This window comes from Aquarana catesbeiana, linkage group LG12 (assembly GCF_042186555.1).
Source record: "Aquarana catesbeiana isolate 2022-GZ linkage group LG12, ASM4218655v1, whole genome shotgun sequence".
NCBI lineage: Eukaryota > Metazoa > Chordata > Amphibia > Anura > Ranidae > Aquarana > Aquarana catesbeiana.
In genome coordinates, this window is record NC_133335.1 from 19,430,331 (window position 1) to 19,567,358 (window position 137,028).

The window sequence follows — 137,028 nt, forward strand, 5'->3', positions numbered from 1 at the left end:
AAACTCCCGGTAAAACACTCCACTGGGTAGCGAGAATTGACAGTCAACAAATCCCGGACGAGCCCCCACATGTAGCAATAACATACGGTGGAGCTGCTGGTTTAAGCGGGTCTGTTACCTTCACTCTGCTTCCCTCTGTTTCACCGGCACCGGGTCTAGGGTTCCGTTGAGTTTACCTCTGGACAACACACGCACCAACACTGGAGTACGTTTTCAATGCTTTATTAAACACTTGACTTAGGAAATAGCAGGAAAGAGGCGGAAAGGAAACTGCAGAAGAAACTCAAACATCTTCTTGTAGGGTTCTTTTGACAAATGTCCTGGTAGAATTCAGATATTGTATGGAATGCGCTCCCCTCGTGGGACACACTCCTTGCTCGCCTGGATAGGCCTCTCTCACTAGCCTTAGCAGCCAGTACGCAGCACGAATCAAAGTCTCTGCCACAGACTTGCTTGGGAACAAACCCGTACGATCCTCTGCCACAGGATGGATCAGATTTTCTGTAATGAATGTCAGTCACAGTGCCTGAACCTTTAAGCCAACCCGGCAACACTGTATAGTTACTTTCAGATACGTCCTCCAACCGAGTCACCAGGCCCCTCTCTAGACCAGCAAGCTGCGTGATCCCTCCAAGAAGGGTCCTCCCCTGGGATCTCCTCGGTTGTCCAGCTTCGTCACACAGGACTGACAGCTCAGGACCATTCCTCGGCCGCTGTGGTAGGCCCCAGACAAGCCTCTGGACCCACCCCTGTGCCGCAGTATCGTGGGCCTCCGGAACGGAGGCCCACAAGGTAGCTCCTTAACGCATACCTGTCAGCCAGGAGGGCCAGCAGGTGGCTGTAAAACGAACCGCAAAATATGGCTTCTGTCCCATAAATACCCTCACCCAGAATGCAACTCGGAGGACCACCTCCACCGAGTTGTCTCCGGGACAGAAGAGCATCCATACGCTTCGACACGTTGCCTTTCCAACACTGACCAGTGATAACAGCGACACCCACTGGTCAGCACGGAAACACACACAACGTCAGCCAAGCTGAAACAGAGGCAAACTTAACCTTCCTAACGAACAAGTTACTAAATTTACCTAACATGCGGTAGATTGCAAATCTACCAGTGCTACATATATGTGGTTAACCTTTCATAGCTACTTGTATCTCTTCACCCTGGTTCACATTGATGCTACTTTGAAATAACGCTATTTCACTTGAAGTAGCGCGATTTCAAAGTAGCAAGGTCGGCGCGATTTCAGGTGCTACTTGATAGACATCTGTGTGGCTTCATTCACAGATGTCTATTGAAGTCGCACCTGAAATCGGCAAAAGTAGCACAGAAACTACTTTTGCAAATCGGTGCGACGCTGCAAAATCAGCGTCGCACCCATTGGAACAGTGCCATTGCCTCCAATAAGGCTGCAACTTGTCATGCGATTTGATCTCTCAAATCGCATGACAAATTGCTCCAATGTGAACCTAGGCTTAGGCTCAGTTCACACTGAAACCGGCCTCGGATCGCACAGGAACGCTGTGCATCCCTGCTCTCCATTTCAGGGACAAATCAGGACCGAATCTTTGCCTGAATTCGGCCCTGAAACAGAGTCAAAGACTCACAGCGTTTCTGTGCAGTGCGCTTCACAGCCGCCCCCGGAGATATGTGAACCGGCTCCACAGAGAGACAGTCACATTCTCCTGCTATGCGAATTGAATGCGGAGGAAATCCACATCCAATTCACATAGGTGTGAACCCGGCCTAATGCTGCCTTCTGACATATGAACTTCGGGGGGCGATTTGACAGACATCTGTGTGGGTTCATGCACAGATGTCTATTCAAATCACCCCCTAAGTCGCCAAAAGTAGCACAGGAACTACTTTTGGGAATCGGTGCGGTGCCGCAAAGTCGGTTTCGCACCAATTCAGACAGTGTCATTGCCGACAATAGCTGCCGATTTGGCATGCGATTTCACATGTCAAATCGCATGCCAAATCGGCCCAATGTGAATGGGTGCTTAAATAGGAACTGCAGTCTGCGCACATAATTTGGTATTATTAGAATGCACTTGGAGACCCTTATTGGGCACTGATGAGGCTGTGCTGATGGGCACTGGTAAGTCTGCATTGATGGGCACCGATCAGGCTGCATTGATGGGCACCGATCAGGCTGCATTGATGGGCACTGACAAGGCTGCGCTGATTGGCACTGGTAATGCTGGTGAGGCTGCATTGATGGGCACTAATGAGGCTGCACTGATGGGCACTAATGAGGCTGCTTTGATGGGCACTGATGAGGCTGCTTTGATGGGCACTGATGAGGCTGCTTTGATGGACACTGATGAGGCTACATTGATGGCCACTGATGAGGCTGCATTGATGGCCACTGATGAGGCTGCATTGATGGGCACTGATGAGGCTGAACTGATAAGCACTAATGAGGCTGCTTTGATGGGCGCTGATGAAGCTGCTTTGATGGGCACTAATGAGGCTGCATTGATGGGCACTGATGAGGCTGCTTTGATGGGCACTAATGAGGCTACATTGATGGGCACTGATGAGACTGCACTGATGAACACTAATGAGGTTGCTTTGATGGGCACTGATGAGGCAGCTTTGATGGGCACTGATGAGGCTGCTTTGCTGGGCACTGATCAGGCTGCTTTGATGGGCACTGATCAGGCTGCTTTGATGGGCACTGATCAGGCTGCTTTGATGGGCACTGATGAGGCTGCACTTGGTACCCACTTTTAACAACTTCAATACCGGGAACTTTCACCCCCTTCCTTCCCAGACCAATTTTTAGCTTTCAGCGCTGTCACACTTTGAATGACAATTGCGCGTCAATTGCTACACTGTACCCAAATTACGTTTTTATCATTTTTTTCACACAAATAGAGCTTTTTGGTGGTATTTGATCACCTCTGGGGTTTTTATTTTTTACGCTACAAATAAAAAAAGACCGAAAATTTTCAAAACAAAAAAAAAAAAAAAAAAAAGCATTTTTCTTAGTTTCTGTTATAAAATTTTGCAAATAAGTAATTTCTTTTGATAAATGTTGACCAAAAATGATGCTGCTACATTTCTTTGGTAACAAATAACCCAAATTAGTGTTTATTTGGTGTTGGCAGTGATGGGGGACAGACAGATGTTTTATGGGGACACAGACATGTGTATGGGGACAGGGGTGACAGTGGTGCTTGGTGTACTCTTTGTGGGGTGATCTGTAACAGCTCTCTGTGTAAAATCATTCTCGCACAGAGAGCTGTCACAGATCTGTAGATTCCCCCTCCCCCCCCCAACCGCACTGAGCTCTGTTTACATTGTGATGGCTGAGATTGGACACAGCCGCCACGTGATCGGGAGGTCCGATCACAACGCCCATATCCCAATCTCTGCTCAGCTGGATTCTGTGATCATAATCAGTATCAGGTACCTTGTGGCCGTGCTGAGAGCACTCGTTCTGAAGGACGTTCCTGAACGTTCACTCAGGACAAGGAAGTGACCACCCGGCCATTTATGTGCAGTGGCTGGGTGGGAGGTGGTTAATGTACAGAGAGAAAGAGGTGGAGCTCTAAGAAGAAAGAAGAAAAGGTGGGGCCTAAAGCGGAAAGGGTGTGGTTTACAGATGACAGGGCAGGTCTTAAACAGGAAGGGGCATGGCATTGACAGGAAAGGGTGGGTCGTATTTAAATTAGGGGGTGCACAAGTTTAGTCAGGCCTAGGGCTGCACAAAACCTAAATACACCACTGATAGGACACACCCCTTCAGGAGATGGAAATCAGGGATAGTTGGGAGCTATGCTTCCAGGTATGCAGGGGCTGATTTTTGAATTATGTCCGGGGAGATCTTGCTATTAGAGCATCCAAGACCAATAGGACTCCAGGGGCTAACACTACCCTCCAGACTCCACCTAAACCTAAATTACCACTTCTGGGCGGACTGACCCTTTAAGTTTCTGGCACACCATTTCAAATCTTAGCCGACTGGGATTATTTGTTCTCTAGCGGTGAAGTGAAGACACAAGGTAACAAATGTGTGATTGTTCCTTTCTGGGACTATCCCGAACTGAAGATGAGTGATACATAAACACTGTGCACAGGTTGTCAGTCTGTCTGTCTGTCTGTCTGTCTGTCTGTGGGAGGTGTTTGGATCTGAAGTATTTGTCTCGATAATTTTGCACACTCGTTTTGCTGACTCAAACTCCTCCCAGTTTACTTCCTTCTTTCAGTCTTGGTATAAACTCTCACCACAGACTGCTGAATACAGAATACGATTTACTGAGAAGCTGGAGAGACATCGGAGAGAATTCGGTGCCACCTGATTGGACGAGGAGAGACGTCGCCCGGTACGTATCCTATTCACATAATTACCAATATTTCCAATTGTCTCTGATTTCCAGCAGAAGTGCAAAGATTGGCAAACAGTCCTTGCAAACTCTCCTTGGGAATTTCCATTGTTGGTACAAGTCTATGTGAAGCCCCCAAAAAAGTTTTGGCTCAACATAGTCGATGATTAGCACACTGAATGCAATTTGGTTGGAAGGATGAGGGTCATAGTGTAGACAGATGTTGTAACACGCATTATTAAACTACTGAGTTTAAGGCATCAGTCCACCCAAATGTGACCTTATAGTAGAGAATGGTGAATGGAGTCATCCCCTGGATTTGTATGTTGTGGGTGCTCCAATAGCGAGATTTCGTTTTTATAATTCCCGGCTTTGTTCTTGTCTACCTGGGAGTTTTACAGACCCAGGAACTCAGCACAAGGATGGTGGAGACCTTTCATAATGGGCACAGCAGGGGTACAGACCCGGGAACTCAGCACAGGGATGGTGGGAATGGTGGGAACTCCTCCTAATGGGCACAGCAGGGGTACAGACCCAGGAACTCAGCACAAGGATGGTGGAGACCTTTCATAATGGGCACAACAGGTGTACATACCTGGGAACTCAGCACAGGGATGGTGGGAAACTGCCATTCTGCTCCTTGACAGTGAGGTTGCCGGTTCCTTAGCTCCTGTGCTTCCAGAGACCAGGGGCTAGAGTTGCTTCTCTGCCCTAGGAGGGATGCTGGATCCTAGGAAGGACCCTGGCGGGGGGCTGTCTGGATAGGCCTGTGGAAGATACTGGGCCTGGCCCAAGGAGTGATGAGTCCCTGTCTGTCTTTAGACAGAGGTTTGTCCGTAAGCTGAAACGGATTGAGAAAGAAGAGGAGAAATTGTTGATTTTGATGGCTGAATTTCGGAAGAAAAAACAGATTTGTGCCAAACTATAAAGCAAGACGAGACCGGCTCTGAGGCCACCTGAGTTGAAGGACTTGGAACAAGCTGTGAAGAAGCAGAAAGAATTGGTGAGCTCTCTGAAGGAGAGTAGTGGAATATTTAAAGAAAATGATAGAAATGAGGAACGATTCAACCGAATGAGGAGAGGAGCAACTTCATGCATGGAAAGTGACCCACTCAGTGAGGAGATGCAGGTACCGACAGAGTCAGCAGAGAGTGAGAAAGTGGGCCCGGAGGATGAGTCCAGCTCTTCAACACCTTAGGCATCTGCTGAGCCCTCAATGGCGGAGGCCTCTGTTTGCCTCCGTCTGCAGCAGCAATATGGAACATCTGAGCAGGAGGTTGAAGGTACTGGCATGCTGGAATTCATCTGTAAGCTGGAATCCCCTCCGGGTGCGGATTCCCCAGATGATGATGAGAAGATGGACACCGTTCCTCACCCTGTGAAACAGAGACCTGTAGCGGGAGCAAAATCCACCATGAAGTCTGCAGCAGCTGGGGTGAAGTCTGACCCCACCGTCAGCCATGACATCGCAAAGGTAACAACACAGCAAGCAGGTACAGTGTTTGTGAAACATGGTGATGTGGACTTTATTAATGACAACAGGCTTGCTGAGGGTTGTAGTGCTACGAGCAGTCAGCCCAGACCCATAGACAATGTGCAACATGAAGTGCAGTCTGAATTACCTGCTGAAAACAAAGCTTCAGGTCAAACTGGTGAGAGCAACTGTCAGCTTCTGCGGGGAAGAGTCTGCAGAGAGGAGTACCATGGACAATACAGAGACTTTGCCTGGACCAGACTCAGCGTCTGTTCCTGAGAATGGTGGAGGAGATGCTGGGAGCAGTAGTGCTACAACTCTCCAGGAGTCTGCAGTAATAAGGACTGTGATTGATCCCAGGAAAGAAGCTGAGTATTCAGAGCAGGGGGAGAGGGCGGGTCCTGCCTCTGCTAATCAGAAGACTGCTATCCCAGCTGATTCAGACTCTCTGCCAGCAAGTATGAATGTGTCTAAGGACAGTGGCGTCTCCAGCTTTCATATTTAGGGGGGGGCACATGGGGGGACAGGGAAAAAAGTCAGGGGGCAACTATAAAATGCAATTATATATATATATATATATATATATGTATAAAAAAAATAAATAAAAAAATTTATATATATTATATATATATATATATATATATATATATATATATATATAGCTCCTGGGGCCCTTTACTACGATCCCACAAAGGGCCCTTTCACATGTTCTGCAGTGAGCTCCCTTCCTACTGTATTGGGGCCCCCGGGGTTGGCAGAAAACAAGATATATATGTCACCAGCATACCAAGAAAATATAAGGGTCCAAAGCAGTGGGAGAACTATCAGGGTTGCAAAGGTTGTCTTGCCACCGGGCCCTGGTGTTCTGCCACTGTGGGGTTCAACAGCCTCCTCTTGCTGTCCTGCCCCTGCTTTTGACAGCACTGGTCTGGCATCTCTTGGAATTTACAGGCTGGTTCTCCTGCCCTAAGGACGGGAGAAATCAGTCTGTTTTTTCAGTAACAGAGAGTCCTGGTGGAGTCCTTCCTGCAACTCGCTCTTCTCCCTGCCAATGACGATGCAGGGGAAGGAGCAGATCGGGCGGCTGTGGTTGTGTGAGCGCTCGCATTATGCAGTGTCAGCGAGCAGAGGGAGGGGGAGGAATCACCCGCAGGAGCTGACTGGGGACACTTTCCCTCTCAATAGAAACTGTGTTACTCCATCCGCTGGGGGGGGGCACATGGTGGGGCACAGCATAATGTTGGCGGGGTTATAGCCCCCCCCTAGTGACGCCATTGTCTAAGGACAAGACTGCAAATGCTGGTGCTGTAAGAAAAACTTATGCTGGTGTTGCTGCTACAGGATCTGGGAAGGGGGAGCAAAAAAGGAAGGAATATGAAAATGTTTTATCCTACTCCCTGTTTAAAAGGAGGAATGTTGTTCAATTAAAATGGGAGGGCGGTGGAATTCCCTAACGTAGGAGGGCAGTGGTGGATAAGATTTTGCAAATGGGGTTTAGGCCTGCAGATATATTCGCCCTGATGAGTCCGGCAGGCTTCTACGAGTACGATTTGTCTTTTATCCATCCAGAGTCTTTGGACATATTTTGGGAGAAGTTTGAGCACATGTGTAGGGGCCTGCCGGACTGGAAAGGGTTCATCCCCAAGCTTATATCACACCAGCCACTCATTAAAATGGTGACAATTCTTGTCCGCAATGAGTCTATACCACAAGATGATTTATCTGTATGGTTGAGGAGGTATGGAGATGTCCTAAGCCCTCTAAAGATGATTTTGGATGATCTGGGAATATGGACAGGCTGTGTGGTCTGTGCAGTTAAAATTAAAAGTCATTGACAATGTCCAGCATCTGCCATCCTCAGCTTTCCTGAGGAGGGATGGCCTGACCATCTTCTACCCGGGCCAGTCAAAGCTCTGCAACAAGTGTGGAGACAAAGGGCATCTGGCATCCTCCTGTCCAGTGATGAAGTGCTCTCTGTGTCAGGGTATAGGACATTTGGCGAAGGACTGTAAAATCATCAGGTGCAATCTGTGCAATGCGGTGGGACACAATGCACAACAAACCTGAGCTCATGAGAGAGTTCTTCCGCCTGGACATGGAGGATGCTCAGAGCTCAGCAGCTGGGGTGCCTGTGAGTCCATCTGAGTCTGTGCCAATACCCAATGTGTCTGTGTCTCGCCAGTCTGTGGTGCCCCAGTCTGTGCCAATACCCAATATGTCTGTGTCTTCCCAGTTGCCCTAGTCTGTGCCAAAACCCAGTATGTCTGTGTCTTCACAGTCTGTGCATTTACCTAGTGTGCCAGTGTCTTCCCAGTAAGGTAAGGTTTCAGTTACCGAGAATGTGTCCATTCCTTCTATGCCTTCTAAAATTGCAGAGGCAGCAAGAGGTTCGGAGGCAGGTGCATCAAGTGCAGTGCCAGTCCCCCTCCCTCGATGCTGCAAGGTCTCTGTTAAGGATCATGGGGGGCAGAGGAGTGGGGAGGATGGTGAAGAGGCTGGTCTGGTCGTGGATTATGGAATCGAGAGTGGGGGGGAGGGGGGTGAAGGGGAGGATAGGTGTGGGAGGCTGTTGATTCCGGTTTGTCCAAGGATGATATGGAGTGGTTGGAGGATAAAAGGAGGAGGGGCAAAAGAAAGAAAAAAAAAAGAGGTACAGTTACCTAAAGTCCTAAGGTTTTGCCTTTGGCAAATAAGTTTGAAGTCCTGTCAGATGATGATGAATATGAATGGGACTCGTTGAGTACGATATCCTCTATGGATGATGAGTGCCATTGTGCAACAAAGCGCGCTGGTTCTCCAGGGAGAGGGAGTAGTCAGGCTAAGAAATGGCTGTCTCAACTACCCTAATGCCAGTTCCCACTCCGTTTTTATAAAAGGCTACATGCATGGTGATGCTGATGTTCCTTAGTCTGGCTCTCTCGTAGGGATTATGTTGTGCGCAATTTGATTTGCACCATTTATTATGTTCTTGTTTTTTTTTTTTTTTGTATAGTCATATTCATTATTTTGTAAATATGTTTTATTTATTTATTATGGTTTTATTGTATATAAAATGTTGTTTGTAAGATTTTTCAATAAACAAAATTAACCCCTCATAATGGGCACAGCAGGTGTACAGACCTGGAAACTCAGCACAAGGATGGTGGGGACCTTTCTTAATGGGCACAGCAGGTGTACAGACCTGGAAACTCAGCACAAGGATGGTGGGGACCTTTCTTAATGGGCACAGCAGGTGTACAGACCCAGGAACTCAGCACAGGGATGGTGGGAACCCCTCATAATGGGCAGAGCAGGTCTACAGACCCAGGAACTCAGCACAGGGATGGTGGGAACCCCTCATAATGGGCACAGCAGGTATAACGACCCAGGAACTCAGCACAAGGAAGGATGGTGGGAACCCCTCATAATGGGTAGAGCAGGTGTACAGACCCGGGAACTCAGCACAGGAATGGTGGGAAACTGCCATTCTGCTCCTTGACATTGAGTTTGCTTGTGCTTCCAGAGACCAGGGGCTAGAGTTGTTCCTCTGCCCTAGGAGGGATGCTGGGTCCTGGGGAGGACCCTGGCGGGGGCTGCCTGCATAGGCCTGTGGAAGACCTGGCCACAGCAGGTGTACAGACCCAGGAACTCAGCACAGGGATGGTGGGAACCACTCATAATGGGGACAGTAATTGTACAGACCAGGTAACTCAGCACAGGTTTCACCTTTTGTGTTGGATTGAGTGACGGGGAGTTAGAACTTTTGCATTAATTGGTGTCTGTGGCCTGTTGCGGTGACCTCCTCTCACTTTCTGTCCCAGTGACAGGGTTGTCACTGAGACAGGAAGTGAGATAAAATTTTCCCAATGGGGCTACAGATAGCAATAACACCACACCAAGGTTCTAACCCCTAACCCCTTATCATTTCATCCAACACTTTTGCCTCGTATACACGATCGGATTGTTGGCCAACAAAACCATGGAATTTTGTCCAAAGGGTGTTGACTCAAACTTGTCTTGCATACACACGGCCACACAAATGTTGCTCAACAATTCCGAATGTAGTGACGTACTACGTGGTTTTTCAGCTCTTTAGCACCACCCTTTGGGCTCCTGCTGCTAATTTTGTGTTAGTAGAAGTTTGGTGAGTGTTGATTCGCACTTTTCTTTTCGCGTTTTTCATTTAGCGCTTTTCATTTCACACTTTTCAGTTTGTTTCTGAACGGCCGTTCGTCAACCAGCCATGTTGCGGAATCGGAGGAGATAATGTGTTATTTATTATTGGTCTTGGAGTTATTGCTTTGACATTTTTTTGGTTGAATAATAATGATTTGATATATTTTCTATATTTTTGGATGCATAGAATGCACTTTTTGGTTAGATTCTATTGGCAGATAGCATGTCTAATTTTTTAGTTTTTTAATGCACAATTAAAAAATTGTGTAGAATAATACTTGGCTATGTGTTTTACTTCAAATGACAGTTTGGGAGTAGGCAGTTACATTTTAAAAAATACAATGTAAAATTGACAAGGGACACCAACATAGTAGAATCTTTGATCTTAAAAAGTACGGGATAATGGTGTTGTGGTAACTTGCACAAATAAAAAAAAAACAAAAAAGAAAACATAATAATATTATTCTTGATATCACTAGAAAAAAAAGCCTTTGAAAATTTGTTTGCAATAACTCCATCAGTATCTCCAGCAAAGCAGCTTCATTATTATCCCATTAAAGAAGAGAATTGTGCGCTGCATTTGGAGATTTCATAATTTGCCGTTAATTCTCCATTACGAACGCTAGTTTACAAGACCGACCGCTTCCAGGTCGTCCTTGCTTCCCAGCATGCGTGTTTGTACTTTGGACTTTTGTACACACGATCGGAATATCTGACAACACACATTTGTTGGCGGAAAATTTGAAAACCTGCCATCCAACATTTGTTGGCGGAAAGTCCGATGACAATTGTCCGATGGAGCGTAAAAACAGTCTGATTTTCCGACAACAGTCATCACACATTGCCTGTCGGAAAGTCCGATCGTGTGTACGAGGCTTATAGTTATACACGAGAAACAACAAATGAAATTGTTGGGCAAACAAATGCTGATGCACCGTCCACATAGCCTCTACCTCCCTTGATAAATGTGAAGATACAATTGTGTAGCATAAGTAGTTATACTGAAGGAACTGCAGCATTCACCAAAGATGGTTTATATGTCCTCTGATTGGCTCATGTTCCTTTCTTGCAGATAATGAATGGGATCCTGATCTTGGCTACGGCTTTCATTCTGTTAGAGGCCAAGAAGACGGACCCAGGTGTTATTGGAAGGCTGACTCTGAAGGGTCTAGAGTACGGTGAGTGATCGGGGGGGCGGGGGGAGCGGCGATGGTCCAATCAGGAAAGCTGCTGATTGACTGCTTTTCTTTATTTGCTTGAAGATTCATGCGGGAATAACACATTTCAGTTAAATAAGAAAATTCGGAATGAGAGGAAGATTCAGAAGCACCACATCCCAAATGATAACTTTAAATATTGGAGAAGGGCATTGAGGCCACTAGGTGGGCCTCAGGGACTTTTAACGGTGCTTAATTCAATGATATACCGAACGTATCATAAAATAATATTTTATTAGACACTCTCATTAAAAGGAAACAGACATTAATAAAAGACAATATACAAAACAGAAAAAAAGGGGAGGATAACCCTTTGATACAGAAGTTAATACCACTTTCTCAACATGTTTCGCTTTCATAAGCTTCTTCAGGAGATATATTTGTGATATTAGAGTCAACTATGGAAGAATAGAGAAAATATGTCTGTAAACAATACGTGTACATGTCTGCTTATACATCATACAATCATGATATTTAAATATGAGCAATGTACAAAAATGAAAAAAATGAACAAAATATATATATATAATAGATAGATCTACATATGTGTAAAACATCATATATTCAAATGAAAATATACAATAGGAAAAAAAATACAATAGGAAAAAAAAAAAAAAAAAAGCCACATTTCATGTGTATGATCATCATTAAGCTTGAAAGAGCTTACCTGTAGAGAGAAATATATAATTAAAAGGCAGACTTGTGTAATGGCAAATGCTTCCTCCTCAGCTCCCACCTCACTATAAAAATGCATGCAGAGAGGGATAAAATCCCTAAAGCATGAGAATTCTTCAAAGAGAGAAAAATTGAGAACGGTAAGTCTAAATGAATAAGATAAATTTAATTGAAGTGCACTTATCAGTAGCATTGTGTATGAAGATAAAAAAATCAAAAATCAATCGAAAAATACCTCTAATAGAATCAAAGGTAACAAGAGGCTACATCCAAAAGATGGTAGATTGCAAAATTGCTGAAAAAATATAAAAGACGGTTCTTGTATTGCAGTGGAGTCGCAGTCAAAGAAGGGGGCAGTGTACATCCATACACAGCTGATGGATAAGCTGGACCTGGAGGTATTGCTGCAAACTCTCACAAAGAGCCTGAAGAATATAAACATAATAGGAGGATGTCTCTGAGTATCATCTATACTGGAATGCATAATTGTTACAAAAGGCAAACGAACATGGATGCAAGGACTTACTGTAATGATCAAGATCTCTATTCAACAAAATTGCCCGTCAGGGGGATCCCTCTGCCCCACGTATCAAGCAGAAAATGACAGAAGTTGGCGGGGAAACAAAAGCCCCGCTTTTAAAACCTCTCCAGCGTGATGACGTCTGACTTATCGTCACGCTGCGGACCGAAAAAGACACCTGCGCATGCGCACGTATCCGATTTCCATTCACAGAGCAGCGTAAGTGACGTCGGGTACTACAAACGGACCCGCGGCCATCTTAGAAAATCCTATGCCCTGAATTTGATAATAAGAAGGCTCACAGGGCTCAAAAAGGAAAAAATTGAGTTGTGTTTGGTGTATACACTGACGCAATCAAAATCAATAGTCTCTGATGTGGCGTGGCTGTCACACGGCCCTGTTTGGGGATTTTATTGCCCTGATACTTTGCATTAAAGGAGCCCAAAGATACTCACAGAGATTATATAATATAATGAATGCCGTGTGTATGAATAAATCGAAAACAAAAAGAGCAGCACTCGGTGTCCAAAAAACGGGCAACGAAGCAATCAAAACATTGATTAGGAAATGATTGACTAAGTGCCCGGGGTGTCCGTACATGCCAAAGAATATAGAGGAAAGGAGACCAAGGACGAAGCATAAGCTCATACCACATTCAATAACAGAAACTATGATAATCAAACAAATTAATCCATCAATCAATACATAAATAATTTGTAATTTATATGAGTGGAAAAAAAAAAAAAAAAAAAGGATATTATAAAAAAGGTTTGTAACTCAAGGTATCATTTAAGCCTGGATGTTTCAAAGCATTGAGGGTGACAATCCACTTGGTTTCGCGTTGTAACAAGATTTTATCATAATTCCCCCCTCTTTCATTTGGGGGGACATGTTCCAAGACATAAAAGTGCATCATCCGATCATCAAATTGGTGATGGAGGCCCATATGTCGACTTATAGGGGTCTCCATCTTTTTTTTACAAACTAAAGAGACATGGTCTCTAATCCGATGGAAAAAGGGGCGTTTGGTTTTCCCCACATAATATGCATTTCACTCACATATCATTATATAAACTACGCCTATGGATTGGCATGTAGCTAGGAACTTGGGGTTGTATAACTGACCATTGGGAAGAGTGATATTGCGAGATGCATAGATATATCTGCAAAAGTCACATTTGTGGCAGGGTCTGGTGCCTTTATTTTTAGTATGCGTTATAGGTGGTGGGGCATGATGACTATGGACTATGTGGTCTTTAATTGATCGAGATCGACGGAAAGTAATCTCAGGGTAGTGTTTGAGATGTTTGGACACCCTAGGGTCTCCCATCAGCAAATACCAGTGCTTTTGCAGCAGCTCCCGCATTTGCCGATGTTGTCCAGAGAAGGTGGTAATCATTCTAAGGCCAGGGACCAATTTTGATTTTGTGGGCCTATAGATTAGTTGATTACGTTGGCTTCTTTTCGCTCTAAGATAGGCTCTTTTTAGACATTTATTGCTGTAGCCCCGTGCTTTGAGACGTTCCCTCAGTGCCCTGGACTCGGATTCGAAATGAATATTCTCACTGCAAATTCTCCTTAGTCTTAGATACTGTCCATAGGGAACATTATTTATGAGTGGTTGGGGATGGGAGCTGGTAGCATGCAGGAGTGAATTTCCCGCTGATGCTTTTCGAAAAAGAGTGGTTTCAATGGTTCTATCTGGGTTGATGAAAAGAGTAACATCCAGGAAAGTTAAGGTCGTTTGGCTTGCTTCCATGGTGAAAGTTAAATTATAAGGATTAATTTTCAGGCCCTCAAAAAAGGACGAGAGGTCTTCTCTACTTCCAGTCCAAATTAGGAAAACATCATCAATATATCGTTTCCATATTGATATGTTTTTCGTCAAATTTTCCAAATCTTCCCTGAAGAAAAGACTCTGTTCCCACTCCCCCAGGTACAGGTTCGCATAGGTGGGGGCACATCTGGTCCCCATAGCGACCCCCTGCACCTGGAGGTAGTGGGAGCGAGCAAACAGAAAAATGTTGTTCATGAGGATAAACCTCAGGAGGTCCAAAATGAAGCTCCTGTAGGTATCAGGGACATCCCCATCTCGAGAAATGAAGCCCTCTACAACTGCCACCCCCAAATCATGGGGGATGGAGTTGTAGAGGGCCTCCACATCCAAGGCCACAAGCCATGCTCCCTTTGGGATAGTCAGACCATCCAAAACTCTAAGAAGTTCACTGGTGTCTTGTAAGTGGGATGTCAAACCCTCCACATGTGGTCTAAGAAATTCATCTATTAGTTGACTGGCATTTTCCGTAAGGGACCCGTTTCCGGACACGATCGGTCTGCCAGGGGGGTTGTTTAAATCCTTATGAACCTTGGGGAGGGCATACAGTGTGGGAATCCGAGGACAGGGCACATTGAGGAACTCCCATGTCGATTTTGTGATTAGGGCCCTATTGTATGCGGTTCCAATCAACTTTCTATAACTTATGGTCATGTTGGTTTTTTTTCCTATTGTATATTTTCAATTGAATATATGATGTTTTACACATATGTAGATCTATCTATTATATATATATATTTTGTTCATTTTTTTCATTTTTGTACATTGCTCATATTTAAATATCATGATTGTATGATGTATAAGCAGACATGTACACGTATTGTTTACAGATATATTTTCTCTATTCTTCCATAGTTGACTCTAATATCACAAATATATCTCCTGAAGAAGCTTATGAAAGCGAAACATGTTGAGAAAGTGGTATTAACTTCTGTATCAAAGGGTTATCCTCCCCTTTTTTTCTGTTTTGTATATTGTCTTTTATTAATGTCTGTTTCCTTTTAATGAGAGTGTCTAATAAAATATTATTTTATGATACGTTCGGTATATCATTGACTTAAGCACCGTTAAAAGTCCCTGAGGCCCACCTAGTGGCCTCAATGCCCTTCTCCAATAAAAAACACATTTCAGTTGTCATTCATATATTGTGTGATTTTTGGTATGCTAGACAAATGCCCATGAATACATTATATTTAATCCAATCGTATTTTTTTTTTTTTTTAATCGGGAAATTATAGCGATCTGGTGCACTAGACCGGGCTAGAATGAAAGGCGCGCTCTGCGTTTGCCTCTTACCATGTCACCACACTTTGATTTCTGTCTCGTGTTCATCCTGTGTAATATATATATATATATATATATATATATATATATATATATATATATATATATATATATATATATATATATATATATATATATATATATATATATCCCATAAATAAGTCAATGCAAACCCTAGACACGTCACACGTTCATGTGTTCGTGGCTTTGCCACGCATTTTGTAAATGTGCTGCAAATGCGCATCATGCTTTAGTAGCCATTAACCACTTGAGGACCGCCCGCAATGTACTGCGGGCAGCCAGCCCATGCAGGCAAACCGATGTACTGGTACGTCGCTACCTGCTTCCGGGTGCGTGCATGTGCCCCCCTCCACCCCACCAACACCCAGTGTACACATCAGGTAGTCTATCAGCAAGTCCTGGCCAATAATTCATGCCTGGGACCTGCTGATTGGCTGTGTCCAAACACAGCCCAGAGCCCTGTGTTGACAATCAATGCTAAACAGGGATAAGAAACAAAGAGATCTGTAAGTAAAATCAGCTCAAAATGTTACTCATTGTTAGGCACAACTTAAGGCCCCTTTCACACGGACGGATAGAATGGTGCTTTTAGCTGCGGATTTTCTAATTTTCTACCGCAGCTAAAAGCACACAATGCTTTCCTATGGCCCCATTCACACTGCGTTTAGCTGTGAATTAGATACATGCGGTTCTGTCCAGATAGAAAAAATAGAATTGACTGCGTTCAGGAGCGATTTAGCGCAGCTATCCGCACATAACCGCAGGTAATCGCAGTGCACTGTGTCAGCTGCGGATAACAGCGCCGAGCTGCTTATCGGGAAAGGATCCCCGCCAATGCCCGGAACTGTTTGGTATGAATCTTGAGGGGGAACTCCACGCCAAATTTTAAATAAACAAATGGCGTAGGTTTCCTACCCCCCCCAGGGGCATACAAGGCCCTTCGGTCTGGTATGGATTTTAAGAGGAACCCCTACGCCGAAAAAACGGCGTGGGGTCCCCCCCAGAATCCATACCAGACCCTTATCCGGGCACACAGCCCGGTCGGTCAGGAAAGGGGGTGGGGACGGGCGAGCGCCCCCCCCTTCTGAGCTGTACCGGGCCGCATGCCCTCAACATGGGGGGTGGGTGCTTTGGGGGAGGGGGAACCCTGCAGCCCCCCCACCCCAAAGCACCTTGTCCCCATGTTGATGAGCACAAGGGCCTCTTTCCGACAACCCTGGCCGTTGGTTGTCGGGGTGTGCGGGCGGGGGGCTTATCGGAAGTCCCAGCATGCCCAGGGACTGTGACGGCATAAGGGGGCGGGGTCACCGCCTATATAAGTCAGAGCAGAGCGCCCAGAGTGCATTCCAGCCGGAGAGAGCATCGTGTCAACATCAGAAGAAGAGAAGAGGGAAGAAGGCAGAAGGCAGCAGACCGGGCTCCTCCGCTAGCAAAAGAGCGGCAAAAGAGCAGAAGATAGTGGAGGAGCCTAGCAGAAGACCCGGAGAAGAACCGGAGAGACCCCCAAAGTCGGAAGAAGACCCCCGAAGTCGGAAGAAGACCCCCGAAGTCGGAAGAAGACCCCCGGAGCTGTCCCCACCCCCTTTCCTGACCAACCGGGCTGCGTGCTTGGATAAGGGTCTGGTATGGATTGTGGGGGGACCCCACGCCATTTTTTCGGCGTAGGGGTTCCTCTTAAAATCCATACCAGACCGAAGGGCCTGGTATGCCCCTGGGGGGGAACCCACGCCATTTTTTTATTTAAAATTTGGCGTGGAGTTCCCCCTCAAGATTCATACCAACGAGTTGGTACCCTGTCGGGTTGCCATGGAAAAGGCAAACCGCAGCTAATCGCACTGTGCAAATGCAGCTGATCGCAGTGCCTGGAGTCTTAAATTCCACAGGAAAAAAAATATGCTTTTAACTGCGGCAGAATAGCCGTCCGTGTGAAAGGCGCCTTAACCCTTCTATCCCCCTGGATGTTAACCCCTTCTCAGCCAGGGTCATTAGTACAGTGACAGTGTATAGCATGATCACTGTATTAGTGTCACTAGCTACGTCAGTGGCAGTTAGTCCCCCCCCCCCCCCCCCCCCAAATGTCAGGGGTTGATTTACTAAAACTAGAGAGTGCAAAATCTGGTGCAACTCTGCATAGAAACCAATCCAGGTTTTTTTTGTCAAAGCTTAATTGAAGTTAGAGGCTGGGTTCACACTAGTGGCAATTGGATCCAATTTGCATGACAGGAGAGCGTGCCCGGCTCTCAATGCAGCCGGCTTACCCATCTCCGTGGCAGCTGCATTAAGGATTGCACAAGGGTCCTGTGCGTCTTTGGCTCCGTATTGAAGGTCCGAATTCGGGCAAAAATCTGGGCCTCATTTGTCCCTGAAACAGACAACAGGGACGCCTCGGACTTCTGCTGTGAGCCGCATCCGAATTCAGTGTAAACCCAGCCAGGAGCTGACCGACTACCATGCACAGCTGCACCAGATTTTGCACTCTAGTTTAAGTAAATCAACCCTTTAATGTCAGATTGCCTGCCACAGTATCACACTCCTATTAAAAAAAAAAAAAATGTTCCAGTATATACCAGAGTTTGTAGACGCTAGAACTTTCACGCAGGCTAATCAATATACACTTATTGGGATTTTTTTTTTTTTTTACCAAAGATATTTTGCCAAAATTCTATTATACTGTATGTATTTTTTCTACAATAAAGCACTCCTGGTTTAAAAAAAAAAAAAAAAAAAAAAATGATATTTAGCCAAAAATGTAGCAAGTAGAATTTTGGCCAAAATTTAATAAGAGTTTTTATTTATTTTTTTTTTTATTTCTTTATTGTATATGTAGGAAAAGTAAAAAATATTGTTTTTCTTTAAAAATGTTCAAATTTTTTTCGTTTAGATCGCAAAAATAAAAATCTCAGTGGTGATCAAAAATGAAAAAAATGAAAAAATGATACAAGTTTAATTTGGGTACAGCGTTGCACGACCACGCAATTACCAATTAAAAGTAACGCAGTGCTAAATAGCAAATTGGGATTATTTTTTTTTCTTAACCAAAAACATGTAGCCAAAAATTTAGCATGTAGCAGAATACATTTTGGCCAAAATTTATGAAGAAATGTGATTTTTTTTTTTTAATTTCTTTATTGTCTATGTAAGAAAATTAAAAAAATATATTCTTTTTCCTTCAAAATGAAAGTCTTTTTTCATTTAGATTGCAAAAATAAAAATCCCAGTGCTGATTAAATATGACCAGAAGAAAGCTCTATTAGTGTGATAAAAAAAAAATGATATAACTTGGGTACAGCGTTGCACGACCATGCAATTACCAATTAAAGTAGTGCAGTGCTAAATAGCAGGGGAAAAAAAAAAATGGCCTGGTAACGAAGGTGGGTAAAATTTTCCGGAGCTGAAGTGGTTAAATATTATTAGCACCCCAAGTGTGGATAGCGTGCACGTGTTTTGTGAAGCGGCAAACGCGCTGAAAACTCACCAAAAAGCGTAGTAAAAAAATGATGCCATGTTCCGCTCCAAAAAAAAAAAAAAAAAAAATAATACAGGAACTTCTTTGGGGTGTTAGTAAAGCGTAGGGCAGCCTACGTGGCACATGTTGACGTGTGAAAAATGCGCAAAAAAAAACAAAACAAAAAAAAAACAACATGAGCAGGAACACAAGGTGTCACTACGCACAGATGTGAATGGGGCCTAAGAATGCACTACGTGGTGATAAATCATATTAGCAAGAATGAAGAAGAACAAAAGAAAGAGACAAAAACAATAAAGTCGTTGGAACAAGCAGACAATTTTAAAAGCGTATGCCGCGTACACACGACCGGACTTTGCGGCAAAAAAGGTCAGATGGAATTATTCCGTCGGACATTTCGATCGTGTGTGGGCTTCATCAGACCCTTTCTGTCGAAAATTCTGACGGACCTAAGAAATAGAACATGTTTCAAATCTTTTCGACGGACTCAATTCCTATAGAAAAAAAAACGTTCGTCTTTATGCTAGTCTGATGGACCAAAAAACGACACAAGGGCAGCTATTGGCTACTGGCCATTGAAATTACTTTTCTAGTCCAGTCGTACGTCATCACGTTCGAAACGATCGGACTTTGGCAAGTCCATTTCAGCGGAACTCCATTGGAACTCCGCCGAAAAGTCCTTTGGAGTTCATTCCGACGGAAAGAACGGTTGTGTGTACATGACATTAGTTTTCTACATTTTGGTTATCCAAATAAATATAGAGATTTGTTGATCAGCCACTAGGGGGAGCTCTTACTGGCTCAACACCACTACTCTGCCTCCTGAGTATCTAAAGCCAAAAAACTTTTTCTATTTTTTGCTATTGTTAAGCCTCGTACACATGATCGAACTTTCCGACAGGAAATGTTGGATGACAGGCTGTTGGCGGAAAATCTGACCCTTTGGACTCTCCATTGGACAATTGATGTTGGATGGCAGAATTTCAAATTTTCCGCGGACAAATGTCTGTTGTCAGATTTTCCGATCGTGTGTACACAAGTCCGTGGGACAAAAGTCCAAAGTACAAACATACATGCTCGGAAGGACGAGCCAGAAGCGGTCGGTCTTGTAAACTAGCGTTCATAATGGAGAATTAACATTCGTGACGCGGCAAATTATGAAATGTTGAAATGCAGCGCACAATTCTCTTCTTCTTTAACGGGATAATAATGAATCTGCTTTGCTGGTGATACTGATGGGAGTTCCGCCAAACGTATTTAAAAAGGCTTTTTTTTTTCTAGTCATATCAAGAACAATATCATTACGTTTTTTTATTTTTTTGGGCAAGTTACCACTTATTGTGCAGTAAAAAAAAGAAAACAAATAAAATTAGACATGATATCTGCCAATAGAACTTAACCAAAAAGTACATTCTATGCATCCAAAAGTATAGAAAATATACCAAATCAAATCATTATTCAACCAAAAAATAAAATAAAAGCCTCATGCATGTGTCCTGCTTCTTAATATAGGGGGTCAGCAATGCCAAGAGTTGGTGAAAGCAGGGGTCCGTCATCCAGGAGATAATTCCGAAAATCACCCAGATTATTCTCCTGGAGCTCCCGCAGCAAAGGCATATGACATAATTGGTCACAATTAATAAAGCTACCAATTTTTGGTCCAAGAAATCCTCCTCTTCCTGTTCCTGGACTGGACTTGGGTCAGAGCAAAAACTCCAAGGCCAATAATAAATAACACGTTGTCTCCTCCCCTTCTGCAACATGTCTGGTTGACGAACGGCTGTTCAGAAAAGAACTGAAAAGCATGAAATGAAAAGCGCGAATCAAAACTCACCAAACTTCTACAAACACGAAATTAGCAGAAGGAGCCCAAAGGGTGGCTCTAAAGAGCTTTAGAGTAAAGATGTTTCATTTTTTTTCCCCATCTGTGTCCCATTAGGGAGATTCCCCCTTAGTTCCTGTTCTGAAGACACAAAAGGAAGTGAGAGTGACTAGACATTAGGCTAATGGCAAAAGGTTGCAAACTGCATGTAATAGGAAAGTAATGGGGTTGGGTGGGGGCAGTATAAAGAGAAGGGTGGTAAGTTGGTGTATCATTATAAGGAGTTGTGTAATAATACTCAGTATTACTCTTTTTTGGTGCTCTTCTCCGGACGGGCTCTGCGTATTGTTTAACACATCATTCTTTTATTCACAGGTTGGAAAGTGGGGCTAGAAGAGCTGCAAAAGCAATTGCCGACTATCCACATCCCCGACATTGATGGCACCGTCAAAGTTGGAGTAATAGGAAATGTAAAATACTACGTTACAAAGTAAGTTGGAGACATCCCTGATGAGATCCTGATCAGGAATAACGTGGTTTTAAAATTGCACAGCTCCACGTAAAGCTGATCTGATTCATGTGTATCTCTTAAAAGATAAAGAAATGAAAACCCCAAAACATTAAACTGTATTGAAACACAAGCACTCACACCGAATATGTTGTTGTTTCCTGCAGTGTCAAAAAGTTTAACATACTGTAGATCTAAACCCTCCTCTTTTATACAGTATATATGAAAGCGTTCACCTAAACCAGAGGTCTCCAAACTACGGCCCGCGGGCCATATCCAGCACACTGCAAGATTGTTTTCCAGGCCACAGCTAGGGTCAGTGGCATTAGCATAATGTGCACTTATTGATGACTAAGGTCAGGTACATGGACCCCGATGTAAGGGGGAACTCTCATGTGGACCCCGATGTAAGGGAAAAAGCTCTCATGTGGACCCCGATGTAAGGGGGAGCTCTCATGTGGACCCCGATGTAAGGGGGAGCTCTCATGTGGACCCCGATGTAAGGGGGAGCTCGCATGTGGACCCCGATGTAAGGGGGAGCTCGCATGTGGACCCCGATGTAAGGGGGAGCTCTCATGTGGACCCCGATGTAAGGGGGAGCTCTCATGTGGAACCCGATGTAAGGGGGAGCTCTCATGTGGAACCCGATGTAAGGGGGAGCTTTCATGTGGACCCCAATGTAAGGGGGAACTCTCATGTGGACCCCGATGTAAGGGGGAACTCTCATGTGGACCCCGATGTAAGGGGGAACTCTCATGTGGACCCCGATGTAAGGGGGAACTCTCATGTGGACCCCGATGTAAGGGGGAACTCTCATGTGGACCCCGATGTAAGGGGGAACTCTCATGTGGACCCCGATGTAAGGGGGAACTCTCATGTGGACCCCGATGTAAGGGGGAACTCTCATGTGGACCCCGATGTAAGGGGGAACTCTCATGTGGACCCCGATGTAAGGGGGAACTCTCATGTGGACCCCGATGTAAGGGGGAACTCTCATGTGGACCCCGAAGGAGAAACCCAAGAACAGGAAAGTGGGGGCAGCAATCATGGGACAGACAGTTATAAAGGGAAGCTTGAAAAATAGGAAAGGCAGCATATAAAGGCAACTAAAGACATCTAGAGCTGATTTTTAAAAAAAATTTTTTAATAAGGTTTTATCATCACCTTATTTTTTTTTTTTTTAAAGGTCCTGATTTTAGGTAAATCATAGATCATAGAAAGGTGTATCTACAGACATATCCTGTCCTTGAGTGACAACACTTACTAAGCTCAGCTCTAATGTTGTCACTCTTTTCTGAGTTGGACAGCCGTGTCAACATTTAGGCCGGCCATACACTAGTAGAATTTTTTTTTTTTTTAAAGTTCATTTGATTTTTTTACTTATTAGTGGGGTCAAATGGACATTTGTTTCTGTGACAAAACCAAATTTGAACTAGCAGGATGGACATTTTTTTTTTCAATTGAGCAAATTTCTAACATCCTAAATCAAATATTAAAAAGCAAATTCAATTTTAAAGCACTTTTGAACGATATTTATCAAGTCATCCAATGTACTGATGAGAATTTTTGTACAAACGTTAGAAAAATCTCGTGTATGGCCAGCTTTAGTGCGCTAAATAAGACTTGACAGAGCGTCCAACCCTTCCCCACTCTACCCAAAACTGGGAGAGCGAACAGCAGTGGGTACATCTGTTCAGACTTACAAAATGCCTCTAAAACAAACAGACAAAATTTAATGAAATATATTTTTTCTTCCTATAGGTTAAAGATCGAGAACTTAGATTTCTCCGATTCAAACCTTACCTATTGCCCAGACACTGGAATTAATGTGGCTATCCGTCAAGGACAATTTCAGATCGTTGGACACATAAAGATACACAGTTGGTTGTTGTGAGTGTCTCATATTTGTTAGATGCGTGGCAAAATGATTACCAATTCAAAGAAAGTATTTTTAATGATTTTCCTATGCAGAGTTACACTGCTGATTGCTCAAGTCTTCTGGAAGAGGGACAAAATAATGTCAAAATAAACAGGCTGCATGTCATGTCATCCAGGACGTGAGCCCAGGGACTGTGTGTGGACAGCCGCCACTCATGTTTAGCTTGGGGATTTTTTGTCAGAGATATGGTGCAGGAACCCCCCCACTTCAGAGTCACCCTTTGACTCCGCCCCCTACCCACCTCCGAGCACCGTTCCTTAGGTCCATCCCTTACCCACCTCCCAGTACTGCCCCTTTTAGAGAATACAGAACCAAGTATTTTATATGGAATTTGTTAATGATAACAAAAAAAGGCAGTAGAATAGATCTAGCAACAATAGACAGCCCAGCGACAATAGATCCCCTCCAGCAACTATGCATATCCAACAGCCAGCATCAATAGACCCTTCAGCAGCCAGCAACATTAGACCCCTCCCTCAACAGTAGATCCCACCCAGCAACGATTGACCCCCTACAACATAAGACCCACCTCCAGCAACAACAGAACAGACCCCCCTGCAAAAAAAAGATTCCATCCAGCAACAATAGATTCCCCAGCAGCCATCATCAATAGACCCTCCAGCAGCCAGCAACATTAGACCCCTCCCTCAACGGTAGATCCCTCCCAGCAGTGATTGAACCCACCCCTGCAACATAAGACCCACACCCAGCAACAATAGATCCCCCACGAGCAACAGAAGTCCTCCCCAGCAACAGTAGACCTCCTACCTCCCCAAAAATAGTTCCCTTCCAGCAACAACAATAGATTCCTCAACAGCCAGCATCAATAGTCTCTCCAGCACACCCCAGCACCCCGTGCCATTCAGTTCTGGAGGTGCCGGAACTGCGTTCCCCCACATTCCCCCACGTTCCTGCTGAATAAAAGCCCTGTTTATATATTTATAGATATGCTATACTGTATATGAGTTACCATTGGTGGTTTTAACCTACTGCTCAGTTTGCGAACTGAATTGACATTAAACCTGATAGATTTTTTTCTGCTTACAGTTCAGGGTCTTCTCAGATGAAGTTATCAGTGTGGGGATTTTCTGTGGCTGGATCTGTCGGGATAACCTGTGATGACCTCGGCCATGGCGCAGTATGGGATGCCGGCTGTCGCTCCGATGTTGACCAGGTGGATCTCTCTTTCTCTGGAGGATCTGGGTGAGTGAATGATGCCCCATGAGATATAAGCCAATATAAAGAAGACAATGGGGTAGATACAACGGGTGGGGTTGGTCGGTATGGACAACACAGAAACTTGCAGACAATGCAATTTAACCAGACTTGAATTTAAAAAAAGTTAAGATTTGCTATGCTTTTGGGAGCATCCAGAAATATTAATTGAGCGTGAACAGGATCTTTTTGTCTGGCGCCCCCCTGGAAAAAAAAAAAATAGCAGTGCCCTTCCTGGTATGTGAGGGTGCCTAGACACTTCGGTCAACCTATGAATAAAAGTGAAAGTAGACTTGAATTTAAAAAAGATTTGCTATTGTATAGGGAAAATCCAAAAATATTAATTGTGCCTCAACAGTATCTTTTTGTCTGCGAGTCCCCCTGGAAAAAATATTATTATTATATTCCTGGTATGTAAGGGTGCCTAGGTACTTCTGTGCCTACAGCCTCATAGCTGTATATCACCAGTGTGGGATCTATGGCACTGCTGTCTCTGACTGTTATGCCGCGTACACACGAGCGGACTTTACGGCAGACTTTACCCGGCGGATGGGATTTGGTCGGACAATTCGATCGTGTGTGGGCTCCAGCGGACTTTGTTTTCTCAAAAGTTGGACGGACTTAGATTTGAAACATGTTTTAAATCTATCCATCGAACTCGAGTCCGGTCGAAAAGTCCGCTTGTCTATATGCTAGTTCGATGGACAAAAAGCCACGCTAGGGCAGCTATTGGCTACTGGCTATGAACTTCCTTGTTTTAGTCCGGTCGCACCCCATCACATATGAATTCGACGGACTTTGGTGGATTGTGTGTAGGCAAGTCCGTTCATTCGAAAAGTCCGTTGAAAAGACCGCCGGGCAAAGTCTGCCGTAAAGTCCGCTCGTGTGTACGCGGCATTAGTCTCACCAGATTTGGAGTGAGATTTGGTGAGGTCACTACTGTGCTTCCCCCTATTATTCTTGCTGGTGGCTCCAACATCAGGAGGCAAAGCTATGGCCGCCACCACACAGAGATCCTGTAGAACAAGGCATGGTAAGTCAGTAAATGGGGAAAAGATCGGTTTCGGGGATACCACAGACAAAACTAGTGGCTAGTCTATGCCTGCCAATTTTTGGCATAACTTCCAGAGTTCAGTTCCTCTTTAAAGCGTGTATAAAACCAAAACTTTACCACTGGGGTCTTAACCTTTACCTACTTTATCCAGAAGTAAAAAAAATGCTGGCTTTATATAGTTTATATAGCTTAGAGTGGTGAAAATAATTATTTGATCTCTGCCTCCCAATTAAAAATATCTAAAGCCAAAACTTTTTTTTTTTTTTCATTAGTGTTAGAGTAAAGATGTTTTTTTTCCATTTGTGTCCCATTGGAGATATTTACCCTTAGTTCCTGTTCTGATGACACAAGAGGAAGTGAGAGCGACTACATATCGACTTTAAGATAATGGCAGAAGGTTGCAAACTGCATGTACAGTGGGGAAAATAATTATTTGATCCCCTGCAGATTTTGTAAGTTTTTCAACTTACAAAGAAATGAAGGGTCTATAAGTTTTTATCATATGTGTATTTTAAATGAAGGGTCTATCATAGGTGTCTCTCGAGTCCGGACTTTTCGACCGGACTCGAGAGACAGAATATCAACCAAAAATCCAGAAAAAACACATGATACAAATGTTATCATTTGAGTTGCAGTTCAGTGAGTAAAATAAATATTTAATCCCCAAGCTAAACATGACTTAGTACTTGGTGGAGAAACCCTTGTTGGCCAGCACAGAGGTAAGACATTTCTTGTAGTTGGTGACCAGGTTTGCACACATCTCAGGAGGGATTTTGGTCCACTCTTCCTTACAGATCTTCTCTAAATCCTTAAGGTTTCTTAGCGGTCACATCGGCAACTCAAAGTTTCAGCTCCCTCCAGGGGCGGACTGACCATTGAGCCACTCGGGCACTGCCCGAGGGCCCTGGGCCACTAGGGGGCCCCATCAGGGTTGCCAGCCTCAGTAAAACCAGGGACAGTATGGACCAGGGACAGCCAATAGAAACATGTCTGTGTACACTGGGTGTACATATATGTGTATACTATGTGGCCCCATAATCTCTGATTGCCTGGGGGCCCCATAATCTCCTATTGCCCGGGGGCCCCATGAGTTGTCAGTCCGCCCCTGGCTCCCTCCATACATTTTCTATAGGATTAAGGTCTGGAGACTGTCTAGGCCACTCCATGACCTTAAAGTGTTTCTTCATGAGCCACTCCTTTGTTGCCTTAGCCGTATGTTTTGGGTCATTGTCATGTTGGAAGACCCATCCACTACCCATTTTCAATGTTTTGGCTCTTCTGAGGGAAGGAGGTTCTCATCCAAGATTTTACAATACATGGCCCCTGTCCACTGGCCCCTTAATGTGGCAAAGTCAGCTTGTACCTTTAGCAGAGGAACAGCCCCAAAGCATAATGTTTTCACCTCCCTCCTTGCCTGTAGGGGTGGTGTTCTTAGGGTCATAGTTGGTATTTTTCTTCCTCCAAACACGGCACAAGAAGGCACATGTACAGGCCCATCTGAAATTTGCAGATGAACATCTAAATGATTCAGAGAAGGATTGGAAGAAAGTGTTGTGGTCAGATGAGGCCAAAATTGAGCCGTTTGGCATTAACTCAACTTGCCGTGTTTGGAAGAAGAAAAATGCTGACTATGATCCTAAGAACACCATCTCTACAGTCAAGTATGGAGGTGGAAACATTACACTTTGTGGCTGTTTCTCTGCTAAAGGTACATGTTGACTTTGCCAAATTGAGGAGCCAATGGACGGGGCCATGAATTGTAAAATCTTGGATGAGAACCTTCTACCCTCAGCCAGAACAGTGAAATTGGGTCGTGGATGGGTCTTCCAGCATGACAATGACCCAAAACATACTGCCAAGGCAACAAAGGACTGGCTCAAGAAGAAGCACATTCAGGTCATGGAGCAACGTAGACAGTCTCCAGACCTTAATCCTATAGAAAATTTATGGCGGGGGCCTTAAAGTTTTGAGAAGATCTGTAAAGAAGAGTGGACCAAAATCCCTCCTGAGATGTGTGCAAATCTGATGACCAACTACAAGAAACATCTTACCTCTGTGCTTGCCAACAAGGGTTTCTCCACCAAGTACTAAGTCATGTTTTGCTTGGGGATCAATTACTTATTTTACTCACTGAACTGCAACTCAATTTACAACATTTGTATCATGTGTTTTTTCTGGATTTTTGGTTGATATTCTGTCTCTGTCATGTAAAATACACCTATGATAAAAATGATAAACCCTTTATTTCTTTGTAAGTGGTCAAACCTACAAAATCTTCAGGTCAAATAATTATTTTTCCCAATGTAACTAAAGAGGGTGACAGTAACTAAGAAGGACATAGGTTTAGGAGGATAGCCAGGCAACAAGTAGTTTCTAGCAGGAGGACAGCAATAGGAGCCTACATAATTCTCTTTTAATGAGTTTTCTTTACAGTATAAATAAAGACTTACTCATTAACGTTATACAATAAAGTTATATTACTGGTTTCTTTTCCTACAGATGGATCTTTCGCATGTTTAAAGGTGTCATGAAAAAACACATCCGTTCCTCCATCAATTCCCAGGTATTTGCTGATGTGCAATGCCAACCAAAGGCATTCCATCTGTCAGTTTTGTAATGCAAGTCTTACATGTCATAAATGTGTCTTTTTTTATCTAGATCTGTCCCTTTTTTGAAAAAGGTGTGCAACAGATGGCGAACAAACTGAGCACACTCCCAGGTAATTGGGTAGCTCTCCCTTTGTAGGAGGGGGTAATAGTCCAACAACCAGGCTGGATTGTCCATTGTCTGGTTGAAAGAGGAGCACAGAATACATAAACCTCTGAGTGTCTATGGATCTGTGCGTACTGCGGAGGCGAAACAATATTCGGGGCCCTTATCTATTACTAACATCTCATCGTTGTCTGGATGTGTATCTTAAAGCACCAATTGGACTTTCAGTTTAAATCAGCTAAATACATTCCAGGTACACTAAAACTCAAAAGGTGTTCAAAGTCTTGCAGTTGGTTTCCTAAAAAAAAAAAAAAACCAAACAGCCATAGCCTGAGTAGAAAAGCCTGTTCTCTGACAGCATACTGCAGAGGAGGACAAAGGCCTAACATGCTGCCTGCTGAGTCAGAGCTAGAGCTCTCCAGTCAGCAGGGAACTTAAAGTGTTACTAAACCCACGGTAGTAAAATCAGTGTGTATAAGCAGTAAAGCATGCTTATTATACTCACTGTGGAACCTAAGGGGTTAATCCTCTGCATTGTGTATAAAGGCTGTTTGATCTTCTTTTACTGTCCCCAGTCCATCTCCTGATAGAATAGAGCCTTGGGGGCACCCTGCGCATGCTCAGTTTGGTCTGTATTGCTATAGAGTTTTTTTTTTTTTTTTACTTGGGAGGGTGCATGTGATCAGCACAGGGCCAATCAGCACTGTCCAGACAGAGGAACAGGGCTCCTGCAGCCTCATAGGTCAATAAGAGTAGAATGAAAACTCCTCCTACTATATTTAACCAGACACTGATAGAAGTCATAAGACTGCTATATATTGCTGATGAGAAAAGGTATTTAGCAGTATATATTTACTAAAATAATTACATTTCCATGTTCTGTGGGAGATCAGATAAAGTGAATGCAGGCTACTGGGTTTAGTAACACTTTAAAGTGATTGTAAAGTCTTGTTTTGTACAAACATGTTATACTTACCTGCTCTGTACAGTGGCTTTGCACAGAGCAGCCCAGATCCTCCTATTCTTTGGTCTCTCTTCATTGCTCCTGGCCCCTCCCTCCTGCTAAGTGCCCCCATAGCAAGCAGCTTGCTATGGGGGCACCCGAGGAGAGCCACTGCTCTGTGTGACCATTTAGACATGGAGCTGCGGTCCCGCTCCGCCCCCTTTCTCTTCTTATCTGATTGACAGCAGCGGGAGCCAATGGCACCACGCTGCTGTCTCAGCCAATGAGGAGGGCAAGTCTGGGCAGAAGAGACACTCCTTCAACATTGTTGGATCTAGGTAAGTATTAGGGGTGGGGGGGGCAGGGGTACTCATTGAACACGACCCATCTAGTTTGGAAGGGTTGTGGGGTATGGTGAAGTCCACTTAAGGACAATTTGCCTACGGGACACGAACAGCGCTCGCACAAGAGTGATCCGGGCTGGTGACTTAAGCGCGGAGTGATCAACGTAGCCAAATAAGCATATAAGTGGATCCACTAGAAGGTTAACATCTATAAGCCCATTCCATGGGGCAGCGCTATAGTAGTTGTATCAGAGGCCCTGAATTACCACACCTCAGACACGCCGGGGCAGATCTTAGCCCAATAGCACACAGAAATTCTGGGGTCCTGTACATCCTATGGAGAATAAAAAGCTGAGTTAGCGGGTGTGAAGGAGAGAGTGAAACAAGGGTGAAGGCCCAAAGAATCGCCTCCCAAGCATAGTTCGAACCTGGCTCAATATCCTGATCCCACTTTGCCCTACAGGCCAAGGGAAACGTATCCAAAAGGTTCCCCAACAGGGGCCGATTAGGAGGCTGAAATGAGGCCCTTTGTGGGAATCGCCTTTAACACTCTGTCCAACTCTCTCTGTCAGTTGTTAGTTAGGCTGTTTGTTAGACTGATTAGTTAGGTAATCTATCATTGGGTCCTTGGCTCACGTATATTTTTATGTGTTGCTGTGTGCTGCAGGTGTTTGGATGGATTTTGTTTCAAATAAATCTCACTTAAAGTGTATACAGTCTGGTCCCAATTTCCTGAGTGTAGCCACACAGATCTGGTCATCTCTGCTGCTGATTCCTGACACCTATACAGTTACAATCAACAACTGATCCACTAATTGATAGAGGAGGTGGTGGTTTCAATAAATTTCCCTCAAGCTGGAAAATCTATGTAACCCAGAGCTTGCCATTGATCAGGTTCCTATGAATAGGTAAATGGCAGTTCAGAATTATTGTCTTATTTAGAGAAGGACAACATTCGCCTGGCTGTTGGCAGTAGGGTTGCCATCTTTCTGTCCGGGTAAACCCAGACAGGGGGCAACCCCAGCAAACCTCCCCCCTCCCCTCCCTTACCTCTCCGTGGCAGCTCTGGGCGGAAGTGACGTAAATAACATCACTTTCGCCCAGCGCTGCCACTGAGGAGCATGGGCGGCTCTGGGGGGGGTAGGGACTGGCCAGTCATTGTGGAACCACAGGGCTGCCTGTAACGGGTGTGTGTCCTGTGCTAGCGCACAGGACACACACTGCTTGACCCCCTCAGGCCCAAAGAGGGTCACAGAGTGTGTGCCCTGTGTGCTAGCACCCATCGCGGGCTGCTCTGCGGTTCCGCAATGACTGGCCGCACTGAATTCACATCAGTGCAGCTGTTCATTAAAGGTTGCCACCCGGTCCCGGCTGAGTTGGGTGTCCGGGTTTCAGGCGGCCTGAAACCTGGGCACCCAACTCGAAACCCAGATAGGTGGCAGCCCTAGTGGGCAGGGCTTTTTTCGCAGAGAATAGGTGCTGGAACTCCCCCCTATTCAAGTCACCTCTTGTCTCTGCTCCTACCCACCTTCAAGCACCGCCCCTTGATTCCGCCACCTGCCCACCTCTCAATAGTACCCTTTTTAATATAATATAAAGTAATTTGTATGGAATGTGTTAATGATAACAAGAAAAACAGTAAAGTAGATCCCCTACAGCCAGCAACAATAGACACCCCCCCCCCCCAGCAATAATGGACCACCAGCAACATAAGACCCACCCCAAGCAACAATAGATTCCCCACTTGCAACAACACACTTTCCCAGCAACAATATACCCTGCAAAAAAAAAAATAGATGATCTCCAGCAGCAATAGACCCCCCAGCAGCTAGCATCAATAGACCCTGCAGCACACCCCAGCACAACTTGACATGACATACATTCACTGGTAGAGGTGTCGGAACTGCGTTCCCCCGCGTTCTCGCTGAATAAAGGCCCTGGCTGTGGGCATCCTTATACCAATGTGTAAAGCTGAACTTTAGGTAGATATAAACTCATGCAATCTTCTAATCATTATTTTTTAGTGTAAGCGCCTGAATCTGACCTGGAATGTGAGAGGAAGAACAAGGAGCCAATCAGTTCATGTGCTGATAGGAGGAGAGAGCAGAGTGACAGGGAGATTAGTTCATAACTGTGCTGCTTCTCTTTTCACTGTCCAGGCACAGGCTGGGGTCCAGGGTGATCGGGGCTCGGAGGAAGTGGGTTGAATGTTGCCGGCCTACACACCGAGGATATCCGGTAACAGAAAAACGTACTGTTGTGGAAAGCTCTGGATTTAAAATGAATATTGCAATAAAGCTTAGTTTTGCTATTTTATCTTTTAATTGGCTATTCATCTTTATCTTGTTATTTTTGGTTGGAGTTCTGCTTTTCAAGCCCATGGATAAAGATGTGTTCCTGGTGCCATGGAAAGCATTGCTTCAGCACATAGTGATGCCATAAGTATCTAGTAAATTTCTAGACTGGGCAACCTACCAACTGGTTGACCCCCATTATGAGCAGTATTCCTTGAATTATGACACACAGAAACCTATAGAGCAGTTCTTTGTATTCTGCAGTCTCCATACCGGTGGATTCCGTGTCTGATGTGGAAGTCGATCTGGTGGGACCTCCGCTCATTACAAGCAAAAGTTTTGATCTTCTTGTGAAGGTAAATATGATGGAGAAGAAAGCAGGGCAACCAGGGTAAAAAAAAAAAAAAAAAAAAAAAAAAAAAAAAAAAATATATGGGGCTCTAAAATGGGGATCTAAAAATTTCAACAAAATTCTTCCCTTATTATTGTGTTATTTACCTGTAAAAGACTCTCTTATGTAGACATCCAAAAGCTTTGCTAGGTGCCGCCATGTTGGATGTGATGTCAGCTGGCCCAACAGACTCAGGTGACACTCTACAGCAGGCTTTTTCAAACTTTTAACCCTAGAGGTACCCCAAAAATAATTTTCATGCCTCAAGGAACCCTTACTGAAACCAGTTCATCAGGGCTCAATAAGAACAATGCGCCTTATATTGGTCAATAGGAAGAATGTCCCCCTTAAAGTGGTGCTCAGAATGCCACCATTAAAGATCGCTAAAAAGTTATTTGGTGTCATTCTGCTGGCTTTGCCAAGTGGTGTTGAACCTTGAACTCTGTAGGCATCATCATTTAGGTGGTTCATCGGCCACAGCTCGAACAAACCCCTAGCAACCTGTGGAGGAACCCTGGTTGAGAATGGCTACTCTACAGGAATCTCCTTCACTTCTCTTCCTGTAGCTACATAAAAGGTTATTTAGGGCTGCATGGAGGAGCAGAGGAGCTGGGCCAGCACATACAGTAATGAAACACTCCCATAACAGGAGAGGATTCTGACATAAATGGAGGGAGGGGAACTGGAGTAGTCAAATATTAAACATGGAGGAAAAGGTGGGACTTTGTGTGAAGCATGCAACCAGGGAGATATCACAACAAAAATATGTTTGGTGGGTACATAATAACTACAAACATTGCATGAAGGCATGATGCACAACAACGATATATAGTCAATAAGATTTCATGATATACAAAATATATAGTGACATAATAGAATAGTACCATATTTGTTCATATTGTAGACATTGTAAAAAACACAAACTCGTTGTTGCGTGTCTTCACAAAATAATAAACATAGCCTTTCTTAGTTGGTACAGTTCAAATTGGTATGGTATTCTTGTTATGTAAACACAGGGGGCAGCTAATAGCTCGACGCGTTTCGTGGCTTCTGCCACTCTTCAGGAGAAGATGTAGGATAGGTGTTTACAAGACTTGTTAAAAATTACTAAGCATTGAAATTGTGTAATATGAGATCTGTCTATAGGGAGAGAAGGAGAATATTATCAAATGCTACTTACAGACATGCTAGTGAGACTGGGCGCAAGCGTAGAGGGCCGGAGGCCGGCCAAGAAAGGGTACTAAGCCCTGGGAGCTGAGGTGGAAAAACCCAGACACATAAGGTGGAATACCAGTAGAAAACAGCAGTCACCCATGGCTATTCAAAATAAATGGGATCCATACGTAACCATCTATAAAAAAAAAATGTTGTGGGAAGATTAGCCCGTGGGGATCACCTTTTCTGAAGGACAGTCAGCAAACGGGCACTTTCTTAAAAATCTGGGGGATGCCAGGTTTATTTTACAGGAGGTTTGCAAAATAAAAATAAACAAAACAGTAAAGTAAATCCTTGCCGTCCTGCGCTAACTAAACAAACAGTCTCCTCTCTAGACAGTACAGGGCTGGTCCCCGTCACCCACAAAACATGCGGTGAAGCAAACCTTATAGTCCAATAGCCAGAGCTCCTCTCACTCAGGTTCCTTCCTGAGTCTCAAAACCAGAGCCCTGTTGAGCTCTCTTCCTGGTTATTTAAAGTCCAGCTGAGTGTGGGCTCAAGTGGACCAGAACATCTGGACCAGAACCCAGCCTGCCACAGAGGCTGGAAAAATCCGGGCTGGATTCCGGTTCAATCCCTTACAACAGAAGGAATGCGAGGTGAAATGTAGCGATTATCCACTATATCACCTCGCATACCGTTACATATCCTCCCCCTCTGCTCAAGCCCCTGCGGCTGAGCAATTGACCCAAGCATACAGTGCATGAGGGAGAGGGCATCTGCATTGTTTTGGAGCTTGCCCGGCCTATGCTCTACTGTAAACTTAAAGGGCTGTAGAGCCAGGAACCATCTTGTCACACGGGCATTTTTATCCCTGTTGTCACACATCCACTTTAGGAAAGCATGGTTGGTGACCAGCTTAAATGACCTACCCAACAAGTAATACTTCAGGGACTCCAAGGCCCATTTAATAGCGAGACACTCCATCGACAATAGCATAGTTTTTTTCATGCTTATTCAGTTTTCGGATCAGGTATACAACCGGATGCTCCTCACCATCTCTGTTCTGGGATAGTTAGCCCCTAGGCCCACCTCAGAGGCGTCTGTCTGTACCCCAAACCCCTTTGTGAAGTCCGGTGTCACCAGCACCGGTAGGACACAAAGGGCCTGTTTTAACTTCTGAAACGCCTCCTCGGCTTCAGGATTCCATTTGAAATGACCGACCCTCTACCCTTCGTCAGGTTGGTCAGAGGGATGGCAATGGTGGCAAAGTCGAGTATAAACCGTCGGTAATACCCCGTAATGCCTAGGAAGGCCCGAACTTGTTTCTTGTTTACTGGATGAGGCCACCTTTGAATTGCCTCAATCTTATTGGTCTGAGGCTTGACAAGTCCCCGGCCAATAACGTACCCAAGGTACTTGGCTTCTTCCAGGCCTATGGCACACTTTTTTGGGTTGGCCGTGAGACCCGCTTCCCTAAGGGATTCTACCACTGCTTGTACCCGGGGCAGGTGGGATTCCCAATCTGGGCTGTGGATGACCACATCGTCCAAATAAGCAGCCGCATACGTGTGATGTGGTCTCAAAGTTTTGTCCATCATTCGCTGGAACGATGCAGGGGCCCCGTGCAGACCAAAATGCATCCGCTTGTACTGAAAGGAGCCCTCAGGAGTGGAAAAGGCAGTTTTCTCCTTGGCAAATTCAGTTAGCGGTATTTGCCAATAACCTTTTGTTAGGTCTGTCCCAACCTTTCCACAAGTTCATCGACCCGAGGCATCGGGTATGCATCGAACTTAGACACACTGTTGAGTTTCCTAAAGTCATTACAAAACCTGATAGCGCCATCAGGTTTTGGGACCAGCACTATGGGGCTCGACCACTCACTGTGGGACTCTTCAATCACGTCCAGCTCTAACATATTTTTGATTTCTGACTGCGTCTCGCCTGGCCTCTGGGATTCTATATGGCTTTACATTTACCCGAACCCCTGGTTCCGTCACTATGTCATGCTGGATCACCTTGGTCAGTCCGGGTAAAGGGGAGAAAAAGTCTCTGTTTTTGTGCAAACGCCCTAACGTCACTTTGTTGTGCCATGGACAGGGAATCCGTTATGGGGACATCAGGTGTCACCGGTACCCGGTCCGTTGGAGACGGGGGAAGCGGCCAGTAAAGTCTCTCTGTCCTTCCAGGGCTTTAAGAAATTCACGTGATAAATTTGGTGTGGTTTCCTTTTCCCTGGCTGGTAGACTTTGTTGTTTACCTCCCCCACCTTTTCAACAACCTCAAAAGAGACCCTGCTACTTGGCTAGGAACTTACTTTCCACTGTGGGAACCAGTACCAACACTCTGTCCCTTTGGCTGAAAGTACGGACCTTGGCACCCCGATCACAGACCCTCCTCTGGGCCTCCTGGGCTCGCTCCATATGTTCTCGCACCAGGGGCAGGACGGCTGCGATTCGATCCTGCATCAAGGAGACATGATCTATAATGCTTCTATATGGGGTGGCCTCTCCTTCCCACGTTTCTTTGGCGACATCTAGCAACCCCCTGGGATGTCTACCATACAAAAGCTCAAAGGGGGAATAGCCTGTGGATGCCTGCGGAACCTCACGTATGGCAAACATGAGAAATGGTAGCAAAAAATCCCAGTTTCTCCCGTATTTGTCGACCACCTTTTTCAGCATACTTTTCAAAGTTTTATTAAATCTTTCAACCAGACCATCGGTTTGGGGGTGGTAGACAGAGGTACTGAGATGGGAGATTTTGTATAATCTACACAGTTCCTTGGTAAAGCTGGACATAAATGGGGTACCCTGATCGGTTAAGAACTCTTTTGGGATCCCCACTCGACTAAACACCTGGACCAACTCCTTGGCGATAGCCTTGGCGGAGGTGTTGCGCAAGGGTATGGCCTCGGAATAGCGTGACGCATTATCCAGGATCACCAGAATATGCTGGTGACCCCGGGCAGATTTCACAACTGGCCCCACGAAGTCCATGCCAATCCTCTCAAAGGGGACCTCGATTATTGGTAGAGGGACAAGGGGGCTGCGAAAATGGGGCGACAGCGCCAACATTTGGCACTCGGGCACGAAACGCAGTACTCCTTGACATCTGCATACACCCCAGGCCAGAAAAATCTCTGGGCGATTCTGTCCCTGGTTTTTTCAATACCGAGATGTCCCCCCATTACATGACCATGGGCCAGGTCTAGCACCACCCTGCGGAAGGGTTTGGGAACCAGTAGCTGTTCTACCTCGTCCTCTCCACGTTTTACCACTTGATACAATAAATTGTTTTTAATGGCCATGTAGGGGAAAGACACCCCCCAGTCAGAATCTATGGGTTCCCCATCCAACATCTTAACGTTTTCCCTGGCTCTCATGAGGGTGGCATCTCGCAGTTGCTCGGTATAGAAGTCCTCTCTCCTGACCTCTAAGTCGGGTACCACATTCTGGCTACTCTCAATGTCAGTGTCAGAGGTGTTCTCCTGTTAGTTACCCTCCGGCTGAGAGCTATCTTCTAGGTCCTCAGGCTCCCCAGCCATGACAGGGAAAGGAAGAGCATCTCCGGCTTCCTCAATCCCACCAACATCCCCTTCCCTTTGGCAAAAAGGGTCTGGTGAGAATTCGTGTGCTTCCCCAGCAGGGGGAGCTCTATCTACCAGGCTCCCTTTGCTCTCCCATAAATGTGGAAAATCTCTCCCCACTAAAGCTTCATGAAGCAGTGAAGGTACCACCCCCACTGAATGTGTTACACTGCCCCAGGGGGTATCAACATCAACCACCGCTGTCTGGTAGTCCCGAGTGTCCCCATGGATGCAAATTACCCCAATAGTACTGGAGTGCAGTTTTGTGGGGTTCACACAGTCATTCCTGACTAGGGTCACCACACTACCAGAGTCTAGCAAGGCTGTGAGTGGCTTTCCATCCACTGAAATAACACACATCTGTTTTTCAATGCGACTCTGACATGATGCAGTACATGCGACTTGTGCAAACAGAGAAATGCATCTTTTCATAAAAGCATAATCACATTGCATAGGTTCATCATCTATAGGACAGTTTGCAGCAATATGCCCTAATGCATGGCAACGAAAAACACCGTATGTGGCCTACCCCCAGTCCTCTTAATGGCCCCAAAGACCTTCCATGCTTCTTTGGCCAGTCTCCAGGTCTAGGACCCACAGTCTCATCAGCTGTAACAGTCTTATCCACCTTCCCCATGCTCTTGAACCCCGGAACAGTCTTACCAGAACGGCTGGGCGATCTTGCACCTCTAGAGACACCAAAGTGGGGCGTAGATGGATTCACCAAGTCCTCAGTGGCAGTGTACTTCTCCACTAGGTCCACCAACTGGGTTGCAGTTTTGGGGTCCCCCTGTCCGACCCACTTCCTCACGGCAGCAGGGAGCGCACGCAGGTGCCGGTCCATTACCACACGCTCCAAAATCTGAGGGCTTGTGAAGGTCTCTGGCTGCAACCACTTCCTGGTGAGGTGGACCAGGTCAAACATTTGTGAACGGGAATGGCTTGTTGCTGGTGTAGGACCACTGATGCACGCGCTGGGCCCGGACTGCCATGGTGACACCCAAGCGTGCAAGTATCTCTGTCTTTAGAGTCTCATAGTCCTAGGCCTTATCTGGTTCTAAATCAAAATAGGTCTTTTGGGGTTCTCCTGTTAGAAATGGGGCCAACAGACCCGCCCACTGCTCTTTTGGCCATCCCTCGCGGACAGCAACTCTCTCAAAAGTCGCAAGGTATGCCTCGCCATCATCGGCAGGTGTCATTTTCTGTAGGTGGTAGGAGGCACGTACCATTTTTGGTTCCACTGGCACAGGAGATGGGGAGCCCTTTTTCAGTTCCACTAGAGCCTCTGCGAACTGCCGGTTCATCTCCTGCTGGGCCGCCTGTTGTGCTGCAGCGGCCTCTGCGACTTGGCGGTTGTTTTCCCGCTGAGCTGCATTGGCCTGTAGCAGGGCCTTTACCATTTCCTCCATCTTCAGAAATTGCCCGCTGAATCCACCACGCGTGGGAAGATTAGCTCGTGGGGGATCACCTTTTCTGAAGGACAGTCAGCAAAAATCTGGCGGATGCCAGGCTTACTTACAGGAGGTTTGCAAAATAAGAATAAACAAAACAGTAAGTGTCGGTTCACACTGAGGCAGCACGACTTGCAGCGCGACTGCCTCAGGCGACCTGGACACGCCAGGAGCGGCGACTTGCAAAACCACTTCTGTATAGAAGTCAATGCAAGTCGCCCCCAAAGTCGTACAGGAACCTTTTTCTAAGTCGGAGCGACTTGCGTCGCTCCTATTAGAACGGTTCCGTAGTACAAAACGGGACGCGACTTGTCAGGCAGCTAGGTCGCCTGACAAGTTGCCCCTGTGTGAACCGGGGCTTAAGTAAATCCTTGCCATCCGGCGCTAACTAAACAAACATTCTCCTCTCTAGACAGTGCGGGGCTGGTCCCTGTCACCCACAAAACATGCGGTGAAGCAAACCTTATAGTCCAATAGCCAGAGCTCCTCTCACTCAGGTTCCTTCCTGAGTCTCACAACCAGAGCCCTGTTGAGCTCTCTTCCTGGTTATTTAAAGTCCAGCTGAGTGTGGGCTCAAGTGGACCAGAACATCCGGACCGGAACCCAGCCTGCCACAGAGGCTGGAAAAACCTGGGCCGGATTCCGGTTCAATCCCTTACAACGGAATGAATGCGAGGTGAAATGTAGCGATTATCCACTATATCAACTCGCATACCCTCACAATGTGTATAGTAAAGTATAAACTATAAATGTGGATATAAAATGGAGTAGCTAAAAAATGAAGGGAGTGTTACTAGTGCTGGGACCAAACCGTAATGAAGATCTGTACCTAAATGAGGGGCAGGTAAAGGTGATATAGGGGACTTAATTTGGCCCCAATATATAAAGGGCAATAAAAAGTAAATATAGTAAAAAACCAAGGCTAACTGGTGAACCACATGTGATATCTCCCTGGTTGCATGCTCCTCCCATGTTCAGTAAATAGGGATGGAAGCACTGGGCTTGGGACACCCTGTGTCTTCATATAAAGGCCCAATCTTGTTTTTAACTTTTCTGCTAATCAAATATTAAAGTTCAAAGGCACGTGTAGGTAAGCATTTAAAATAACTGGTTTCTTATCTTATTGCATTTTTTAGGTTGATGACAGGATCTTTTTAACTGTCTCTCTTACACCCTCCAGGCGGATTTTGTCGCCCAATCACAACACTTGACGCCCTATCAGCCGGAGAAGCTCGTGTTGCCAGATGTTGACTCGCGCATGTTGCTCGTGGCTTTGTCACAGTTTTCTGCCAACTCAGCCGGGTTTGTGCACTACAAGGCTGGGTTCTTGAAGTATAATATCACCGATGACATGGTGAGTAGAACCATTTATTTATTGTTTTATTTTATTTAAATTAACCACTTCAATACCGGGTATTTTCACCCCCTTCCTGCCCAGGCCAATTTTCAGTTTTCAGCGCTGTCACATTTTGAATGACAATTGCGCGGTCATGCAACACTGTACCCAAATGAAATTTGTAGCATTTTTTTCCCACAAATAGAGCTTTCTTTTGGTGATATTTGATCACCTCTGCTGTTTTTATTTCTTGCACTATAAACAAAAGAAGAGTGACAAGTTTGAAAAAAACCCAATATTCTTTACTTTTTGCTATAATAAATATCCCAATTTAAAAAAAAATATATATATATATACTTTCCTCAGTTTAGGCCGATATGTATTCTTCTACATATTTTTGGTAAAAAAAAAAATCGCAATAAGCGTATATATAGATTGGTTTGTGCAAAAGTTATTAGAGTGTCTACAAAATAGGGGATAGATTGATGGCATTTTTATTATTTATTTATTTTTTACTAGTAATGGCGGCGATCTGCGATTTTTATCGTGACTGTGACATTGCGGCGGACACTTTTGACACTATTTTGGGACCATTCACATTTATACAGCGATCAGTGCTATAAAAATGCACTGATTACTGTATAAATGTCACTGGCAGGGAAGGGGTTAACACTAGGGGGCGAACAAGGGGTTACATGTGTTACCTAGGGAGTGATTCTAACTGTAGGGGGAGGGGACTCACAAGGGGAGGAGACCGATCAGTGTTCGTCTGTACTGGGAACACCCGGCTCTGTTACCGGCAATCGCGGGTGCCCGGCGGACATAGCGGCCGCCGGGCACGCGCACTGGCTTCCGAGTGACGTGGCGTGTGCGCGCCCCTTAGACAGCCGAGAAGCCCAGGACGTCATATGACACCCGCCCAGGATAGGAGATCCCTCCTGCGGACGTCATTTGACAATAGCTGGGATGTCAAGTGGTTAAAAAAGACCATATGCTGGAACTTACCTTGCCCTGCAAGGGAGTGGAAGTGACTTGAGTTGGTTGCACAATGAATCAAGCCTCACGCTGATTGGTGGCTTAAAGTGGCTGTAAACCTCAGACACAAAATATGAACAAAGCATATCCCTCTATAGTGTGTGCTTGTCTCAGGCTAGAGCACTAAGTGTAATTTCTGTCTGCTGCTTCGTTCCTCTGCTATCTGCCACCAAGAGAAAAAAGGTGACAGGGGAGGGACCTCCAGCTGATTAACCGCCTCAGCCCTGTTCCTGTGTGCTGTGTGGAGGGGGGTGTGTCCCTTTTCTCCAATCAGCTCTCAGAGCTCTCCTCACTGAGCTCTGCAGAGTGTAACTTCAGCTCTCTACCCCCCTTTTCCTGAATGCTCATACAAACTTTATAAATTCTGGATTTTTCTGGATCTGTAGCTCTTCAACCTCTTTTTTTTTTTTTTTTTTTTTTATGAACGCCCAGGCAAGCTTTATAATTCGGCACTTTTTTTTTTTTTTAATTCTCTTTATTAATTTTAAACAAATATACAGAATGCAAGAGGCATACACTACAGTTACAATCGTAACCACAAGTACAACACACAAAACAATAGTTCAGCACCAATAGTCGGTACCACTCCAAAACATTGTGTTATAGACATCCATCTAAAAAAAATCACATCAGTATGGAATATGCAACAAAATATTTTTATGACAATAACCAGTCTCCCGAAGGTACCATGAAGCTATGCAGGATAAAGGCAGGCATATTGTTAAATGAACATGGGTCTCCATCTCCAAAGGCACCCACCCAAGTGTACTAAGGCACATAAAATGTAAAAAGCCTCAATAGAAGGGCACAAAATGGTCATTTCAAACAGTTGATCAGACACTGTGGTCATATCATTCACCCAACTTAGCCAAACCTTGTCAGACTTATCTGGCACACCTCTACTGACATAAGTAGCCTTATAGAAGGGGAACGTTTTGTCAATTAAGTCCTTCCAGGCAGATATTGACGAAGCCATAGGTTTCTTCCACGATAAGATAATGAGTTTCCTGGCATAATAAAATAGCAAGGAGAGTGAGGTACGTATCATTTTCATCATTTTCTTCATTTTCCTTGAGGCCAAGGCGTCCACCAGGCCCAATAAACAAATTGCAGCAGAAGGTTGATATTTCAGCACTTTGAACAGCTGTAGAGAAGAGAAGACTGCAGATAAATAGATACAACACAACTACTTATAGCCCAAGGGACTTTGTGAGTCAAATCACAAAAAATGTATTTTCATAAAAACATATTTATTGTTTACAGCGATAATTCACACATATCAAAACACGAGTATCATAATATATCAACAGTAAAAGCACACACGTCACATTACTGTATAGAAAAAAAAACTTGCATTAGCCAGATTTGTCCATGCTAATATCCATTGGCAAAAATGAGGAATAGTTACTTTGTAAAAATATAATTTTATATATATATATATATATATATATGCATGTATGTATGTATGTATATATATATATATACATGTATGTATGTATATATATATATGTGTATATATATATATATATATATATATATATATATATATATATATATATATATATATATATACATATATATATATATATATATATATATACATATATATATATATATATATATATATATATATATAGAATAGTGCTGAAATTCTTGACGCGTTTCGCGAAATAGAGAAACTTGCTTCCTCAGGAGAGGCACTAAGACATATCTGGAGATAAAAAAAACACATGAGAAAAAAAAAAAGTAAAGGAATTGGGGATGAGGGGGTGGGGGAAAGAGAAAGCAAAGAGGTAAGAAGAAGAGAGAACAAAAGGGGGAGGGGCCAGACACAAATTGGTCTGGCCACCATGCAACCCTGCTGTGCCAGGTGGTGAAGGAGGTGGAATGCCTGAAAAAAAGATAGGGTTGGACTGGGCCTAATGAGTTTGCATATAATAAAATAAAATAAAATAAAATAATAAAATTAAAATGAACCTAATTCTCACAAACCTATATTAGTCCTCAAGTGACCAAATGTGTACCATGAAATATGGCATCTTAAAAATATGTAGATGTAAATGTAAAAAAATATATGTGGATATGTATGGATTAACTTGCAGATATCCGTGAAGCAAGTACATATCAAAAAAGATGTATCTCATGAGTTTCCTGGCATAATAAAATAGCAAGGAGAGTAAGGTACGGATCATTTTGTTCGGGGGGCCAAGGCATCCACCAGGCCCTATTAACAAACTGCAGCAGAAGGTTGATAATTCAGCACTTTGAACAGCTGTAGAGAAGAAAAGACTACAGATAAACAGATACAACTTATGTAGGAGGATTTGTTTCACCTCTGTGTAACACCTGAGATCAGTCACTCCATTGGGTATATGTAAGGGTTTACAACCACTTTAAAGTATAATTAACCTGCTAAATATAACATTTTGATAACTGTGTGGGTAGTTAATACAATAATAGAGCCAACAGTTACCCATTTGTACCCAAGAGTATCTAAAGATGTACAAACCCTGGTGCAATGTTTCTACTGGGCCCCCATTTTCTCTCTCTCTTTTTTTTTTCTGCTTAAGGATATTCTCCTTCCATGTTTTTTGAGGGGGTTATCAGCTCAGACTAACCCCATAAATATGACCCAGCCTCAACTACAACTTCAACGACCTTCTATCCCTCAACTTTTATATTTGATGCTCGAGATGGAAGAAGCAATTGCTCAGGGGCCACAATGGTGCATTTATGAAATTGTTAGCATAATCTAGTGTTGGTGTGCAGACACCTTTATTGCTAATTACATTTCATAGCCCCTGCCCATAACTGCGGACAACAACCACACCAGTTGCAGATTGGGCTGTCCATAGCCAAGAAGAGTTGGAGTAACTGTCGACGTAGGTGCACTGGAAACCATACCATTTTTATTGGTACTGATAGAGTTTTGGCTATGTTGCCTGGTCCACATAAGTGCAGCACCAGGTCCACACCCCTACCTTGTATTGCAAACAGTCAGAATTTATGAGTAACGGCAGCCAATGGTTGCGGTTAAAAAAGTTTAAAATTTATTGTGGTTTATTTTAGATTCCAAAAATATCTCCAATACAGCTCAGCATAGAAAGTTTAGAAATCTTCGCACCCGAGGTAAGAGGACATTTTTTGTTATCCCTGGAGACATGGGGGGAAATTGTAGATACTTCTGTACTGTTGCATAGATTTGTTGGGGTTACCATTCTGAAAAATGCATCTGTGCATTGCTTAGTTCAATGATCAGATCTTGTCAAGATCTTGGATGGCCTGCCACTGTTCAATTTAATTCATTTGCAATGACCTTACATAATCTAAATATATTGGTGACTCAAACATCTCTGTATAGGACTAGCATAAAATAAATGTATGGAAAATGCATGTACATCTCCATCCATTTTAGTCGCGTTTTAACGCACGCTGACATCCGTTTACATACATTTTGTGGTCCATTGACATGCATGCGCAGCGTTATTGGGGTGAATAGGACACATTAGAAATTCTTAACTTTCAGATGTCCTTCTGCAGATCAATGCACTGGTGTGAATTGGCCCTCATGGGCTTAAAATCGCACCACACCAAAGTAGTGCATGCGATACATTTTAAAACGCACCATAACCGGATCGCATGGTACAAAAGGACCATGCGATCTGGTGCGGGCAAACGCACCTCATTTGCAACCTGCGTTTGGGGTGTCGGTAACTTCCTATTGACACCCACTGCAGAGTGCAAATAGAGTGCGCTTTACATGCGGTCTGAATCCAGTGTGTTGCGATGCAAATCATCTGCGGGCATGGTGTGAACTGGCTCTCAGATCACATGCAAAACCCACCATCCAGAAAACTGACAACTTCCTCTCAGTCTTCCCAATTTGGGAGGTAGTGCAGACACTAAATATTCACTGAGCTGATTCAGCAAAACGGATACTGCTAATTTTGTTTGTTTGTTAGACATTTCTTGTGAGTTCTATTTTTGGTTAGTGCAGTTTCCACTTATTAACATGTTATGAAGATTAGATAGTAATCCAGATTTACAGAAATTGTTTCACTCTGATATCTAATGTTTGCATTTATAATGGTATTGTCCTTTCAGCTGCCTTCTCAGTACCCAGATTCACCGCCACTGCTGCTCCAGATCTCGGCGCACTCGGCTCCCACGGTGACCTGCCTGCTTGACTCACTAACAGTGCAAGCTTCTATGGACATTGAGGTCTTTGCCATGTGTCCTGACCGGCCATCGATCTCCCTATTCCAGATACAAGCTGTACGTTTCAGAAAGGGGTGGTGGAGTCTGAATGCTTAAACAATAGCTGGAGGAGGAGGCAAGGGAAGTGTATGGAGAAGGAGGTTAGGAAGGTGTTCGGAGAAGGAGGTTACAAAGGTGTTTGGAGAAGGGGGTTAGGAAGGTGTTCGGAAAAGGAGGTTAGGGAAGGGTACGAAGAAGGAGGTAAGGGAAGTGTACAGAAGAGGTTAGGAAATGTTTACGGAGAAGGAGTTAAGGGATGTGTACGGAGAAGGAGGTAAAAGGAGGTAAGGGACGTGTACTGAGAAAGAGGTAAGGGACGTGTACTTAGCAGGAGGTAAGGGATGTGTACAGAGAAGGAGGTAAGGGAAGTGTACAGAGAAGGGGGATATGGTAGTGTACGGAGAAGGAGGTTAGGAAATGTTTACGAAGAAGGACGATAGGAAAGTGTATGGAGGAGAATCGGAAAGTGTATGGAGAAGGAGGTTTTGGAAGTGTATGGAGAAGGAGGGTAGGGAAGTGTACGGAGAAGGAGGTTTGGGAAATGTATGGAGAAGGAGGTTTGGGAAGTGTATGGAGAAGGAGGTTAGGGAAGTGTATGGAGAAGGAGGGTAGGGAAGTGTACGGAGAAGGAGGTTTGGGAAATGTACGAAGAAGGAGGGTAGGGAAGTGTAGGGAGAAGGAGGATTGGGAAATGTACAGAGAAGGAGGTTTGTGAAGAAGGAAATAGGGCAGTGTCAAGTGGAAGGCATAATGGATTTGTCTGGGGATGGAGAAGGTATACAAATATAGTGCCTACTAGAGGAGGTTAGAGAAATATTAAGGACCAAAGATGTTATGCCGCGTACACACGGTCGGACTTTTCGTCTACAAAAGTCCGACAGCCTGTCCGACAGACTTCCTGCGGACTTTCGGCGGACTTGCAGCAGACTTTCTAACGAACGGACTTGCCTACACACGACCACACAAAAGTCCGACGGATTCGTACGTGATGACGTACACCGGACTAAAATAAGGAAGTTCATAGCCAGTAGCCAATAGCTGCCCTAGCATGGGTTTTTGTCCGTCGGACTAGCACACAGACGAGCGGATTTCGGGGTCCGTCGTAGTTACGACGTAAAGATTTGAAGCATGTTTCAAATCTAAAGTCCGTCGGATTTGAGGCTGAAAAAGTCTGCTGAAAGTCCGGAGAAGCCCACACACGATCGGATTACCAGCCAGCTTTAGTCCGTCGGCGTCCGTTGGACTTTTGTAGACGAAAAGTCCGACCGTGTGTACGCGGCATTAGATAAGACAGCAAAGTAATGTAAGTACTCAGAGTAAGAAGATGGGAAGTGTTTGTTGAAAAACGAAAGGGAAGAGGTAAGAAAAATGACTTTAGGGATAGGAAGTAGAATGGTCTGCAGATGAATTTAAGAGAAGACTATGCTTGGAGAAAGAAAAAAATAGACATTTGAAGGTAGAGGTAAAGCCAGATCCATATCTAGAGTAGGAAGTAAGGGAAGTTTCTAGAGGAGGCATTAAGGGAAGTGTCTGGAGGCATAGGTAAGGGAATTGTTTCTAGGATAATGCAGGGGAAGTTTCTGGGGGAAAAAAAGATAAGAGAATGGGAATGTTTGGAACAAGAAGTAAACAAAGCATCAGAAAGAAGAGGAGTCAGAGGAAATGTCTAGAAGAAGGAGTAAGGTAAGTGTTTGGAGAAAGAGGTAAGAGAAAAGTCTTTGAGAAGAACTAAGTGGAGTGTCTGCAGGAAGATGTACAGTGCCTTGAAAAATTATTCATACCTCTTGAAATTTTCCACATTTTGTCATGTTACAACCAAAAACGTAAATGTATTTTATTGGGTTTTTATACGATAGACCAACACAAAGAGGCACATAATTGTGAAGTGGTAGGAAAATGATAAATGATTTTCAATTTTTTTTTTACAAATAAATATGTGAAAAGTATGGGGTACATTTGTTCTTAGCCCCCCTGAGTCAATACTTTGTAGAACCCCCTTTCTCTGCAATTACAGCTGCAAGTCTTTTTGGGGATGTCTCTACCAGCTTTGCACATCTAGAAAGTGACATTTTTGCCCATTCTTCTTTGCAAAATAGCTCAAGCTCTGTCAGATTGGATGGAGAACGTCTGTGAACAGCAATTTTCAAGTCTTGCCACAGATTCTCAAATGGATTTAGGTCTGGACTGTGACTGGGCCATTCTAACACATGAATATGCTTTGATCTAAATCAGTGATATGCAATTAGCGGACCTCCAGCTGTTGCAGAACTACAAGTCCCATGAGGCATAGCAAGACCTTGACAGCCACAATCATGACACCCAGAGGCAGAGGCATGATGGGACTTGTAGTTTTGCAACAGCTGGAGGTCCGCTAATTGCATATCCCTGCTCTAAACCATTCCATTGTAGCTCTGGCTGTATTTTTAGGGTTGTTGTCCTGCTTGTCCTGTTGTTGACCTCCGCCCCAGTCTCAAGTCTCTTGCAGACTCTAACAGGTTTTCTTCTAAGATTGCCCTTTATTTGTGCAGTGTTAGTTTTTCGCCACAGATAGTGTTTTACTTTTAGGCCAAAACATTCAATTTTGGTCTCATCTGACCAGAGCACCTTCTTCCACGTTTGCTGTGTCCCCCACATGGCTTCTCGCAAACAGTACTTCTTACGGCTTTCTTCTTGCCACTCTTCCATAAAGACCATAAAGAATTCCATAAAGAATAATATAGTGGATGGGCATCTTGATGGGACGCAGTGTGCGGGGATGGGGACAATTGTGGGTGCTCACTCAGGTTGAACTGGATGGACTGGTGTCTTTATTCAACCTTACTAACTATGTAACTATGTACCAGATTTGTGGAGTGTACTACTAATAGTTGTCCTGTGGACAGATTCTCCCACCTGAGCTGTGGATCTCTGCAGCTCCTCCAGAGCTACCACTCTTGGCTGCTTCTCTGATGAATGCTCTCCTTGCCCGGTCTGTCAGTTTAGGTGGACGGCCATAGTTACATAGTTGGTAGGGTTGAAAAAAGACACAAGTCCATCAAGTCCAACCTGTGTTTGTGCGCTTTTATGTCAACATTACATTGTATATCCCTGTATGTTGTGGTCATTTAGGTGTCTATCTAATAGTTTTTTGAAACTATCTATGCTCCCTGCTGAAAACACAGCTTGTGGAAGAGAATTCCACATTCTTATCGATCTTACCGTAAAGAACCCTCTACACAGTTTCTGGTTAAATCACTTTTCCTCTAATTTTAATGAATGGCCGCAAGTCTTTTTAAATGCCCTTTCACTTAAAAAGTTTTATCCCTATTGTGGAGTCACCAGTACAGTATTTGTACATTGAAATCATATCCCCTCTCAAGTGTCTTGTAATCTTTCCTCATAACCAAGATCCTCCAGAGTTTGAAACAGGAAAATCTGGATGCCACACACCGGATAAAGTTGAAAAAATCTTCTTTTTTGTAAAACTTGGATCAAAAAATACAGGACAATCAGGCAGATAGTACAGACACAGCTGACGCGTTTCGCACTCTAATTCGAGCTCGAATTAGAGTGCGAAACGCGTCAGCTCTGTCTGTACTATCTGCCTGATTGTCCTGTATTTTTTGATCCAAGTTTTACAATAAAGAAGATTTTTTCAACTTTATCCGGTGTGCGGCATCCAGATTTTCCTGTTTCAAACCCTGCTTCAATTTGCATTTAGCCAGCACCTGGGACTCCCCTCCTCTGAAGGACTCACTCATATACACCTGAAAGCAGGTCTTCCTGAGCGGTGATTCATTTTCTCTGTCTTGTCTGCACCAAAAGATCCTCCAGACCTTTAAATAGCTTTGTTGCCCTTCTTTGTACTCGCTCCATTTCCAGTACATCCTTCCTGAGGACTGGAGCCCAGAACTGGACAGCATACTCCAGGTGCGGCCAGACCAGAGTCTTGTAGAGTGGGAGAATTATAGTTTTATCTCTGGAGATAATCCCCTTTTTAATGCATGCCAATATTCTGTTGGCTTTGCTTTCAGCAGCTTGGCATTGCATGCCATTGCTGAGCCTGTCATCTACTAGGACCCCCAGGTCCTTTTCCATCCTAGATTCCCCCAGAGGTTCTCCCCCCCAGTGTATAGATTGCATTCATGTTTTTGCCACCCAAATGCATTATTTTACATTTTTCCACATTAAACTTCAGTTGCCATGTAGTTGCCCATCCCATTAATTTGTTCAGATCTACTTGCAAGGTTTCCACATCCTGCGGAGAAGTTATTGCCCTGCTTAGCTTAGTATCATCCGCAAATACAGAGATTGAGCTTTATCCCATCCTCCAGGCCGTTTATGAACAAATTAAATAGGATTGGTCCCAGGATAGAACCCTGGGGGACCCAACTTTCCACATTGGACCATTCCGAGTACTCCCCATTTATCAACACCCTCTGAACTCGCCCCTGTAGCCAGTTTTCAATCCAGGTACTCACCCTATGGTCCATGCTGACAGACCTTGGCTTGTATAGTAAACATTTATGGGGAACTGTATCAAATGCCTTTGCAAAATCCAGATACACCACGTCTACGGGCCTTTCTTTATCTAGTCTTGGTAGGTTTGCAGTTGTGCCATACTCTTTCCATTTTCGGATGATGGATTGAACAGTGCTCCGTGAGATGTTCAAAGTTTGGGATATTTTTTTAAAACCTAACCCTGCTTTATACTTCTCCACAACTTTATCCCTGACCTGTCTGGTGTGTTCCTTGGCTTTCATGATGCTGTTTCTTCACTAACAAACCTCTGAGGGCTTCACAGAACAGCTGTATTTATACTGAGATTCAATTACACACAGGTGGACTCTATTTACTAATTAGGTGACTTCTGAAGGCAATTTATTCCACTAGATATTAGTTAGGGGTATTGGGGTAAAGGGGGCTGAGTACAAATGTTCGCCACACTTTTCACATATTTAATTGTAAAAAATATTGAAAACCATTTATCATTTTTCTTCCACTTCACAATAATGTGTCACTTTTGTGTTGGTCTATCACATAAAATCCCAATAGAATACATTTATGTTTTTTTGGTTGTAACCACGACAAAATGTGGAAAATTTCAAGGGGTGTGAATACTTTTTCAAGGCACTGTATTAGAAGTGACTGAAGAAAGATGAAGGAGAAGCTACTGGAGGAAGAAGTAGAAGTGACTGGAGAAAGAGGAAAGGGAAGTCTCTGGACAGAAGGGGTAAGGGAAGTGTCTGGAGGAAGAGGTAAGGGATTGAAGTTAATCTTCACTCAGTCTGAATATAGTTTCATATATAGAGTATAGTTCAGTACATTGTATCTCTGTAAGAATATAAATACAATGACATTATCATTTCTTCTCAGGGTTTCCTCACCGGAGTTGATATTGTATTATCCGAAGAGACTGTGGGAGCAACAATATCTGTGAAAAAGTAAGCTTCTCTCATTCATGATCCATCTATATCTATAATTATAAATAAATGATTATATGCTTAAATATATGCTTAAAACCGCCCACCGTGGATATACGTCGGTACTTTGACGTAGAATACCGGGGCTATACAAGCAGATAGCTGCCATAACCCCAGTATTTTCTTGAATGGCGGGCGGTCTGCTTTCAGATAAAAGTGGTCTCCATGGCGGATTCGCTGCAAGATCACTTTTATCGGGGGCAGGAGAGGGCCTCCCCCTCCTGCCACGCTCCGGTCCTCTCCGCTGCTTACCGGAGCCGCCGGTAGCGTCGGAGCCGATCCGACCCCCTCACTGTCTGGATGCCCAGTGAGGGGAAGATGGCCCCCGCTCGGCTTCATAGCATTGGAGGGTGGAAGCGACGTCAAACATCACTTCCGCCCAATGCTCTTTTTTAAATCAAATCCTTTTTATTATTTTATGTGAAAACAACATTAGCACAATATAGATAAAATCACATCCAATGCTCTTAAAGGGGAATTTTATTTCTTTTTTTATGACTTTTTCTTTTTTTTTTTATTGCATTTTAGTGTAAATATGAGGTCTTTTTGACCCCAGATCTCATATTTAAGAGGTCCTGTCATGCTTTTTTCCATAATAGGAATAAAAGTGACCCAATTTTTTTTTTTAAAAAAGGACATTGTCAAAATAAATAAAAAAAAGTAAAAAAAAATTAAAATAAAAATAATTTAAAGCGCCCCGTCCCGCCGAGCTCGCTACGATTGGTAGAGCGAGAGCAATAATTCTAGCACTAGACCTCCTCTGTAACTCAAAACTGGTAACCTGTAGACATTTTTTAAAGTCGCCTATGGAGATTTTTAAGGGTAAAAGTTTGTCGCCATTCCACGAGCGGGTGCAATTTTGAAGCGTGACATGTTGGGTATCAATTTATTTGGCTGAACGTTATCTTTCATAATATAAAAAAAAAATGGGCTAACTTTACTGTTATTTTATTTTTTAAGGAAAAAAAGTGTATTTTTTCCCAAAAAGGTGCGCTTGTAAGACCGCTGCGCAAATACGGTCTTACAACGACCGCCATTTTATTCTCTAGAGTGTTAGAGAAAAAAAGTCCATATATATATATATATATATATATATATATATTTATATATATATATATATATATATATGGACTACCATGTTGAAAGGAAGTGATAAATCCGTTAATAATGATAACATCCATAATTTTTCTTTGATCACTACCTATTCACGACAATACTATGAAATAAAAAAGATCATGAAAAAACATTGGGCTGTATTAAAAAATGATAAAGTCTTGGGCCCTGTTCTACCTGAGCACCCACAGGTGATCTTCAGAGGGATATTGCTCCCAATATTTTAGATGCACCAAATAAGAGTATCATTTTTTCAGAAATCTAAGGGCTTTTTTCCCTGCTGTAAATGTGCAGTATGTCACGTCAATAAAAATAAAGACAGAAAAACATACCTCCCAACTTTTTGAGATGGGAATGAGGGACATCTATCAGCAAAAGTATACAGGCATAGGACACACACCTTGCCACACCCCCTTAAAGGAGAATTGTACAAAAAAACAAGATTGGTTAAACCCACAAGTGCTTTTTTTACCACTACTATTCCTTTATATTGCCTTTTGGAATTTACAAAAGGAGCAATTTAGAAATCAGATGAAAGGTTTAGTACTGAGGAACACTTTTTGATAAAAAGTGCATTTTATATACATCTATATAGATCAGACCAAAATGAGGGACAAATGAGGAGGAATGAGGGACATTGCTCCAAATCAGGGACAGTCCCTAGAATTCAGGGACAGTTGGGAGGTATGGAAAAATTAGTCAATTTAAGTCGCATACCACCGCAAGAATTTACAATATTGACACTTTTATAACACGCACATTGAAAAATGTGGTGTATCTGTTAATTTGCCCATGCGGTCTACAGTATGTGGGCCGCACTATGAGAGCAATGAATGTGCGGGTTAATGAGCACCTAACAAACATCAGAAAAGGGTTCCTCAAACACACTGTGTCATGACATTATTTGGAACACCATAATAAGAATCCACATTATTTGTATTGTACTCCGTTCTATTTTTTTATTGAGTTCTCTCTCTTATTCTTGCCAATGTGTATCTTGTGCTACGTTTTATAGATTGATGTTTTCATCTATTTTAGTTCTTTTTGTATTATTATTTTTTATATTTTTTACTTTATTTTTGTTATGGGTTTACCTCTTGGTGTCTTCCTCCATAGCCTCCTCACAGGTATTCCTTATTGTTTTCTATCAGTTATGTTGATTTGTTTTTAATAACCAATTTTGACATTTGGCAGCTCCTTGCTATTCATATTGCTTGGGGTGGCTTTATTAAGGGTTTACGGGTCTTTCACTCTGCCCATGCGCCGTGATGCTGGAGCGCATTGCGTCCCACTATCGCTGACTTGGGCTATTGGAACTTCCTGTTTACATTTTCTTCTCTGGAACATCACACATCCGCGCTTCATTGATGTAATTTCCTTGCCCGACACAATGATGCGGCGGACGTCAGCCCGGCGTCAGTTGTTGTTGGTTATTTATCCAATAGAATTGTCTGGTTAAGCCGCGCATGCGCCGTATGGGCAGTGGCTAGCCGAGCACTTATGGGTGAATGTATTGGCAAAGTGGATACTATCCCCGCGTCTGACGTCACCTTATAGTCAATGAGATGTGTTTTTTGGTGCGTGCGCGTACAGCGTGCTGCACCGCTTGATTGCATGCTACACTCAGAGGCTGTCTTGGAGGTTAATTCCTCCCAATCACAATGTAATTGGCTCCTCCCAGCCAATTTAATTGGCTCCTTTATATTTAGGGCGTGCTGGTGTCAGTGAAGCCACGCCTCTGATGATATCCGTTTGTGATCAAACATGTCAGGCAGGCGGACACTAGCACGCTGAATGCTGCAGTCGATCGTTTCTTGTGATGCATGCACCTTTGAATTTTAACTGTAAGTTACTACAATAAATTTCTTTTAAATGTTATTGCGGGCTTCACTATTGGTTACTTATTTCCTTCACTGGGTATTGCTGACCAATAAACTGAATGCCTTACATTTGATGTGAGAACCTGGAGATGCTTGGAGAGTGTGAATACCATCTGAAGACCTATCATCTGCCTATGTGGGATTTTATATAGAAGTTGGATGTGGGAGATGTGCCTTTGGTTATCATAACACACGTACCATTTCCAGCCATCTGGTAAGCAGATTACTTTACCACGTGGTGGCGATTGCTGATATTTATATACACTGAAGTTGGTGACGGGTACATCCATCTTCTCTACTTTGGACTCACTGTCATTTGTTATTTTAAGCACCGCATCTTTTGGACTTTTTTATATATATATACAGTGGGGAAAAAAAGTATTTAGTCAGCCAACAATTGTGCAAGTTCTCCCACTTAAAAAGATGAGAGAGGCCTGTAAGAGCCCTTGCACACTGGGGCGGTTTGCAGGCGCTATTGCGCTAATAATAGCGCCTGCAAACCGCCCTGAAAGTGCCGCTGCTTTCATTCCAGTGTGCAAGCCCCGAGGGCTTGCACACTGGAGCGATGCGCTGGCAGGACGGTAAAAAAAGTCCTGCCAGCAGCATCTTCGGAGCGGTGAAGGAGCGGTGTGTATACCGCTCCTGCCCATTGAAATCAATGGGACGGCGCGGCTATACCGCCGGCAAAGCGCCTCTGCAGAGGCGCTTTGCGGTGGTATTTAACCCTTTCTCGGCCGCTAGCGGGGGGTAAAACCGCCCCGCTAGCGGCCGCATACCGACGGTAAAACGGCGCTAATAATAGCGGCGTTTTACCGCCGACGCCGCCCCCCCCGCCCCAGTGTGCAAGGGCTCTAATTGTCATCATAGGTATACCTCAACTATGAGAGACAAAATGTGGAAACAACTCCAGACAATCACATTTTCTGCTTTTTGAAAGAATTTATTTGCCAATTATGGTGGAAAATAAGTATTTGGTCAATATCAAAAGTTCATCTCAATACTTTGTTATATATCCTTTGTTGGCAATGACAGAGGTCAAACGTTTTCTGTAAGTCTTCACAAGGTTGTCACACACTGTTGCTGGTATGTTGGCCCATTCCTCCATGCAGATCTCCTCTAGAGCAGTGATGTTTTGGGGCTGTCGCTGGGCAACACGGACTTTCAACTCCCTCCAAAGGTTTTCTATGGGGTTGAGATCTGGAGACTGGCTAGGCCACTCCAGGACCTTGAAATGCTTCTTACGCAGCCACTCCTTCGTTGCCCGGGTGGTGTGTTTGGGATCATTGTCATGCTGAGAGACCCAGCCACGTTTCATCTTTAATGCCCTTGCTGATGGGAGGAGGTTTGCACTCAAAATCTCACGATACATGGCCCCATTCATTCTTTCATGTACACAGATCAGTTGTCCTGTTCCCTTTGCAGACAAACAGCCCCAAAGCATGATGTTGCCACCCCCATGCTTCACAGTAGATATGGTGTTCTTTGGTTGCAACTCAGCATTCTCTCTCCTCCAAACACGATGAGTTGTGTTTCTACCAAACAGTTCTACTTTGGTTTCATCTGACCATATGACATTCTCCCAATCCTCTTCTGGATCATCCAAATGCTCTCTAGCAAACCTCAGACGGGCCCGGACATGTACTGGCTTAAGCAGGGGGACACGTCTTGCACTGCAGGATCTGAGTCCCTGGAGGCGTAGTGTATTACTGATGGTAGCCTTTGTTATGTTGGTCCCAGCTCTCTGCAGGTCATTCACTAGGTCCACCCGTGTGGTTCTGGGATCTTTGCTCACCGTTCTTGTGATCATTTTGACCCCACGGGGTGAGATCTTGCGTGGAGCCCCAGATCGAGGGAGATTATCAGTGGTCTTGTATGTCTTCCATTTTCTAATTATTGATCCCACAGTTGATTTCTTCACACCTAGCTGCTTGCCTATTGCAGATTCAGTCTTCCCAGCCTAGTGCAGGTCTACAATTTTGTTTCTGGTGTCCTTCGACAGCTCTTTGGTCTTCACCATAGTGGAGTTTGGAGTGTGACTGTTTGAGGTTGTGGACAGGTGTCTTTTATACTGATAACAAGTTCAAACAGGTGCCTTAATACAGGTAATGAGTGGAGGACAGAGGAGCCTCTTAAAGAAGAAGATACAGGTCTGTGAGAGACAGAAATCTTGCTTGTTTGTAGGTGACCAAATACTTATTTTCCACCATAATTTGCAAATAAATTCTTAAAAAAATCAGACAATGTGATTGTCTGGATTTGTTTCCACATTTTGTCTCTCATAGTTGAGGTATACCTATGATGACAATTACAGGCCTCTCTCATCTTTTTAAGTGGGAGAACTTGCACAATTGTTGGCTGACTAAATACTTTTTTGCCCCACTGTATATATATATATATATATATATATATATATATATATATATAAAATGTTTGAGGTTCTAAGTAATTTTCTAGCAAAAAAAATTATTTTAACTTGTAAACACGGAGTCTGAAAAATAGGCCCGGTCCTTAAAGGGGAGTTCCCACAGTTTACATTTTTTTTTTTTTTTTATGAATATCGTTTTTTTAATACTCTTAGTTATATTACTCACGCTCGATTGCCGATTTCCCATACTAATATAACTTTTATTCTGCCTTGCTAGCATTTTCCATATTGCTTGTAGGCATGTGAAGCCCACAAGCACTATCTTATGGGACACGGTGCAGCTGAGCGACCAGCATGCACCGCCTGTTCTCGCACATGCGAAGTAATGTGCTGCAGCGGCGCTGTAAAGTATACAGGTTGCAATAACAACGGGCGGCGACGTCGGAAGTGCCCGCCCCGTTGTTATGGCAACCTAGCCCTCGGCGCGGCCCACTGCCTCCTGGAATATGACACACACATCTCCCAGGAGCAGTAGCGAGCGGAGGCGCCGAGGGAAATGATGTCAGGAGCCTAGGGAATAAAGGAGGCAGATTTCGAGGGACCACATAGCAACAGGCATAAAAAGGTAAGTAAAAAAAAAAAAATTCCTCAAATGTTTTTTTTCAATTTATTTCATGCACATTAATGACATTTTTTTTTTTTTTTGGGTGGAACTCCATTTTAAGTGGTTAACAACAATTCTGTCTCCGTAACCGCCATGTATTTAAAGGGGTAATTCTGAATAAATAACGTTTTCTATATGAAAACCATCTTGGCTCACAGACTTGTCTTCATATAATTTGGCATCCCTCTTAGTTAAAGTTCAATTTGGCCCGAAACAAGTGATCAAAATCATAAAATATGGCACCAAATGTGGCACCATGACAGCCATGCATTTCAATGGGAAATTTTGAACAAGAGACAAATAATAATTAAATAAGACACAAAGCACCCCTCTCCATTAGCACAGACCCCTCCCCCCAGGACAAAGCACCCCCTCTATTAGTACAGACCCCTCCCCCCAGGACAAAGCACACCTCTCCATTAGTACAAACCCCTCCCTCCAGGACAAAGCACCCCCTCCATTAGTACAGACCCCTCCCCCAGGACAAAGCACCCCCTCCATTAGTACAGACCCCTCCCCCAGGACAAAGCACCCCCCTCCATCAGTACAGACCCCTCCCCCCAGGACAAAGCACCCCTCTCCATTAGTACAGACCCCTCCCCTCCAGGACAAAACACCCCCCTCCATCAGTACAGACCCCCCCCCAGGACAAAGCACCCCCCTCCATTAGTACAGACCCCTCCCCCCAGGACAAAGCACTCCCCATTAGTACAGATCCCTCTCCTCCAGGTCAAAGCACCCCCCTATTAGTACAGACCCCTCCCCGAGGACAAAGCACCTCTCTCCATTAGTACAGACCCCTCCCTCCAGGACAAAGCACCCCCATTAGTACAGACCCCTCCCCCCAGGACAAAGCACTCCCCATTAGTACAGACCCCTCTCCTCCAGGTCAAAGCAGCCCCCTATTAGTACAGACCCCTCCCCCAGGACAAAGCACCTCTCTCCATTAGTACAGACCCCTCCCTCCAGGACAAAGCACCCCCCAGTAGTACAGACCCCTCCCAAGCACCCCTCTCCATTAGTACAGACCCCTCCCCCAGGACAAAGCACCCCCTCCATCAGTACAGACCCCTCCCCCAGGACGAAGCACCCCCCTCCATTAGTACAAACCCCTCCCCCAGGACAAAGCATCCCCCTCCATTAGTACAGACCCCTCCCCCCAGGACAAAGCACCCCTCTCCATTAGTACAGACCCCTCCCCCCAGGACAAAGCACTCCCCATTAGTACAGACCCCTCTCCTCCAGGTCAAAGCACCCCCTATTAGTACAGACCCCTCCCCCAGGACAAAGCACCTCTCTCCATTAGTACAGACCCCTCCCTCCAGGACAAAGCACCCCCCATTAGTACAGACCCCTCCCCCCAGGACAAAGCACTCCCCATTAGTACAGACCCCTCTCCTCCAGGTCAAAGCACCCCCCTATTAGTACAGACCCCTCCCCTAGGACAAAGCACCTCTCTCCATTAGTACAGACCCTTCCCCCCAGGACAAAGCACCCCCCCATGAGTACTTGTTTTCATATAATTTGGCATCCCTCTTAATTAAAGTTCAATTTGGCCCGAAACAAGTGATCAAAATCATAAAATATGGCACCAAACGTGGCACCATGACAGCCATGCATTTCAATGGGAAATTCTGAACAAGAGACAAATAATAATTAAATAAGAGACAAAGCACCCCTCTCCATTAGCACAGACCCCTCCCCCAGGACAAAGCACCCCCTCTATTAGTACAGACCCCTCCCCCCAGGACAAAGCACACCTCTCCATTAGTACAAACCCCTCCGCCCAGGACAAAGCACCCCCTCCATTAGTACAGACCCCTCCCCCAGGACAAAGCACCCCCCTCCATTAGTACAGACCCCTCCCCCAGGACAAAGCACTTCCCTCCATTAGTACAGACCCCTCCCCCAGGACAAAGCACCCCTCTCCATTAGTACAGACCCCTCCCCTCCAGGACAAAACACCCCCCTCCATCAGTACAGACCCCTCCCCCGCAGGACAAAGCACCCCCTTCCATTAGTACAAACCCCTCCCCCAGGACAAAGCATCCCCCTCCCATTAGTACAGACCCCTCCCCCCAGGACAAAGCACCCCTCTCCATTAGTACAGACCCCTCCCCCCAGGACAAAGCACTCCTTATTAGTACAGATCCCTCTCCTCCAGGTCAAAGCACCCCCCTATTAGTACAGACCCCTCCCCCAGGACAAAGATCCTCTCTCTATTAGTACAGACCGCTCCCTCCAGGACAAAGCACCCCCCATTAGTACAGACCCCTCCCCCCAGGACAAAGCACTCCCCATTAGTACAGACCCCTCTCCTCCAGGCCAAAGCACCCCCCTATTAGTACAGACCCCTCCCCCAGGACAAAGCACCTCTCTCCATTAGTACAGACCCCTCCCTCCAGAACAAAGCACCCCCTATTAGTACAGACCCCTCCCCCAGGAAAAAGCACCCCTCTCCATTAGTACAGACCCCTCCCCAGGACAAAGCACCTCCTCCATCAGTACAGACCCCTTCCCCCAGGACAGAGCACCCCCTCCATTAGCACAGACCCCTCCCCCAAGACAAAGCACCCCCTCCATCAGTACAGACCCCTCCCCCAGGACAAAGCACCCCCTCCATCAGTACAGACCCCACCCCCAGGACAAAGCACCCCCTTCCATTAGTACAGACCCCTCCCCCCAGGACAAAGCACACCCCTCCATTAGTACAGACCCCTCTTCCAGGACAAAGCACCCCTCTCCATTAGTACAGACCCCTCCCCTCCAGGACAAAGCACCCATCTCCATCAGTACAGACCCCCCCCCAGGACAAAGCACCCCCCTCCATTAGTACAAACCCCTCCCCCCAGGACAAAGTATCCCCCAATTAGTACAGACCCCTCCCCCCGGACAAAGCACCCCCCATTAGTACAGACCCCTCTCCTCCAGGACAAAGCACCCCCCATTAGTACAGACCCCTCCCCCAGGACAAAGCACCCCTCTCCATTAGTACAGACCCCTCCCCCCAGGACAAAGCACCCCCCATTAGTACAGACCCCTCCCCCACAGGACAAAGCACCCCCTATTAGTACAGACCCCTCCCCCAGGACAAAGCACCCCCCATTAGTACAGACCCCTCCCCCAGGACAAAGCACCCCCTCCATAAGTACAGACCCCTCCCCCAGGAAAAAGCACCCCCTTCCATAGTACAGACCCCTCCCCCAGAACAAAGCACTTCCCTTCATTAGTACAGGAGCCGGGGGCGGGGGCACCGAGGCTGTCGAGCAAAGATAAATAGGCCACGCCTACTGGTGGAAGGCAGAGTGATTGGAAGGGGGCGGAGCCAAATCAAGGAGCCGGTGTCTTGCCGAATAAGTTCCTTTGGCGGATAAGTTCCCCCCCTGTACTGCGCAGGCGCAGCGCCTGCGCAGTACCAACTAGTAACAGCCGCTGGAGATAGCTGAAGCTAAAAATCCACAATCAGCTGTACACGGCACCTGCGCTCTGGGTCCAGGTTCCTTCCCTACCATCCAAGTGTACCTAGAGGGGGAATCTAAAAGAGCTGAGCGCAGCGAGGCCGTGCCCGAAGCGTGGCGAGCGAAGCGAGCCCGCGAGGGGCCCTCTTACAGGCGCCGTCTACAGCTGATTTGGACCTATTCCCCTTCGGCTATTTCCGCCGGATCCTACTGCGCAGGCGCAGCGCCTGCACTGTAGAGGGGGTCCTTATCCGCCGAGTGGAACTTTCTCGGCAGAACAGGACAGAGAGGCAGCCAATCAGGTTCGAGCGCGCGGTGGTAGTGTCATTTCAATACTGCGTAGCTGAGCGGGAAGCTTCATGTGCGATTCGGCTGTTCTCTGTGACGCCCACTTTTATGTCTTCCTCCAGTCACAGGTATGGCCGATAACAAGGGGTGGAGATATTAGGTAGATGAGGTAAGGAGAGAGGGGCGGGCATTTTTCTGAGCGATGCATCATTTTGTTTGAATCAAATAATAATAAATAACTAAACATCTTAACCCTAACACAAAATTAATAAATTCATAAATTATTATTATTAATAGTAATTATCTTTTTCTTTGGGTGTTTATGTATTATTATATTCATATTATTTATATTGTTATTAATAATAATTTATATAATTTTTAAAAATTATTTATTTATGTATTATTACACATTTTTAGTTACTTGTGCATTTATTTTACATGTATTTATTCATTTATTGTTACTATTTAATTTTTACATTTTGTTCACTTGAGAAGAAAATCATGCAAAAAATGCACGAATGCGCAAATTGCACGTTTTCCATTAATTTCTTTGGGAATAAAAACATACCAAAAATGCTCACATCTGCCCAATTCAAGCTACAAAAAAAAAAAAACTCCAGAACTTTTTTGAGCTTTAGGCGTTTGGCTTCAGGGAACTTGTAGTGGAGATGTGAACTATTTCCATAGAGAGAATAATAGATTTTTTTTCTCCTCCAGCGTTTTGGAGGTGTGAATGGGGCCGCATGTATTCAGATAATATTTGCTTATCTCTATGTTCAGCTGTAAGCCCGTGTTACTAGTGCATTGTAAAATCAATACCGATCACTCACTGCAGGCCCATCGCTGGGTTTTAAGTGCTGATTGTAATGCTATTATTAATACTACTATTATAGATTACTTCTTCCATTCACTTCCTCGTTCTGACCAAATCCCACACTAATCACTCGCATCTGCGATTTAACGAGCGTTTATAGAATGACCTAATAAAAAGTTCCTCTCTATCAGGAGCCAAGAATAGATCGATATGAACTTTCCCTGAACTAGCTTATGAACGTGTAAAAAAAAAATAATCAGACTGATCTACAACAAATTCAACTTTCATCCCCTTCCTGCAAATGTAATATTGACAGATTTGTGTCTATTAATAATAGTAAATGCCTTTTAGGAAGTAAGTTCAACCGCACCGCCATCTGCCTCACAATACAAGCTTGAGAAGGTAGATGAATGGGGCTAGAACCCGGAATTTTTTTTTTATATATTTATGTAGCGCTGGTAGATTTCTAATCTACTGCTGATAGGTAAATCTAGTGGGTTATTTGTTAGGTGAAGTTAGATTTGCCTCTGTTCCAGCTTGGCTGAGTTGCGTGTAGTTCCACACTGCGCCGGTGGGTGTCGCCACCATGGGCCAGTGTTGGAAAGGCAACGTGTTGAAGCGTATGAGTGCTCTTCTGTCCCGGAGACAACTCGGTGGAGGTGGTCCTCCGAGTTGCACTCCGGGAGAGGGTATTTATGGGACAGACGCCATATTGTGGGGTTCGTTTTCAGCCACCTGCTGGCCCTCCTGGCCGATAGGTATGCGTTAGGAGTACCACCTCGTGGTCCTCCGATCCGGAGGCCCACGTCACTGCAGCGTGTGGGTGGGCCCAGAAGCCAGGCTGGGGCCTACCACAGCGGCAGAGGAATGGTCCTGAGCTGTCTATCCTGTGTGAAGAAGCTGGACAACTGAGGAGATCCCAGGGGAGGACCCGTCATGGAAGGATCATGCAGAGTGCTGGTCTGGAGAGGGGCCTGGTGACTCGGTTGGAGGACGTATCCTGAAGTAATCTTACTGCATAGTACTGCCGGGTTGGCTTAAAGGTTCAAGTGCTGTGTCTGATCTTCACCGTAAACCATTACATCCTGTGGCAGAGGATCGTACGGGTTTTGCTCCAAACAAGTCTGTGGCAGAGACTTTTTTTCGTGCTATGTACTGGCTGCTAGGCAAGTGAGAGAAACCTATCCAGGCGGGCAAAGATTGAATCCCACAAGGGGAGTATATTCAGTTACAAGCGTTCAATTCTTAATGATGTACCAAAGAATACTAAGAAAAGGTATTTGAGCTTCCGTGCAATTTTCCCTCTGCCTCTTTCCTGCTACTTCCTTTATTACCTGTTCATTAAAGCATTGGAAAAGATACTCAAGTGTCTGGTGCCTACATTGTCTAGAGGTAAACTCAACGGGACCCTAGACCCGGTGCCGGTGAAATAGAGGTGGCGAAAGTGAAGGCAACAGCCCGTTTTAAACCTGCAGCTCCACCGAGAGTTAGTGCTACATTTATTTTATATTATTGATATCATCCAATGGTATGGCTGCTCCATAATCTGAATATTAGGCTTCTGCACACCAAAGTTTTTCCACCAACACCATGGCTTGTAATCAGGGCTTTTTTCGCAAATAATAGGTGTTGGAACTCAACCACAACCCCCCAAAACACCTCCCCCCACACACACCCTCCAAATCACATCAAAAACAGTGGAAGGGTCTTAAAGGGGCATTAAATATCAGGATTGCATTACATACAGAGTGCAGAGCTGTCACTTGTAAACACAGAAACCAGACTTCTATGTTTACAAGTGATTGTGGTGAGCAGGCACCAAAGGGTCTGAGCCAGAGGTGGTGGAACTGATTTCCACCAAGTTCCCCCTGAGAAAAAGCCCTGCTTGTAATAGGGATGAGTGACTCTAAACCTGAAGCACCACACTGTGTTATTCAACCCAGAGCAAACTGAATCGAATGATAGACTGTTTATAGAGCCAACGTGTTTTTCAGGGACTGTGACTCCACCTCCTTCAGCATTTGCCACTTGGATCAGCTGCTGATGGATGCTGTTCTATACACTACAATAAATCCCAACTGTGTATTGATTACTAAGTCAAAATACGCCGATTCCTTTTCTTTAGCCCTGATGAAGGGGGGATACAGTTCCCGAAACATGTTTGCTTCATAAATAATCTGTCATTGGAATAAGCACTTGAATGACACAATGTGGTGCACTCACATAATACAATACACCAGAGGTCCAGAAAACTTGCCGGCATAACCTGGAATGTGCTGTTAATGTTAACACATTTTAGCCATTTTTTTTCTGTTAATAACCACCTGCCATCCACGCTATGGGCCGAATGACGGCCACAGCGCGGACCTGAATTCCCGGGAGGCCGTCATACGATGGCCTCCCCTGTGCATGCATGCTGTGCCCCGAGCGCGCTGGGATCACCGAGTCACTGAGGCTCGGCTGATCACCGATCCGAGTAAGGGGCCGGTCCCGGCCCCTTACCATGTGATCAGCTGTCAGCCAATGACAGCTGATCACATGATGTAAACAAAAGATCGGTAATCGTTTTGTTTTTCTACTCACGCTGATAGCGTGAGTAGAAAAAAAAGCCGATCACCGGCTCAGATGAGAGGGACAAAGGTCCCGAAGTGGAAGAGGCACATCTGCCTCATCTTTGCCAGTTAACAGTGCCACCTAACAGTGCCCAAAGTGCCACCTAACAGTGCCCAAAGTGCCACCTAACAGTGCCCACAAGTGCCACCGAACAGTGCCCACAAGTTCCACCTAACAGTGCCCACAAGTGCCAGCTATCAATGCCCGCCAGTAGTGCCAATCAGTGCCACCTAGCAGTGCTGCCTATCAGTGTAACAGATCAGTGCCCATTATTGCCACCCATCAGTGCCCATCACTGCCGCCTATCAGTGCCCATCACTGCCGCCTCATCAGCGTACATCAATGAAGGAGAAAAATTACCTGTTTTAATTTTTTTATAAAAAAAAATATATATATATATATATATATATATTTTATTCAGTCTTTTTACATAAATAAAAACCACAGTGGTGATCAAATACCACCAAAAGAAAGCTCTATTTGTGGGGAAAAAATGATACAAATTTCATTTGGGTACAGTGTTGTATGACCGCGCAATTGTCATTCAAAGTGCATCAGTGCTGGGAGCTGAAAATTGGTCTGGATAGGAGGGGGGTTTAAGTGCCCAGTAAGCAAGTGGTTAAACATGATAAAGGTTAGTTTCCTAAAAGCATACCTGTGTTTCCTGTTTAAAAAAAGAAAAAAAAAGCATTCCTGTGGATTATGAATAAAACCACGTCAGTCAGTAGTCCAATAATGTCTATGTTTTGGAGAAATGGATGTCCCTGTGGATCTGAGTAGTTATGATCTGAGTAGTAGTATATGCTCTTTTTTTTTTTACAGTTTCTCGCTGTCCTTGGTTCATTCCAGTGTGGGGACGGTGAAGGTAAGTTAGTTTCATGTTTCTGCAGTGGGCCTGTTGACATAGAAATACAGGGGCCGTTGTTCAGGTGGAGAAAGTTATCAAACTCAGTGTTTTTCAACCTTCCTTCAGTCAAGGCACCCTTTAGAACTGTGCACAGTCCCGGGGCACACCAATCTGAGGGCGCCTTCACACCAGGAGGTGCGTCTGAGCAGGCGCTTTTTTGTGTGTTTATGCACGTCGCGTTTTTTAATGGGCGCAAACATACACGCATTTGCTAGATGCAATGCGTGTCCTGACGAAGCTCACATGGTGAGTGAAATGCATTGACGTCATCACGTCATGTGACCCAGCATCTCCAGTTCATTCATGCGGCTTTCACACCTGCCGCTCCGCATCATCCAGCCTTGCAATTACACAGCTCCAGCAAGGACTTACATTTGGGATCCGGATTTCTGGCATTGGCACCCGTCTCTGGAACTGATATCTGCACTGCAGCTACTTGGAGCCTTCATCTTGGGCAGTGAAGTAAGATACATCATCATCCAGGAGCAGTATACCTCACAGGAATCCAGAGCTGACTGCATCGCGGGTGAGACTGTTCATGGGACGCCATTCCCGGATGCTTGTTCAGTGATTGCGCTTGCACAGCGGCGCTGATATGTCTCCCTACCTGTGATTTTTTTTTTTATCTGCCCTTCACCTTCTCCTCCTTGGCTGTCCTGCTGCTTTACGTTTGCCTGTTCAGGACTGTTCAATCTTTCACCATCAGGTCTTTTCAGTGCTGGTTTACTCATATCCAATCATCACCAGATTTGTCTGCAGGTTGTTATCATCGCCCTTGACAGAGGTTCTAACCTTTCTGCACTCTATCAAAAAAAAAAAAAGGTTTGGTTTTAGATATTTTGTTACTTGCTGGAGTTCAGCTCCGAAGTCTGCAAGCCAGAGGGATCTGGCTTAGAGGGTTAGAGATCAGCGCAGTCATTTTGGCAAAAGTTGATTTTCGGGCAGAACTACCTGGGATGGAGTAAAAAAAAAAATAGTGCAGTTTTATTTTTAAGTTCTGTTTATTTACTTTTTTATTTATGCTGCCTAATCCTGAAATAGAAGAACAAGGACCTCAATCCTTGAGGATGTGTGGTAGCTCAGAGGGTAAGAGCTCTGACTGGTTTTCTGGAGACCTGAGTTCAAATCCCACCACGGTAAAGCCTTGTGTGTCTTGGGTGCTGTGCAGTGCTTGAACCCCTTGATGGTGTGATTGAGTAGTGGGAACTGTTTCAGACCTACCATCAAGAGGCTCAGGTACTGTGCAGTACCTGGGGTGAGGCAATAAAAGCCTAAGTCCCTACTTTTGGGATGGGCTGCCTCAGTAAGCCAGCACATTCTAGATGTTGCAGTGAGGTCACAGATTGTGGCTCAAAGAGGAAGGGTGTCCACAACCTAACGTGATGCCCACACATGTTACAGGCCCGTGGGGACCTGGGACTTGAGCATGTTGGTGGGTTGTACATGGCCTCCACTCAGGGATTTGAGCTCAGAGTCTACTGTGCATCTTTATACTCACCCTTGGAGTTTACAGTGCATTCATGGAATCACCCTTGGGGTCTGCATCACTTATGGATTATGAACTCGGGTCTATGGCACCCTGGGTCAACACTCTTATCCTCTGAGCTACTTGCTTCCGCTCACTACCTTATATGTTCGTTCTCCTATTTCTGCAGTTAAGTATCGTCACAAATTCCAATAGATGAAATTGGATTTGAACCTGCAATTCCAAAATCTCTGTTGGCTCATGGCCTGTCCACTAAACTCCTGAGCCAACCAGCCCTTTGGTTGGCAGCTAACTAAATCAAGACTTCGTAAATGAAATGCGAGCAGTTACCCCTAAAAAATGAAAATAGATGAACCAAAATTCAAACCTGCAACTCCAAACTCTTCCCCCAGTCATAGGCTAGTTGCTAAATCATTCTGCCAGCCCCAGAGGATCCTTGGATGTTCATTTGGTCTAGGGTCTGCAACATACATGAAAAAAACTTTTAAACCGACCTGTCCTTCCCAGGTGGGTAAAAAGTAGGACTTGTGCCGCGTACACACGGCCGGAATTCCCGACAGAAAAAGTCCAATAGGAGGTTGGATATTCCGACCGTATGTATGCCCCATCGTACTTTTTCTGTCGGCATTTCCGACGGACTTAGATAGAGAACATGTTCTGAATCTTTCCGTCGGAAATGCCGACAGAGTTTTCCCGTTGGCAAGTCCGCCCGTGTGTACGAGGCATTAGAATCTTTTTTTCTGTTTATAGGCTCTGGCCTAGAGTTTTGGCAGCCAGCCCCTAGTAGATCAAGCCTGCCCATAGGCATCATAGGATCTTGAACGTTCATTTGGTCTATGATTACATTTATGATGAGTTACCTTGGCAAGGTGGGTAAAAAGTGGGGCTTAGAATATTTTTTCTTTTTATTTAGGCTCAGGGGTTTAGTAGGAAGCATTTGGAACATCAAGCGTCAATATATAGCTATTCACCTCTGTTTAGTAGCTCATGTGTTTGTTCCCCTATTTTAATAAAAGTAGGGACCACAAACAAAATGATAAGCCTAATGTGGCTAGTAATGAGTAGCCTAATTTAAAGTGATACTAAACACACACTATTTAATTTACCTTGTCCCTTCTATTTCTGTATATGGATGATGGCACTGTAATTATAAAAAAAACCATTGAAATACCTTTTTTTTTCAAATCGATATACAGTTGTCACGTGACAAGAAAAGCATCCCAAAACATGATACTGTCACCACCATGTTTCACGGTGGGGATGGTGTGTTCAGGGTGATGTTCCGTGTTAGTTTTCCGCCACAGATTGCGTTTTGCTTTTAGGCCAAAAAGTTACATTTTGGTTTCATCTGACCAGAGCACCTTCTTCCACATGTTTGCTGTGTCCTCCACATGGCTTCTCACAAACTGAAAATGGGACTTCTTATAGCTTTCTTTCACCAATGTCTTTCTTCTTGTCACTCTTCCATAAAGACCAGATTTGTGGAGAACACGACTAATAGTTGTCCTGTGGACAGATTCTCCCACCTGAGCTGTGGATCTCTGCAGCTCCTCCAGAGTTACCATGGGCCTCTTGGCTCTTCTCTGATGAATGCTCTCCTTGCCCGGCCGGTCAGTTTAGGTGGACGGCCATGTCTTGGTAGGTTTGCAGTTGTGCCATACTCTTTCCATTTTCGGATGATGGATTGAACAGTGCTCTGTGAGATGTTCAAAGATTGGGATACTTTTTTATAACCAAACCCTGCTTTGAACTTTTCCACAACTTTATCCCTGACCTGTTTGGTGTGTTCCTTGGCCTTCATGATGCTGTTTGTTCACTAACAAACCTCTGAGGGCTTCACAGAACAGCTGTATTTATACTGAGATTAATTTAAACACAGGTGGACTCTATTTTTCTAATTAGGTGACTTCTGAAGGCAATTGGTTCCACTAGATTTTAGTTAGGGGTATCAGAGTAAAGGGGACTGAATACAAATATACACCACACTTTTCACATATTTATTTGTAAAAAAAATTTGGAAAACCATTTATCATTTTCCTTCCACTTCACAATTATGTGCCACTTTGTGTTGGTCTATCACATAAAATACCAACAAAATACATTTAAGTTTTTGGTTGTAACATGACAAAATGTGGAAAATTTCAAGGGGTATGAATACTTTTTCAAGGCAATGTATACGTTACCAGTTCAGCAAGGATCATTGAAATAAAGTCCAAGTGTTTATTAGGTCATCACATCACAGTGTTAAAGTGCAACATCCCAGGGCCATGCAGGACCCCTTTGTTGAGCCTTGGTGATAATGTGTGTGTGTAATATATATACTGTATATCTGTGTTTGTATGTGTGTGTGTGTGTATACATATACTGTATATGTGTGTGTGTATGTACGTATGCGCAACTAAAAACTGCACTTTTAAAGATGTTCATATATAAAGTATCAAATGGATATAAACACCCATCAATTTGTTATTGTCTGTGTCCCTTTGGGTAGATTTTCATTCACTTCCTGTGCTAAAGACACAACAGGATGTGAAAGAAACCCCCTAAAACTGAGAAAACCCCCCCACTTAAATAGTTGTCACCGATGCCGGGTATCAACAGGTGTGGGTAAATCTTCCAATAGGGACACCTAAAGACTCTAATAACAATTTGGATTGCCAATGACCTTTCTGGTCTTCCCGGCAGAGACATAGAAATCTCTTTTGTACATTGGAGCTGCACCACCTCTCTATACTGAGTATATATAGCATATTAATAATGAACATGATAGGCACTATGAATATAAAATGAAAGTCAAAATTCATAAATCATCCAACAGGCAAAGGGAGGTGGAAAAGAGTGCAGCGCTAAATCAAACAGTGTAATAAATGAAAACAATAAATAAATGAAAAACAATATTCAAACAAATCTAATATAGGCAAAGGGAGGTAACACTCAGTTGTTCAAACAGCATGGGCACCATATCGTGGAGGGATCCGGGTCCGAACAGCCTGCCAGAGATCAATAATGCAGATTTAGTATACACAACAAGTACAAAAATAATAAAGATAAAACAGCATAAAAGAGTAAATAAAAAAGCAATATATTTTACAAGACTTTGTTGCCCCAGTGACTAAAAATAAATAACTATATCAACCGAGGAAAGAAAAAACTCGAATTGCCGACCTTAATTTTGAGTTTAGATCAACTTTAATGGGTGTATTTATATAAAAAAAAACTCATTTGCATAGCTGTTTATCCATTGAAACTGCTTGTTCGTTCTGTGTGAATGGGGCAAAATAAAATGTTCCCAGCTGATCGAATGTTTTTCATTGAAAAAGAACAGTGTGAATGGGGGACATATTGCCATTTGATGGATCGGAGGAGCACAGTTATCTTTTATAGCCACTCAGCTCCATCTAGTGGCTATAATGTGGTATTTTCTTCCATTCGCAGAGAAGATAGACTGAGAATATTCGATTTTGCCCCATTCGCACAGAATGGATTTACAGGTTTTGATGGATGAACAGCCATGTAATTTTTTCTATAAAGAGTCTGCATAAGTGGGGTCAATGTAGATAATGCACACTGTTTACACATTTTACAGATTTGTGACCCTGTTGTGCATTGTAGAATTACTTAGAAAGCATTTTTCCCCCTTTTGTCTGTAGGTGGATGCCATACAGAAAACACTGATATTCCTACTTCCATATCTGAATGGTGAGTTGGCCCCTAAAATAGTTTTTTTTTTTCATCCTTCTGAATGCTTTAAGATCGTTTCCTGCATGCCTCACATCTGCCTGTTCTCTATTACAAATCTTGGAGACATGTACATGTTAACAAAAATCTTGCAAAAGGTTTTTCGATATTTAATTAATATGTGTGGCTGGCATTATCCCATTCATCCAAAATGTCTTTATTCAACCTTTGACCTTTCTGCTTAATCCATCTATAGGGCACCTCAAGAATATCATTCCGCTGCCACCGAACATGCTCCGCCTCCAGAATCCTGTGGTTCGCGTTATGCAGGTAAAGTCTTTAGGGTCTCCCTTATCAAAGTGTCTGAGATAAGAATTGTTCCAACTCGATTTCCCCTCACTTCCTGTCCTGCTGACAATGGTTACATCAGGCAAAAAAGTAAGGGAAAATCAGCAACAGGGACATAGTGAGCCACAAAAATCTGGCTACAGCCTTACCCTACTCTAAGCATCCCTTTTAAATGCGCTGCGGTGTTTGCCCTCTCTCTGAAAAAGAACCTTCTGATCGCCTGACAGAGGCATTTTACAGGCGGCTCAGAGGAAACATGTTGCCTCCTAAATGCCTGTGTTAACCAGTGACACCCGCTGCATCGGCGCAGTCACATGCACTTGAAGAAGTCATGTTGAATGTTTGTACTACCTGCCAAGAGCAACAGGTTGTCAAAATTTCACTGCACCACATCCGTGGCGATGTGTATTAACACGGTCACTGGCAATGTTGACTTTTGGCTTGGTGGATGGTAAAACCACGGCTTAATGTGGAAGTTCACCTTTACAGTAAATGTGGACCCTCTCCCCATCCCCCCAGTCCCGCGTTATCTGAGGCCGGTGATCATCCGCTAGGAGACATTGGGTCGTCCTTTTACCAGTCCAGGGATTTGAAATCCCCTGCAGCTTTCTCTCTTCTTCCCACCCCCGCTGACAGGACGGGCTAGGCGGGTTCTGATTGGTCACCATGCATGTGACGGTGCCAACCAATTTGAATGCCTCCTATACGTACCTTTACGAGGTACGTTTAGGAAATTAAGCCACGGGGATTTCAAATCCCTGCACTGGTAAAGTGGCGACCCGATGTCTCCTAGCGGGTGATCACCAGCCTCAGGCACAGTGGGACTGGGGGGTTGGGGAGGGGGTCCAGTGTAGGTTCAGGTTTTCTGTAAAGATGAACTTACCCTTTAATCACTTATTTTTACGGCTTCTCGCCCACACGTGTGAAAGAGGCTTTTATTGCAGACTGTGTTGCAGTTGGAGAGTTTTTCTTAACACTGCTATCACTGAGGGCAAATATTTCAAATAAGGCCCTGGAAGTAAAAACCTTACAGGGGTGGTAATCCTTCTCTGCACCTTCCAAAACTTAGAAAAACAGTTCCAGCTGGACACACTTTAAACCCCAAAATTGGGCAAAATTTTTTAAAAACTCCCCCTGGAGGTTAAAAATGAAAAGGCGCTGGCAGCAAGCTTGTCTCCTCTCCAGCCTGGAGCCGGGCTTAAAGAGGAAGTAAACATTAGATTACATGCAGCCAGTGACATCACAGGTGTCGTTCCTTCCGAGCCCTGTGCTGTGAACGAAATGTTCAGACATGCGCGGGAGTGATCGCGGCTCCAGCAAACCACATATAGGGTTAAATCAAGCAGCAAGGATGCAACATATCGCAACCTCACCAGCTGTCAGACACCTCTGAGAAGTGATCCACCATGGGGTCGCTTTTCAGAGGGACAGCACATGTGAACGAGCCTAACCACACTCATCAGTTTTATTACCGGCAATACTTGAATACAGCATGTGCAGCAAAATGTTGAAAGCCTGACCTCGGTTTCCTCTCCTCCTCCAGGGGTACGTAGTGATCATGACGGACCTGGAGGCAACTCTGCCCTCTCTGAATTTCAGCAAGCTCTTCGAAGGACAACGCTTCAAGCTTTTCGGATCACAAGAATTACAACTAAGTGTTGCTGAATGAAGAAAAACTGAAAAATTCTACCTGTACACTGGAAACCTGCTGTTTTTAAAGTGACATTAACGCTAATTGTTTTATTTTTTTAACTTTAACTATTTTTAACACAGTGTGCAGCTCCCTCAACTTTAGAGATTGCCTACCCCAGCATTCCATCCCGGTTTCCCTGACTTCTGCTCCCGTTCCCAGTTTCAAGGTGGTTTGCAGGCTCCTCTGGAGCAGAGGTTCTCAACCTCAGTCCTCAAGTACCCCCAACGGGCCATGTTTTGGGAATTTCCCTTAGATAAAATAGCTCTTATCAGTACCATGTCATTGTTTTAAAGCAGCTGTGCAAAGTAAAGGAAAACCTGAAAACATGGCCTGTATGGGGGTACTTGAGGACTGAGGTTGAGATCCACTACCCTGGAGCAACCCTGTTGAATGTGCTGCTGGGGAGACCTACATGCCGGTGGGAGGTTGCTGCCTCTGTTGGGAGTAAATGCGACACCAACTTTTGTGAAGGACTGGGGCGTGCATGTACACAGGCACTAGGCTTGTAGTCTAGGGATGATGGGACATGTAGTTTTGAGCAGGGCTGCTGTTAGAAGTCATGGGGCCCCGTACAGCCTAGGTGACAGTCACCAAGCCTAACAAGCGGCTTCAGCCGCATGAACAAACCACTCATTCATGCAACCAGAATACCTGTGAAAATGAGCCCTTCATATTTTTTTTTGTTTTTACATTTTGTTTGAACAGCCCTGTGGGGGTTGGTGAAATATCAGGGGTCTAAACAGACACCCAAATCTCACTTTTGAGGCAGAGAAAGAAATTGAGAACACAGCTTCCTCAATCCTTTCTCTGCAGCACTAGCTGCAGACTGAATGAACAGGAAGCTGCTCTATACAGAGTCTCCCTGAAGCATTTGTAAACATAGGGAGGGCCAAAGGGGGATTGGCTCCAGTAACCGTGCCCACTCCTGTTTCTCTGGGCCCCCCTGTTGAACTTTTGGTGCCTGGACCCCATACAGGAGGGCAGGTGCTACCCCCCCCTATCAGCGGCCCTGGTCTTGAGACATATTGTCCTTCGCTACATTTATATACAACAATCAAGGGAATTCATAAAGAGTGTCTAAGACTCTTTTTAGAATTACGTTGTGCCTCCGCAGGACAAATGTTGGTGCCAGGGACTATATCATGTACCTTTAGTAAACAGGTACATGAATCAGGGGCATGCACCACATGTGGAAGCACACTGAGACCAGAGTGTCTATATGGACACCCTGTCCTCAGGGCAGCAGAGCTCCCTCCTGCGGCAGAATTTTATGGGTGGGTGGAGCCTGATGGAGCAGCTGAGATACTAGTTTCCCATCAGGTTCACTCCCCTTGTGAGTGACAGCAGGCAGTGGCTGGATCCATCGCCAACTGACAGCCTGCTATTGGCTACAGAACGTGCCCACTGCCTGCTGTCAATCACAACCAGAGCGTGGACCTGATGGGGAACTAGAGTCTTAGCTTCCCCATCAGGCTCCACCCACTCTCAGCATCAGTGGTTGCTAGGAGGCTGACAGCTGTAAAGCCAACAGCTTCTTTACCAACCAGTGACAGGTGGGGAGGGGGGGAGAAAACAGCAAACATGCTTCCTGCTACATAGCGTATAGAGACAGGCACTTTGCCCATCTCTGTACACCTACTTACATTTGGTCTTAATAAGATATATATATATATATATATATATATATATATATAACCAAAGCGCCAAAGATATGAAATTAAAATTAAAGAACAAGATGTGCTTTAACTGCAGACTTTCAGATTTAATTTAAGGGTATTTACATCCAAATCAGGTGAACGGTGTAGGAATTACAACAGTTTGTATATGTGGAGATATAAAGTGTGGCGCTGAGAAAAAAAAACAAAGCCAAAATATGTGTGAAAGAAAATGACAAGAATGTGGAAAGCTTGGCCAGTATCTCTCTAATAGAATCTACAAACAAAGCGTGTTAAGCATATATAAAGCAAAAATATATATATTCTAGCTATTAGTGTCATGCGACTGGAAGTCGCACCCAAGAAAACATGTGATAGCACAGGTGTTAAAAAAAAGTGCAAGACAATGTGCATACAAGGGGCTGCCAAAGCAAACAAAATATAATAACTGTTATTCAAACATATACATGATCGACCCAGAGATCAATCCCATATGAATATGAAAATGGCCTAAGGGTCAAACAATAAATAAAAGTCTGAAAAGTGATGTAAATGTGAGGGGTATATCTGAAGGAGTTAATTACAGCAAGAAATCAAAACAGTCTCTGGGATGGAAATTTCCGATGGTGGGCGAACACCCGGGAGTGCCTTCACCTTCGGACAGGGGAGGAGTAGAGGAAGAGGTACCCTTACCAGGAATGTTGGACCCAACTCACCGTACGGTTGTGGGTAGATAGGGCATGGAAATGGAGACTTGGAGCCAAACTTCGGAGAAGGAATTCGTGATGATGACTCCGGTAGGCAGGTGAGCATCAAAGACGCCAATCCCGGAAACGAGTGGGGGTCCGCAATACCGATCCCGCACTGGCCGACCAGAAACAAGAAACCTCTCCTCCAGCTCAGATATGTGGTTTAAAAACATAAAAGGAAAAGGAAGAATCTCCACATGGTGTAAATCCATAGGTAGGATTTATTGGCAGTAATTAAAAACGGATATCCAAAAGAAATATAAAAGCAATAAATAAAGAAGAGCGCAGTAAATGGTACCCCAGTTGAAGTCTTTTAAGACGAAACGCATAGGATTTAATACGCCGGCTGTGGCCACCATTTACTGCGCTCTTCTTTTATTTGTTTATTGCTTTTATATTTCTTTTGGATATCCATTTTTTGATGCTCACCTGCCTACCAGAGTCATCATCACGAATTCCTTCTCCGAAGTTTGGCTCCAAGTCTCCATTTCCATGCCCTATCGACCCACAATCATACGGTGAGTTGGGTCCAACATTCCTAGTAAGGGTACCTCTTCCTCTACTCCTCCCCTGTCCGAAGGTGAAGGCACTCCCGGGTGTTCGCCCACCATCGGAAATTTCCATCCCAGAGACTGTTTTGATTCCTTGCTGTAATTACCTCCTTCAGATATACCCCTCATATTTACATCACTTCTCAGACTTTTATTTATTGTTTGACCCTTAGGCCATTTTCATATTCATATGGGATTGATCTCTGGGTCGCTCATTTATATGTTTGAATAACAGTTATTATATTTTATTTGTTTGGCAGCCCCTTGTATGCACATTGTCTTGCACTTTTTTCAACACCTGTGCTATCACATGTTTTCTTGGGTGCGACTTCCAGTCGCATGACACTAATAGCTAGAATATATATATTTTTGCAATATATTTTTGCTTTATATATGCTTAACATGCTTTGTTTGTAGATTCTATTAGAGAGATACTGGCCAAGCTTTCCACATTCTTGTCATTTTCTTTCACACATATTTTGGCTTTGTTTTTTTTTTCTCAGCGCCACACTTTATATCTCCATTTGTATCACAATTAGTCTTATTGTTGTGTTAGCTGCTCACATTTTCATAGGTTGGCGCATTATTTCACATATCCAAGTTTGCATATGTGCCTACCACTTTTTAAGGGACCAAAAGTAATGGGACAATTGGCTGCTCAACTGTTCCATGGCCAGGTGTGTGTTATTCCCTCATTATCCCATTTACAAGGAGCAGATAAAAGGTCCATAGTTAATTTCAAGTGTGCTATTTGCATTTGGAATCTGTTGCTGTCAACTCTCAAAATGAGATCCAAAGAGCTGTCACTATCAGTGAAGCAAGCCATCATTAGGCTGAAAAAACAAAACAAACCCATCAGAAAGATAGCAAAACATTAGGTGTGGCCAAATCAACTGTTTGGAACATCCTTAAAAAGAAAGAACGCACCGGTGAGCTCAGCAACACCAAAAGACCCGGAAGACCACGGAAAACAACTGTGGTGGATGACCGAAGAATTCTTTTCCTGGTGAAGAAAACATCCTTCACAACAGTTGGCCAGATCAAGAACACTCTCCAGGAGGTAGGTGTATGTGTGTCAAAGTCAACAATCAAGAGAAGACTTCACCAGAGTGAATACAGAGGGTTTACCACAAGATGTAAACCATTGGTGAACCTCAAAAACTGGAAGGCCAGATTAGAGTTTGCCAAACAACATCTAAAAAAGCCTTCACAGTTCTGGAACAACATCCTATGGACAGATGAGACCAAGATCAACTTGTACCAGAGTGATGGGAAGAGAAGAGTACGGAGAAGGAAAGGAACTGCTCATGATCCAAAGCATACCACCTCATCAGTGAAGCATGGTGGTGGTAGTGTCATGGCGTGGGCATGTATGGCTGCCAATGGAACTGGTTCTCTTGTATTTATTGATGATGTGACTGCTGACAAAAGCATCAGGATGAATTCTGAAGTGTTTCGGGCAATATTATCTGCTCATATTCAGCAAAATGCTTCAGAACTCATTGGATGGCGTTTAACAGTGCAGATGGACAATGACCCGAAGCATACTGCGAAAGCAACTAAAGAGTTTTTTAAAGGAAAGAAGTGGAATGTTGTGCAATGGCCAAGTCAATCACCTGACCTGAATCCGATTGAGCATGCATTTCACTTGCTGAAGACAAAACTGAAGGGAAAATGCCCCAAGAACAAGCAGGAACTGGAGACAGTTGCAGTAGAGGCCTGGCAGAGCATCACCAGGGATGAAACCCAGCGTCTGGTGATGTCTATGCGTTCCAGACTTCAGGCTGTAATTACTGCAAAGGATTTGCAACCAAGTATTAAAAAGTGAAAGTTTGATGGATGATTGTTGATTTGTTCCATTACTTTTGGTCCCTTAAAAATTGGGAGGCACATATACAAACTGTTGTAATTCCTACACCATTCACCTGATTTGAATATAAATATCCTCAAATTAAAGTTGAAAGTCTGCAATTAAAGTACATCTTGTTTGTTTCATTTCAAATCCATTGTGGTGGTGTATTGAGCCAAAAAGATTAGAACTGTGTCGATGTCCCAATATTTATGGACCTGACTGTAGTACAGGAAATGATCAGAGACTGCAGACATAGTACAGGAGATGGTCAGAGACTGCAGACATAGAACAGGAGATGATCAGAGACTGCAGACATACTACAGGAGATGGTAAGAGACTGCAGACATAGTACAGGAGATGGTCAGAGACTGTCTGCAGACGTAGTACAGGAGATGGTCAGAGACTGCAGACATGGTACAGGAGATGGTCAGAGACTGCAGACATAGTACAGGAGATGGTCAGAGACTGTCTGCAGACGTAGTACAGGAGATGGTCAGAGACTACAGTTCCTATCACCTGACCCAGCGATACAGCAACGGTTCCTCTGATCAGGAGTCAGCTCTTGCTGAACTGCCTGTGGCGACTCTGCTGGGTAGCACCCAGATCTGTATTCCTGCAATGACTCCATTCCTTTCTCCACCAGGGATGGCGCTAGGCTGCGTGGCTTTCTCTCTGGTGGCGCAAGGCAGCAGGGTTCTCTCTCTGATGGTGTTCTCTCAGCACTGTCCTCTCCCCAGGACAAACCCCCCTCCATTAGTACAGATCCCCCCAGAACAGATCCCCCCTCCATTAGTGCAGACCCCCCCCATTAGTACAGACCCCCCCAGGACAGACCCCCCCTCCATTAGTACAGACCCCCCCCTTCCATTAGTAAAGACCCCCCCAGGACAGACCCCCCCTCCATTAGTACAGACCCCCTCCATTAGTACAGACCCCCCCATTAGTACAGACCCCCCTCCATTAGTACAGACCCCCCTCCATTAGTACAGACCCCCCCATTAGTACAGACCCCCCTCCATTAGTACAGACCCCCCCAGGACAAACCTCCCCTCCATTAGTACAGACCCCCCAGGACAGACCCCCCCTCCATTAGTACAGACCCCCCCCAGTACAGACCCCCCCTCCATTAGTACAGACTCCCCCAGGACAAACCCCTCTCCATTAGTACAGACCCCCCCAGGACAAACCCCCCTCCATTAGTACAGACCCCCCTCTCCATTAGGGTACATAAAAACACCTGGGCGGCAGCTGGAGAGAAGAGAACAGTGTGCAGCCGCGCCGCCCGGGTGGAGAACAGTTCACAGCAGGCAGGAGTGAGAGACACAGAGAGGAGGAGGAGGAGGAGAACATGTGTCAGGCAATGACCACCCCCCCCAGCGATGTCACTGCGCGGCTGGTCTCTCTTCACAAAGAGACCAGCCGCTCCGCCTTCGATCCCATCTCCAGCTGCTCTCCTTCTCTGACAGGAGGAGGGAGGGGGGGCTTGAGCAGGAAACAGCGGCAGCGGTGACCGACGAGAGAGCCACCTCTGGACACGGACAAGAGTAGGAGGAGGGAGGGGAGCACTCTGGTGCTTCAGCTTCCCCCCCTCTCTGGCGCCCGGGTGCACTGCACCCCGAGCACCCGCCTAGGATCGGTCCTATCTCCTCTAATATATACAGTCTATCTCCTCTAATAATATCTTTTCTGTCTGTTATTCTCAGAGTGGATTAGAGATTTTGCTCCCTAACCATATAGTTGGTTATTTATATTTAGCACTGCATAGAGATATTTAAGAATAAATTTCTTTTTTTTTTAACTTTACATATTAACTAAATTATAAACCACACTTTTTTTAAGGTTATTATCCGATTAATCGAAACAATAATCGGCCAACTAATCACTTATGAAAATAATCATTTGTTGCAGCCCTAGTTTCTGTGCAGAATTGTGGCTAATTTCTCTCTAGCTTTAGTAAATAAACTGCAATGGGACACAGATGGTGAAAAAAAAAAAGTCTGACAAGGATTATAACCCTCCATTAAGCCTTGTACACGCGATCCAATTGTTGGGCAACTGAGCGTCAGATTTTTGTCTTAAGGGCATGTGCCAGGATCTTGTCTAATGGCACACAATTGTCAGGCAACAAACAAGAACGTAGTGACGTACTGCAAGGAATTTTAGCTCTTGAGCGCCATCCTTGGGGCCCCTTCTGCTAATTTCGTGTTTGGTGAGCATTGATTCTGATCATGCGTGTTTGTACTTTCAACTTTTGTGACAGACTTGTGTCTGGCCACCAGAAAATCTGACAACCAACTGTTGTCTGGACTGAAAGTTGGACTGAAAGTTGGACAACAATTGTCAAAAGCAGCGTACTAACGGTCAGATTTTAGGACAACAGTCTGTGAACAGACAATCCCCTGCCAACAATCGTACCGTGTGTACGAGGCTTTACTCTATCCATAATAAAAACAAAAAAGTTTTGCCTATAGTTCTACTTTAATTTTGGATAGAGAAAGGAGGGTTATAACCCCCTGTCAAATTTTTTTCCCCACCATCTGTGACCCATTAGGGAGATTTCCCTTCACTTCCTGTCCCATAGCCAAACAGGAAGTGAGAAGAAATCCTTGCAAATTAAGGGAATTCTATGGGGACCCCCAGATCACCAGAACTAGTGTCTCCATTGGAAGATTTCCCCTCTATTACTTTTCCGGGGACAACCCAAAATTTGGGATTTTCTTTTACTTTTAATGGTAAACAGGACAGATAAAGAGGGGGAATCTCCTTAACAGACAGCAATAAAAAACTGACAGATGTTCTAACCCATCGCCACTCTATCCAAAACAACAACAACAAAAAAAACTTTGTTTTTAGTTATACTTTTAGACTGTAAATGGCAAAAAGCTGGATTCCCTCAAAAAAATTTTTGTAGTTAAAATAAATAATATGGTACTACTCCAGCGCTGTCCCCCGTCTGGTGAATGAGCGCAGGTTTTGGTTAATGTTAGGTTTTCAAGTGGATTCAAGAACAAGTCGCAGGTAGGAGCCAAAAAACTGCCCCCCCCCCTCCCCCCCCATATATAGCTCTACTTCATATTAGGAATTAGGATCGCAGCTTTGGATCTACTGGAATAAAGCCGTATAAGACAGATTGCCATCCAATCTATGGCGCTCGGCTGCAAGGCATATCGCATCTCTCAGCGGTAGCATTTATTAAGCAATGATTTCCACATCTCTGATAAATAAATCATCACAAGGAGCCAGCGGAGAGGCCAGGAGAACACTACACTGGAGACACTTAGAAGTGAAATATGACAGAGCGCCCAGGGCCTCCTGTATAAAAACATAAAATCGCACTGATTGATGATAGCGGGGACGCGGGCCTAGACAAATAACACACTGAGAAATGGACTCCTTGGGATTTTATAAGACGAGTACACAGAGCTGAATGAAAAATCCATTTTCCCCTGAAGCAGGCTGTTCCTGTTATTGTTAGAAAGACACTAAGGAGCTGGTCTGTCGGGCCGGGGTCTATAAGTCTAGAAATGTCTGCAATGCTTTTATAGGTTGAAAGTACATTCAAAGCCAAAACTTTTTTTTTTTTAAAATAAAGTAGTGAAGGGATAAACCAGATAGTCTGGGTCTTGCTGCCTGTGTCCTGTTAGGGGGATTTCCCTTTACTGTGATCCTCAGAGATGCAACGGGAAGTGAGAGGAAATCTCTCCAAAGAGGAGATCATTTGCCCCTCACCTCCTGTTGCGGTGACAACTGTAAAAATGTGGATTTCTCATCACATGACAATGGTCACCAATGGTCACATCAAGACCAAGACGAGGGTGAATCTTCCACCAAACCAGGATGCAAATCTCCACAAAGATCAAAAATGTAACAGTTGTAACAAGAATAAGAGGTAAGGGGACATATTTCAACGAGGGCACCTGATTTCCCATCACATGACAATGGTCACCAAAACGAGGATGAATCTCTCACAAAATGACATAAATCTCCACAAAGATCCAAAATTTTACAGTTGTAACAAGAATAGGAGGTAAGTGGAAATATTTCAACGAGGGCACCCAATTTCCCATCACTTTAAAATGATCACATGGCAATGGGCATCAAAACCAAGACAAGGATGAATCTCTCACCAAACGAGATCACAAATCTCAACAACGATCCAAAATGTTATTTGCAACAAGAATAGGAGGTAGGGGGAAATATTTCAATGAGGGCACCCGATTTTCCATCACATGACAATGGTCATCAAAACCAAAGACGAGGATGAATCTCTCACCAAACACGCAAATTTCTACAAAGATCCAAAATGTTACAGTTGTAACAAGAATAGGAGATAAGTGGAAATATTTCAATGAGGGCACCTGATTTCCCATCACATTAAAATGGTCACATGGCAATGGTCATCAAAACCAAAACGAGGATGAATCTCGAGGTCAAGCAGAAAACTCTGCGCTTAGGACCAACAGAAGGTATGCAGCCTCCCCTGATAGACATCTATCAGAGGATGAATCTCTCACCAAACGAGATTGCAAATCTCCACACAGATCCAAAATAATACAGTTGTAATGAGAATAGGAAGTCGGGGGAAATATTTCAATGAGGGCACCCGATTTCCCATCACACGACAATGGTCATCAAAACCAAAGACGAGGATAAATTTCTCACCAAAGACACAAATTTCCACAAAGATCCAAAATGTTACAGTTGTAATGAGAATAGGAAGTCGGGGGAAATATTTCAATGAGGGCATCTATTTGGGAAGGGATTTCCTCTCTCAGTTTGGAGAGATTTCCTATCACTTCCTGTTGTGTTTCCAGGAAAGGTAGGAATCTCTCCAAGGAGACACAGCAAAAAAAAAAAGTAAAATAATAATACTAGACATTGGTTTTAATTCTTCCCTACTTCAATACTACATCAAATACTAATATACACCAGCTTTTTTCAACTGAGGTTTCGCAGGGTGAGATATCAAGGGGCCCCCTTATTTTAAGAAGGGCTTCCAGATTCCAATAATCCCCCACCCTCGCTGTCCTTAGAGACCCCCACATCCACCAGGCTAAGGACAGGCTGGCAAGGTGCCTTTCCAGGGCTTTCCCATCCAGCAAGGTACCCCCCCCCCCCAATGTTGAGGGCATGTGGCCTGGCATGGTTCAGGCCCCTTTCTTGGCTAGTCAGTCTTCTTGTTTGGATAAGGGTTTGATATGGATTTCGGTAGGGAACCCCCACTCCGTTTTTTTTCCCTCTTACAATCCATACCAGGTCTTTATCAAAAAAAGAGGTCTAGTGTTTATTTTGGGGGACCAAGTGTCTTCCTTTGTTTGATTTTTTTACATTTTAGACTAATCAATCTCAAGATTTTGCATACTTTCGTGATTGAAAAAAGGTTAAAAACTCCTGAATTAGGCCCCCGTTCACACCTCTAAAACGCTCAATAAGCCAAATCCCATTTATTTCAATGGCCCCTGTTCACATTTGAGCGTTCTTTTGCCTGAAACAAAATGCCTGTCACTCAAAAAAGTACTTCTTTTTTCGGCAGATTGGGCCCCATAGACTTCAATGGGAACATCTGAAAACAAAGTGCAACACAAGCTTATTATGAGCGTTTTGTGGCCTGTTTTCTGCTCACCCTACTGCTTTCTATTTCTATAAACAAAAACCCCTGAAGCTAAAAAAACGCTTGTAATAGTTCTGTTCTTTCCAATATGGATGTTGCAGTTACACTTCCTCTAAATGGTCTGTTATATTCCCCATGCCTTTTTTTTTCCTCAATAAACAAATTTAACAAGAAAAACCCTTGTAACACATTTATAAAAAATGCTCAAAAACTCTTCCATAAAAACGCCTTAAAGTCACTCTGCTCAGGTGTGAATGCAGCCTTATACATTTTAAAGGGGAAGTCCACCCTAACACTAAAATCGCTACATCTACAGACATCCACGATATAAGCCTAACCTATCTAGCCCTGTAAAGAAGAAATCGCTATACATACCTTTTCTGAAGTCCATCTGATCTGGTCTCCAGCGGCGGAAGCTCTGCAGAGGACACAGAGAAATGAATGGGAAGTGACATCCCCCATAGACTTACTATGGAGCTTCTGTTGTTGGATATGTCCTCTGCACCCTCCTCCACAGCGAAGCTGCCGCTGACAGCTCAGCGTGGGATCGGGTCGGATCGGCTTAAAAAAAAATATATGTATATACTGATTCCAGAGTGAGACCCTGCGGTTCCTAAATCAAAAGACTGGCTAACAAAATTACAATTCTCAACAGCATTGAGACAGCCTATCCAGGACCACCGCTCCCCCCCCCACCCCCACCCCATAGGAGCTGGTCTGAGCCTATGAGCTGCTTTGTGAGTAATTGAGGATTGGCTTGTTTACGTGATGTTTCTCCCCCCCAGAGGGTATCATATATTAATAGATTTATTATCCATTTGTCCTTCTACTATAACTATGCATCTAACTTCTGATGAGTGGCTGTATGCCACGAAACGCGTCAAGTTTCCAACATAGGGTGCCAAGACAAGCTTGCTTTAAGTATGAATTTTTAATCTGTATATGTAAATGTTTTTATCATTGATGTATGAGTTTATGTGGGTATACTCTGGTAATCATGTCCACATTATGTCTGGCATTATTTATACTGTATGTATTGTACCAATCATGTCTGTTGAACATTTATTAAATACTTTATCATTATTATTATGTCTAAAACATTAATTCTTTATGATTATTTTATATATTGCTAACTATTGATATAGTACATTGTGTCTTATTATATTATGAGTTATTACATGTCATTATGATAAATTCAATCATGGTTATACGTTCTTCATTCATCATTATTTACAACATCGTGCATCACGTTAAGCCCCATTTCTTCTTCTTCCTTTTCTACCAGCATTGAACTAGTAATTTCCTGGCCTGGTCCCAGTTTATTGCTGGTACATTTGACAAGGCCGGGGTACTTACAGTTCTCTCACAAGTGCTGTCCACCATAATTCACTAACATGCTCAGAGTAGCCATCTTATTGATTTAAAGTGATTGTAAAGTCTCGTTTTATGTTTTTATTTTTTTTATGATAAACATTTTAAAATTTCTAAATATACTTACCTTTTGCATATGTCTTTAGGCTGGTCACATGACAAGCCGGGTTTTCTTCCTCACTTCCTTCTCCAGCGGTGGGCAGTCCTCAATAATGGAAAGAGCAGTGCCGCTTTCTGCATCATTACACTCAGGCCTGGTTCACACCTATGCATTTTTTTAGTGCATTTTCAGTTTTGCAGAAACACACTACATTCCATTTACCATGGTTTCCTATGGGTCACGTTCACATCTGTGCGTTTTATGGAAAGGACCTGGGACTTTTTTCTGGTTTTTGGTTCCAAAGATTTCAATGGATCAAAAACGTGTATTGAAAAAAGCAAACTGCACCTGGAATATGCAACCTGCATAGGTGTGAACCAGGCCTAGGAGTCCATGATACCCTGTACTCAAAGTATGTCCTTAGTCTTCTGGACAGAAGTACACTGGGAGAGTGGGAGTCATTCAACCTGGAAGACTGAGGACATCTAGTGGAATAAAAGAATTACTACCAAGGACAATGCCAGAGAGAAGGTGAATATTTCAGACAATGCTGTTCTAAAAGGCACCTAGGGGACGCTTCTTTTATATTAATTTGTCATTAATAATGTAAAAAATGTAGGCACAGCCAAAAGCTTTCTCCTGATATCATATTTGACTTCAATGACTATTTGCAATAAAAGTAGCCTAGTATACCTGCAATTCTCTTGTGATGTCACTAAAGTGCTTAATAAATTCTTTTAAAGTTTTTCCACCATTATTGGTGCTTATTGGGTAACACAAAAAGTACAAAAAGATTTAAACAATTTAACTCTGCTCTATAAACACCAAAATCTGCAGGATGATAATAATGTGAAGTGGCTGCACGATTACACGGACTTCTTCGCCACCTGGTGGACAAATCTGATATTACTTCATGCTGAGAGCTTGCCAGAGACTGAACTCAGCTTGCATCTTCCTATCAATGTACCTTTCCCTACAAGCCAAATAATCATTTATTACCCTTCCGCTTTATTCCGCAAACATACATGATTGAGACTCGCCAATAAAAGTAAGTTCCTCTCAGTGGCGTAACTAGAACCTTTAGGGCCCCGGTGCAGGAAACCATGGAGGGCCCCCCTGACCTCCGGCCAGGGCCCTTCCCACTGATCCCGGGGGCAGCAGGACCTGGATAGGAGGGGGAACAAATCCCCTCCATTTTTCTCCTGCAGCAACTGAATGCCTATCAGAGGGAGAGGAGGAGAAGCAGACTTTTAGTGGCTGCAGGAGAAAAATGGAGGTAATTTGTTCCTCTAAATGCCCCCCCCCCCCCCATCCAGGTGTTCAGGGGCAACTTGTGCGCTATTGTGACCCGTGTACTTAGGCCCCTTGGATCAGTGGCAGCGGTGGTGGTGGGGGATGGGATCAGTGGCAGCAGTGTTGGTTGGGGAGGGATAGGATCTGTGGCATCAGTGGTGGTGGGGGATGGGATGAGTGGCAGCGGTGAGGGAGAGATGGGATGAGTGGCAGTGGTGGGAGGATGGGATCAGTGGCAGCGCAGGTGGTGGGGGGATGGGATGAGTGGCAGCGGTGAGGGGGGTGAGATCAGTGGCAAGGGTTGTGGTTGGGGGGGTGGGATCAGTGGTAGGGGGGATTGAATCGGATGAGTGGCAGAGGTGGTGGGGGGAATGGGATCAGTGGCAAGGGTGATGGTTGGAGGGGGATGGGATGGGATGAGTGGTAGTGGAAGGTGGGGATTGGATGGGATGAGTGGCAGCGGGGGGGGGCATTGGATAACATGAGTGGCAGCGGTGGTGGGAGGATGGGATCCATGGCGAGGGTGGTGGTTGGGGGGGTGGAATGGTATAAGTGGTGAGTAAGGGAATGGTATTAGTGGCAAGGATGGTGGTTGCGGGATGGGATCAGTGGCAGTAGTGGTCATGGTGGGGTGGATCAGTGGCAGCAGTAGTTGTGTGAGGGGTATCAGTGGTGGTGGTGTGGGGGGAATCAGTGGCAGTAGTGGTGGTGTGGGGGGAGGTATCAGGGTATCAGTGGCAGTAGTGGTGGTGGGGGGGGTATCAGTGGCAGTAGTGGTGGTGGTGGTGGGGTATCAGCGGCAGTAGTGGTGGTGGGGGGGGTATCAGTGGCAGTAGTGGTGGTGGTGGGGGGGTATCAGCGGCAGTAGTGGTGGTGGGGGGGTATCAGTGGCAGTAGTGGTGGTGGTGGGGGGGTATCAGTGGCAGTAGTGGTGGTGGGGGGGGTATCAGTGGCAGTAGTGGTGGTGGTGGGGGGGTATCAGCGGCAGTAGTGGTGGTGGGGGGGTATCAATGGCAGTAGTGGTGGCGGTGGTGTGGGGGTATCAATGGCAGTAATGGTGTCTGTGGTGTGGGGGGTATCAGTGGCAGTAGTGGTGTCTGTGGTGGGGAGGTATCAGGGTATCAGTGGCAGTAGTGGTGGTGTGGGGGGTATCAGTGGCAGTAGTGGTGGTGTGGGGGGTATCAGTGGCAGTAGTGGTGGTGTGGGGGGGTATCAGTGGCAGTAGTGGTGGTGTGGGGGGGTATCAGTGGCAGTAGTGGTGGTGGTGGTGGGGTATCAGTGGCAGTAGTGGTGGTGGTGGGGGGTATCAATGGCAGTAGTGGTGGCGGTGGTGTGGGGGTATCAATGGCAGTAGTGGTGTCTGTGGTGTGGGGGGGTATCAGTGGCAGTAGTGGTGTCTGTGGTTGGGGGGTTTCAGTGGCAGTAGTGGTGTCTGTGGTTGAGGGGTTTCAGTGGCAGTAGTGGTGGTGGTGGTGGTGGGGGGTTATCAATGGCAGAAGTGGTGGTGGTGGTGGGGGTTATCAGTGGCAGTAGTGGTGGTGGTGGTGGGGTATCAGTGGCAGTAGTGGTGTGGGGGGAAATCAGTGGCAGTTTTAATATTAAGGGATGGGTGCCATTCATTTGCAGTTCCCCCTCCTTGCTAGGTCTTGCTTGGACGAGCAGAGAGGATGGGGGGGGCCTGTGAGTGCAGGCGGAGCGGGCGGGGACTGTGACCTTGAGTGGGGGCGGAGAGGATGGGAAGAGAGGTTGGGCGGAGCGGAGGTGGAGAGGATGGGGACTTTGCCCGTGAGTGCGGGAGGAGAGGATGGGTGGAGAGGATGGGCGGAGCGGGAAGGGGGGACTGTGCAGTGTGCCAGTGAGTGCGGGTGGGGAGGATGGACGGAGCAGCCGGAAAGGATGGGCAAAGCGGACGGGGACTCCCCATGAATAACCAGTGTAGTATTGTACTATCTCCCGGGCGGTGGCGGGCCCCCCTACAGTTGCGGAACTCAAGGACCCAGTCGAAAATGCGACTGGTGCAACCCTGGTAATTCCGCCACTGGTTCCTCTAATTGTTCCTTACTCTACAATGCTTTGTAACCCTTTCACCTGGTATTTCCTATATTGATGATTAATTATTGTCACAAGTGTTCAACTAGCCGTCCAATAAACAACTTGTTCACTTTTTACTATGAATTCTGGCATGTTCCCCATTACAACCCCCCCCCCCCCCCGCCCCCACAGGTCCTTATTTGCCTCCTCCGAATAAAAATATAGCGCTGGCCGACCTGCACCGACATTCCATGAAGCTAAATGAGACATTGCTCCTGCCATACTGGTACATCCTATTTATCCAAGGGCCATTGATGTGCAGGGTTTGCATCTCTTTAGACGTGATTTCCCTTTTTTCCAATTCGCATAGCAGGATATTGTGCTGGGCTCTTTATGGAGCCGGTTTACAGATCTTCGCAACGGCTCCGGTGGGAATTGCACGCGGGGGGGGGGGGGGTCCTGTGCGTCTTTTGGTCCGTTTCAGGTCCAAATTCAGCCAAAAATTTGGGGTGAAATCTGACCTGAAACAGTGAATGGAGGCGCACCGGACCCTCCTGAGAGCCGGAGTGTGCTCAAGTGAGAGTATCCCACCAAAAATGACATTTCTGTTGCAGGGGATGCTCAAATCTGACTTATCTTAGTGCAGACTTCTGGGAATATCAATGAGCCAATCACACAAGCAGGAAATTACGTCTCTGGGGGGCGTTCTGTATACCATACCATCTGTATATACCATCTCTGTATATGCCATCTCTGTATACCATCTCTGTATACCATCTGTATTAGGGGTGCACATCTTCACTGGTCTCACGATTTGATCCGATTATGATTATCCGGTTAATGATTCGATTCGGCGATGCATCGTGATTACCGACGAGCTCCCACTTCCGCTTGGGCTGCTAAGCGGCCCTTTCACCCTGCAATCTTCTAGGACACATCACAGTTCCCAGAAGATTGCCCGGCTATGAAGGACAGCGCAGTGAGACATTTATTTATTTATTTATTTCAGGTACTTATATAGCGCCGTCAATTTACACAGTGCTTTACATATTCATTGTACATTCACATCAGTCCCTACCCTCAAGGAGCTTACAATCTAAGGTCCCTAACTCACATTCATACATACTAAGGACAATTTAGAGAGGATCCAATTAACCTCCCAGCATGTCTTTGGAGTGTGGGAGGAAACCGGAGTACCCGGAGGAAACCCACGCAGGCACAGGGAGAACATGCAAACTCCAGGCAGGTAGTCTCGTGGTTGGGATTCGAACCAGCGACCCTTCTTACTGCTAGGCGAGAGTGCTACCACTACACCACTGTGCGCACCCGGCTATGAAGCTGTAAGCTGTCACAGCCGGATGCCCACAGTAGTATTGCCAGCGCCGTGGACAGGCGGAGGAGAGAAGGGAGGGTTTGGGTGGCCACGTCGCTGGATTGTGGGAGAGGTGAGTGTCTTTTTATTAAAAGTCAGAAGATGCACTTTTTTTGTAGCTGCTGACTTTTAATAAACAAAAAATTGACTGGAACTCCGCTTTGAATTAAAAATAACCTCACTCCCTTAAAAAAGTGCACTAATCCGGTGCACTACAGGGTACAGACATTCACACACACTGCTGCTGGGAGGTCAGAAGGGATTACAATCCACAGCTGACAAACAGCCCTGTGAAGTTCCCTGTACTGTCTCTGTGCTGACCAGTGGCGGCTGGTGCTCAACATTTTGCAGCCACTTGTGCCCATCAAATGCAGCCACTTGTGCCCATCAAATGCAGCCACTTGTGCCCGTCAAATGCAGCTACTTGTGCCCATCAAATGCAGCCACTTGTGCCCATCAAATGCAGCCACTTGTGCCCATCAAATGCAGCCATCACGTCATTAACTCCCCCACAATGCACGGGCCGCCACTGGTGCTGACAGTTCCTTGGCATTCCTGTTTGCACCTTCCAGCACACTAGGAGTTAACACTATGGAATGTGCAAAGGGGAAGCCCAGGGAACTGTCAGCATGGAGCGTGAGGTGTAAGAGAATACAAGCACATTTGTACTCTACTTGCTGTTGTTAAAATTACTGTGTTTTAATAAATGGCGAGTTACAATGAATGAAGTGCCCCGCTGTATGTGCTTTTTAAAAAATATGGAACTTCATTCCGAATTTCACAGTACAATACATCCCGCTCATGTGACTGCCCGGCCCGGCCCGCCTCTCTCCTCTCATGTCTCCTGACGTCAGCGGGGAATTCTCAGCCCCGCCTGCTGACTGTAGCTATAAGATCAGAAGAGAGGCGGGGCTGAGAATTCCTTAAATCTGTACATACCATTTGTATATACCATCTCTGTACATACCATCTCTGTACATACCATCTGTATATACCATCTCTGTACATACCATCTCTATACATACCATCTGTATATACCATCTCTGTACATACCATCTGTATATACCATCTCTGTACATACCATCTCTGTACATACCATCTCTGTATACCATCTCTGTATATACCATCTCTGTACATACCATCTGTACATACCATCTCTGTACATACCATCTCTATACATACCATCTGTATATACCATCTCTGTACATACCATCTCTGTATATGCCATCTTTGTATACCATCTGTGTACATACCATCTGTATATATCATCTCTGTACATACCATCTCTGTATACCATCTCTGTATAAACCATCTCTGTATACCATCTCTGTATAAACCATCTCTGTATACCATCTCTGTATAAACCATCTCTGTATACCATCCGTGTACAGAACTCCTCCAGGTTGTCACATTTTATTTTACAGCAGCTGCAGAATGAAAAGGTCATTTTTAATTAATTAAATTTAATGACATTCAATATGACTTGTGAAGCAACTGTATACACTATATCAATTTTATAAGGGGAAGTTGGAGGCCGGTATTTTTTTTCAGGTGTGTGTTGGACCGACAAAAAGGGGAGGTTGGAGGCCGGTATTTTTTTTTCAGGTGTGTGTTGGATCGGCAACAAGGTGAGGTTGGAGGCCGGTATTTTTTTTCAGGTGTGTGTTGGATCGGCAAGAAGGTGAGGTTGGAGGCCGGTATTTTTTTTCAGGTGTGTGTTGGACCGGCTATAAGGGGAGGTTGGAGGCCGGTATTTTTTTTTCAGGTGTGTGTTGGACCGGCCATAAGGGGAGGTTGGAGGCCAGCATTTTTTTTCCAGGTGTGTGTTGGACTGGTAAAAAGGGGAGGGTGGAGGCCGGTATTTTTTTTTTCCAGGTGTGTGTTGGACCAGCAAAACGGGGAGGTTGGAGGCTGGTAGTGAAAATTGGAACAGGGAACAAGGAAAAAAAAAACAAGAAATATGGCGGAACACCGCATGCCCTGGGAGAAATTTCCACCATATCACTCAAACCCCATACACACTATACAAGTTTTGTTGTCAGATTTTCCTTTAGATTTATCTGAAGGAAAAAAAATTCTACAGAAGGTTGTATAGTGTGTATCCGGCTTATTTTATTCTATAGGGCCTCTGTTAAAAAAAAAATAATAATAAATATATATATATATATATATATATATATATATATATATATATATATATATATTTTTTTTTTTTTTTTTTAACAGAGGCCCTATAGAATAAAATGATGGGTGTTGCAATTTTTTTTTTTAATGTCACACAGTATTGGTGCAGCGGTTTTTCAAACGCATCGGTTTTTGGAAAATATACACATTAATGAATTTTATTGCACACAAACACAATATCATACCTATTTTTTTGTATAATATTAAAGATGATGTTACCCAAGTAAATATATATATATATATATATATATTGGGGTTTTTTAAAGTAATTTTACAGCAAAAAAAAAAAAAAAAAGTAAGTTTTTACATGTAGGAGAGAAGTGTCAGAGTTGGTCCGGTTGGCAAGCAGTTAAAAGTTAAAAATAACAAAAAAAAAAAGCTTTTGCTGAAACCTTCAGCTTCATTCCGGAGACAATACTTTTTCTGCCACTAGATATCCTCAGTCTGATGTCCAGTATCATTACCTTTGAGTGCAGGTTTGTCAGCAACAGTGAAATGAGAAGCAACACTGTGGCGAGTTCATCTCTCTGTCACTGTGCTCTCTCCTCCTATCAGCATGCCTCTTGTCAGTACATAAACTGATTGGCTGCCTGTGCTGCTTTTTCTCCTCACACTCCAGCCATGCTGTACAGGGGCTGTCACCAGGTCCGATTCAACACTGTTTGTGTTTTTAAAAAAAAAATGTAATGATGTATTAATGATTAGAGTTGTTTCCGTGTCTTTAACCACTTCAGCCCAGGAAGGTTTTTCTCCATTCTTGACCAGGCCATTTCTTGCGATACGGCACTGCGTTAGTTTAACTGACAATTGCGTGGTCGTGCGACGCTGTACCCAAATAAAATTGACGTCCTTTTTTTTTCCCACAAATAGAGCTTTCTTTTGGTGGTATTTGATCACCTCTGCTGTTTTTATTTTTTGCGCTATAAACAAAAAAAGAGCGACAATTTTGAAAAACAAAAAACAAAACAATATTTTTTACTTTCTGTTATAAAACACATCCAATTAAAAAATTTAAAAAAAATCAAATTTATTCATCAATTTAGGCCAATATGTATTCTACTACATATTTTTGGTTAAAAAATACCCAAAAAGTGTATAGTGATCGGTTTGCGCAAAAGATATAGCGTCTACAAACTATGGGATATTTTTGTGGAATTTTTATTTATTTAAAATTTACTAGTAATAAGCGATTTTTAGCGGGACTGCAACATTGCGGTGGGCAAATCGGACACTAACTGACACTTTTGGCACTTTTTTTTGGGGACCAGTGACACTAACACAGTGATCAGTGCTAAAAAAAATATGCACTGTCCCTGTGCTAATGACACTGGCAGGGAAGGGGTTAACATCAGGCACGATCAAAGGGTTAAAAGTACTCCTAGGGAGTGCTTTCTAATTGGGGGGAAGACAGAGATACGTGTTCCTGATTAGCAGAAACACAAGATCTCCCTCTTCCCCTCTCACAGAGCGGTGGTCTGCCTAGTTCACTTAGGCAGACCGCCGTTCTGCCTCTCCTGAGAACGATCGGACGGGTCCTGCTGGACATCGGGTCCACCGGACCCACTGATTGGCTCCCGCTGTGTCCACAGAGGATCTGTTAGGAAGGGAAAGCTAAGATGAATCACGGATCTCTCTTTTCCTTCGGTGTGACACGGCCCCACACAGTTAGTAAGCACCTCCCTAGGGAACATTTCCTTCCCTGCCAGTGCCATTTATACAGTGATCAGTGCATTTTTAATAGCACTGATCACTGTATTAGTGTCACTGGTCCCCAAAAAGTGTCACTCAGCGTCAGATTTGTCCGCCACAATGTCGCAGTCCCACTAAAAATCGCAGCTCACCGCCAATACCAGTAAAAATAAATAAATAAATAAAAGTCCCTAAATCTATCCCATAGTTTGTAGACGCTATAACTTTTGCGCAAACAAATAAATATAGGCCTATTTGGATTTTTTTTTTTACCAAAAATATGTAGAAGAATACATATTGTCCTAAATAGATTTTTTTTAAATTTTTTTTTTATATGTATTATAGCAGAAAGTATTTTTTTTTTTTTTATCAAAAATATGTAGAAGAATATATATTGGCCTAAATTGATTTTTTAAAATTTTTTTATATGTATTATAGCAGAAAGTATTTTTTTTTAATCAAAAATATGTAGAAGAATACATATTGGCCTAAATTGATTTTTTTTATATGTATTATAGCAGAAAGTTTTTTTTTATCAAAAATATGTAGAAGAATACATATTGGCCTAAATTGATTTTTAAAATTTTTTTTTATATGTATTATAGCAGAAAGTATTTTTTTTATCAAAAATATGTAGAAGAATACATATTGGCCTAAATTGATTTTTAAAATTTTTTTTTATATGTATTATAGCAGAAAGTATTTTTTTTATCAAAAAATATGTAGAAGAATACATATTGGCCTAAATTGATTTTTTTTTTTTACATGTATTATAGCAGAAAGTATTTTTTTTTATCAAAAATATGTAGAAGAATACATATTGGCCTAAATTGATTTTTTTTTTGATATGTATTATAGCAGAAAGTATTTTTTTTATCAAAAAATATGTAGAAGAATATATATTGGCCTAAACTGATGAAGAAATTAGTTTTTTTTGAAAAAAAATTGGGGATATTTATTATAAAAAAAAAAAGTAAAAAATATTGTTTTTATTTCAAAATTGTCGCTCTTTTTTTGTTTATAGCGCAAAATTTTTTTTAAAAAAGCGCAATCAAATACCACCAAAAGAAAGCTCTATTTGTGGGGAAAAAAGAATATGAATTTTTATTTGGGTACAACGTCGCGCGACCGCACAATTGTCAGTTAAAATAACGCAGTGCCGTATGGCGAAAAATGGCCTGGTCAGGAAGTGGGTAAAATGTTTCCGGAACTGAAGTGGTTAAAGAATTTGGAGTGAGGATCATTTAAAAACGCTCGACGTTTTCATGTTGATCATAAGATGGCTTAGGGTGGTACTGAGCTTTTTCAAGCTGCAGTGTGCAAGAGGCCTTAGGCTGGCCATACATGTTCAATATTCTTTTACAATGTTCCTTTAAATTTACCTTAAACTATGTAGTGCAAGGGACCTGCCTAATTGGATACAATTGAAAGTTGCTCAGTTTTGACCTCATTCTATGGTTTTGGTAAATCTAAAGGAAAATTGGACAAGGAAATTGCATAATGTATGGCCAGCCTTAGACCCCCATACACACTGTTAGATTTTCTGCAGATTTTTGTCTTCAGATTTACCAAAACCATATAATATGAGGTCAAACCTTAAGAGTTTCAATTTGTGTGCAATCAGACAGGCCCTTGTATTACATGGTTTTGGTAAGAGCCCTTTCACACTGGGGCGGTTTGCAGGCGATATTGCGCTAATAATAGCACCTGCAAACCGACCCGAAAGTGCCGCTGCTTTCATTCCAGTGTGAAAGCCTCGAGGGCTTTCACACTGGAGCGATGCGCTGGCAGGACGGTAAAAAAAGTCCTGCCAGCAGCATCTTCGGAGCGGTGAAGGAGCGTTGTGTATACCGCTCCTTTACCGCTCCTGCCCATTGAAATCAATGGGACGGCGCTTTGCGGTGGTATTTAACCCTTTCTCGGCCGCTAGCGGGGGGGTAAAACCGCCCCGCCATCGGCCGCATACCGACGGTAAAACGCCGCTAATAATAGCGGCGTTTTACCGCCGACGCCGCCCCAGTGTGAAAGGGCTTTAAATCTGAACTTCCCAATATGTTCGTTGGTCAACGGTAGAGATAGGCGCGGCGTCTTCGGGATCCCACGCGCCCGATCCCGCCAGGAAGCTGGGAAATGCCTCAGTGCCTGTGATTAGCGGTGCGCAGTGTCGGCTTCCTGGCGGGATCGGGCAGGTGGGATTTTCGAACACTCCCGAGCCCATCTCTACTCAACGGTCTCCAGCTAGTCCTTTCTAAATCAGTCATCTGGAACAATCACCTAGCACAATGATGGTGAACCTTGGCACCCCAGATGTTTTAGAACTACATTTCCCATGATGCTCATGCACTCTACAGTGAAGTGGAGCATCACGGGAAATGTAGTTCCAAAACATCTGGGGTGCCAAGGTTCACCATCACTGGGCTAGCAAGTGAAGTCAGTGGAAAGTCAGAGTCAATCTGCCTATTTTGTTCCAGTTCAGTGACTAGGAAAGTACTAAAGTCTCTGAGCCCACCATGACAGCCAGGCAACTAGCATTTTAGTAGGGGCCTCCAAACTTTCTAAACAAAGGGCCAGTTCAGAATGGATGAATGGCTGCACACTCCGGAAAGGATGTCCGAAATCTTTATTGTGGTGATCAACATATAAAAGAATATAAAGCACAGCAATCACCAGGAGATAAAAATATACATGCATGTCACACAGATAACAATGTCTAATCATGATTGGGGGGGGGGGGGGGGGGCAGGGCTAGGGCCAATGGGAGTAAACAATGCACTGTTGTTGGTGTCAGTGGGAAGAATAGTGCCCCATCATTGTGTCAGCAGAAAGACTAGTGCCCCATCATTGGTGTCAGTGGGGGGACCAGTGCCCCATCATTGGTGTCAGTGGGTGGAATAGTGCCCCATCATTGGTGTCAGTGGGTGGAATAGTGCCCCATCATTGGTGTCAGTGGGAGGAATAGTGCCCCATCATTGGTGTCAGTGGGAGGAATAGTGCCCCATCATTGGTGTCAGTGGGTGGAATAGTGCCCCATCATTGGTGTCAGTGGGAGGAATAGTGTCCCATCATTGGTGTCAGTGGGTGGAATAGTGCCCCATCATTGGTGTCAGTGGGTGGAATAGTGCCCCATCATTGGTGTCAGTGGGAGGAATAGTGCCCCATCATTGGTGTCAGTGGGAGGAATAGTGCCCCATCATTGGTGTCAGTGGGAGGAATAGTGCCCCATCATTGGTGTCAGTGGGAGGAATAGTGCCCCATCATTGGTGTCAGTGGGTGGAATAGTGCCCCATCATTGGTGTCAGTGGGAGGAATAGTGCCCCATCATTGGTGTCAGTGGGTGGAATAGTGCCCCATCATTGGTGTCAGTGGGTGGAATAGTGCCCCATCATTGGTGTCAGTGGGAGGAATAGTGCCCCATCATTGGTGTCAGTGGGAGGAATAGTGCCCCATCATTGGTGTCAGTGGGTGGAATAGTGCCCCATCATTGGTGTCAGTGTGGGGAATAGTGCCCCATCATTGGTGTCAGTGGGTGGAATAGTGCCCCATCATTGGTGTCAGTGGGTGGAATAGTGCCCCATCATTGGTGTCAGTGGGTGGAATAGTGCCCCATCATTGGTGTCAGTGGGAGGAATAGTGCCCCATCATTGGTGTCAGTGGGAGGAATAGTGTCCCATCATTGGTGTCAGTGGGTGGAATAGTGCCCCATCATTGGTATCATTGACAGGCATTATGCCCCATCGCTGATGTCAGTCACAGGGATTCTACCTCATTGTTGGTGTCAGTGGATGAAATAGTTCCCCAAGGGCCGAATAAAGACAAGCAAAGGGTCGCATTCTGGAGACCTCTGTTCTAAAGAATAGTTCAGCTGAGGCTTCCTATGATCCTCATTTGTAGGGAAGTGAATATGGAGTGTGTGAGTGGAGCATGTTCTACATAGGGATCAAGTCACCCGATCTTTGCGTTTCTACTGACCCGGAAAAGGCTGTCATCATCATCATCATCATCATCATCATCATCATCATCATCATCATCATCATCATCATCATCATCATCATCATCATCATCATCATCATCATCAGGACAGCTGAGCCTGTAAGTCATGTATGAAGGGTGAGGATGAGGGGCACAAAGGCGGCTCCCACATTTCTATCCTAAAAGCCTGTACAGTCTATAAACTGGATTCGAATTTTGGGGCTTAAAATGGAGCGTTCCATTCCCAGCCATAGTGGTACTTTTATAATCTGCTCCAAAGGACGATTCAAACATACACTATATTGTCAAAAGTATTGGGACGCCTGCCTTTACACACACATGAACTTTAATGGCATCCCAGTCTTAGTCCGTAGGGTTCAATATTGCATTGGCCCACCCTCTCTAGCTCAGGCACTGATGTTGGACGAGAAGGCCTGGCTGGCAGTCTTCACTCTAAGGTTGCTTTCACACTAGTAAAGCGCAGCTCATTTTAGCGGTGCTTTTGCAGCGCTTTTTGGGCGCTAGTGGGGCGCTTTTAACCTAAGAAAAAGGGTTAAAAACTCACGTTTTGCGGCACTTTGAAGGTGCTTTTAAAGCGCTGTCCATTCATTCCAATGGGCAGGGCGTTTTGGGAGAGCTAAATACAGCGCTCCCAACCTGCCCCAAACATTCTGCTTGCAGGTCTTTTCAGAATGTCTCACAAGCGCACCGCCCCAGTGTGAAAAGACACACTGGAATGAATGGGAGGCGGTTTTCAGGCGCTTTGCAGAGGCAATTTCTAGCGCTAAAACTCCTGAAAACCGCCCCAGTGTGAAAGGGGTCTTATTCATCCAAAAGGTGTTCTATTGGGTTGAGGTCAGGACTCTGTGCAGGCCATTCAAGTTCCTCCACCCCAAACTTGCTCATCCATGTCTTTATGGACCTTGCTTTGTGCTCTGGTGCGCAGTCATGTTGGAACAGGAAGGGGCCATCCCCAAACTGTTCCCACAAAGTTGGAAGCATAAAATTGTCCAAAATGTCTCGTTATGCTGACGCCTTAAGAGTTCCCTTCACTGGAACTAAGTGGCCAAACCCAACCCCTGAAAAACAACCCCACACCATAATCCCCCCTCCACCAAATGATTTGGAAAATGCATTTTTCTTCGTTTCTGTTATAAAATTTTGCAAATTAGTAATTTTTCTTCATAAATTTTGGCTAAAATTTATACCGCTACATATCTTTGGTAAAAATAACCCAAATCTCTGTATATTATTTGGTCTTTGTGAAAGTTAGAGAGTCTACAATCTATGGTGCCAATCACTGAAAATTGATCACACCTGATGTACTGATCTCATTTCTTGAGACCCAAACAAGCCAGGAAAGTACAAATACCCCCTTTTTAGAAAGTAGACATTCCAGACATTAAGGTATTTAGTAAGAGGCATGGTGAGTCTTTTTTGAAGTTTTCATTTTTTTCCCCACAATTCTTTGCAAAATCAAGATTTTTTTTTTTTCACAAAATTGTTATATTAGCAGGTTATTTCTCACATACAGCATATGCATAGCGCCAATTACACCCCAAAATACATTCTACTCCTCCTGAGTATGGTAATACCCCATGTGGGAGACTTTTTTACACACCGTGGCCACATACAGAGGCCCAACATGCAGGGAGCACCGTCAGGCATTCTTGGAGCATAAATTCTACATCTAATTTGACATCTTATTACACTTTTGTGAGGCACTGATGTGGCATGGATGAGCATGAATGGGGATGGATGGATGAGTATGGATGGGATGGCTGAGCATGGATGAGTATTGCGGAGTATGGATGGATGGCTGGGCATGGATAGATGGGTGAGTATTGCTGATTATAAATGGGATGGATGGCTGGGTATGGCCGAGTATTGCTGGGTATGGATAGGGGTGGATGGGATGGCTGAGCATGGATAGATGGCTGTGTATTGATGGATGAGTATTGCTGAGTATGGATGGATGGCTGAACCTGGATGAGTATTGCTGAGCCTGGATGGATGGATGAGTACTGCTGAGGATGGATGGATGGATGAGTACTGCTGAATATGGATGGATGAGTATTGCTGAGGATGGATGGCTGAGCCTGGATAGATGGATGGATGGCTGACTATTGCTGATTATAAATGGGATGGCTGAGCATGGATGGATGGATGAGTCCCCGAATTGTCACAGAGCAGCGCTGTGGACACTACAGATCCAGCCCACAGCACTGCTGCACCCGATCTCTCCCCTCTCCCTGTACATAGAGAGGAACTGGACATGACGCCGGTTTGTTTACAAGGGATCGCTAATTCATTTGACGGAGCAATCACATCATAAACGGCCGCTATCAGAGGCCATTTACCGTAATGCTCAAATGACGGAGCGGCGTCATAGTGTGTGTGCGCCTGATTCTGGGAGGACATCATAGTACACCCTCCCAGAGTTATGGAGCCGCGCTGTAGTCGTCATTAAGTGGGTAAAGTTCATGTGCGTGTAAAGGCAGGCGTCCCAATACTCCTCTCTCCAACCTATACTGTGTACATACTACTGATATGCACATGGTGACTTTTGTCCACTAAGACCTCATGCACACTGGACACGTTGGCCATCTTTCCTAGATGCTTTTCCTCCTGGCAGCGGCGTTTAGGCGTGTCAATCGCTTGGGTGTTCATTCATTTAGTTGGCTGGAATAATCATTAATTCTGGCCACTGAAATTCATTTTTCAACGCTCGAGCGCTAAATGCACCTAGCGTTACTACACGTTTACACGCGTCAAGCTGGTTTTCTGCCAAAACGCTGCTGCTCTGGGACGTGCCGGGAGTGGGGTTTATTCTGCCTATTGTGCATGGACATAGAGGGCAACATGCAGGGGCAAAAAAAAAAACAAACATACGCGTGTTTATGTGTGCATGAGGCCTAAGCCTTTGTTTTTGTCTGTAAGCAGATAGAACTGCGTGGCTTGTATTTTATGAATGGGCTGTATAAGATAGACCAAGCTAAGCAGGGCTGGACTGGGACAAAAATTTGGCCCTGGACTTCATCCAGACTGGCCCATTTTGACAGGTCTCTCCCATGCCGGCTGGACAAACCCGCCTCCCCCGGCCTGCCACCCAAGCCCCCCCCCCCCCACTAGCCATTAGCCGTTCTACATTATTTCTCTTATAGGCAGTACCAGTGGGGAAGCTAGACATTATTTCACCTGGGGCAAAGAATCAGTTTGGCGCCCCCCCCCCAATGGGACAAGATTAGGCAGGAAAGTGAGGCCGCCCTCCTTCCGGATCGTATGATGAGCTTCTCAGTGTTGACTCCTGAGCATCATGTCTGTATTCAGGCGCGCTGCATAACTAGCCAGGGAGAGGAGGTGAGCACTGCGGGGGGACAGAGGACCGGAGGGAGGCGGCGGTCCACTGTCACTGAAATCGGCCCACTGAGCCATCGGCCCACCGGGAAACTCCCTGTAGTCCCGATGGCCAGTACATGCCTGAAGCTAAGAAGCAGCCTGGCAGAGTATAGGCTAAGCCTAAACTGATCAGATAAAGTACAAGTTACCCCCAAAGCATAGACTGACCATAAAGGGTACAGGTAGGGTTTCCACCCGTCCTGGATTCACCTGGACAGTTCAGGTTTTGAATGATGTGTCCAAGTTTCAGATCGCCTGAAACACATTATTTAGATCACACTGTGGCTCCCCAAGTAACCAGGGTACCGCAACCACCGGGGTACCACAACCATCAAGTGCATAGGTGTGCGCATGAGCCAGAGGCAGCACAGCCCCCCCACAGACAGAAGAGGAGAGAGGACTCGATCTGCTTGTCCTCCTCTGGCCACTACTCTTCTGTGTCTGCCCATCCACACTCCAATCCACAACATGCTGTTCCTCAGAGAAAGGATATGTGGGCAGGAAATTTTAAGCCCAGCAACCGGCAGATAGATCTTGCATGAAAGGTGCTGATGCCTGAAGCTCCATCCTTGGGTGAGTGAGCTCAGCATCCAATGTCTGTGACTGAAGTCTGCCCCTCCCTCCCTTCTCTCTCTGAGTGAGGGAGTACACTAAGGTAAGTGGGACTCCGATGTAAGGGGTACTCTGCAGACTTTGATGTAAAGGGGGCTTTGGGAACCCATAGGGGAAATGCTGGGAAATCTGATATAAGTGGGGGTTTTGGTGAGCAGAAGCCCCCTTACATCAGAGTTCCCCGTTACACCAGAGTCCACAGCATTCCCCCCTGCAGCACGTGGTTGTGCTGCAGCAGTTAAATAGGTCACAGGCGGTACTGCCCAAGGAATACACTGGGGGGGAGAGTAGGGTTGCCACCTCATCCCTCTAAACCTGAACACTATAATAATAATAATTACACGGTTCTGTGGCTGATTAAGGTGGTAATTTAACTCGGTGCTTTATCTGTATTTAATTACCCTCAGAACCTGTGTAATTCAAAGGTGTTCGGGTTTTAAGGGATGAGGTGGCAACTCTAGGGGGGGGTATTTTTTCTGCACCGCAATGCGAGCATCACGGCCATGGCATGTATACACCCCTGTCCGCTGCCTTTGCAGCTTAATGGGGAGTGATTGGGGGGAGATTAAAAAAAGGGGGGTCAGCCACGTTTTTGCGTAGTTGGTGCCCCATCGTTGGATCAATAGTGCCCCATCCTTGGTGTTGGTGGGAGCAATAGTGCCCCATCCTTGGTGTCGGTGGGAGGAATAAGGCCCCATCCTTGGTGTCGGTGGGAGGAATAGGGCCCCATCCTTTGGCGTCGGTGGGAGGAATAAGGCCCCATCCTTGGTGTCGGTGGGAGGAATAGGGCCCCATCCTTTGGTGTCGGTGGGAGGAATAGGGCCCCATCCTTTGGTGTCGGTGGGAGGAATAGGGCCCCATCCTTTGGTGTCGGTGGGAGGAATAGGGCCCCATCCTTTGGTGTCGGTGGGAGGAATAAGGCCCCATCCTTGGTGTCGGTGGGAGGAATAGGGCCCCATCCTTTGGCGTCGGTGGGAGGAATAAGGCCCCATCCTTGGTGTCGGTGGGAGGAATAGGGCCCCATCCTTGGTGTCGGTGGGAGGAATAGGGCCCCATCCTTGGTGTCGGTGGGAGGACTAGGGCCCCATCCTTTGGTGTCGGTGGGAGGACTAGGGCCCCATCCTTTGGTGTCGGTGGGAGGACTAGGGCCCCATCCTTTGGTGTCGGTGGGAGGACTAGGGCCCCATCCTTTGGTGTCGGTGGGAGGACTAGGGCCCCATCCTTTGGTGTCGGTGGGAGGACTAGGGCCCCATCCTTTGGTGTCGGTGGGAGGACTAGGGCCCCATCCTTTGGTGTCGGTGGGAGGACTAGGGCCCCATCCTTTGGTGTCGGTGGGAGGACTAGGGCCCCATCCTTTGGTGTCGGTGGAAGAATAGTGCCACTTAATGGGGAGTGATTGGGGGGAGATAAAAAAAATGGGTTTAACCATGTTTTTACCACCACCCACCAGCCATGGCCTTAAAAAAAAATAGTGTCCCTTTAAGAAAGGCTCCTTCCCTCTGTGCGGTCATCTATGCACTCAGCCCCCCCCCCCCATCCTGAGGGATCAGAAATGAATCTTGCATTTTAATGATCTGCAACATTCTACTAATACGCCGTCTATCTGTGAGCATAATAAATAGATGAAAAGCAGGCTGCGTTTAAATTTCAGTTGCATTTACGGGAAACTAAATAAAGCGAAGCGAAATAAAACGACTAATCCGATTTACTTCTGCATCGCCGAATGAAAGATGCGGCTTGAATAATTCAGAGAAAAAAAAAAAGCAGAAAAACGTTAGGAAGGGGGAGAGGTAAATCATGAATATAACATCTTCTTCCTCTTCAGTCTGATTTTCTGCATCTAACAGGTTAAGAGGAGGGGGGGACCAAAGGCGTCCCTTTCACGCTGCGTGTCCCAGAATGCCCTTCTTCTGGCTTTCTCCCAAAATCTGTGTCTGGCTGCCCTCCCAGATCCTCTGAGCCTTTCTCTCTCTCTCTCTCTCTCTCTCTCTCTCTGTCCATTTTGCAGTCTGTGCGGCTCAAAATCCGGTCACTGTGAGTATTGTGTCTGCAAGGCCTAAGGGGGGGGGGCTTACAATCGGGTGACCCTCAAGAATAATTGCCGACGATGGGTCTCGCCCTAAGAGTGGGGGCTTCGGGGTTTAACTTATTAGGGTGATATTTTGCCGCTGCGACATTGAAGAAGACAAGGCCTCCCCTTTTGCCCTAGCTAGACCACCGGTCACACTGCATAAAAGACCCCCTTGTCTGGAATATAGAAGGCCTTCTGCAAAGCGAAGGCTCTCGGTATTCGTCAGCTGACGTCAAATAACATTTTTTTTTTTTTCTTCGGGTTTGTTTTTTTGCCAATATCGAGTTTAAATCCTGTATTAACACTTATGTAATGCTGTTTCTGAAAGACGATAATGCAACAAAATTAAAAACAAGCTTCCAGTAGGCGCTGTCCCATAGAGCTAACGCTCTAATTTTAACGGAAAAAGTTGCAGTGGAGGTTTCAGCAGGGGACGTCTTGTCCTTTCTCGGCTCCCAGAGGTCAGAGTAATGCAGGATTATAGTGCCGATGCCAATTTGCAGAACTGGCACAGACGCAGCGCCGCGCTCAGGCGGGGAGTAGAGCCTACTGGGAACAGCTGATGGGAACAGATAATTTATTCCCATGCTACAGGCACCGAGTACACGTCCCCAAACTCAATGACAGGTGATGCAGGGAGGAACAGCGCTGAACAAGGACTATAAATTATAAAATGAGAATCAGGAACAGAATGTCTTTGTGCCAGGAAGTCCAAGGAAATCGGAATAGTAGGCATTTGATATATTAGATCTGGGCTATAGAAATCCCACCAGTCAGGTAGCCAGAGATTGGGACCGGTTTTAGTCCGCTTCTGCCAGTGACTACTGGCTCTTAGAGTGGATTTGGATTGGCTGGCTCATAAAAGTACGAACAGGTAATAATTTTTTAGTTAATCAATTAACACTATTACATAGCGCCGTAAATATAGAGCTTTATATACTGGAGTTTTACATCAGTCCCTGCCATCAATGAGCTTACAAAAGTTCAGCATGACGCGGGTCTGGGTATAGAGCTCGGCATGACGCAGGTCTGGGTATAGAGCTCGGCATGACGCGGGTCGGGGTATAGAGCTCGGCATGACGCGGGTCTGGGTATAGAGCTCGGCATGACGCAGGTCTGGGTATAGAGCTCGGCATGACGCGGGTCGGGGTATAGAGCTCGGCATGACGCAGGTCTGGGTATAGAGCTCGGCATGACGCGGGTCGGGGTATAGAGCTCGGCATGACGCGGGTCTGGCTATAGAGCTCGGCATGACGCGGGTCTGGCTATAGAGCTCGGCATGACGCGGGTCTGGCTATAGAGCTCGGCATGACGCGGGTCTGGCTATAGAGCTCGGCATGACGCGGGTCTGGCTATAGAGCTCGGCATGACGCGGGTCTGGCTATAGAGCTCGGCATGACGCGGGTCTGGCTATAGAGCTCGGCATGACGCGGGTCTGGCTATAGAGCTCGGCATGACGCGGGTCTGGCTATAGAGCTCGGCATGACGCGGGTCTGGGTATAGAGCTCGGCATGACGCGGGTCTGGGTATAGAGCTCGGCATGACGCGGGTCTGGGTATAGAGCTCGGCATGACGCGGGTCTGGGTATAGAGCTCGGCATGACGCGGGTCTGGGTATAGAGCTCGGCATGACGCGGGTCTGGGTATAGAGCTCGGCATGAACGCGGGTCTGGGTATAGAGCTCGGCATGAACGCGGGTCGGGGTATAGAGCTCGGCATGAACGCGGGTCGGGGTATAGAGCTCGGCATGAACGCGGGTCGGGGTATAGAGCTCGGCATGAACGCGGGTCGGGGTATAGAGCTCGGCATGACGCGGGTCGGGGTATAGAGCTCGGCATGACGCGGGTCGGGGTATAGAGCTCGGCATGACGCGGGTCGGGGTATAGAGCTCGGCATGACGCGGGTCGGGGTATAGAGCTCGGCATGACGCGGGTCTGGGTATAGAGCTCGGCATGACGCGGGTCGGGGTATAGAGCTCGGCATGACGCGGGTCGGGGTATAGAGCTCGGCATGACGCGGGTCTGGGTATAGAGCTCGGCATGACGCGGGTCTGGGTATAGAGCTCGGCATGACGCGGGTCTGGGTATAGAGCTCGGCATGACGCGGGTCTGGGTATAGAGCTCGGCATGACGCGGGTCTGGGTATAGAGCTCGGCATGACGCGGGTCTGGGTATAGAGCTCGGCATGACGCGGGTCTGGGTATAGAGCTCGGCATGACGCGGGTCTGGGTATAGAGCTCGGCATGACGCGGGTCTGGGTATAGAGCTCGGCATGACGCGGGTCTGGGTATAGAGCTCGGCATGACGCGGGTCTGGGTATAGAGCACGGCATGACGCGGGTCGGGGTATAGAGCTCGGCATGACGCGGGTCGGGGTATAGAGCTCGGCATGACGCGGGTCGGGGTATAGAGCTCGGCATGACGCGGGTCGGGGTATAGAGCTCGGCATGACGCGGGTCGGGGTATAGAGCTCGGCATGACGCGGGTCGGGGTATAGAGCTCGGCATGACGCGGGTCGGGGTATAGAGCTCGGCATGACGCGGGTCGGGGTATAGAGCTCGGCATGACGCGGGTCGGGGTATAGAGCTCGGCATGACGCGGGTCTGGGTATAGAGCTCGGCATGACGCGGGTCTGGGTATAGAGCTCGGCATGACGCGGGTCAGGGTATAGAGCTCGGCATGACGCGGGTCGGGGTATAGAGCTCGGCATGACGCGGGTCGGGGTATATAGTTTTACAACCTAAAGTTCCTTAACTTGCATACATACTAGGGCCATTTAACCTACCAACTTGTCTTCGGAGTGTAGGAGGAAACTGGAATACCCGGAGGAAACCTACACAAGTGCAAGAAAGTGCAGATAGCACCCTGACAAGGACCAAGCAGTGCCTGCCTAACACTTTCATTGTTGGTCCAGGCATTCCTGTAGAGTATCAACCTTCCTCACATACTACAGAATCTGAGAACTCCTGTTTGTGATTTAGGGGAGAAATTCCCAGACACACCCCCAAGCATCCTTGCGGTTTTTCCCATATAGAAAGTGTGATGTAAAATTGGTCAGTGCTAAGAAAGTCCATTCAAGTTTTATTCAAAGTTTCAGTAGGGCTCATTCACACTGGTGTACTTAAAGTGGAGCTCCACCCAAAAGGGGAAACTCCGCTTGTTTGCACCACTTCCACTGCCAAATTTGGCACTTTTTTTTTGGGGGGGGGGGGGGGCACCTGGTTTTGACAGGTACCCGCTCCCACTTCCAGGTAAGATAGCTGTGGCGATCTCCAAGTATTTCTGGCCCCTCCTCCTTCCTGACTGCCTTCTGGTATGCACAGAGGTCCCAGAAGACAGCAGGACCATTCAGAAAATGAGGCGCAGCTTGCACATGCACAGTAGGAGGCTGTCTATGAAGCCTAAAGGCTTCATTGCTGGTTTCCCTTAGTGAAGATGTCGGCACCTGCACCTGAGGCTGATTAAAGAATCAGCTCGGGGTGCCGACATCGCTGGATCCCTGGACAGGTAAGTGTCCTTATATTAAAGGTCAGCAGCTATAGTATTTGTAGCTGCTGACTTTTTAATTTTTTTTTTTTTTTTTTGTTCAGACTGGAGCTCCTCTTTAAGCATACACCTGTGGGTGGGCCATATTTGCCTGCACGGGAATGCACACCCCATCCACTACAGACCCAAAAAAGCCCAGGTGCTTGCATGTCCTCACTTAATCCACCAAGTATCAAAAGAATAGTTTGCCACACCACTGACACAAAAGCAACTTTTATTGTAGGTCAAACAAACTGTCAATCATCCTGCCCTAAAGTTGCTCCACCCTAACGCGTTTCACCCATACTGGCTTAAATCAGAGACAAGGGTGGCCTCTGGGGGGTGGTCTCTTGTCTCTACATTTAACCACCTGTCTACCAAGGTGTCGCTTATAAATGGCATGGTAGACCAGGGGTTAAAGCAAGCCCACAGTTGCTGCAGATGTGAGCTTTGTACTGACTTTAACATTTTTTTTTTTCAGATAAGTGATCAGGCAGCTCTGGAGCCTCTTGATCACCTTTAATCTAGCTCTAAAAAGTGAGTCCCCCCCCCCACCGGCTGCACCTACAGTTGTTCCTGGGCCTCCAGTTTCTCCCGGGACCATGGGGAGTTGTTTCTACAGTTAGAGCAGGAGGTGATCAAACAACATCTGCTCCCTGATCCCTTCTGTGACGTCCCTGGAAGGGACATGTATTACATCACTTCTGGGATCACAGCTGTCTTTCCTCGGCTAGTGTAGCCAAGGATGCAGCTACTCAAGCACAATCTGTGCTTGATTAGCTGCCTTGGAAGGCAGGGAAGACATTGGGGGGTCTAATTGAGCCCTGATGTCTCCATAGGTAAAACCTGCCCAGTGCTATTACATAGGAGGCTTGTTAACCCTCATGTGAAAGCAATAAAGCAGAAAAAAATTGAAAAGTGTAAAACAAATGTAAACAAAGTTTATATATATATATATATATATATATATATATATATATATATATATATATATATATATATATATATATATATATATATATATATATATATATATATATATATATATATATACTTTATATAATATATATATAATTTTTAAAGCACTCTAATCTAGTGCATACCCCATATTTACACGCAGCTTAGGGCAAGCTCGTGCATGTAGGCATCAATTGCGCAACACATATGTCAGAATGAGAGCAATAATTCCAGGGGCATACTTCATCGTTAGAGGGATTCTAAAGGAAATAAAAAATAAAAACATAAAATAACAAACATCTCTATGCTTACCTGCACAGAGGGGCCCCCGAACCTCCTCTTCTCAGGTCCCTCGCCGGCGCTCTCGGCTCCTCCTATCTGTCCAGTGCCCCCACGAGAATCTGCTTCCAATGGGGGCACTTGTGCATGCTCGCTCACGAGCCCCTGCTGCTGCGTCCATTGACATGGATAGTGGGATTCAGGCCCGCCCCCCTGTCACTGGAGTTGATTGACAAGAGCAGAAGCCAATGGCTGCTGCTATTAATCTGCCCAATGAGGAGGGAGACAGCGGTGAGAGCTGCTGCTCTAATGCACATCGCTGGTTCGGATCGGGCTCAGGTAAAGGGGGCTGGGGGGATCCTACAGCAGAGAAGGTTTTTTTACCTTAATGCATAGAATGCAATAGGCCCGGCGCAGGGGTAGGCAATCTCGGCCCTCCAGCTGTTTTGAAACTACAAGTCCAATGAGACATTGCAAGACCCTGACAATCACAGGCATGACTCGTAGAGGCAGAGGCATGATGGGATTTGGAGTCTCGAGGGTTGCCTACCCCTAGGGCATACAACCTTGAGGCTTTAAAGAAAACTTTAAACTGATAAAGGCATCAACTATGGAAAATTTTGGGTACACTTGTTTGTGTGCAATTTCACGGGTGTGCACAATTTATAGTCTTTTTACATGTTTTGTATGTATAGCCTTTTTTTTCTGACGCAACCCCATCTTTTACACTTTACCAAAATTGGGTATCAATATTGTGTTTGTATCCAATTTTACACATTTTAGTGTATTTTTTTTTTTTTTCCTGAAAATAGCTACACAAATCACATGCAGCATAAAAAATTACAACTACATTTTATTCTCCAGAGTCTCTGCTTTCAGAAAATATATACTTTTTGGTGGGTTTACAGTGTTGTCTTCCAGCAAAAAATGCAGATTTTACCATGTCTGCATAAAAAAAAAAAAAAAATGTAGTTTGTTGGGCCTACAATGAAGTTGCTTAGGTTACTTCGGTGACGTCATCGGTGTGCGGCCGTCATTCTCGTTTTAATGGGAAATGCAAACTCTTTTTTTCGCTTTTTTTTTTTTTTTTTTTTCTTTTTTACTTTTTTTCCCCATGTATGAGACCCTTTGTGATGGTCTGTCCTCCTTTGCAGATGTTATCAGTTCTTGCACAGAGGTCGCCCCTTTTGGCCAAGTTGAGGTTGCTGGGAGCTGCCAGTGTACGTGCGGCCCACAGCCACGAGAGCTCAGGTAAGTGTAATGTACATTACATGTGTGCAATGTACAGTAATGACATAAGTGAGATTCGAGGTTCACATGGCCTGAAATGAAATGTGAGTCACAGAATGAGGTAAGAAGGAATCTGACAACTCACGTGAATCAATATATAAGCCTGGAAGACGTGACAGTCTCCGTCAGTGGAGTGAAAGTCAATGGATCAAACAAGGAAAAGGACACCACAGGAGACAAGGATCAATATATATTGGACGAAGGACAAGGTGACCTGAGGATGAAGTCACCTTGAATAAACAAGATGAATACAGAATGAGGTTAGAAGGACTTCCTATATGCTACAGAATCCAGATTGCAATTGTATAAAGGTACTCTGGTACTGCTGAAGCTCACTAGTAAAAAAAGTTTTCTCAGGTTATATTTATAGGGAGTGGTGTTCTCCTGTCATTTTTAGTACATATTTCCAGGGCAAAACTGTGAGGTCAACCCAAAAAAAATTTCCCCCGTGTTTCATTTTGATTTGTTTTAGAGGTTTTAGGCACATTGGCATATTTATAAAGTGGTGAATCTGACAACCACCAAACATGAAGCTTCCAGGTGCATGTATTATAAATCAGTGCTCTTCAACCACTGGTTTCACTGCTGGACAACCGCTTCCCTTCTTCTGGGGTTCCAGCCAGCTGCAGATCCCCTAACCTACCATAGTGCCTCCCAGCTCCCACAGTGCCTTTCAACCCCCACAGTGCCTGCAGGCTCCATGAGAGCCCTCAGCCCCTACAGTGTCTCCCTCCTCTCTGGTCTCCACTATCCCAGGGGTCTTCAAACTTTCTAAACAAATGGCCAGTTTACTGTCCTTCAGATTTAAGGGGGGGCCAGACTGTGGCCATTGGAAGTTGAATAAGTCTGGATGTCAGTGGGATTAAACAATTGTCCCATCTTTGGTGTCAGTGAGAGGAATAGCATCCCATCGTTGGTGTCATTGGGAGGAATTGTGCCCCATTGTTGGTGTCATTGAGAGGAAAATGGTGCCCCAAGGGCCAGATAAAAGCAAGCAAAGGGCTGCATCCAGCCCCCGGGCTGCAGTTTGGAGACCACTGCACTAACCTATCACAGTGCCTCTCAGATGAAATAGTGTCCCCAACCTCCCACAATTGCCTGCAGCGCACCTCAACCACTCAGTGCTCCCATTCCCCCCTGAGAGCCCTAGGCCCCTACGGTGCCACCCTCCTTTCGGGTCTCCAGTCAACTGCAGTTCCACTAACCTACCCCCGTGCCTCTCAGATCCAATAGTGTCCCTAAACTCCCACAATTGCCTGCAGTGCCCCCCAGAAGCCCTGAGAGCCTTCAGACACCACAGTGCCCCCAACCTCCCACAGTGCCCAGTGCCTCCTAACCTGCTGCAGAGCTTTTAGATCCCCATAATGTCTCTAACATCCAACAGCGTCCCAAAGTACCTCCCAATATCCCACAGTTCCGGCAGTGAACTTCAAGCCCCCACAGTACTACCAGGCCCCTAACCTCTCACGGTGTCACCCAGACTCCCACAGTACCCACAAGCCTGCTATAGAGCCTCAAGAGACCCCATAGTGACTCCAACATTTAATAGTGTCCCACAGTGCCTCCCCGTCCCCCCTTGTGCTCTCCAGACTCCCACAGATGCCCCTGTAAAGCCTGATGCCTCCTGGAGAGAACCCCCTCCAGAAACATCATCCCCTACAAGGCCACCAAGTCTGCTAAACTCATCCAGAATCCCTACCACAGTGACACCCACAAGCCTGCAGTAGAACCTAAAGGGTCCCCCAGAGTGCCTTCAACATTTAACAGTGTCCCACAGTGCCCTCCAGCCTCCTGGAGAGACCAAACCACCAGAAACCTCTTCCTGCACTATCCACTATCCCAGTGGTTCTCAACCTAAGTCATTTTTCAGGTTTTCCTTTACTTTGCACAGCTGCCTTAAATCAATATCAATGACATGGTATTGATAAGAGCTATTTTATCTAAGGGAAGTTCCCAAAACTCGGCCCGTTGGGGGTACTTGAGGAGGTTGAGAACCACTGCACTATCCAACTCTTTTATGTTAATGGGCTCATTGTGTTAAACTAATAAACACTGAGGGTCTAATACTACTCTAAGGTTTAGTTATTATGATAAAATTTTAATAATTCGTATTACTCAATATCAGAATTTTATCTTATGGTAAAGATGTCTGCACTGTTAAATGTGCAACAGTAAAACAAACCGTTAACAAGAATGCTTTAGAATTAATGAGGGAAATTCATAAAATACAATAAACGCAAGAAAACTCCCTAAGATTACCAGACATAAACAAAAAAAAACATAACAGTATAACAGAAAAGAGTCCAACAGTGGGGAATTCCAAGGTCACTACATGTATGGAAAGGGACCACGCAAGTAGAAATTGAAAGGGAAAGCCTTGGATCTGCTTTTCGCTCCAACCTTTTTACCTTGGTAACAAAAAAGCCCGGGGAATGCCCAGGAAAAAACCCAAGCCTACTTACCAACCAGCTCGCAGACAACCGAATTAACCTGTCTAACAGGGGTTTAGTCCGCACGCATTTGCAAACGGTAGTTAAATAACCCCCTGGCTTGTGTGGTTTCTTGGGGATTCCAGCAGTAGGATCACCCGGCCATAATTTCAAGCGGAACACCTGACACCCTAAATTCCCTATGCAGAATTATTCACGCCATAATCAATTAAGGCCTGGTTCACACCTGTACAATTTTATGTATGTTTTGCAAAATGCATACGCCAATAAACTACATTGAGTCCAATGAGGCAGTCCACATCTACAGGCTGCGTTGTGTGTACATGTATTTATCCCGTTTAACCCGATAGATGTTCTAACCATTCCCTACTTGAAGTGGTTGTGAACCCTTGCATATATCCAGTGAAGTGGCTGCCTTAGACTATACACAGAGACGAAACAAATCTTCCTATATTGCACCGTTTTATCTGCGGCCCTCTCTCCTTCACAGCCTCCTAAAGCACCGCATTTCTGAGCTCCATAAGGCAGGGGGTGGGGATCCAAAGTTACCCAATTGCACAGCACACAGCTGAGCGTAATCTGAGAATTGAGTGGAGCGAATAGACATATCTCCTCTACACAATCTCTCACGGGAAACATGCACAGCTGAGGCTGTCAATCCCCTGCTGTGTGCTGGAGGAAAGGAGGGGGGGGGAGCCATCTCCCATGATGGCATAAGCTGTCAGAAGTAACTCGTGCAGATAAAGGAAGGAGAAAGCAGACAAAAATCACACTAGGTGCCATATATTGAAAGAACACACTAAAGAACAGTGATCTCCCAACTGTGGCCCAAGGGCCAGATGCATACCTTTGCTTGACTTCATCTGGCCCTTTGGGCATTGTTTCTTCACCAACACCAATGACCGGGCACTATTCCTTCATCTACACCAATAACAGGGCACTATTCCTCCCACTAACACCCACAATGGGGCATCATTCTTTCCACTGACACAAATGATGGGGCACCATTCTTCTCACTAACACCAATAGTGTGGCACCATATCTCCCACTGACTCCAATGATGGGATACTATTGCTCCCACTGACTCCAGTAATGGGGTCCAATTCCTCCCATTGACTCCAATAATGGGGCACCATATCTCCCACTGACTCTAAAGATGGAGCACTATTCCTTCCATTGACCCTGATGATGTGGTGCAATTACTCCCATTAGATCCAATGATGGGGCACCATATCTCCCAGTGACTTCAATGATGGGGCACCATATCGCCCACTGACGCCAATGATGGGGAACTATTTCTCCCACTGACTCCAAAGATGGAGTACTAATTCTCCCACTAACTCCAATGATGGGGTACAATTCCTCCCATTGACTCCAATAATGCAGCTCCATATCTTCCATTGACTCCAATGATGGCGCACTATTCCTTCCATTGACTCCAATGACGGCGCACTATTCCTTCCATTGACTCCAATGACGGCGCACTATTCCTTCCATTGACTCCAATGACGGCGCACTATTCCTTCCATTGACTCCAATGACGGCGCACTATTCCTTCCATTGACTCCAATGACGGCGCACTATTCCTTCCATTGACTCCAATGACGGGGCACTATGCCTACCATTGACTCCAATAATGGGGTTCTATTTCTCCTATTGACTCCAATAATGTGGCACAATTCTTCCCACTGATGCCAATGTTGGGTTACTGTTCCTCTCTGCAACACCAGTGATGGAGCATTGTTTACTACCACAATTTCATCCACTGAAACCAACAATGGAGCATAATCCCCCCCCCCCCCCACTGAGCCTAATGAAGGGGCACAATTCCTCCCAATGACATTAGCGATGTGGCACAATTCTTCACAATGGCACCAAAGATGGGGCATTGTTTTCTTCCACTGACATCTGGACCTTCTCTTCTCCCAATGGCCACAGTCTAACCCCCCTGGAGATCTTCGATATAGAGGGTTCATGTTTTTGTCCATTTTTCATTGTAGAGGTTTACAACCACTTTAGGCTTCCACCACTAAGGTTCGCAACCAGTTTAATGTGAAAATCTGATTTGTTGGAAGAAACACCACAAATGTCTTTTTTTGGGCACTTTGATTAAGCTAGTTCTATGATTAAAGTATATAAGATTATTACACAAAATAAAGGGTAATGGAGTGTTTTCTCTCTGTTGGACAGATGCTGTACCATATTACACAAGGCCAGTATATCATGACCATCGCGCCTTACCTTTACCCGACATCCCATTCCAGGAGTCGCTGAGTGCGCAGGAAGTGTCCCTTAAAGAAAAGGAAAAGGGGCCCTGGAAGCAGCTGAGCCAAGAAGAAAAGATTTCACGTAATGTACCACAATCATTTTATACATTCAAAAATTGTACGCACAAACACAGAATTTAAAAGCAGAACATGAAAAACAATTCAAATATCTGTTAAGACAACACTGCCGTCTCGCCTTTTTTTTTTGGGAAGATTCCATTTGCCTCTGGGACAGGAAGTTAAGGGAAAATGGCAAGAACATAGATGGTAACAAAACAAATCAAGCAATTCTAGCCTGGAGGCTATCAGCCTCCAGCCCTCCCCTGCCCAACAGCATTTAGATTAGAAGGGGGCAGAGCAGCACTTTGAGCCAATCAGAACCTAATTGGTTATAGCAAAGTGTAAAATGTAAACAGGAGTAGGCACCTTCATTATCCAATCACAGGATAAGGTGGGGTTGGACCATGTTCTATTAGGTCACAGCATTGCAGTATGTGGGAGGTCCAGGGGGTGGCTAAGCTATTATAAGTAAACTGAAGGGTAGTTTTTGTTAAGCAGATCTACTGTTCGCCCAAAGATCAGCTTTAACAATCCATCAAGGATCATCATCGAAATTCTTATTGTTTCTTCCTCTTTTTTTTTTTATGCAGTTTATCGGATAAAATTCAACAAGACATACGCAGAGCTGAATAAGCCGAACAATGAATGGAAGAGTGTAATGGGTGGCGTTTTCTTTTTCTTCGGCGTCACAGCTCTTATCGTCTGGTGGCAAAGAGTTCATGGTGCGTACCATGGTAGTGAATACTGACCCATTCCTCCATATAACGTAGTAATGAAGGAGAATGAAGTAGCTCACATGGTATTAGATGTTTAGCTTTCAGTAGCCAAAAATTTGACTTAAGGCTTCATGTACACTGCTGCTGGTAACAACCTTGTATAGATGTGATGGCTGGGTGTCAACAGATTTTTGGCTATATAATGTAGCCTGCTCTATTATTTTTTTTTTTTTTCTTTTATAGGCTGTGGATTGAGCCAGTAGGTTTTAAAGCCTTAAAGGAGATGTAGAGCCAAAGCTCTTTTGGCCCCATTTGTCTTGTGGGTCACAGGAGTGCACTTAGTTCTGCACTTCTGTGATCCATATTTGACAGACAGCAGGCTAAAGTCCGCTGCCAGCTGATGTCACACATCCAGTCCAGGCTCTTGAGAGGTCCCGACTTTAATGTCAGGATCCACCCAGATGCCTGACCGGCAGCTGGCTCAGCCTATCAGCACGCTGCTGAGACCCAGCCAGCAACTTTTGCCCCCTCCACAGCCTAGCGCTTCAGTGAGCACTGGAGGGGCAGAGCAGCGAGCCAGTGACTGACACTAAAAACAGAGACCTAAGCGATCAGTGGTCTTTGAACGCTCAGCTCTCGGTCTTTAAGGCGGTGGAGGACAGATGTAGCATCAGATCAATGCTGCATTAACCTAGGTAAGTATGTTTGTTTTGTTTGAATCCCATACTTCTGACATACTACCTGTCCCAGCAAATGGTGACTTACAGTTAGCAAAAGCTAAATCTTCCCAATGGGAACACGGTAATAAAAACAGTGCTAACTTTTCTCCACTCTACCCAAACCCTTTGGCCATAGTTTTACATTATGAGATGCATAAGTACAAAAGGCCAGTGGCAATGATACTTCCACTTATCTCCTGATAACATTGGCATTGAATGCTTCCAGTTGCATCTAAAATACTACTGGATTCCCACACTGGTTGCCAGTTAAGAAATTGCAATTACAGAAATATATATGCAAACAGATACTAATAACTGCCACTTTCATAGTCCTACCTCCACTTACCCTCTATAGCAGTTGTGCATTACATAACTGTGCAGTCCAATCTACACCATAGGCAGAGCCAGTCCACTCCATAACAGTCCTGGCATTACATGCCTCCTTCTCTTCTCTACAATACATTTCTGTGATAAGACTCTCTTATGATGAGGGGCTTGGCTGTTACTCAGCCCTGCCAGCACAGAGCACTGTAGTGTGAAGGCTGGAAGCAGCATTTTCAATGAAAAGAAAAAGGATTGAAAAACAGTTACTGTATAAGCAAGAATAGGTCAAAAATCCTTACATTTACATTCATAAAACTTTACGGAAAACCACAAAAGAGATAAAAACGTGTAAGATGTCAATTGGACTTTAAGTAGCTATCATTTCACTCTGGACACTGGAAGCTCCCTGACATTCATGGTTAACCAACAGCTTTACCACTTGGTCACTGACCAGAACCAAGTTTCTAGCTGCCGAAGTCAGACCTCTTTACTTGCATTCTTTTAACAGGCCAGGGACTCTCAAAGGATTAACTAAGAAGGATAAACTGGATGATATAATTTTAGGTTCTCTTTAGGCTACCTAAACTTTCAACCATTTCCTTCCTTCTCTGCTCCAACAGTGTTTCCTCAACTCCCGCACACCCTCGAAGACGACTGGAAGGCCATGCAGGCCCAAAGAATGTTGGACATGCGTGTGGGACCCATACAAGGTTTCTCCTCCAACTGGGACTATGAGAAGAAAGAATGGAAGAAGTGAGAAGAGGGCGAGAAGGAGATCCGTTACAGGACAAAGCACAAGTCCAGTATCCATGCACACTGTTAGTGTACTATTTCACCAGGAACGCACAATTAAACTGTCAATTAATTTACCTTGTTTGTGCAATGTCCTCACTTTCCTGTTTCCAGAACAGCATGGGTTTTGGCTTTAGATAACACTTTTTAGCTACTGTTCTATACAAGTACTACAGACAGTTGAAGGTTAGCGAGTGGTGTTCTCCAGCCAGCTGCACAGGTAGGTAATTGGCCATTGGGTAAAAAAATGATTCTCACCTGTGACCTTTAAAGCGAGGTAGAAAACACCTGAAACATAACTACCAGAGCCATTTTCTAGACCACATTTCTGATACCGTTACTGGGCACTAATAAGACATCCCCACAAACGTTTGGGCTTGATGCACAGGCATCAGCAGCTTATAGCTTTCATCGCTGGCTCACTGGAAAAGTGTACCCACCTTGAGTGGGTAAATTCCCTAGAAAACATTGGCATTGTCTGCTTTTCTGCATTTGACACAGTGGAGGGAATGAAAGCTTCTTGCGCCATTATAATGGTGTAGGAAACTGGACAGAGGTAAAACAGATATATATCTAGTCAAGGTCTATCTGTGCCATCCTGGTCAGTTTCTATTTCAGAGTGACAAAGAAACTGGCAAGGCTTCCACACCTAAATAACAAAGGGATTGTGGCAGTTTTGAATATAGAAAACTGCCACAGATCCTGGCCAGATTGGTTCTGGTGTACAGGTTGTGAACTGTCTGCCTGTGATCTGGCAGAAATCTCACATTCCTCTCTCTTCCTGTGCAGTGAACACTATACACAGGCAGAGCCCGCATATAGGCAGCTAGAGCTTCTTTCTCTGCTTATATGCCCTGCTGTTAACCGCAGCAAAGGTCTAACCACCTTCCTCCTTCATCCTCCCTCTTGCTTTCAGCTATGCAGGAATGAACAGAGGGAACATTGCTAGCAGCTCCATCTCTCCTTGTGTCTGCGTCCCTTTTGTTAATTAAGGGCATGATCTTATTATTTATTTTATTATAGGAACTACAGAGACAATTTACGCAGCGCTTTACAGATATCTTAGTCCATGCCCCCAAGGAGCTTACAATCCAAAGTCCCTTACTCACATTCAAACATGAATACTACTCTCTTTATATACCCAGTATCTAACAGAGGTTAAGCTTCCTGCATCTACAGTATGTATGATGCCCATCTGACTCTTTTATATAAAAGTCCCCTAAGGATCCTAAATCCTGTGCCGCCTACCGCCCCATTGCTTTGTTAAACAATGATTTTAAAATACTTATGAAGCTACTTGCCCTTACACTATACCCATTGTTATCTTTGGGGATAGACTCAGATCAAACAGGATTCATGCATCATGGAGCCACAGCTATTAACCTCCGTAGACTACAAACTAATATACATGTGCAACACCTCAACATGGGTTTACGGGTGGTGGCCTTGCTGGACATAGAGAAGGCCTATGACACGGTGCAGTGGCCTTTTCTGTGGGAAACGCTTCGTAGAATGGGCTTCCCTTTAGTTTTCATAAAGTGGCTCAAAGTGATATACGCCTGTCCTAATGCCTCTGAGATTGGGCGGTGATCTTTCGGCTCCACAGGGGAACTAGACAGGTCTGGCCCTCTATCTCCCGCGTTATTCGCTATAGCCATTGAGCCGGTGGCAGAGGCTTTGCGCACATCGTCACTTATTAGAGGTCTTCGTATTGGCTTACTGGAACAGAGGGTTGCTCTTTACACAGATAATATGTTACTCTTAAGTGACGCAGGCCCATCACTGCAGGGTGCCCTACAGGTTTTAGACTTTTTTGCTACTGTCACCAGGCTTAGGGTAAACTGATCTAAGTCCTTACTGTTTCCGATTGACCAGGCGGCTAGGTCCACAGCCTCATCCAGTGTCCCCTTACAGTGGGTGGATACTTTCTGATATTTGGGGGTACTGGTCTCCTGTCGAGCTTCAGACTTTCTTTCAGTATACGTACTCCCGGTCCTGCAGGGGCTGAAGGCCAAGTTGAAGGCATGGGAGAGCTTACCTTTATCCCTATTAGGACGCATTAACTTGATCAAAATGAAAATTGTTCCCAAATTTACTTGCCTACTCCACCATTCCCCTCAATAGATACCAAAGTCCTTTTTTGTAACGCTAAATCAGATTTTTTTTTTTCCTCCTTCCTTTGGGGTTCCAAGCCTCCCCGATACAAGATGAGCACTTTGATGCGTCCCTACTCATAGGGTGGTCTGGCCTTCCCTGACTGTCACAAATATTTCCTCTCTACTCAATTGATGACTGTGGCCTGCTGGATCAGCCTTAATCTGTTTAGTTCCTCCACGACTCTGGAGGCTGCAGTGACCGGGTCCCTGGAGGTGCTCAAGTTTCTAATCTTTAGAGGCCCACTGGCCCCTCATAAGACTACTTCTTCTATGCTCACTACTTTGCGTGCATGGAGGATGGGTCCTTGCCCTCTCTTGAAGGGCTCTGGACTCGATGGCTATGTGATATTCCTACATTGTGTAACGATGCCTGGGACTTTCCTTTTAGATCCTTAGTCTCCATACGTGACCGCCTTGTACAATTTAAAATCGTACACAGAGCATATTTCACTCCCCATCGGCTTCACAAGATAAATCCATATGTTTTATCGGAATGTTGGAGGTGTGGTACCTCGCCGGGTGATTTTTTTTTTTTTTTTTTTTTTTTTTTTTTTTTTTTCACACATCTTTTGGCATTGCCCTATGATTAGGGTATCCTGGACTGAGGTACTGGTTCTGATTTGATCTGGTTGCTTCTACCTCTGTGCAAATCTTCATGGAGGTTTGTCTGTTGGGCCTGGTTGAAGCCATAGTGCCGACTGTTGCCAAAAGAACATTGATCAGTTTGCTCCTATTCTACGCTAGAAAGAACATTGCTATGCAGTGGAAAAAGTCCTCTCCTCCGTCCCTTTCCCGGTGGAAACAATTAGTCAACAATAGTCTCCCATTATACAAAGATACATACATGAATAGGGGTTGTCCTAAAAAATATGACAATGTTTTGCGCAATTGGTTAGAGGAACCCTTGACTGCTTCGACTGCACTGTGAGACACCACCTGTTAATTTTCAACTGTCCCTTTCAAATGTAAGTTTAGTTCTCAGTACCCTGATCAGAGCAAGACACTCGAGCTCTAAATTTAAGCGGCACCACAATATTATTTGGTGCACTCAATGCCTTCTATTCTAATTTGGTATACATCCTCATACGCATGTGGGCTGCACCTATACACTTCATCTTATCTTCTGTTTTTCTTTTTTTTATGTTTGCTTTCTGCTGTTGTATGTTCAATGCTTTAATAAAAAGATTTAAAAAAAAAAACACATACACTACTCTAAGGCCAATTTAGACAGAGACCAATTAACCTACCAGCATGTGGTGTGCAATGCCTCAAATGTGCTAAATTTTAAAGTGATGTCTAGTGGTCAATCCAAGGGTCCATCACTCTGTTCCTTTCACCTATGCATTTTTCAATGTGTAAAAAAGTGTAGCGCTATAAACTCCAAAGAAGTGACATCTCAAAACCAAATAGAGTGTATATATAATGACATACCATATGGTTAGATATTAGTATGAAGAAGTTAGATAAATATGTATATAGTATACAAAAAGTGTGAAGCAATGTGCAAAGATCCCCTGCAATATTGATATAGATGGAAATGGTACACTGTGTATATAAATTATAAAAACATCAAACCATGTGAATAGTGATGCGAATATAAATAAAAAGCAAGTACAGTCCAAAAAGTCCTAAATGGGATTAACACCACAGGGAACCAAATTATCAGAGTCCACCAATAATGTTGAAAAGTTATAGGGGGAGTGAGTAAGCCACCACCCAGGGTCTTAGGGTGCTTACCAAAAGTAAATGACCTGGAACGACTTATGCTGACCAAGTCACAAAAGGCTATGAGACCAACAGGTCACAAGAAAGTAGCTCCTTAGACACCCATGTTGACTCGCAGATTGGAATAGAGAGGAGGCTGTGTAGAAGTTTAAAAACGACCAAAATAACCAGGAACGGTAATGATGGTGGAAAGAGCCGTCACCTGAAGATATTAAAGGCTTACCTGAGGTTGTTGACTTGGGGAGACTTAAGTCATCCAAGTCAAAAAGGCATGGAGACCAACTGGTCAGAAAGGTACATCCGATACCCTCAATAGATTCCAAAACAGGGCGGCTATTTAGCATCCACAGTTATCCTCAACAGTCATGGAAAGTGATATCTCCAGCACTGTGCAGCCTCCAAAGCTTTTCAAACTACTGCATGAGTAAGTATGACCTATGCATTTTCCCCTGAAGCCTTTTCAATTAAAAACAAAGGATATGCACCAAAATACATGTCAATGTGCATTGGAGCACAATAGCGTGTGTTAGGATGCTTTCACACTGCTCTTTTAAAAAAATGCATTAAAACCGTACAAGCGTTTTTAATGCATTTCCAGTGTGTTTGCTGAGTGCAAGACTCCCGACATGCACCTGTAAAATATGGACTTGAATCAGGAGGCACCAAAAATGCAACCGAGGTGCGATTTTGACACTTTTTTTTTTTACGCATTTTCCATTCATTTCCAAAAGGGAGTTAAGTTTTTGGTGCGATTTTGAAAAGCTCACCAAAGATGCAGCATGCACAACTTTTCAAAAGGCACAGCACCCACTGCACAGTGGTGGGAAGAGTAGCATAGGATTTAAAGGGAAATCATTTTGAATGCACTTTTAGCAAGGTAAAAACCCAGAAAAAACACATCAGTATGAAAGCAGCCTTAACCACTTGCAGACCAGCGACGTACCCGTACATCGGAAGACTTCAAGTGCTTATGCCGGGTTGATGCCTGCTGTATTATTTTTTTTTTAGAGCTGATAGTCAAGTCTCTTGCAAAAGCAATCCTAGCAGTTAACTAGCCGCTGGACTGCTTTTACAAGCAGCACGAGGGGACGCCCCCCCCCCCCCCATTTCGCCATTTTCTGCTTCTCTACTGGGATCTCCCATCCCACCGGGAGTGCCGATCAAACAGCCAGCGCTTCTTCCGGCTGATCATAGATGTGATCAAAGACTGGAATGCCTTTGATCGCCTCTATGATAAAGGAACATGGAAGCAATGGCCTTACGTCACTTCCAGTTTCCCCAGAAGTAAACGGCGCCTTTTTAAAAAATGAAAAGCATTTGATCACACTGATCTTGGTGATGTTCCTATTGCTGTCATAGGATGTTTACATTCCCTGTGACCGCAATAAAAGTGATTAAAAAAATAAAAAAGCAACAGTGTAAAAAAGAAAAAAAAAAAGTAAAAAACATCCCCCTGCACAAAGGTGAACACATTTGTTGGTCCTGCACGCACGCAAACAGCAATCGCTCTACACATGTGAGGTATCACTGAGAACATCAAATCACGGACAGTAATTCTAGCACCAGATCTCCTCTGTAAATCTTAAGTGGTAACCTGTTAAAGTGTCGCCTATGGATAGTAAAATTAACGTCGTTAAATTTTAAAGCGTGACACATTTGGTATCTATTCACTTGGTGCAACATAATTTTTTAGATTTTACCAAAAAAAATTTGCATCAAAATTAAAAAAAAATTATTCTTTCCAAAGAAATTGCCTAAACGACGTGGCATGTTCACCAATGCCAGGAGCATGGCGGACAAGATGGATGAACTAGAGATACTGTTGTACGAGGAGGATTTGGATTTTGTGGGAATTTCAGAGACCTGGTTCAACAGCTCTCATGATTGGCTGGCAAACAATCAAGGGTATACCCTTTACCGCAAGGATAGAGAGGGTAAAAAAGGGGGAGGGTTATGCCTATATATCAAGAATAATGTACAAGTTAATGTGAGAGATGACATCACTAAGGGCGCTAGGGAGGAGGTGGAATACTTATGGGTAGAGCTCCAAAGGGATGAAGCTAAGGGGAAAATAATACTGGGAGTATGCTATAGGCCCCCTAACCTGAGGGAGGAAGTGGAGACAGATCTCCTATCACAATTTGGATTAGCAGCAAGGATGGGAAGTGTTATCATAATGGGGGATTTTAATTATCCAGACATAGACTGGGCGGAGGGAACCGCGCATTCATTTGAGGCTCGCCAGTTCCTTAATGTCTTGCAGGACAATTTTATGGGTCAGATGGTAGACACACCAACTAGAAATAAAGCATTACTGGCTCTACTGATTACCAACAATACAGACCTGTTCACGGATGTGGAAATACGGGGCAATTTGGGTAACAGCGATCACAGGTCAATTCGTTTCAGTATAAATCACACAAATAGGAAACATAAGGGGAATATAAAGGCACTGAATTTCAAAAGAGCCAACTTCCCTAAACTACAAACCTCCCTAGAAGGCATAAATTGGGATAAAATATTAGGAACAAAGAACACGGAGGAGAGATGGGTTTGCTTTAAGAGCATATTAAATAAGGGCATTAGCTAATGCATCCTATTGGGTAATAAATTTAAAAGAACGAACAAAAGTCCTGGATGGCTTAACTCCAATGTAAAAATGCATATAAAAGCAAAGGAGAAGGCCTTCAAAAAATACAAGGTTGAGGGATCATCATCAGCATTCAGACTTTATAAAGAATGCAACAAGAAATGTAAGGGTGCAATTAGGATGGCTAAGATAGAACATGAAAGACACATAGCGTCCATAAACAGTAAAAAAGGGAGGACAGACCATATTGGCCCCATAAAGAATGAGGAAGGACATCTGGTTACAAAGGATGGGGAGATGGCGAAGGTATCGAATTTATTCTTCTCCTCAGTCTTCACGAGTGAATCGGGGGGCTTCAGTAACCTAAACTGCAGTGTTTATCCTCAAGACACAACACAGGAAGCACCTCCATGGTTAACAGAGGAAAAAATTAAAATTAGACTTGAGAAACTTAACATTAATAAATCACTGGGACCAGATGGCTTGCACCCGAGGGTACTTAGGGAACTCAGTCAAGTGATTGCGAGACCATTGTTCCTAATTTTTACAGACAGTCTACTGACTGGAATGGTACCAGCTGATTGGAAAAAAGCCAATGTAGCACCAATATTTAAAAAGGGCCCAAAAAACATCCCTGGGAATTACAGACCAGTTAGCCTAACATAAATAGTATGTAAACTCTTGGAGGGGATGATAAGGGAATATATACAAGATTTTAGTAATGAGAACGGTATCATTAGCAGTAATCAGCATGGATTCATGAAGAATCGTTCTTGACAAACCAATCTACTAACCTTCTATGAGGAGGTGAGTTGCCAGATAGATAAAGGAAGGCCCGTAGACGTGGTGTATCTGGATTTTGCAAAAGCATTTGACACAGTTCCCCACAAACGTTTACTATACAAAATAAGGTCCGTTGGCATGGGCCATAGGGTGAGTACATGGATTAAAAACTGGCTACAAGGGCAAGTTCAGAGGGTGGTGATAAATGGGGAGTACTCGGAATGGTCAGGGGTGGGTAGTGGGGTCCCCCAGGGTTCTGTACTGTGACCAATCCTATTTAATTTGTTCATAAACGACCTGGAGGGTGGGGTAAACAGTTCAATCTCTGTATTTGCAGACAATACTAAGCTAAGCAGGGCAATAACTTCTCCGCAGGATGTGGAAACCTTGCAAAAAGATCTGAACAAATTAATGGGGTGGGCAACTACATGGCAAATGAGGATCAATGTAGAAAAATGTAAAATAATGCATTTGGGTGGCAAAAATATGAATGCAATCTATACACAGGGGGGAGAACCTCTGGGGGAATCTAGGGTGGAAAAGGACCTGGGGGTCCTAGTAGATGATAGGCTCAGCAATTGCATGCAATGCCAAGCTGCTGCTAACAAAGCAAACAGAATATTGGCATGCATTAAAAGGGGATCAAATCCAGAGATAAAACGATAATTCTCCCATTCTACAAGACTCTGGTCCGGCCGCACCTGGAGTATGCTGTCCAGTTCTGGGTACCAGTCCTCAGGAAGGATATACTGGAAATGGAGCGAGTACAAAGAAGGGCAACAAAGCTAATAAAGGGTCTGGAGGATATTAGTTATGAGGAAAGGTTGCGAGCACTGAACTTATTCTCTCTGGAGAAGAGACGCTTGAGAGGGGATATGATTTCAATATATAAATACCGTACTGTATCAAAAAATATGTTAAAAAAAACCAAAGTCTTTTAAACATTAGCAGCGCTTAAGAAGTTCATATGTGAAATAAAATATAAATAAAGATGAAAAGTTCCACTTGTGTCTTAGTTGTGTACAGCAGGGTGTGGGGTGGTAGCTGATCCGTTTATAAAGAATGTTGAACACCAACTCTCTGCTGATCAAAATCCCAGATAAATCCTTCACCACATTGCTTTTATGGGAATCCCCTATAGGTAATTCACTTACCAGAAGGTGATGGGTTAACAGCGTGCCTTTCACTGGTTTAATATCGACGGACTTAGTTCACTCAAATAGGACTGGATCCGTGAATGGATGTTTGGATGGCTGTCAGCGCACTCTGCATACTTCCATCTAAATTAAGCTCATAACGAGCGAAGAAATAGAAGTGCCCATAGCGTAATCCAGTAAATTAAAATATTAAATTTATTTAAAAAAACAAAGTGATCCCATATAGATGTACACTTACAATGTATTAAAATAATATAAGCATGTATCATAGATCGTTGAGTCCCGATATACCTTATTACCGCTGAGAGCGGTATTCCCGAGTAAGGTGTCACAGAAGATCAATGGCGTGGGTAGCTGTGTGGTCATGCCCTGACGCGCGTTTCGTCAGAGGGCGTGACCACACAGCACAGCTCCCAGCTTTTATACATGTATTAACGAGTGGTAAATGACCCTTTCATGCTCGTATCTTTACTCATGACACCACAGGGCCATTCACCGTCCTTATGCCAATAACAAAGCAATAGGTGTCTATTATCATAAGTATTAAAAATTACCCGACTTTAAAATACACCTCTAATACCAATTTCCATCTACAACAGATGGATTGGTGTTTGAATCATGGTTACCCGGTGAGTAATAAAAAACCTAGGCTGATCGTAAGCGTGATTGATCGTTCAATGTGTGGAGCCAGCTGCTCTCAGTATGCAAATGAGTGCAATAATCGGAACTATATTTGTGTTTATTGTAGTTGAATACCCCCACTAGTATTCACTCGATATCAGGATAATATCAATCCAGTAAGTTTAATACCAAATTGAATATCCTTAAGCCGAAAAAATAAATTGTTCTGCAATTAAATGCATTAATTATTTTACACTAACTCCATACATTAGGCAAAGTCGCGCAATTTCTCCGCGATTTCACAGCGATTCCTTGCTGCGACCTGAAGCAACGCCTGTGCATTCTTGAGGTCCATGGACCTCAAGTCGCACCAAAGCAGTGCAGGGACCACTCCGAGGTCGCACAGAAACGAATGGCATTAATTGGAAATCATTGGGCGCGACCCATCATGCGACCTTTCAGTCCCAAACCGCATGAAAAGTCGCACTAGTGGAAACCTAGCCCCAAGGACCAAATATGCTAAAACATGTTTTTGATACTTCATTCTTATAATAAATTCATAAAATCAATAGTCGCTAATAAAACAATTTAAGTCCAGTTTGACGTCCATTCCTTTTGGGCTAAGAGAGTCTGTCAAATATATACATTTGGTTTCACATTTGGATAATTCCCTTACCCTGTTACTACCTCGCCAATCGGGATGCGTTTTTTCTATCCCCCAGAATATCAATCCTGAGGGATCACTTTTATGTTTCATTTTAAAATGCATGGAAACGCTATATTCCTTGTAACCAATCCTGATGTTAATTATATGCTCTGATACTCGTTTACTTAAAGTGCGTTTACTGCGTCCTATATACATGAGTATATACATGAGTTTACAAGGGCACTGGAGCGCATATACTACTTAAGTAAACGAGTATCAGAGCATATTAATAACATCAGGATTAGTTACAAGGAACATAGTGTTTCCATGCATTTTAAAATGACGCAATAGTGGAAACATAGCCTAAAGAATTGTGTTTTATGTTTTTCTATGTTTTTTAGTGGTATTAGGTATGACATTTTATTATTGTTTAAACAAACATGATTGGTCCATCAATTGATTAATGAGGACAGAATGTAATTAATAATATCATATGGGCTAGTGCAATATTGGAATATCTAAACATGTATTTTTATGAACTTTTATGTTTTAATAGTTGATTGCATTTACTGATTTTAATACGTGATTGCCTGGTGTATGGAGTTAGTGTAAAATAATGAATGCATTTATTTGCAGAATAATTTATTTTTCCAGCTTAAGGATATTCATTTTTGTATTAAACTTACTGGATTGATATTATCCTGATATCGAGTGAATACTAGTGGGGGTATTCAACTACAATAAACACAAATATAGTTCCGATTATTGCACTCATTTGCAAACTGAGAGCAGCTGGCTCCACACATTGAACGATCCATCACGCTTACGATCAGCCTAGGTTTTTTATCACTCACCGGGTTACCATGATTCAAACACCAATCCATCCGTTGTAGATGGAAATTGATATTTGAGGTGCATTTTAAAGTTGGGTAATTTTTAATACTTATGATAATAGACACTTATTGCTTTGTTATTGGCACAAGGACGGTGAATGGCCGTGTGGTGTCATGAGTAAAAATACGAGCATGAAAGGGTCAATTACCGCTCGTTAATACATGTATAAAAGCTGGGAGCTGTGCTGTGTGGTCACACCCTCTGACGAAACGCGTATCAGGGCATGATCATACAGCTACCCACGCCGTTGATCTTCTGTGATACCTTACCCGGGAATAAGGTATATCGGGACTCAACGATCTATGATACATGCTTATATTATTTTAATACATTGTAAGTGTACATCTATATGGGGTCACTGTTTTTTAAATAAAAGTATTTTAATTTACTGGATTACGCTATGGGCACTTCTATTTCTTCGCTCGTTATGAGCTTAATTTAGATGGAAGTATGCAGAGTGCGCTGACAGCCATCCAAATATCCATTCACGGATCCAGTCCTATTTGAGTGAACTAAGTCCGTCGATATTAAACCAGTGAAAGGCACGCTGTTAACCCATCACCTTCTGGTAAGTGAATTACCTATAGGGGGATTCCCATAAAAGCAATGTGGTGAAGGATTTATCTGGGATTCTGATCAGCAGAGAGTTGGTGTTCAACATTCTTTATAAACGGATCAGCTACCACCTATATATTTTTATTTATCTTTTTTTTTTTTGCATGAGCGCTGAGGGAGAAATACTTTGTTTCTGTTTATTTCTCATTGTTTGTGAAAATAAATACCGTACTGGTGACCCCACAATAGAAATAAAACTTTTTCGCAGAAGGGAGTTTAACAAGACTTGTGGCCTCTCATTAAAATCAGAAGAAAAGAGGTTTAACCTTAAACTACATAGAGGGTTCTTTACTATAAGAGCGGCAAGGATGTGGAATTCCCTTCCACAGGCGGTGGTCTCAGTGAGGGGCATTGATAGTTTCAAGAAACTATTAGATAAGCACCTGAATGACCGCAATATACAGGGATATACAATGTAATACTGACATATAATCACACACATAGGTTGGACTTGATGGACTTTTGTCTTTTTTCAACCTCACCTACTATGTAACTATGTAAAAAAACTGCAATACCCATTAATTTTTTATCTAGGGGCCTCTGCTTAAAAAATAAAAAAAAAATACATAATGTTAGCAGGCTCTTAGTAATTTTCTACCAAAAAAATAAAAAAAAGATTGTTACATGTAAACAAAAAGTGCAAGAAAAGGCCTGGAGCTAAAGTGGACACACAAGGCAATAAACTTTGATTTGAATGTCAATGTGTGTCATCAATGGACATTAACATGTATTGATGTGCATTGCAATGCATTGAAGTGTGTCTTAATGGATGCATTGACATGTGCCTGTTATTGTATATTCCTACTGATTTTACTGAAAAATGCATAGGTGTGAATCCAGCCATTTTTAATGAAAAAAACACACAAAAAAAACAACGTGTCTTGAAAAAGTATTCATACCCTTGACATTTTACACATTTTGTCATGTTACAACCAAAACTTAAATGTATTTTATTGGAATTTTATGTGATAGACTAACACAAAGTGGCACATAATTGTGAAGTGGAAGTCAAATGATAAATGGTTTTCAACATCTTTTACAAGTAAATATGTGAACAGTGTGACGTACATTTGTATTCAGCCCCCTTTACTCTGATACCCCTAACTAAAATGTAGTGGAACCAATTACCTTCAGAAGTCACCTAATTAGTAAATAGAGTCCACCTGTGTGTAAGTTAATCTCAGTATAAATACAGCCGTTCTGTGAAGCCCTCAGAGGTTTGTTAGAGAACCTTAGTGAACAAACAGCATCATGAAGGCCAAGGAACACACCAGACAGGTCAGGGATAAAGTTGTGGAGAAGTTTAAAGCAGGGTTAGGTTATAAAAAATAAAAAGCTTTGAACATCTTAGAGAGCACTGTTCAATCCATCATCTGAAAATAGAAAGAGTATGGCACAACTGCAAACCTACCAAGACATTGCCGTCCACCTAAACTGACCGGCCGGGCAAGGAGAGCATTCATCAGAGAAGCAGCCAAGAGGCCCATGGTAACTCTGGAGGAGCTGCAGAGATCCACAGCTCAGGTGGAAGAATCTGTCCACAGGACAACTATTAGTCGTGCTCTCCACAAATCTGGTCTTTATGGAAGAGTGACAAGAAGAAAGACATAAGAAGTCCCTTTTCAGTTTGTGAGAAGCCATGTGGGGGACACAGCAAACATGTTGAAGAAGGTGCTCTGGTCAGATGAGACCAAAATTTAACTTTTTAGCCTAAAAGTAAAATGCTATGTGTGGCCGGAAAACTAACACTGCACATCCCCCTGAACACACCATCCCCACCGTGAAACATGATGGTGGTGGCAGCATCATGTTGCGGGGATGCTTTTCTTCAGCAGGGACAGGGTAGCTGGTCAGAGTTGATGGGAAGATGGATGGAGCCAAATACAGGACAATCTTAGAAGAAAACCTGTTAGAGTCTACAAAAGACTGGAGACTGGGGCGGAGGTTCACCTTCCAGCAGAACAACAACCCTCAACATACAGCCAGAGCTACAATGGAATGGTTTAGATCAAAGCATATTCATGTGTTAGAATGGCCCAGTCAAAGTCCAGACCTAAATCCAATTGAGAATCTGTGGCAAGACTTGAAAATTGCTGTTCTAAAAGAGCTTGAGATATTTTGCAAAGAAGAATGGGCAAAAATGTCCCTCTCTAGATGTGCAAAGGTGGTAGAGACATCCCCAAAAAGACTTGCAGCTGTGATTGGAGTAAAAGGAGGTTCTACAAAGTATTGACTCAGGGGGGGGCTGAAATCAAATATACCCCACACTTTTTACATATTTATTTGTAAAGAATTCGGAAAACCTTTTATCATTTTCCTTCCACTTCACAATTATGTGCCACTTTGTGTTGGTCTATCACATAAAATCCCAATAAAATACATTTATGTTTTTGGTTGTAACGTGACAAAATGTGGAAAATGTCAAGGGGTGTGAATACTTTTTCAAGGCACTGTAAAAAAAGAAAAGCTAAAAACAAGTGAAAAGAAGTTTATTTTAAGTGTGCTGTACTGGGAGAGGTTCACTTTCAGGATCAGATGACTACATAAACATATGTACAGTGTATGTAAAGAAAGAAGAAATGGAGACTAGTGATGACTCTTTGCTTAGTAATGGTGGCTACATGCCTGTCGTTATATTTAGAGCCCAGACAGTGCACTATGTATCCCTGCCAATCACACAAGTCTACACCCGTTATATTCCACATGGCAAGGGGCTATTATAAACTTTACTTCATTGTAGGAAAGTGCAGCATCACAATGACAACAAATCAGTCATTTACTGGAAATGTAAGTGTAAAGTGTATGTAAATCCAAAAAACATTGTATTCCTCAGTAGCAATAAAGAATATAAATCCTCTATATGTGCTCCACAAGAGTTGCAGCTATAACATCTTCACCTCTTCTGGGAAGGCCGTCCACAAGGTTTAGGAGTGTGTCTATGGGAATGTTTGACCATTCTTCCAGAAGAGCATTTGTGAGGTCAGGCACCGATGTTGGTCGAGAAGGCCTGGATCGCAGTCTTCGCTCTACTTCATCCTAAAAGTGTTCTATCAGGTTGAGGTCAGGCCAGTCAAGTTCCTCCACCCCAAACTCGCTCATCCATGTCTTTATGGACCTTGCTTTGTGCTCTGGTGCGCAGTCATGTTGGAACAGGAAGGGGTCATCCCCAAACTGTTCCCACAAAGTTGGAATCATGAAATTGTCCAAAATGTCTTGGTATGCTGACACCTTAAGAGTTCCCTTCACTGGAACTAAGTGACCAAGCCCAACCCCTGAAAAACAACCCCAAACCATAATCCCCCCTCCACCAAATGATTTGGACCAGTGCACAAAGCAACGTCCATAAAGACATGGATGAGCGAGTTTGGGGGTGGAGGAACTTGACTGGCCTCCACAGAATCCTGACCTCAACCCGATAGAACACCTTTGGGATGAATTAGCGGAGACTGCGAGCCAGGCCTTCTCATCCAACATCAGTGCCTGACCTCACAAATGCTCTTCTGGAAGAATGGTCAAACATTCCCATAGACACACTCCTAACCTTGTGGACGGCCTTCTCAGAACATTTGAAGCTGTTATAGCTGCAAAGGGTGGGCCAACTCAATATTGAACCCTACAGAGTAAGATTGGGATGCCATTAAAGTTCATGTGTGTTTAAAGGCAGGTCTCCCAATACTTTTGACAATATAGTATATATATATATATATTTATTTATATTAGGTTAAGATCATTTGGTGTTTGCATCTGAGGAAGAATGAAATCCATCGAAATGCGTTAGCCTGCAGGGACTCCGATGGGGTCCTTGCAATGCTTTGGAGACTGTTCAGTCTGGGATCAGTAAGCCATAGATGTGTGATGTGCACTTTAAACACATATGTTTGTGGGTAGTTCTTTTATCATACTTTTTATTAAAATTCTTGGGATAATGCACTAGTCCTGTGTGCCATCTCTTTAACCACTTGCCGACCGCTGCACGCCGATATATGTCGGCACAATGGCAGCGGTGGGCAAATGGGCGTACCTGTACATCCCCTTTAGTTGGCGGGGCTAGCGGGCCCGTGCCCGCCGCGTACAGCGTGACTGTGCCCGCAGGACCTGCGGACTCGATGCCTACCGATGTCCCGACGATCGCGTCATGGAGCCGCAGAACAGGGAGGTGCCTATGTAAACAAGGCATTTCCCCGTTCTGCCTAGTGACATGACAGAGATCACCGCTCCCTGTCATCAGGAGCAGTGATCGCTGTCATGTCAGTGGTAGCCCATCCCCCCCCACAGTTAGAATCACTCCCTAGGACACACTTAACCCCTTGATCGCCCCCTAGTGTTTAACCCCTTTCCTGCCAGTGTCATTTACACAGTAATCAGTGCATTTTTATAGCACCGATCGCTGTATAAATGACAATGGTCCCAAAATAGTGTCAAAAGTGTCCGATGTGTCCGCCCTAATGTCACAGTCACGATAAAAATCGCAGATCACCCAGCCTCCGTCGGTGGCTACCTGGTTGAAAAGAATAGCAGACTTACACGCAATGGAGGACTTGGTGGCCACGGAAAAAGGTCTCAATGAAAAATTCTCCAAAAAAAAAATGGTATTTCTGGCACGAATTCTATTACTCCGAGGAATACGGACAGCTAGTAAACCGATCCCCGTGAAGGGGAATAACGGCTAAAGAAGAATTATAGGAGAGAAGGAAGGAAAAGGAGGAAGAAAGGGAAAAACTCCCCAGTTGGACGGACTGTGACCGGACAGGGGTATTAACCCCCCTTCTCCCCCCCCTTTTTTTTTTCCTTCTCTTCTTCTTTTCCTCATCTCCATCTTTTCAGCTCTTTTTTGTCTCTGTTTTTGTTTCTATTCGATGTTAATACATTGGATATTGACAATAAGGGGATCCGACTCCAATCCCTCACCTACTCCCTCAAAATATGGCTTACGTCGGTAAAATAAAAGGGGTCATGCGGGGCGCGGAGGACTCCTATTCCTTAGATACACATCCCGCCTCTATCCCGCTAGGAGACTTCACATAAAGTGCTCTTATAATTATGTAAATATATGTATAGGGATATACAGTGATGTACTACATTGTGTTTTCTGTACTTTCGCATGTTCCCCCCTTGTTAATTAGATAAAGAATTAAAAAAAAAAAAAAAAACGCAGCTCGCCACCATTACTAATAAAAAAACAAAAAAAACAATAAAAATGCCATAAATATATCCCCCTATTTTGAAGACGCTATAACTTTTGCGCAAACCAATCAATATACTCTAATTGCGATTTTTTTTACCAAAAATATGTAGAAGGATACATATCGGCCTAAACTGAGGAACAAAATAGTTTTTTTTATATATATTTTTGGGGGATATTTGTTATAGCAAAAAATAAAAAATATTGTGTTTTTTTCAAAATTGTCGTTCTTTTTTTGTTTATAGCGCAAAAAATAAAAACCGCAGAGGTGATCAAATACCCTATTGTGATCATATACCCTCTATTTGTGGGGAAAAAAAAGGACATCAATTTTGTTTGGGTGCAATGTCGCACGACTGCACAATTGTCAGTTAAAGCGACGCAGTGCTGTATCGCAAAAAGTGCTCTGGTCGGGAAGGGGGGTAAAATCTTTCCGGGGCTGAAGCGGTGAAGGAATCAAACCTCCCCTAGTAAATATGAAGCTGGTTGGATCTGCAGACGATAAAAAAAAAAAGTGACTCAGCCGAATGACTCGTTATGGTATGCAGCGCAAAACACTGAAGAATGGAGGCACCCGTGTAAAATATTTGTAAAATGAGGATATTACTCATCCGCCATGGGCTTGATGGATTGCAAAAGAGAACCCCAGACATGTCCTTCAGACATGCAGCACATCATGATTTTAATTTCCCACCCAACCCTTTCCCCTTGAGCTGGAAAGACAGTCCAATGAGGGTAATTCACTTGCTGCGGCTGTTCTGCGTCACAGCAAAAATGACCCCCCGTTGCATTTGAAACATGACCTATTCAAGTGAATGACCAGTATTCCCATTGAAAAAATGAATTTAGCTACAAAAAAAAAAAAAAAACACCTGTCAGTCACCCCCTTACCAGTCTGTGCAGAGCAATCCACTGCTGATTGGTTTTCATAGACAATGCATGTGTAAACAAACCCTTTTATATCTTCTGCACTGTGCATTACTCAGCCCTTTAAATTACAGCAAATGTTCAAAGAGATGCTGCATATTCCAGATTAGACCTCCAATCTCTAAATTAATAAACTACATGGGATGTTTAGGGCATGCCAAACTTGACAAATCAACAAATCACCGATGAACATATTAAATATTTGGTGTGACCACCCTTTGGCTTCAAAACCAGCATCAGTTCTTACACTTGCACACTTCGTACACTTGCACACATTCAGGGATTTTGTAGGATTAGTCAGGTGTATGATTAACCAGTTATACCAAGCAGGTCCTAATGATCATCAGCTTCATACATAGGTTGAAACACAAGCGTTAAATGAAACAACTGTGTAGGAAGATTAAAACTGGGTGAGGAACAGCCAGACTCTGCTATTAAGGTAAGATTATTGAAGACAGTTTCAGGTCACAGGTCATACACCATGCCAAGACTGAGCACAGAAACAAGACACAAGGTAATTATATTGCATCAGCAAGGTCTCTCCCAGGCAAAGATTTCAAAGCAGACTGGGGGTTCAAGATGTGCTGTTCAAGCTCTTTTGAAGAAGCACAAAGGAACAGCCACCATTGAGGTGTGTAGACGCAGTGGTCGGGTAATGTTGAAGTCTGCAGACGCAGTGGTCAGGTAATGTTGAAGACTGTAGAGGCAGTGGTCGGGTAATGTTGAGGACTGTAGACGCAGTGGTCGGGTAATGTTGAGGACTGTAGAGGTAGTGGTCAGGTAATGTTGAGGACTGTAGAGGCAGTGGTCGGGTAATGTTGAGTACTGTAGAGGCAGTGGTCGGGTAATGTTGAGTACTGTAGAGGCAGTGGTCAGGTAATGTTGAGGACTGTAGAGGCAGTGGTCGGGTAATGTTGAGGACTGTAGAGGCAGTGGTGGGGTAATGTTGAGGACTGTAGAGGCAGTGGTGGGGTAATGTTGAGGACTGTAGAGGCAGTGGTCGGGTAATGTTGAGGACTGTAGAGGCAGTGGTCGGGTAATGTTGAGGACTGTAGAGGCAGTGGTCGGGTAATGTTGAGGACTGTAGAGGCAGTGGTCAGGTAATTTTGAGGACTGTAGACACAGTGGTCGGGTAATGTTGAGGACTGTAGAGGTAGTGGTCGGGTAATGTTGAGGACTGTAGACGCAGTGGTCAGGTAATGTTGAGGACTGTAGAGGCAGTGGTCGGGTAATGTTGAGGACTGTAGACGCAGTGGTCGGGTAATGTTGAGGACTGTAGACGCAGTGGTCGGGTAATGTTGAGGACTGTGGATGCAGTGGTCGGGTAATGTTGAGGACTGTAGATGCAGTAGTCAGGTAATGTTGAGGTCTGTAGACACAGGGGTTGGGTAATGTTGAGGACTGTAGACGCAGTGGTCGGGTAATGTTGAGGTCTGTAGACACAGGGGTTGGGTAATGTTGAGGACTGTAGATGCAGTGGTCGGGTAATGTTGAGGTCTGTAGACGCAGTGGTCAGGTAATGTTGAGGACTGTAGACGCAGTGGTCAGGTAATGTTGAGGTCTGTAGACGCAGTGGTCAGGTAATGTTGAGGACTGTAGATGCAGTGGTTGGGTAATGTTGAGGACTGTAGAGGCAGTGGTCGGGTAATGTTGAGGACTGTAGAGGTAGTGGTCAGGTAATGTTGAGGACTGTAGAGGCAGTGGTCAGGTAATGTTGAGGACTGTAGACGCAGTGGTCGGGTAATGTTGAGGACTGTAGAGGTAGTGGTCAGGTAATGTTAAGGACTGTAGAGGCAGTGGTCGGGTAATGTTGAGTACTGTAGAGGCAGTGGTCGGGTAATGTTGAGGACTGTAGAGGCAGTGGTGGGGTAATGTTGAGGACTGTAGAGGCAGTGGTCAGGTAATGTTGAGGACTGTAGAGGCAGTGGTCGGGTAATGTTGAGGACTGTAGAGGCAGTGGTCGGGTAATGTTGAGGACTGTAGAGGCAGTGGTCGGGTAATGTTGAGGACTGTAGAGGTAGTGGTCGGGTAATTTTGAGGACTGTAGACGCAGTGGTCGGGTAATGTTGAGGACTGTAGAGGTAGTGGTCGGGTAATGTTGAGGACTGTAGACGCAGTGGTCAGGTAATGTTGCGGTCTGTAGACGCAGTGGTCGGGTAATGTTGAGGACTGTAGATGCAGTGGTCAAGTAATGTTGAGGTCTGTAGACACAGGGGTTGGGTAATGTTGAGGACTGTGGATGCAGTGGTCGGGTAAGGTTGAGGACTGTAGATGCAGTAGTCAGGTAATGTTGAGGTCTGTAGACACAGGGGTTGGGTAATGTTGAGGTCTGTAGACACAGGGGTTGGGTAATGTTGAGGACTGTAGATGCAGTGGTTGGGTAATGTTGAGGTCTGTAGACGCAGTGGTCAGGTAATGTTGAGGACTGTAGACGCAGTGGTCGGGTAATGTTGAGGTCTGTAGACGCAGTGGTCAGGTAATGTTGAGGACTGTAGACGCAGTGGTCGGGTAATGTTGAGGTCTGTAGACGCAGTGGTCAGGTAATGTTGAGGACTGTAGATGCAGTGGTTGGGTAATGTTGAGGTCTGTAGACGCAGTGGTTGGGTAATGTTGAGGTCTGTAGACGCAGTGGTTGGGTAATGTTGAGGACTGTAGACACAGGGGTCAGCCAAGGAAACCTAATGCAGCAGATGAGAGACACATCAGCCTTACTTCCCTTCCACATCGGAAGATGTCCTGCAGTGACATCAGCACAGAACTGGGGGAGGCCAGTGGGACCCAGGTACAAGGTACACCCATCTACTCTCCTGAGAAGTCTGGCCAGAAGAGGTCTTCATGAAAGTTTTATGACCAAAAAGCCACCATAACTGAGATGGGGAAACAAACCTACGAGACTCAACTATGTAGGAACACATAAGGACTGGGGTGCAGAAAAATGGCAACAGGTGCTCTGAACTGATGAGTCACAATGTGAAATATTTGGCTGTAGCAGGAGGCAATTTGTTGATGAAGGGCTGGAGAGCGGTACAATGAGTGTCTGCAGCCAACTGTGAAGCATGCTGGAGGTTCCTTGCAAGTTTAGGGCTGCATTTCTGCAAATGGAGTTGGAGATTTGGTCAAGATCAATGGTGTCCTCAATGCTGAGAAATACAGGCAGATACTTATCCATCAAGCCGTACCATCAGGGAGGCGTGTGATTGGCCCCAAATCTATTCTGCAGCAGGACAATGACCCCAAACATACAGCCAATGTCATTAAGAACTATCTTCGGTGTAAAGAAGAACAAGGAGTCCTTGAAGTGATGGTTTGGCCCCCACAGAGCCCTGATCTCACCATCATGGAGTCTGTCTGGGATGACAAGAAGAGACAGAAGGATTTGAGGCAGCCGACATCCACAGAAGATCTGTGATTAGTTCTCAAAGATGTTTGGAACGACCTACCTGCCGAGTTCCTTCAACAACTGTGTGCAAGTCTACCTAGAAGAATTGATGCTGGTTTGAAGGCAAAGGGAGGTCACCCCAAATATTAATAGGATTTGGATTTCTCCTCTGTTCATTTACTTTCCATTTTGTTAATTGATAAGAAATAAACTATTAACACTTCGATTTCCGAAAGCGTTCGTCATTTACATAATTTTTTCACACCTGCCTAAAACTTTTGCACAATAGTGGGAATGCCATCAATCCCACTGATGTCAATTGGGATGCAGCAGAAGCATGGACACAGCCACTACTGCCAATCAGACATCCACGCGGGTTCACCGCACCGAAACACAGACAGTTCGAGGACCCACACCCAAATGGATATCAAATTGGGAGCAGCAGCTGTATCTGTGCACCCGCTGCATCCAAACTGACACCAATGGGACTGCCTGCGTGGGGGTGCACAAGACCCCTGTGCACCCCCCCTCCCCGTAAACATAGAAACATAGCCCTTGCTCGTGTGTACGCCCCGTGTGAATGGGGCCTTAACCTTTTATTAACCAAATATGCGGTCTCTCGCGGGTGGGCCATGGCGCCCCCAGCTCAGTTACCAGTGGTTATTGAACA

At 44.6% G+C, this 137,028-nt stretch overlaps 2 protein-coding genes across 4 annotated transcripts; both read left to right on the forward strand.

Moving 5' to 3' along the window:
• The first annotated feature begins 3,774 nt into the window (after nt 1–3,774).
• LOC141113945 (bactericidal permeability-increasing protein-like) lies at nt 3,775–71,840 on the forward strand. 2 transcript variants are annotated; one of them, XM_073607319.1, is made up of 17 exons: nt 3,775–4,017; nt 4,246–4,338; nt 11,040–11,145; nt 21,182–21,296; nt 23,076–23,204; nt 24,301–24,456; nt 28,022–28,085; nt 28,181–28,241; nt 32,080–32,171; nt 39,582–39,755; nt 43,842–43,901; nt 44,877–45,047; nt 50,385–50,452; nt 64,509–64,551; nt 69,730–69,778; nt 70,014–70,087; nt 71,649–71,840. In XM_073607319.1, the coding sequence occupies exons 3-17, from the start codon at nt 11,043–11,045 to the stop codon at nt 71,772–71,774; spliced, it is 1,485 nt and encodes a 494-aa protein (XP_073463420.1). In that variant the 5' UTR covers nt 3,775–4,017; nt 4,246–4,338; nt 11,040–11,042; the 3' UTR covers nt 71,775–71,840. The 2 variants fall into 2 exon arrangements, with proteins under 2 accessions (XP_073463420.1, XP_073463419.1); XM_073607318.1 differs by lacking the exon at nt 3,775–4,017 and having other exon boundaries at nt 4,135–4,338.
• A 30,299-nt stretch (nt 71,841–102,139) lies between these two features.
• COX4I2 (cytochrome c oxidase subunit 4I2) lies at nt 102,140–115,764 on the forward strand. 2 transcript variants are annotated; one of them, XM_073607320.1, is made up of 5 exons: nt 102,140–102,270; nt 108,220–108,316; nt 112,996–113,154; nt 113,723–113,854; nt 115,512–115,764. In XM_073607320.1, the coding sequence occupies exons 2-5, from the start codon at nt 108,220–108,222 to the stop codon at nt 115,646–115,648; spliced, it is 525 nt and encodes a 174-aa protein (XP_073463421.1). In that variant the 5' UTR covers nt 102,140–102,270; the 3' UTR covers nt 115,649–115,764. The 2 variants fall into 2 exon arrangements, with proteins under 2 accessions (XP_073463421.1, XP_073463422.1); XM_073607321.1 differs by lacking the exon at nt 102,140–102,270 and adding an exon at nt 106,348–106,366.
• The last annotated feature ends 21,264 nt before the right edge of the window (nt 115,765–137,028 follow it).

Excerpts from the sequence above, each read along its gene's own strand:
- LOC141113945 (XM_073607319.1), top strand. The coding sequence starts at position 11,043 with ATGAATGGGATCCTGATCTTGGCTACGGCTTTCATTCTGTTAGAGGCC. Across the intron at positions 50,453-64,508 it reads GCAACAATATCTGTGAAAAA|TTTCTCGCTGTCCTTGGTTC; the intron begins GTAAGCTTCTCT and ends TTTTTTTTACAG. Across the intron at positions 69,779-70,013 it reads CCTACTTCCATATCTGAATG|GGCACCTCAAGAATATCATT; the intron begins GTGAGTTGGCCC and ends ATCCATCTATAG.
- COX4I2 (XM_073607320.1), top strand. The coding sequence starts at position 108,220 with ATGTTATCAGTTCTTGCACAGAGGTCGCCCCTTTTGGCCAAGTTGAGG. Across the intron at positions 108,317-112,995 it reads CCACAGCCACGAGAGCTCAG|ATGCTGTACCATATTACACA; the intron begins GTAAGTGTAATG and ends TCTGTTGGACAG. Across the intron at positions 113,155-113,722 it reads CCAAGAAGAAAAGATTTCAC|TTTATCGGATAAAATTCAAC; the intron begins GTAATGTACCAC and ends TTTTTTATGCAG.